Source organism: Antedon bifida, chromosome 2 (assembly GCF_963402885.1).
Source record: "Antedon bifida chromosome 2, ecAntBifi1.1, whole genome shotgun sequence".
Taxonomy (NCBI): domain Eukaryota; kingdom Metazoa; phylum Echinodermata; class Crinoidea; order Comatulida; family Antedonidae; genus Antedon; species Antedon bifida.
Genome location: NC_136227.1, coordinates 11569351 through 11713529, shown reverse-complemented (window position 1 = coordinate 11713529; position 144179 = coordinate 11569351). Strand labels below are relative to the sequence as shown.

The 144179-nt window shown below is 33.2% G+C and overlaps 8 protein-coding genes across 8 annotated transcripts; 3 read left to right on the top strand and 5 right to left on the bottom strand.

The window, feature by feature from the left end:
• Positions 1 to 15724: 15724 nt before the first annotated feature.
• Positions 15725 to 19570, bottom strand: LOC144835443 (uncharacterized). The gene has a single exon (XM_078690528.1). The coding sequence runs from the start codon at positions 19568 to 19570 to the stop codon at positions 15725 to 15727; it is 3846 nt and encodes a 1281-aa protein (XP_078546654.1).
• An 11827-nt stretch (positions 19571 to 31397) lies between these two features.
• Positions 31398 to 61553, top strand: LOC144835442 (uncharacterized). The gene is made up of 25 exons (XM_078690527.1): positions 31398 to 31523; positions 34853 to 34930; positions 35444 to 35473; positions 37963 to 38073; positions 40184 to 40294; positions 41515 to 41599; positions 42453 to 42618; positions 43068 to 43168; positions 43517 to 43585; positions 43697 to 43827; positions 45393 to 45482; positions 45595 to 45783; positions 46868 to 47110; positions 47677 to 47871; positions 48039 to 48200; positions 48303 to 48590; positions 48797 to 48877; positions 48969 to 49179; positions 57142 to 57195; positions 57551 to 57595; positions 58081 to 58134; positions 58489 to 58533; positions 59031 to 59084; positions 59439 to 59483; positions 59969 to 61553. The coding sequence occupies exons 1-25, from the start codon at positions 31398 to 31400 to the stop codon at positions 60466 to 60468; spliced, it is 3264 nt and encodes a 1087-aa protein (XP_078546653.1). The 3' UTR covers positions 60469 to 61553.
• Positions 61554 to 63638: 2085 nt separating this feature from the next.
• On the bottom strand, positions 63639 to 91737 carry LOC144835441 (unconventional myosin-XIX-like). The gene is made up of 23 exons (XM_078690526.1): positions 91631 to 91737; positions 90679 to 90750; positions 89831 to 89935; positions 86344 to 86449; positions 83809 to 83948; positions 83194 to 83307; positions 82770 to 82828; positions 82549 to 82622; positions 81682 to 81751; positions 81412 to 81514; positions 79555 to 79752; positions 79066 to 79156; positions 78032 to 78218; positions 77355 to 77544; positions 76891 to 77026; positions 74922 to 74968; positions 74778 to 74870; positions 74479 to 74535; positions 73752 to 73930; positions 70607 to 70745; positions 65940 to 66000; positions 65698 to 65840; positions 63639 to 65342 (listed from the first exon to the last, which is right to left on the bottom strand). Exons 1-23 carry the CDS (start codon positions 91682 to 91684, stop codon positions 64608 to 64610), a joined length of 3153 nt encoding a protein of 1050 aa, XP_078546652.1. The 5' UTR covers positions 91685 to 91737; the 3' UTR covers positions 63639 to 64607.
• A 2567-nt stretch (positions 91738 to 94304) lies between these two features.
• LOC144835156 (2-oxoglutarate and iron-dependent oxygenase domain-containing protein 2-like) lies at positions 94305 to 100853 on the top strand. The gene is made up of 7 exons (XM_078690215.1): positions 94305 to 94417; positions 94532 to 94588; positions 96172 to 96282; positions 96555 to 96654; positions 97017 to 97141; positions 99090 to 99347; positions 99917 to 100853. Exons 1-7 carry the CDS (start codon positions 94415 to 94417, stop codon positions 100181 to 100183), a joined length of 921 nt encoding a protein of 306 aa, XP_078546341.1. The 5' UTR covers positions 94305 to 94414; the 3' UTR covers positions 100184 to 100853.
• A 352-nt stretch (positions 100854 to 101205) lies between these two features.
• LOC144835174 (glutathione S-transferase theta-1-like) lies at positions 101206 to 107209 on the bottom strand. The gene is made up of 5 exons (XM_078690234.1): positions 106950 to 107209; positions 103259 to 103346; positions 102844 to 102994; positions 102252 to 102419; positions 101206 to 101372 (listed from the first exon to the last, which is right to left on the bottom strand). Exons 1-5 carry the CDS (start codon positions 107059 to 107061, stop codon positions 101226 to 101228), a joined length of 666 nt encoding a protein of 221 aa, XP_078546360.1. The 5' UTR covers positions 107062 to 107209; the 3' UTR covers positions 101206 to 101225.
• Positions 107210 to 110535: 3326 nt separating this feature from the next.
• On the bottom strand, positions 110536 to 120808 carry LOC144835090 (uncharacterized). The gene is made up of 11 exons (XM_078690123.1): positions 120681 to 120808; positions 118110 to 118206; positions 117487 to 117783; positions 116694 to 116805; positions 115776 to 115942; positions 115185 to 115333; positions 114360 to 114501; positions 113720 to 114037; positions 113308 to 113364; positions 112785 to 112915; positions 110536 to 112154 (listed from the first exon to the last, which is right to left on the bottom strand). The coding sequence occupies exons 1-11, from the start codon at positions 120696 to 120698 to the stop codon at positions 111507 to 111509; spliced, it is 2136 nt and encodes a 711-aa protein (XP_078546249.1). The 5' UTR covers positions 120699 to 120808; the 3' UTR covers positions 110536 to 111506.
• A 2386-nt stretch (positions 120809 to 123194) lies between these two features.
• LOC144835182 (density-regulated protein-like) lies at positions 123195 to 132267 on the bottom strand. The gene is made up of 6 exons (XM_078690241.1): positions 132142 to 132267; positions 129274 to 129352; positions 128525 to 128680; positions 128119 to 128235; positions 127393 to 127529; positions 123195 to 126171 (listed from the first exon to the last, which is right to left on the bottom strand). The coding sequence occupies exons 2-6, from the start codon at positions 129326 to 129328 to the stop codon at positions 126130 to 126132; spliced, it is 507 nt and encodes a 168-aa protein (XP_078546367.1). The 5' UTR covers positions 129329 to 129352; positions 132142 to 132267; the 3' UTR covers positions 123195 to 126129.
• A 2919-nt stretch (positions 132268 to 135186) lies between these two features.
• LOC144835440 (fibrinogen-like protein A) lies at positions 135187 to 143576 on the top strand. Its single transcript, XM_078690525.1, has 5 exons — positions 135187 to 135262; positions 139373 to 139614; positions 140057 to 140179; positions 140494 to 140761; positions 143350 to 143576. The coding sequence occupies exons 1-5, from the start codon at positions 135187 to 135189 to the stop codon at positions 143574 to 143576; spliced, it is 936 nt and encodes a 311-aa protein (XP_078546651.1).
• The last annotated feature ends 603 nt before the right edge of the window (positions 143577 to 144179 follow it).

Here is a 144179-nt window from a genome sequence, read left to right as displayed (position 1 = left end):
AAAACATGAAAAATGAAGATTAAACAAATCAGATTTTGAATATGTTATTTTGTAGGGTTTTAATAAAGTTAATCACTTCCGTAGAAAAAAAAATGAAAAAAAATAAATGGAATAAATTCAACCAATAACCCATTGGCTAGCAGCCAATTTTTTCATTAAAATATTTAATTTGAAATTTTTTTAGGTAAATACATTTTTTAGGATCAAATTTTAGGTCAAAATGGATAACTATATTATGTTACATTAAAATGGCACATCTTCACAACCTTCAATTGTTCTTACATATGATTTTGTATTTTAAAAGTGCAATATTCACAAATTGTTTTTTAGACAAGTCACTTAAATGCCCTATGATCCCTGTGTATTATAATGATCAAAGGTGCTAGTTGTACTGAATATTTTAGTATGATGTTTTATTCATCATTTTTAGTAATGCATTTTGGCATACTCTCTTTTATTGTCAACACACTACCAACTCCGTCCACCACCTCCTCATTAAATAATGAAGAGCAATGATATTAAAGGATGTAATATAGACCCATATTAGACCCATTTTTAGTTTGTAATTATTTTGTCCATAATACATTACAAGGGCCTATACATTTTATATTACACAGTGCCCTCACTCATCGTTTGTTTATTTTTTTAATTTCTTTTTTTGTTCGCACTTTCAGTAACAGTGTACTGTTCAACAAAAATCAAAGGGCTTGACAGTGATTATTTTGCTTTTTATTAAAAAAAAAAAAATTAACAAACAGAAATAAAAAATAAAACTTGGTCTAAAACTTTGGTTGCAGCGCAAGTGATTCGACCAATAACCGGTAATTTGTTTAGTTTTATACTTGATTAGGCCTAACTGTAATAATATCATAGGCTATAAAACATGTACATTTACTATCAAATTTATATCCTGATGAATTTCAACATTTCTTAAGGGCTAAATGGAACTTAAAGTCTACAACCTAGTTTTCCTTATAATATCTATCTGAGATAAAAATGTTTACACTTATTGATAGATTTGATAATAAAACAAAGGGATTGTCATTGGCAACCCTTATTACCATGGTTACGAAATAACTGAATAAGCCAAATTGTTGTCTTTTCGTTTCAGAGTTTGAATTATTTATTTTTTATGCAGGGAAATTACTATTAGCTACTACAAATAGAAATATGTTGTAAATGCAATATTGTGGAAATATGTTTTGTGTTGTTTGCGTGGCGTAGCATTCGTAGTGCGTAGGCTACGCGCAGCATTTGTAGCCTACGTTGTGATCAACTGTGTGTGGGAATTCCCCAAACTCAACTGTCACCGTGTAACTGTGTACACGTACATCGTCGACGACTAAGCAGGCTATGACAAGTTTGAATAAATAGAAATGATACGATTGTTTTGCCAATACAATAATATCATCATCATTAAACATACTTGAAATTCAAATTTTTCTAAATAAAATAATCGCCGGCCAGTATTGTACAAAATTCATTGATGACGGACCGTTATGACGGCTACCTTCCATTATTACTAGTAATAGTATTAGTAGTAGGCCTCAAATTACAAGTTAATTTTTTATAAGTAATTAATAGTAATACAGTACGTCAGTATATTTCATTTAAAAAAAAAAATATCCAGGCTTGAAACTGTCGTAACTGTACATCAAACTCCATTGTTAGCAGCTATTGTAACAACAGCCTGCAACAGAGGATCGGTGGAGGGTCAAGTTACAGGTCGTTTAACATCGTCATCAGCAGAGAGGAGGAGGATCGGAGGACACATAACATGTGCTTGCCTGATCTTGTTGTTTTGATTTTTAGTCATGCGAGATAATAAATTAGATAGTATTTAAATAAATGTTATTTTAGTTATAAATAAAAATAAATTATAATTAAAATTTTAAAATATGCAAGACTTTATTTAAAAGTTCAACTTCACTAAATTGAAGGTTAAACAAAACATAACAAGTACAGCTCAGAGAGAGTATCCATCCGCGGATCATAAACACGTGGATACAAACACACTGGGCAAATGAATTACGAATAGAGTGATCCGTCTTGATTTCCGTTGGAACAAAAATATCGTACCTACTTGTATTCTATTATTTTGACATTTACTGTATTTAAACAATCCATATTATCCCATAGTACTAAATAAGCGTAATATTTCATTTAAACGCAATTTTAAAACGAAACATCGTTCATTATATAGCCTAGTAAACAAACATAGTTCAGACAGTAGTGTAGTACTGCGCGATACACACACGTGGGTAACAGCAGCTACACGGCGAAAACTGACATATTTTGTTTGTTTGTTTTATCTTTATACTGGGTGACCTCTTCAGTCAAGGACTGATCTCCCAGAAGGCCCAGTTGGTGATCAGTGGCTGTGATGTACTAATACACCGGGGTAACCCCCTACTCGTCTCGAAAGATGTACTAGGTTCTTTAAAGTGCACACGAGCAAGTTGTGTACACTGGACCTACGGTTTATAGTCCTTATCAGAGAAGACTCGTTCTACCACCAGAACCATGGAGTGAGTGAGCCTCGAACCCCTGCCGATGTTATGGCTACGTGATTACGGTTCCACTGTCTTAACCGCTCGGCCACTCACTCACTCATTATTGAGGAAATATCCTTCTGTTACTATAGGCTATACCACATTATTTCACATTTTCACGCCATGTACATCGTATTTAACGCTTGTACACAGTATGTATTATCATACAGTACTACTACTAACTAGGCCTATAAGTACTAGCTAGGCGTACCACTTATTTTAAAATTAAACTGTCGGTAGGTAACCCTACCTCTTTAGCTAGCTAGGCCTAGTCGGAGGCCATTTCACACCTTAGCGTACGTTGGCCGATACTGTAGACGTACACTTGTTCTTCTTTCATAAAAATAAATGTCCCATTTTAACACAACACACAGTAATTAATACTAATATTAATACATTTATTATTACTTCACAGAATTAACTCGCATTTTAAATTTGATGAAAACTAGTATTCAAATTCCGTGTTTGGTGCATGCAGCACAGTACACAATAATCTGAACATTGGGATTTCCCCTCCTAGCTATCGCTTCGTAGTCTATGCGTAGCCTACGCGTAGCATGTTAGCTTGCGTAGATTACGCCACGCGAAACCTATGAAGTTGCCATGCATACGAAACGTAGTGTACGCGTCCAAAGGTTGCAGTATTAATTATCTGTACTGTATATGTACTAACAAATATTAGTTTAATATGTAGTATTTTTAATGATTTAATTAACACAGTAGGCTGTGAATAATTTTAGTTGTATGCCTAATTACTGTAATAATATCACAAATTGTTCAATATTATCTTATAGTTTAAAAAGTATATACTAAAATTTAAGAAATTAAGACTCTTTGTACACATTTTGTACATCATTGCTTTTTTATACCATTGCCACCGCATTTTCGTTCTTTGAAATACCCATGTTTATACTGTTATATACATTAATATCTTTTCTTTTTTAATAGTGCCCTCTATGTTTTGATATTTTCCAAAATGTTATAGTGCACGCTATTAGTGTGGACATACTATCATAAAACCTCTCAATATTTCATTTGTTCAAGTTGAGATGTCATACTTTAATTCATCATTCACACCAGCAGTTGATTGAATGTAATGTTTAAATATTATCTACTCAACAAAAATATGTTCCATTTGTATAATGTACAGTAAGCATTAATAAACTTTACATTATTTTTTCTTTGCGTATCTAAATACCCTATAAAGTATGAATACACATGTGGTTGATAACCACAATAAAATAAAATATAGATAAATTGGCCAGACAAATTGGTACACATACTGTTTCACTACATTATACTGGTACTGCCAGTAACTGCTGCTAATAACTTTATCAATTTCAATAATTCAGACAACAATGAATTCAACAAAAATCAATTTTTTACCATAAAAAAGACTTTCTGAGATAACAGTTTTAATTATTGTTCTTTCTTCATTAAATCATATTTTCTAAATTGATATTCTATTTAATAATTTAAGAAATAAAGATTTATTATCAATTATTTTTGTTTAAAAAATCAGTAGTAAACATTTTGTGTAACATAAATATAGTTTGAATTACTATAGACACTATGCATTCTGAGTGGCATTACTCCCTAAGGTTGGAGTGACCCACTCATACCCAAACATTCCAGTGAACAAAAAATTTCTAATTTTCAATGAGCCTTCCTCGTACAGCAGCAGCCGACAAACACACACACTAATCAAACAATTGTCATCTATATACACCCCATTCGCCAAAAATATTTACAATAGAGGAAGGATTGTTTTGACCATTATTCAATGATATATATGACGGTAATTATACTTGGCCTCTATGTTGACAGCCAAAACAAAGTCATTGTTTATTGAACATAGGTCTTGCAAACTAATGTCTGGCATACATATCAGTTTGAGTTTACAAATTCCCATTTAGACTTTCTTACCAGACGTGCTTTGGGGTGTGCTCATGCCCAGTTTGTGTTTCTAAATACCCATTTTTTTCAGCCTTAGTAATCTATTATAAGCTTCTGCATGGTAAATGTTTCCTAATGCTTCCGTTCTCTTGAATGTAACTGTCTAAAGGACTGGCGCGAAAATTGTTGTTTACTTTTAGAAAATTTTCTTTTTCATTCATTTTATTTACTGAAGTATAAAACATTTCAATATGATAAGCAATGATTATGGAACATACAGAACTTTATTTTTTTATTGGTATACTCCTGGTGAGCATGGTCTACTATGAAAGTTTTAGCCTCAGTGAATATTATTCACATCCTATACACAATGTATATCATTTTACTGTTTGTCTTCAATGTTCATCAAAATAATATATTAATATTTATTAGCTTATTATAAAATTATTAGTTATAGGATTTATATAGATAATTTTTAGTTCAATTTGTTTTAAATGTTGGTATGTATATAATGTAATGTGAATAAATAATGTTTATTTTTTTGCTATAATTACTGTATAATGACTTATTTCCAGTGAATGTTTTTATATCTTTGAATTAAAAAGAATAACATTTATGAATTTGTTTTAATGTAAATTGTATTAATTTTTAATAAGTCAATTCAATAAGTATATAACACAAATAATAAAAATGTTATAAATCTATTCAACTGTATAAATGTCTTTTTTGCATTTATATTCAGATTCAATATTTTTCACATTGATATGATTTGTTAGGTTCTTGGTATTCTGGTATCAGCCAAACCTTACCCATTTTAATTCTCGGACAGGCTTCAGCTATCCAGGGAGGTATAAAATTGGTCATGGTATTTCTAAAAACTGTCCATTTGATCTTATCTTGACTTTCAAAAATGAAAACAAATATACGTTGTGTTGTTCAAAGAGGTGTCTACAATTAAATTGTCCATCTTTTATTTTTATCAGATTAAACTCAAGATTAACATTGTTACAATCAATATTTAGACTAATATGCTACACTTGCAAGAACTTATACTAGCTAAACTCCACAAGCACACCATAGAGCAATGAACTATTTCTTTGCTCTATGATCACATAAAGGATAATTAACATAATGAAGTTAGTTAAACATGCTCCTGAAAGTAAAAGTTTGTATGTTAAACCTCCAGTAATTTAATATTTAAAAAAACTAAGTAAAACTAAAAAGTGATCGATAATTTAAATACCAGCAACAACATTTTGACATTAAAATTGAAATAATGCAAAATTGTATAAAAGTATATAACATAATTATCATGTTTTTAAAAAAATGTATACAAAAGTAGAAATCAAATTCAGAAAACTAATTTGACTTGGTTACATTGCGTATGATCATGCAGTAAATAGTTGCAAATTGATTTTTGTAAAATAATACTCGGTATAAGTATAAATTACATAACAAATTATTATACAGTGTACTGTAAAATATAACCAATATTGTATGTATTTCATATTATAGGATGGTTTGACAGCTTTGCATTATGCAGCAGCCTATGGACACACAGCCTGCTGCAGCCTGCTGTTGGATGTAGGAGCAGGTGTCAATGTATCAGACAAAGTAAGTCATCTTCATTATTATTCAGTTTCATTTTAAAATATATAACATTTTATATTTTAAATATAGTGGTCTTTTGTGTAATAATATTTAATGTATAAAACTTTATTGATGCTGAAATTTGCATAATTTGAAGATATTCAATATATTTTTTCTCTGATATTTAGTCATAAAAATTGCTATGAGACTAAATTAACATTTGGTCATGTATTTCCTTTGAACAATTAAAACAATGAAAATGATAGTGCCAATTTTACTTAACTGAACTACAGCAACATGCTAATGCACAATTGAAATATATCATCCTTATTCCAGTGTTGGTATACAGTAATTTAAACAGTATTATGAACACTACAATTTCACAAAATTTCAATTTTTCTTTAGATCATTATGATTATGATCATTTATGATATGACTTCATTTTTACCAAAACTTTTCAATAACTTTCGAAACAGTATGATTCTACCTGTATATCACATAGAGGTACAAAAGGTGCTAGTTGATAGACATATAGACTGTATTCATTTATTTTATAATTATCATCATACTCATTTGCCATACTCTCCTTTATTCCTTTCAACAACATCACCACCAACTCCAACCACCTCCTGGTAGTCACCACCACCAAGGGATGATGATGCAGAATTTGGTTGAGAGCTAAAGTGATCTCTTAATACACACCCAAATTGTAGTTCTTTGTTATTAGGTTGTAATTTATTATTTTTCCGTATACAATATAAGATACAGATATTATATCTGCCACTTATCTTTTATCTATCTTTATTTATTCTTTCTTTATACTCAGAATTAGTGTACTGTTTTTCAAAGTGACACATCTAAAAACAACAATAAAACAGAAATAGTGGTACAAATATAATTTGTTTATTTACCGTTTTAACAAATCACCTTACATAATAATTACAGTATTAAACCACCATTACAATGTCGTACAAAATTTGTAAAAATAAAAATCATCATTAGCATAACTAGGTGATGATTGATCCATTGCAATATTTTCAGTCTATTGAAAAAAATCTTTATTTCTTAACATTTATTTAAATATACATACACACATAGTAAATTATAGTAAATTGTTTAACACTAAACAACTAAGAAACACAAGAAAGCTGAACTAGACTTAAATGTTCTACACAACTGTAACAAGTTCAGAGTGTATCCAAAATTTAACATTATGAAATATTTTAGACCACTGACAATGATGATCACTAGTGCTTTGCAAAGTCTGCAGTTGCTATAATTATTTTCCACTTTTATCATGTTGTATTCATTCATATTTATCTCCATCATCCAACATTATCAAACAAAACTGTTTTGAGGATAAACATACCTATATGTATAAGGTTCAACTTTAATAATTTTAAAAAGTTTAACGTTTTCTAAAAGATTACTTTTAAAAGAACTTATATAGACAAATTTCAAATTTCAGTACAAGCTATTTAACAATTTTACAAATATATATATGCCAAGTTATTGTAGCATCACTTTATATTTTAATCAAGGGATGTAAATGACTTTGCATTATATAAGTGTATTACAATTGTTTATAAACTCTTAATTTTTGTAGATTCTATTTCAGAACAATCTTTTTTATTAAACTATTGACCTTGTTTCATCCTTGTTTCAGTTGAATATGGTCCTATCTTTTCAATTTACATTCATGTTCACAAAGTAAATTAAGATTTATCTATTACAAGATTAAATTCAATAAAACTATATCCCATAACAATGGATAAATAGATAGAATTATTCTTACTTTATTGATTTGATTCAGATCAATTTCATACACATTTAGCAATATTTTTATTTTTTTCATTTTTTGACTAATAATATGCATAGAAAATGTTTATTTTACTACTACAATACCTCATTAAGTAATTCATTTATTAACTTTTTTATGGCTTTAACAGGCTGAATTCTGTCATGGGACCAATATATTAGTCTTAATAGGCAACAAATTTCTTTTGATCATACATTCTAATAATTATCGATCCATAATTTCCCCTATGTTTAATAATTTTTTGGATTTTATTGTGCTATAATAAAGGAAAAATAAACAGTGTGGTAAAAAATATTATCAGATGGCTAAATATATGTAATATAATGTTTACGTTTTTGGTGTTTTTATGCAACTTCAAATTTTTATTTCTGTGCTATAGTTTAGTAGTACAGTAAATTTATCTTCCCGATTCCACCCTTTAAGAGAGAATGGTCCTACCTCGCTTCCCCTGTAGTAGAGCACCGTATCAAGAATGTTAAATAACAGACAAGAGATGTAAAATTGATGGTCTACAGACACTTTATTCACAGTACACATATGGCTGAATGCATATAACAACATAACTATAAGTATAAGCCCAAGGACTAGGAAACCTTTACCATGTGGCTTACCTTTCATCGGTCATGCTTTTTAACAACCTCCTTCAACCCCTACATTAGCGGCTGCGGGAACACCAACCCAGCAAATGCTATGCAGTCCAAATAGATACTCATTGTACCCACATCTTCGTAAAATATCCTTAAACAGCACGGCAGAGTGAATAGGACATCTTTCTAGCATGTGGCTACTAGTTGATTTCATTGACTAAATAGTGATAATGTGGTCCCATGCCTTCTACTCTCTATCAGCATGTATAAAGACTCGGGTATCTGTGTCCAACAATAATTTCCAACCACCAAAAGTTCTTAAACACTGAATTATTTATATTTTAAATAAACCAATATCAATTTACACTATCTAGTATTTTTGTAAAAAGTTAATAAAATATGCCCTTAATGTTAATTTTCCTTTTACCCAAACCTTGTATTATTTTAGGTAAACACAGAATTTCATTTACAGTATTGTGGTACAAAACTATGGAACAATCAAGTCTTTCTGTTTCTGAATTATTTCTTGTAGATGTTAAAGGTTTGATTAGTTTTATAAACTACACCTTTTCACCTTCTGTCAATTATATAAGAATGTATTTATTCTGTTACTGACATTCAATGATTAGGTTTCTCCTTCATCTAATGTTCAAGCAGTATTGTTATAATTTTTTTTTATTGACAATTGTCCTATAATTTCACACATAAATTAATTATTCCCTCAGATTTGGAATCAAAATAAAATGTACAATGAATGAAAGGAATGTATTTAATAATTGCCCTGATTCAATGCACAACTATTAATTTTGATTGTATACTGGCTTTTTCTTTTATCCAAATGTACATATGAAAAACATAGGCACTCATTTTGAGGACTTGTGATGAGTTTAAAATCAAATAACAAAATTATCTAGTTAAAGTTCAATACAATTTTTTCCGTATTGGTCAAATGAATACAAAACAGAAAATATATTTAGGTTACACAATTTGTTTAAAAAGTAGCATGAAAACATAAAAATAAAATACATGAATAAAGGTAATGACCATACAGCAACCAGAACTTAAAATAAATAAATAAAATCAAAAGAAATATAGACAATAGCATATTATTTCATCAGAAAAGTAGTTGGACAAATAATTTTTGAAAAATATCATTTAAAAGTTTTTTATAATTAATATAATGGTTAAAACAAGACTATTCCACTTATATTTGAGGTAAAACATCATTTTTTGTTTAAAATAATTGCCAAACTCTGCAATCTTTCAAAAACCATTGCAAACCTCATTTAACCAACATAAAAGTGATTGAATCAGTGTACAACTCACTTGGATTGTCAATTAAAAAATGTAATTATATTTTTGTTAAATACTTAATTTTGTGGTTAAGCATCATTTGTTGATTTATAATTGCTAAACCTTCACTCTCGGATTAGAGGGGGCGTAATCACCAGCCCAAACAATGTTTCAGTACTGTATAAGTAAAACATTTTATTTTAATTTCTTTAGAATACCAATATATTTAGATATTTTATTTGATAAAAATTGTTGGCAGCCAATAATCTAAAAGACCAAGGAATGATACTTTTCTTTAAATTAATTTTCTATTAAAAAACATAACAATTGTTGTTTGTAAGTTTATATCTAATACAATTAGTTTTAGCCGTATTAATAAATAATTGGTTTGTAGTGAACCATTCACTAGCTTATTGAACTCTAAATTTAAAAATTTCAACAAGACATCAATATTGTTATTAAAATATAATAAAGTTGTATCATCTGCAAAAAAAAGGTTGTCTGGAAGATTCACTAATTATTAATTTGAAATAATGATTTCGGTCTGTAAAATATCTTTTAAACCAATCTAAGAAAGGCCCCAAAATACCATAACGAAACAACTTGAAAATATCATGGTTAACAACATCAACATTTTTTGATAAATCTAGAAAAGTACTTCATAAAATTAATTGTTTTCAAATGCAGTATTAACGGAATTAGTGAGTTCAAGAAAAGCATGACAAGTGGTATTGTATGCATACATTTTTCATTATTTTTTGAAAAAAAATGGGTAAAATTAAGATTGGTATAAAAGTATCCGTTTTTTAAATACAGGATTAACTTTTAATATGATTAGGTACAGAACCCATCATGAATGATGGCTTATAATTAATGGCGCAACCTTTTTAAGAATCATGCCCTCAACCTTTACTAGAATATAAATTATTAATTATATTAAGCACTTCTGTTTCAGATATAAATGAGAGGCTATGGGAGGTGGTAATTAAAAAATTAGGTCTTTGGTATTTTTAGGAATATAGAATTACAGGTAGTTCTACACATTTTTGAAAAATAATCACTGAATTCTGGCTAATTAGGTTTGTATCATATTCATCATTCATATGTATTTTTACTTTCTTTACCGGGATTAATTACAGAATTTTTAACTTCTCATTTTTTTTTAAATGTTACATTTAATCTGATTGAATTTAGTTTCGTAGCATTTTTTTCATTTGAAGTGCAGTAATAATGTTGCTATACTTTTTATATCTTGAGATATCGGAACATTTATGAATTTGTTAAATTTATGTTTACTAAATTTATTTAGGTGGGGTGGGTAGAGGGGTGTCATCCATAGTTGTTTTAGTGGTTTTTTTTTCCTTGAACTGCAAAAAAGTTTATACAAAAAATGTATCCAACATTAGAATTAACTGTATAGTTTAGACCAATCACTTGCAAAATGCACCTATATCTCTAATTCAGTATGAATGGTCAGGAACCTCAACCTATTTTAAAGTTAATCATAATCAATTATTTTTTAAATAGGTAAAAGATGTCTTAAGTAAAAATGTGTGTAAAAATAAGTTCTGCATTAATTTTTTTTTTTTTATTCTCGTTGGTTTAGAAATCGTAGGGAAAAAAGAACAATAATTGATAAGATGATACAAAATAATTAATAATTAGATTATGCTTATTAATTTGATTAAAACAATGTTGTATTCTCCCACAATATTACAAAATCTTCATGATTTAAATTTTGAAAACAATTAATTTATAATAACAGCAAAATTTTCTATGTTATTATATTTCAGTTGACTTAAATAAAGCCAATTATAGAATTCTTTTTTGTTTTATTGATTTATAAAAAGCTAATCAGATAGTTCTTTTGTCAATAATAAATCTGGTCATATTTTGTAATAAATAAAAACCAATAATTGTGTTCTAAAATTGTGATTGTTTACTGGCTTTTTCTTTTATCCAAATGTACATATGTGTACAGCCACATCAAAACCAGGCACTTGGTGAAATATTTTTTTTTTAGTTATTACTATAATTATATTACTCACAATATATCCTTCAAAATGGTGTTTGGATCATTTAAATCAAGCAAATATTCCCAGAGTTATGGCAATAAATGTATATAGCATTTATAACAATTTACTTTTAATTACTGAGTAATTAACAGTCAAAGTTTAATGACAAATCAGACAGGAAGTTGCCCCATGCTGTTACAGATTGAACAATTAACACCTTAGCAACACTACTTTCTTGATAAACAATCATTCTGAAATTTGGCACACCTGTTCAATATAGTGTTTTCTGATATTCCTGAAAATTTCATCAAAATCCGAGGTGGTTATCATAGTTAATTATGACGATTACAAAATACCACTAATTTACGTAAAATCTGTCAAATTCATTTATAATAGTGTAGTGTAAGAATAATACAGTAGGCCTACTAGTAGGTATTCAGAAGATTTCCTTAGCTTATTATTAGTTCTGAACAAATTTAAAAAAAAACAGCAAACATTTTATTAATGAACTTTATTCAATTTTATTTCTCTTTTTACTTTATTTTATCTGCTTTTTATTCAAAATGGCGCAGGGCACACAATGTCCCTCGTTTCTGGTCTGCAAAATTCAGTTACCAGTATTTTATTTGTGAGTGATTTGTATTGCACTTGTTTTTACTGTGAATGTTATGTAATACATCTATTGTTGAACCAGCACCTGGCCTGATCATGACAGATAGCCACACCCGATAGCTTGAACAATGTTTTTAAGCATGATGAATAACGTAAAATTTAGCCAAGGTACCAGTATTTTATTTGTGAGGGATTTGTATTGTACTTGTTTTTACTGTTGTTAATGTTATGTAATACATCTATTGTTGAACCAGCACCTGGCCTGATCATGACAGGTAGCCACACCCGTTAGCTTGAACAATGTTTTTAAGCATGATGAATAACGTGAAATTTAGCCAAGGTACCAGTATTTTATTTGTGAGGGATTTGTATTGTACTTGTTTTTACTGTTTATGTTTCGCAAAATAACCATTTATTGACAGGTACACACAATCCCCACACACCCGGCCCATCATTGGCATTTTAAGCATAATGAAATTTAACCAAATTAAAATAAATAAAATAGCCTAGTAAGTAAAGCATTGCAGGAGGCTTATTATACTATAGAGATGAAAACTCTATCTTATTTAAATTGGGCTAGGCCTAGGCCTTGTTGTTGTTATTACTAGCTAGCTAGGCCTATGCCATGCAGCCTATCTAGGCTAGTAGCCCAACGTAGTAGTACTGTAGTAGGCCTAGGCTAGGCTTATTAGTAGAGTCAGGTCTAGCCTAGGCCTAGTCAACTCTTACGATAAATAACTTAGCTAGGCCCTTTACTTTAGTATGTTTATAACTTATTGTTAGCAAGTATGAGTCAGTACACGTCACTTTAGTATTACTGTGTACAGTACTTAGATGAACTAAAAATATATTTTCCTCGACGAGCGTGTACTAGCATAAGATTTTGTTGACCTGGAATTTTCCATGCTGGATGGGTCATGTGACAAAATTAAACCAATCAAATCGCTTCTTTCAGCGTGTTCGTAGCAACAAGGCCGTTTTTGTTTACACTAAAGGGTTCTATAAAATCGGTTTTTATTGGTCTATATCGTACAATCTGTGACATCATTCGTTTATTTTTAGATTCATGAAAAAAATACCTATCGAATGATACCAAGCTTTCAGGGGTTATCTACAAAACTACGGCGTAGGAATGACGAAAATAACTGCTTTTTTGTAACGAATTACCTCGTTCTTTCAATCGAAACACGAGGATAGAGGTTCAGATTTATGTAATTTTTACCACCTTTCCATTTGAATTAGTTAATAAGGCATACTGTATATTTTTGAAATCTACGGTAAATTTCCTATCAGATAATGGTAAAAAAACAAAATGGTCAAAATATGAGTTTCACACATTCAAATGCATTTTACACAAATCCCTATCTAGCGACAAGCGCCTGGTTTTGATGTGGCTGTACACATATGAAAAACATAAGCACTCATTTTGAGGACTTGTGATGAGTTGAAAATCAAATAACAATATTATCTAGTTAAAGTTCAATACAATTTTTTCCGTAATGGTCAAATGAATACAAAACAGAAAATTTATTTTTAAATTTTATTAAATACATTATGCATATGACAAAGATGGTAGCTGGCAGATCATCTATCACATAAAAGGTTGTTGTCTTCAAATCATAGCCTTAGCTTTTCGAATCACAATGGATCTCTACAAATGATAATGTGTCTTGGGCATAGATCTTCACCTTAATTTTTACAGTTCAGTGTGCATTTTCAATCGAAATATTATTTAAGCCAAGATCAGTTTTAAATATGTCCTTTACAAGTTGCATTTGATCTTTTCCTTGATGTCACCAAATCTTAGGTTGTTAGAATGCCTTTCAACTCGTAGCAATTCAGCTTCCATGTAGCTAAAGTATCCTGTTTAGATTTAATGTTCACACATTCATGTCAAACTATCCGTTGTAGCTTTAAATTTATCCTTAGTTTTACTTCGAAGTTCCATAACATTTCTGTTTAGCAATGCTTGTTAGCCTTGCTTTAGTGATGCTCTTTCCTTGTCAATCCTAGTATTTATGTCAGCTGCTAAGCTACTGTACCCATGGCTTTAGATTTGCCGAATGATCAACTGTTGGGAATTAAATATTATGCAGAGCAAAGTATATGTCTTCACTCAGAGATGTCCATAGCACTTTAATTTTACTGTAAATAAGAATTTGGGTTCTACACTAAGGTTATTCACATGACAGTATGTAATAGTGATATGTAAAAGGAATTTAATAATAAATCATAATCATCAGAAATAGAAAAATTTATTTAATTAATACAAATTGTTCAATACAATTTATAATATTTAGTATTCCTAGAGTATTATCACAAATAGATAATCATTTCAATTTGTAGCATTCAAAATACAGTAGTAGGGTTAGTTTATAATTTTATAATTGTATTACTCGATGGGTTGGCACCCAAAAAATTTAATTTTTTTTAACTCCATCTTTGGTATTCTTTGAAAATTACCTTTTTTTTGAATGAGCTTGCCTGAATCTTCGACTGTCTGATGTTTTCAATTCTCCTTCTCCTTCTTTTTATTTGGATATATATTGTATTTTGTATCATCTTCTTCCCAACTTTTTTATTATTTTTTTCTGGGAGCCTAGGCGTAAAGTTTTTAAACTTATATATAGGTTTCCTTCCACACTATGTTTTTATTGGTTTTTATCAAGTGTTTATATAATTATTATTTTATGTATTTTTAATATATGTGTGGAGAACATTTATTGAATATTTATTGATTGAATATTGAACAAATCAAATCAAATAAAAAATATCATAATATAATAATTTTGTGTATGTATGCTAAAAATGCCTTTGTAAACATGTGAACTCACACGTTGTATACGAATACCATTGGGCTACTGGTTTAAATTTTGGTTTATATCTAGTAGGAATACAATTAATGTGCATTACTAGAGTATGCTTAGCTAAGTGTCATGTTTTGAAATTAAAATGACCATTTTGATTAACTGACATTGTTGTGGAATCGGTGAGAATAATGAGGTGAACACGTTGTTGCAATATGTTGTCTTTATTAACTTTATTAACTTTATTATTATTCAACAACTGTGTTGGGTTGTCCAAAGGGTTCCAAATAACAAATAAAGATGATTACACTGCATGAATATCTCACACGATACCAAATTGTATATAAATTCGTTCAGCCTGCGTATTGTATGCGCACTGGCACGCAACTCACAAATTGAAAACAAATGACGTCATGACATCCCAGCCCCCTAAAAAAGTGACGGATGGTCACAACTAGTAACAATAATGTAACAATGAAAAGTTCATAAATGTCAATTACACTTTAAATCATCAATCACAGTGGTCAAGGAACTTCATCTGATCCACATATCACTACATGTCTGAACGTTCGATGCTCTTCATTAGCATGATCAACTTAGTAACCGGTTTCTTAGCATTGATACCATCTGCAAATCTTATGTCAACAATCCTATCAAGGTCATCTTTCCCTGAATAAACTTTACTGACTTCTGCCATTTTCCAACTACCACGTTTCTTGTTCTCACCAATGACAAGCACTATGTCGCCCTCCATTACATTCTCCATTGATTTCTGCCATTTAAGTCTTGGTGAGAGCTTATGGATACACTCCATCCATCGGTGCCAGAAACCATTCACCATAGAGTTACAAATCTCTCTCCGTTTTCTCAAATTTCCATGGAATTCTTCACACGGTACTTCCGGACACTGTAAATCACCTCTTCCAATCAGGAAATGATTAGGAGTCAATGGCGGATGATCCAGGGGCGATGATGACTTGGCCGTCAAAGGTCGACTATTGATAAGACCAGATATCTGACAGAACACCGTCTCCCATTCAACAAATGTTAGTCTGTCAGCTTTCACCAAATGTCTCATGCCTTTCTTCACCTCTTGAACAATGCGCTCAACAGCTCCTTGGTGATGAGGTCCACCTGGTGGTCCAAATTTCCACTGCACATTATAACGTTGGCATTGTTCTCGTATCTTCGTCTGATCTAGTCTCAAATTCAACTCATTTATTGTATTGTCAGCCCCTCTGAAACATGTGCCATTGTCACTCACCAACAAAGATGGTGCTCCTCTAATGCTTACAAATCGTTCCATTGCTTGTAGGAACGCTTGGGTAGTAAGATCTTGGACACAGGTTAAGTGTACAGCTCTAGTTACGGCACATGTAAAAACTGCACAATATCCTTTTGTGGTGGTATTTTTGTTCAGTTTTACGTTAACTGGGCCCAGATAGTCTACGAGTGTGGAACTAAATGGCGGTGAGCATGGTTTTACTCGGAAGTCTGGTAGGTCAGCCATCTTTTGCTCTATTGGCTTCCCTTTGTGTCTCCTACAAATAGTACATTGTCGTACAACTGTTTTTGAGATGTTGGTATCCCCAATAATCCAAAACTTCTTTCTGACCTCTGATGCGGTTCTCAGGTGACCCCCATGCAAAGAGTGTCTGTGTCGATCCCGAACAATCAGTAAACTGATATGGCTTCCCTTCGGTAGTAGGTAAGGGTGTCTTATGTCATACGACAGTGGTGCATTCTTAATTCGTCCACCAACACGGTACACTCCTTCTTTCTCATCGAAGACTGGATCTAGCTTCATGATGTTGTGATCATTGAAATTTATCTCAGCTTGTCCCTGTCGGATCCAAAGCAACTCAGCTTCCTTCAATGCATGTGGTGAAGGCCACTCAGAAATTTGTGAAGTTAACTTCTTTAACCATTGGATCTTTGGTAACTGCTTTAAGGACACAACTCTTGCTGTGACCATCTTAAGTTTTGGCCAACTAGAAAACTTGGTGGGATCAAGTATTCTTTCAAATTCAGGGATAGCCTTTATTTTGAGTGTTAGTGTCTTAGCATTACGGACATGGAATTTCTTTTGTTCTCCATCTTCAGGAGCTACTTGAACATTTGTAGGAGTTTTAGGCCAAGAGATTGGTGGTGATCGTAGGAACTCTGGTCCATCGATGACTTGCTTCATATCGTCAATGTTTCCTCCTCTTGAAACAATATCTATAGTGTTCTGGTCTGATGGTACAAAGGCAATATCTTTGATCGGGTCAAATTCAGAAGTGATCTCACCTACACGGTATGCAACGTACGATCGGAAAGATTTAGATTGACCTCTCAGCCAACTGATGGCAGTCATACTGTCTGTCCAAATCTTTGAATAAACTATGTCAAACCTCAAAGCATTCTTTACAGTGAGCATCAGCCTTGAAAGCAGCAGAATTGCTTGAAGTTCTTTTCTGGGGATGCTTGATTGTTTAAGTGGTGTGAGTCTGGCTCGGGCGCACACAAACGACAAATAAGCTTCAGTTGACTCTTCATGTGACCACCTTAGCCAAACTCCGATACCCATAGCATCTTCTGAAGCATCACTTGCACCATGCATAGATACTTTAGGTAATGGTCTTTTTCCTCTAAATGGCTCTGGAATAAGACATCTTGGAATTTCTATGTCACTTGCTTTTTCAAGGTCTTTATTGATTTCACTGAGAATAGCACAAAGTTCACCTCTCTGGTTAAGTGGTGTATCCCAATCAATGTTTAGTTGCCACAGTTTTTGTAACAGTGTTTTCGGTCGGACAAGGATACCGGAAAGCATACCGAATACGTCATAGTAAGAAGCGGTTTGTTTCAGAATGCTACGTTTAGTTGGGATTAGACCTTGAATTAGTTTTACCTCTTTGACCTTTAGAGTGTCGTTCACAAGGTCCCACTTTGTTCCCAAAGCTGTTGCAGCAGTGGCGTCTTCTGATTCATCACACATATTCCTAACGTTGGATTGCCATTTCCTGATATTGAAGTTTCCTTTCTTCAGAGTCTCAGTGAGTTTAGACTTTAAGTTGTCAGCCTCATTAGCATCACTAACAGATTCATTCAAATCATCCATGTAAAACTGGTCAGTAACAATTCTTTCTAACTGTTTATCACCGGGTGCATGCTCAGATACTATATGCCTCAAAGTCACAATAGCCGCAGTTGGTGATGGCTTGTCACCAAATGTAACAGTCGTCAACTCGTACACTTGAATTGGATGGTTAGGATTCTCTCTGAACACAAATCGATGAAAGCGGGCATCATCAGAACTGATTTTAATAGCCTGGAACATCTTACTAATGTCGGCAATTATACCAACTTCGTTTTCTCGAAATCGTAGGGCAACATCAAAAAGATCTGTATTAACATTTTCTCCTTTATATAAATAATCATTAAGAGAATGGCCTTGAAATCTTGCCTTCCCATCATATACCACTCTCACAGGTGTTGTTTTGGATTCTTTGGTTACGGCAAAGTGTGGTAGAAACCACATCTTCCTTCCAGCCTCTCTATCTCTTTGTAGCTCTGCTTCTGTCACTCGACGAGAGACACCTCTTTTCAGTTGATCTCTCATTTGTTCGCAATACACTTCCCATTCTATGTTCCTATTCTCAAATTGCTTTTCTAGGCTCTTCAGTCTCTTCACAGCATACCCATAGTTATCTGGAAGGTCATTTGGTGCCCTTTTCCAAGGCAATCTAATTTCATAAGTTCCATTTGGCAGTTGTTTCACACTCTGATCAATTGCTTCCGTTGCCTTGCGGTTTGTAAGATGTTCAGAACATTTGCACTTCTTTGGTTCTAAACCCATTGTCTCAATGCCAAGAAAATCTTCCATTGGTCCAACTGCAGACACATTAACATAGTTGAAGAGTGCTGATGTGGTGAGTTGTCCTCCTTGGATAAACCATCCAAAGGGACATTTCACGGCTACAGGTTCATTGATACATTCACCTCGGAGGTACTCTTCCCAAATCATTAAGTGCGTGTTATCGACACCGAGCAGTACATCAATAGTTGGGTATGGAGCAACTTGTAAATCAATTTCATTTAGATGACTGTATTGTTTAAGCTGTTCTTGGTATACTATAGGAGCATCTCCGCAGGGTTCATCTATTTCTGTGACGGTGAGTGGACAAGACCATGTACCATTTACGTCTTCAATGTAGCAATTCAGCAATCGTAGTTTCTTAGTAATTTTCTTACCACCAACCAGACTCAGATCGTGTTTTTGATAAACATCTTGATTAGTAAGTGGAATGAGTCCCGATCTCAGAAGTGTCGCTTGGCTTCCACCATCCAATAAGATACGCACTAGACGGCGGGTTTTGCCACATCTCAGGTACCACATAACAGTAGGTAAAGTCATTTGTAATTTACTTTCTCCATTGTGGGTGACCATGCCTGCCTGCTTAACAACTGTGGTTGGATCTGCTGGTTGAAAGGGTTGAGCATTGCAATTAAGATTGGGTTGATCCTTTCTTTCATACAAGACAGGACAAACTTACTTCCACAAGAAGGAGTTCCACAAGGCGCGGCAAATTGACAGGAATTCTTATCATATGGAGGTTTACCAGCAGAGCAATTGTTGTGACCACATCTAAAACAGATTCTGTTCTTTTTCATCACTTCATATTTCTCCTTTTGAGACAAACTTCGAAACTTGTTACAACTCTCTAAGAAATGAGTATTCGCAGTTGGATGCAGTGCACACTTGGGATTTCTATTGTAGTCTGACTTGTATCCTTCTCCAGATGACACTACAGCAGCATTTGAAGCCTTCTTTGATGATGAAGATGATTCAGTTTCAGTCATGGGCATAGCTTTCTCAAGTAACAATAATTGGCTGTACAGCCATTTAACCAAGCCAGTGAGAGAATGACCTGTGTTGTTGTCTCTAACGCTTTTATATTAAGCTATTCTGTGTTCTTCTGGTAACTTCTGTTTTATTTGGCTCAGCATGATTTTGCTGTTCAATTCTCCAGATAAACCAATGGTTTCCGCTCTGGTTTCAAACGTTTGAAGGGTTTGGACAAAACGACTCATGGCTGGAATGTTGATCTTGTCCTTACTTTCATAGGACTTTAAATTCTCTAGATCCTTCAACAGACTATCAACCACTCTGTCTTTGTCTCCGTAGCGTTCATCTAACACTTCCCAAGCTCTAGCAACATCGATACATCCTTTAACCATGTTTCTTTCTTTGCTGTTAATCATAGATTCAGTTAGCTGGTAGAAACATTCAATCTCAGTTAGATTAGTTGCACAATGTGTAAATAATTCTTTAAATCTTTTGTAATCCCGGATGTTGCCATTAAATGTAGGATACTTCATCTTTGCCATAGTAGGCGTTGACCTTGCCATAGCAGGTCGAGGTGTAGGTGAACTGAATGCAGGCGGCGAGGCAACCGTACCAGCAGGCTGCGTTGAGGCTGATGTTTGAAGAGGAGTTGTAGGAGTTGAGAATGGTACATCGACTGTAGATTGTGAGTGGCGCAGGGTAATCTCCCGTTTTGTACATACCAACTTTTGAAGGAAATCCATCTCACATTCTGACATCCATTTCTCTTCCGTTTCAAATTCTCCTTGGTCTTCAAGTACATCAATCAGTTCAGAGTGTTTTAACTCGACTTTTCTGAACTGTTCCTCCGCCTTGGTAATGTAAGTTTTTAAAACATCTGGTTCGCAATTTTCTTTAAGTAGTGATTCTATCATGGACAGAGTCCTTGTTAACTGACCTTTGCTGTTCCGTCTGGTAAGCTTCAGTTTGTTTACGTCTGCCATTGTAATTATTTCACTAGTTGTTGAAGCTGTTGTGGAATCGGTGAGAATAATGAGGTGAACACGTTGTTGCAATATGTTGTCTTTATTAACTTTATTAACTTTATTATTATTCAACAACTGTGTTGGGTTGTCCAAAGGGTTCCAAATAACAAATAAAGATGATTACACTGCATGAATATCTCACACGATACCAAATTGTATATAAATTCGTTCAGCCTGCGTATTGTATGCGCACTGGCACGCAACTCACAAATTGAAAACAAATGACGTCATGACAGACATTATATAAATGAAAGTTAAACTATTGTTACCTCACTAATAGAGTTAGGCTAGGCCTGATTTTTATTTGTTTATATTATATTTGATAACTACCCCACATTTTCAAATTTCCATATTTCCTTTCTTTTTGCTTTTCATCGATTATCCGTTTTTTTTTGTCTACGTGTTTTTTATGACTTTTGTTTGTCCTGACAACGTCTCATGTCCTGACCGACTGACCGAGGCTCTATTCTCTCCGTTTCAGAACGTTTATGATGATCACACATCTAACAATTTGATCCTGATCAGAATTTTTTTCATAGCAACACTAATATATCAAATTATTATCATCCTAGTGATTTTACCCGCAAAATTAATACAAATTCAGACAATAGTTTTTCATCCATCCACTTTAATGCAAGAAGTCTACTAAAAAATATTCATCAAATCGTGAGTCTTTTGTCTTCTCTTCATTTTTCTTTTGATGTGATTGCTGTTAGTGAAACATGGTTAAAATTTGATAATCCCTTGGTTAAAATCCCTGGTTTTTCTTTTGTATCGAATCACAGGTCTTTTAAAGGCGGCGGCGGTGTCGCCTTGTATATTCGCGATGGCCTTCAATTTTCAATAAGAGATGATCTATCTTTTGACCCCCTAGTTTGCGAATCAATATTTGTTGAAATCATCCGCCCTAATACAAAAAATATTATTACAGGAAGTATCTATAGAGCCCCATCAAATGATCCGCTTCTGTTTATTGATAAACTTGATTCAATCTTAGCCAAATTATCCAATGAAAACAAAATTAATTATATTCTTGGTGACTTCAATATTGATATATTAAAAAATGAATCTAATAATGAAGCTTGGCAATTTGTCAACTCTCTGTTTAGTAATTATTTTCTCCCCCTTATTCATAGACCATCCAGAATCACCAAGTCCTCTTTCTCACTGATTGACAATATTATAACTAATAAATTTGATTTCCCTAGTATTAGTGGACTATTATTTAGTGATATTTCGGACCATCTTCCCGTTTTTAATATTTCGTATTTTTCCTGTGATGTACGTAGCTCAGATAGGGATGAATCATTTAGATTTAGATGCATTAACCAAATCACTATTGATAAATTCCGTCAAGAATTGTCTAGCGAACAATGGATTGACATTCTAAATACCCAAAACCCAGATGATGCATACAACAAATTTGAACATACCTTTTCGTTACTTTACAATAAAACATTTCCATACAAAACTATCAAAAAAACTAAAACTAAACTCAAGACCTGGATGACCGACTCTCTTCTTAAGTCCATTAAATATAGGCAAAAATTATACTCAAACTTTCTTCATCGTCCCTCTGCGAAAAATGAAACAAAATATAAACAATGTCGCAACCGAATCAATTGTCTTATCAAAACTGCGAAATCAAATTATTTTAAAAATACTTTTATTAAACATAAAAATGACATCAGGGCCACTTGGAAAACTATTAATTCCCTTATAAAACAATCCTCTAACAAACAAAGTAATACTTTTTTTAACTGCAATGGTGAAATGTCAAATGATCCCACCAAGATTGCAAACTCTTTTAATTCATTTTTTACTGAAATTGGTCCCACCTTAGCTAACCAAATACCCAAGACAAACACATCGTATAAAGAATTTCTTCCTAACCCAAATATTCATTCTATTTTTTTATCCCCGGTCGATGAGGACGAAGTTATTAAATTTTGCGTTCATTCAAGAGTAATAAGTCCCCCGGTATTGACGACCTACATGCGAATGTCATCAAGCAAGTTACTGAACTTATCTCCCTCCCTTTATGCCATATTTTTAACATTTCTTTAACTAAGGGAATTTTCCCAAGCAGATTGAAGATAGCTCGTGTAACACCCATCTTTAAATCTGGCAGTAAATCTGACTTAACGAACTATCGCCCTATTTCTATTTTACCTGTTTTCTCAAAAGCCCTAGAATGAATTATTTACGACAGAACTTTTAATTTTATTACCAAATACGATATTTTATACTCTCAACAATTCGGCTTTCGTAAAAAATATAATACATCCATGGCTCTTATTGACCTTAATAACAAAATTGTGGACGCTTTTGAACGCAATGATTTCGCTATTGGACTCTTTATTGATCTTTCCAAAGCTTTTGACACTATCGATCATGATATTCTTTTATTTAAGTTATCCCATTATGGTATTCGAGGGCCTGCATTAAATTTGTTTAAAAGTTACTTAGCAAATCGTTCTCAATGTACTAGATACTCAAACCACCTATCTCATTTTTCATCAGTCACATGCGGTGTCCCCCAAGGTTCTCTTTTAGGTCCACTTTTATTTATTTTATACATTAATGATTTATACCGATGCTCTAATCTTCTCTCGTTTTTTCTCTATGCTGACGACACAACCGTGTTCTATTCTTCCCCTAATATCCAATCTCTTTTTGATGACCTTAACACCAACTTAAAACACATGTCCATCTATTTTTCTAGTAATAAGTTATCTATCAATTATAAAAAGTGCAGCTTTATTCTTTTCCGGAGTCCCCAAAAAGACAGATTTATCAATACTACGCCATATAAGATTCTGATTGACAATTATGATATTCCACGTGTTGAAAGCGCAAAGTTTCTAGGTGTTTATCTCGATAGTGGTCTAACTTGGAAAACTCACATTAAAGAAATCGAGAACAAAACTTCCAAGAGCCTCGGTGTCATGTTTAGACTTTCTTCGTTCATTCCCCCAAATATCCTCCGTATTATTTACTGTTCTTTAATTCTTCCCTATCTGAGCTATTGTAACATTGTATGGGCAAATACTTACCCATCCAATCTCACCAAACTTCACATTATACAAAAAAAGGCTACTCGCATTATATCTGGCGTTCCACCCCGGTCTCATTCGTCTCATTTGTTTTCTAACTTGAATCTCCTTAATATTTTTGACATTAATATTTTTCAACAATTTATATTCGTGTACTCATCAATACATTTCCTTCTTCCTAAGCATCTGTGTAATTTTTTCATCCCAAATTCTGTTCGTCACTCGTACTGTACAAGAAACCAATTTAAGATCCATATACCGAAACATCGCACTAATTATTTTCAACATAACATAAGATTTTCCGGCTCCAATTTATGGAATAATTTACCTCCTGACATCGGCAACTCTATTTCAATAAAAACGTTTTCTTCCAAACTTAAGAAATACCTTATTGCAAAGTATTGATCTCTCTTTTTCATTCCGGCAATTTTTTCGAGTTTCATTTGTCAGTTCTTGGTCAGGATATGATTTGCTGTCATTCTGATCGTTGTTTTTTTCCTCCTTTTGCTGTCTTGTTATGTCCCTGTCCTTACGTCCTGTATTTTCGAATTTTCGACCGTCTTACCTGTGTCTGTAAATAGGCTGGCCCGCCACAAGATTTGTATCTTCTTGGGCACTGCCTACTTCCTTTTATTGATACCTGTATACTTTTTTTTTTTATCATCAATTGACATGTTTTATATTCTACTTGAATTTGTTATGATTACCTAATTTTATTGAAGGAAGAAATAAATGTTTAGTTGAATTGAATTGAATTGAATTATAATAGGCCTACCTAGCAGACAATATTTCTGTGAATAGAATAATTAAATAAAATACTTTTTGTCTTTTTCCATTTGGACGTTTGAATCAATCAAATAGAAAAAATACATTTATAGTTGTGACTACATTAGGTGTTCTGTAAATCATTTTTTTTTCTGTTACTTAGACATTTTTTCATTCATACTTCTTAAAGTATGTCACTGTAGTAAAAGAATTGTCATGCAACATGGAAATATTGCTGTTTAGGACATGGCATCATAACTCAGGTTTTCATAGCCATACAAGACTCTCCTAATTGTAACCATGATTTGTATGGTTTCAGGCTTTTACAGTTTTTAATATTGTATTGGTGTTATGTGTGTCAGTTATTTCAAACCTAAACTTTTAACTGTTTATGTTTTTAATAAACTTCAACAGTGTATTTTCGTTTTTAAACATGTCGTCAAAAAACTCCCTTGTTATTTTTCTTAACCAAATTTCTTAAATTTTCTTAACAAACTCATTTAATCCACTTTTACAATACTAGGGCCTCACACGCCCTTCATCTTCCTTTAAAGACCCCTTCCCTGCAATTTTGGACGTTTTTTGGAAAATAATACATATATATCACTTTAAAAACATTAAACCATGTCATTCCTTGTCTTAAATGTACGTTTTATGGTAAATTATGATAAAAAGTGAGAAACAATGCACTACCTAAGTAGCTCGCGGCGATCGACCTCTCGTGGACGGTCTTAGGCCTAGCCTAGCTAGGCTTAGTTTTGTAGGCCTAGCTGGTAAACATCGGTAACGTACGAACATCGTACGCTAGCTATATACCTAGCCTGACGTTGTATAGTTGCTGCATTAATTGTCTTTCTATTTTTGCCAGACTCCGTTGATACAAATTGGGGAAAACCTGGTATTTTCGCTGAAAAGTTAGGAGTCTTCCATTTGTTTTGGCCTCACGATCGATCGAAAAGTGGGCGAATTACAGGTGAAAAACAAAAATATCAATCCGCGCGCAATGCATTTTGGGATTTATAGCGGGCCGCTATAATTATTAGAATCGACTTATTTTTCACATTTTTAACCGTTTAAAGACGAAAAAAGTTATCGCAATAGGACCATATAGTATTATTTTTACATTACATATAGTTTGTGATCTTAAATTAGATCTAAAAAACGTAGGGAAGGGGGCTTTAACTAAACTTACTTTAATTCAACACAATGTCTAATAAGTGCCTCTAAATTATTGAATGCACTTCCTAATGATATCACATGTACCCCGATCTCAAGGAATTGTTTTCTGTATTTTAAGTACAAAACTACCTTTCATCAAATTACTAGTATATTTTAAATGATTATTGTCAGCCGTTTTTTTATTTTGCATATGTTTTATGCACACATTATGTTTATGAACAAGCTCTATTACAAAAATGATTTTATTATTATTATTATATTATAACTTATATTATCAAGGTTCTTTTATTTTTGAATGAATCCCAACAGTTTGAGATCTGTCAGTCTTTATAGTGTAAAGCTGGGGTTAAGACAGAGCTAAAATCTTCTGGATAGGAAATAGGGTAGTATAAACTCTTGAGATGGTGAAAAATGTTTTGTAGAGCAAAGTTTTTAATGGAATTTTTATTTTATGACCTTCTGGATACTATTTAAGTTGATTATCAATAACTTAAAGATGTATTGTCCCTTTGACTAATTCGAAAAAAATAAAAAATAACAGATTTCGAAAAAAGGTGGGTCATTTTGAAGTATCATAATAGTTATTAACTATCACCAAAAATTTGTCGAAAAAAAAATCATTTAACTGAAATACAGACGTTTTTTTGTTAAAAAAATAACTTTGACTTCCAGTCAAAGTTTTCGATCAAAACATATCCCATAATGAAACGCGCTTGTTTGGCTACTGTGTATGCATAATCATATAACTTCCTCACGATCTGTGTGAAAATACCTTCTCAACCTTGACGAGTTGTAAACAATCCTAATTAGCATATGCATAATGCGTACTCGTGGTTTGAAATCTTTGTTAACTTTCGCTCGCGACGATTTTCCAGATCAAATGTAAAAGACAGTGCTAGAACCCTGGTGCATTTAACATCGTGTATAAGAGAATGACAAAGTGCATAAAGTATAAAACCATGAAAGAGTATAAGAGCATGATGTCAATACAGAAAAGAGATTAGTGGCTTTCTGTAGTTTGCAACACCCTTTTCATTAATTGGGTACGTGTGTTAATAGAGCATTGTCACACATTGCATACAAAAACAAGTCATGATATTATTTTATGCTCACAAAACTGAATTCAGAAGAACATCAAACATATATTTCTGAACAAAACTGAAACAAAATGAATTAGTAGTTTCTATAATTATTAAATTGCTTAAACAAAAATAATATGGGATTTACACTACCCATCTGAATATACATACACCTTAATCTGAATACCTTATCCAACATGAATACAGTGTTTAAACAGCGCATAATACTATGCCTTTGTAGATTCATTCCATAACATAGTTTCATTCCATTAAAACTACAATAGTAACATTATCGTATAACCTATATAACCTACCACTTTTTTTAATAGAATAAACCGAATGCTATCATCTCTTTTTAAAACTATTTAATACACAATAACATCTACCCATCTATGATAGTGCAGCCTATCAATCATAGCTAAAGACACCCTTGTACACCTTTTTGTGTCTTATTATCCAATGCCTTCCAACACAAGGCACAAGACACAAGAAACCACCTATATTATTCTACTTGAGTTCGCTAGATCATCATATAAAAGTGCATTGTGATGGGATCAGATTTTATTTTGTCCTTTATTAATAATTATAATATTGACAACCATTCTGATGTATGTTCATGGTTGTGCAGAGCCATGATAAATACAATTGTCACAGCTTGAATAAGGTGACAGGGAGAAAATTAAATGAAAACCTTTCTCAATAATATTTCTCTGCTCAAATGCTGGATTATAATAAGTTTTTAATATTAAATGTGTCCATATAATGTATTGTTTGCCAAGTAGGTCTTTTACCACACTAATGTTTAATGTGAAATGGTTAAATGTATTCAGAGTGAGATTTGCCAATGTAAATTATCTTAATTAAAATCATTTACATTAAAAACTTTCAATTGTATTTCTATTATATTTTATCAATTTTAAGTGCTGTTCTTAAAATACAATTGCAGTCTACCAAATCATGGAGCTATAAAGCTCAATGAGACTGAAAAACTGTTAACTTATGATGTACACAGCCTATTTAATACTTAGTTGAAATGCCATTACTAGACATTTTTAATCAATAATTTATTTAGAGAAATTAATAAAACTTCACCAGAAGTTTCAGAATGGTCATATCAGTTGTATTTTGATTATTTATAGTACTATAACAATATATGTTCACATTTTGTAGTAATACACTACCAACATGTATAGATAGTATTTACAATACCCATCTGAATAATTATACTACACCTTAATCTGAATACCTTATCCAACCTGAATACAGCATTTATACAGCGAATACTGTTTAGTAGTTTCATTCCATAAAACCATAATTTAACATCAAATAAATAGTCATAAAATTAAATCTTCTTTATTTTAATAGATTCATCTCTTTGTTTTCTTTTGAAAAAGATTTTAATACACCAAAAAAAAAACCCCCAAAAATAAACATCTACCCTGTATGTGATGATACACATGGGGTCAAATCATTTTTCTATTCGACCTATTCGCTATCCGTCGCTAGGACAGAATAATCTGGATTTTTTTTTTTTTTACATTAATCCAAGTTAATCAACTACCACACTTTATTTCAAAAGATAACATTTTTTAACATAATTATTTTTTTTGTAAAATGGCTGCATAATTAGTTATCCACACCTTGGCGGATAACTCCTTGTGATTGTATAAAATCATCATCAACTTTTTTTATCTGTATTATTCTTCTTTCATTCCACATTTCATAACTTCGTAAAGTTGTGCACCTACTATTTTTTAAAAACGTCAGAGTTGCGCAACATGACTTTCGCGCGATTTTATGAATTTAAATGATTGATCATAGATCAAAAAACCAAACGTCATTTTGTATTGACACTTTTTTAATTTAAGTCCTATCAAGAGTCAACTTTCTATGGATTAAAAATGGCATGTTTCACAAAGTTACGCGCACAAGATTTCTTACAACCAACACCTGCACTTGCTGTAACTTAATGCGTATTCTCAGTTTGTGAACTTATTCTCTTGAATTTTTTATTATTTAAGCCTTAAAAGAATTGAAAAGTCAATTAAACCATATAAACTTTTATTTTAATGACTTACTGATTTTGATTTTAAATGCATTATGGCAACTCATACATGCTGATTGCATTGTTAACCCTATTTCACATTGACTATTCTTTTTATTGTACAAGTTACTAAATGTTTTAGTTTACTTAATTCACTTCCCACAACCTTAATCAATAATCACCTTGACAAATTTCAATATAAATTTACCTCCTGATTCATCCTGTTTTTCATCACTGTTTTATGTATGTTTACGTTTTTTCCCCTTGTACTCTATATGCACAAACATACTTTGCCTATTATATTATTCTTAATGTATAGTATAAGCCCATGGAGTAATTTATAATTCTTCCGTAAGCTTCCTAATTACATGTAAAGATAATAAAAGCGTCACATTTTGTATCTTATTTGTTTTGTGTATTTCAGTTACAAACGGCTACTACTGTAGGAAACTTTTTTGTTGTACTGTACGGTAATTATTCATTTAAATAATAATATTTATTATTTGCATATCTAAGGACGTACCATAATTTTCAAAATTCTTTTCAATTCAATATGTTCTTTTTTAACTTCAGATTACGGACGATATACCTAAAGTGTATTTAAAATATACAGTAGTGTAAAATATTCTGTATTTATTTTTATTACAATGAAATTGAAAGTTTCTGACCGCAAACATCCATGCATAGTCTACTTTAAAACATAGAAAATGAGACTTCAATTGCAACTCTTGCATTTTTAAGTTTAACTACGTCAACCTTGGTGAGGTTGAAATCTGTTTGTCAGTGGGGCTCACACAAAGACGGGTACTGATGCTAGTAATTTATATGATCAGATCATTTGATATCTGCTGCTGCAGTTGGGATTAATATGCTTTAAAGTACAGTTTGATTTTATGTGATCACATCATTTCCCTATTATCATTTGAGTGGAGTTGTGGCTTGGTGGTTATGATGCTTGGCTACCACTCCAAGGGTCCTGGGTTCAAGTCCCGTCACATGTCAGGATTTTTTCTAAGGACAAAGTTACAACTCCACTCCAAGTAGAACATCTTGTGTATATGTTTGTCTTCAGCAATTGCTGGATGGATAACCCTCATTAATCATGTAAGGGCGTGTGGCGCTGTGTGTTGGACGTTCGACTACTGATCGTTAGACCGAGGTTCGAATCCAACTCTCGCCGCATTGCTTGTATCCTTAGGCAAGATACTTTACTTACGTTTGCCTCTCTCCACCCAGGTGTATAATTGAGAACCCGGTTAGATCAAGACACAACTTTGCGCTGATTACTAGCTGCATATATGGGAGTATGTTTCCATAGGTGTTTGATCAGGAAATGACTGGGGTAATAATGTTCAGCGCATTGAGAGCTTGCTTATATGCGCTATATAAGAATGAACTATTATTATTATTATTAAATATGGTAAAAAAAAAATAAAAAATTTTTGAAACTAAACAAGATGAACGGATTAAAGAATAAAACATCTTACAATGTTTCTATGTTGTGCAGTGAAGATAAACTCTTTTCAGTTCAATATTATAGAAACTATTTTTATCAAAAGAGAGACCATATGCCCCGCTCTAAATAGAGATGCGGTTGTGTTGGGGGAGACAAAAAAAACTGAAAACACTGTTTTCATCAAGATCAAATATGCATAAGTTAGAACTCAGAATTAGAATGCTCAGGATATTAATGAGTATCACTGTAATATTTATTAATAAATGCAAATGTTGTTGAATTGTGTTATCCTAATGTCTACTACCAACCTTCATTTAAAATCAATTATTTTTTTAGGTAGATCAAGATTTTTTAATGGTCACATGACAGTATAGTTTATTGGGCTTGCCAGTGATAATGACAAAATATTTATTATTTTGGTCTACTATTAAAGTTTTGTTTGTTTTTTTATATTGGAACTGAGAGAAGGCATATATTCCTGATCCTGATCCTGATCACTTAGGGATATTTTTGTAAATTGTAACTATCATAAAAAAATATCATAAAAAAAAGACAACATTGTATGTCCGAACATAGTATAAATATGCACATGGTATAAATATATAATTTGTAAAATGTGTTAGAGGTCGTACATTTACAAAGTAAAAAGAAAAAAGGAATTTACATATTTATTTTTATACAGAGGTAAGTGAGTGGCACTAGCCTTAGTCAGTGTAACTCTGTTATTTTTTTTTATGTCTGCTATAAAAGATAGGAATAAAATTGTCATGTGATTTTAAAACCTGATGATTATGACCTCTTTCCAGAAAGGAAACACTCCACTACATGCACATTTGACTCGTAGATATAAGGATCCTACATTAGAAATGGTGACCTGTCTCATAAATAAGGGGGCGTCAGTGACATCACAAAATAAGGTAATATATATACAGACAATTTTCAGAAATACTGTATGCAACATTCTTTCACCTACTCTAGTAAATTATTCTATTCTTTTTTTTCTTTTTTTATATCTGGTTCATCATATAATTAATAATAATGATAATTATTATTACCTCCGCCAAGGAGGTTATGTTTTCACCCATGTATGTTTGTGTGTGCGTGTGTTTGTGTGTGTGTCTGTGAACAGCCTGGAGGCCACAGTTTTTATCCGATTCTCACCAAATTTGGCCACAATGATCTATGCCTCAAAAGCTCCGACGAGTTCGAATTTGAGGGGAAAGGTCATAGGTCAAGGTCACAAAAACTATTTTACTGCCTAGAGACAACAGTTTTTATCCGATTCTCACCAAACTTAGCCACAATGATCAATGACTCATCATATAATTGTGGTTAAATTTTGAAGGGTCAGGGTCAAAGATCAAGGTCCACAAAAAAAAAAAAAAAAAAAAGAAATAAAAAAAAATAATAATAAAAAAACAAAACTTTAGTGGGACTTGAGCCAGCGATCTCAACTGTGAGAGGCTGGATACATAACCATTACACCAAACTCTCATCCACAACTTTGTAGTGTGCAGTTAGCCTATTTACACTTAGACCTAATAAAAAAAAAATGTTTAAAAAAATATATATATATTTTCCGGGGACATTTTATGTAGGGGAATTTACAGTAGGCGGAGGTTTGTACTCTCGGATTACCCTCTAGTTATTATTGGTTATCCGCACTTGGCGGATAACCCCTTGTTATTGTCACGATTTTTTCTTCTATGTTATTCTTCCTTCTTTCCCGGAATTTTTTTGGCAGCGTATCTCTAATTCTGGTCAACATAAGATTGTTTAACTTTGTCATAAGAGTGACCTGTAGCTGTAGATGTGCAAGAAATTTCGTTATATGACGTTAGAGTCGCGCAGCGTAAGTTACACGCGATTTTATGAATTTCAATGATTGATCATAGATTATGAACCAAAAGTAATTTTGTATTGACACTTTGTGAAAATTTAAGTCATATCAAGGGCAAACTTTCTATGGATTAAAAATGGTATGTTTTACAGAAAGTTACGCGCGCACGCGCATTTAAAATTTCAAAATGCGCAAAAGTAATTTCTAATCAACTTTCTACGCTGATCATGACATTTTGAGCATGTCAAAAATTCCCACGCGTGCGCGCATTTTTACGTGTGTGGTGCGCACATAACACTAAAAATATATTTTTATGCGTGATTTATGTTTTTCCAGCCTTTTCTAGTAATTTTACCAACTTTCTAAACAATTTCAACTTAAAATCACGTCATACAAGCACGTCGAATCGGATAATTTGCGCGCGTTTTTGATGAAAAAGTTTAAAAATTCGTCAAAATTATGCCTTTTTTTAAACAGTCATAGATTCTAAACTACATGATAAACTTTTATTTTTTTTACATATTCTGGAAGTTAATGAGTTGTAGATATCGGATCATGAATCAATGGGTAACCGGACATTGTGACGTCATCGTATGGCCACTCGAATATAAAATATTGGATTTTTGTCTCTTTCGTCATAGCTCATCACATTTAATAGAGCGCATCTCCACTTATCCGTATTCCATTTCCCCCCATTTTTTATATTGTCTAGGTCAATCAATTATCTTTAGCATGATTTATCATTTTTAAGATTTTTAAGACGTCATCATGGGCAAAAGCGTCAATAACTTTGGTCACTTATTTTCACCTATTCTGCACTGTATGTAGTACGTATACAGTATATAGTATATACTGTATTACTTAGACGTGACACAAAATAAAGAGCGCACTAACATTTTTTCAATGGCATAATAGTTTTTCTGTGCGCAATATTCTAACGTATGACGTGCACGTGCAGTTTGCGCGTGGCGGATAACCCGAATTTGTCAAAGTGACGAGTTCAAATCTAGTTATTATTATTATTAAATTGTGTCATTTTTTGTAGACTTATTTAAAAAACCATTCCTTCAAAGATGACATACATCTATCACAGCGATTTTAAAGTGATAGGAAGATTATGGGTTGTATAATTTATGCTGAGATTTGACCTATCGGATATTTTGACATCATGAAGTAATGGTAGTGGGTAGAGATTATGTGCCCGTCCACACCCACCCATGCTTCATATGCTTTAATATGGGCGTTTAATCCTATAACCTATGCTTTATTATTATACTATGTAGCCATCTCTATTTCAATATTGATCTACGCATGCGCACAGCTCGAATCTCAATTGAATGAAAGAAAGAATATTTTCCATAATTTGTTATCCAATGAACCATATCATATTCTAACTTTGCTCAATTTTACCCCAATTCAATCTGTTTCATAAGTAAATGTTATTTTTTGAACAGATGTCAGGATTATTCTCAATTTGTAATTTAATCTAGAAATTGACATTGAAATCTGAATCATTCAGTTAAATAACTTATAAAGAGCAGACCTCCCAACTATGCTGATAATGGCGAAAGCAATTTTGAATATACAGAAAAATATCCTGATATTTCTAATTTCTGAGACTCTAGATAAGAAGAAAAAGAAAATATGCTAAATATCCGCACAACGTTTGTAATAAATTCATGTATTGTTTAATAATTGAAATATTGTATTTTCCGCCATTTGGCATATTTACTATTATAAATACCAAAACCTTTACATTTTTAGTAGCGCCCTTTATGATCTAATGTATTTTTCAAAATATTATAGCGCCCTGTATAGTTTGGACATGATTTCATAAAACCTCCCAATGTATCATTTGATTTGTTGAGAGGTGACAAACTTATAACAGCCGATTAATATAAACTGAATAACAATGTATTTTACTTAAAATTAATACACATTAAACAATGATTCGATAAAGATTGAAATGTTGAATCATGAATTTCCTAATATTATTGTTGTTTTTGGCGTCTTTTCCCACCCAACATTTCCAGAAAAAAGGGTGAATTTTTGGACAAAAATCACTAAAATGCTTTAAATATTGCCATTTGGGTATGAAAACATAGGGTTTGCCACAACAATTGTAATGAATGTACTATTAGTTTAGGATTGTGAAAACATGGGTTTTATATTTTATTTGCATTAAAGTGATTGTGTTGGAAAGAGATTAACATCGTTACCATTTAAGATAGTTAAAACAAATTATTTTATCACATGTGAATTATGGAATTATTTTTAAGGATAAAATAAATACAGCATCACATTTTACATTTTTTTTCTGTGCCTGCCATCACAGAAAACCAATTTCACATTTTTATCTGTAAATTAGCATTGTAAATTTGATGATTATGATTTTTTTTTCAACAGAATGGAAACATTCCACTACATGAATACCTGATTAGAACCCCCAACCCTACTTCTAAAATAGTGAATTGTCTCATAAAGGTACAGTATTAACATTGCCAACTAAGGTAATACAGACAATTGTAAGAAATAGCTTACAGAAACTAATGTTTAAGTATTTAAATAAAGAAAATAATTAAAGCTTAAAACCATGTTCTTAAAGAGGGTAAGCTAGTGCTACAAGCATACCCTAGTATCAGTGAATTTATTATAAAACAACCATCTTAAAGAGGGTAAGCTAGTGCTACAAGCATACCCTAGTATCAGTGAATTTATTATAAAACAACCATCTTAAAGAGAGAAGCTAGTGCTACAAGCATACCCTAGTATCAGTGAATTTATTATAAAACAACCATCTTAAAGAAGGTAAGCTAGTGCTACAAGCATCCCTAGTATCAGTGAATTTATTATAATAGAACCATATTTTTATGCCTGCCATAACACAGTTGGGAATTAAATTGTCAGCAGGATGTAACAGAAAATCAATTTAACATTCTTTACTTAATCAGTATTTTTAAACCTATGATTATGATTTCTTTCCATGATGAAAACAAGGACAATGCAATATTGGCATCGCAAAATAAGGTAAGGAACAGTTGCAGGATTCTTTAGAACAGTTATTTCTTTACATGTGATTGCTATATATATGGAATTATTTTAAAAGTTTGTGTCACAATACAGCATCACAGTTTACATTTTTCCTATATATGATACAGATACATAATATGACGCTGTAATATAATTTTTATCTATAATAACAAATTGTAGAATACAGAGAATCTTGCTGAATCCTTTTACAAGAACAAACATGGTTTTCTCAGTTTAGTAATAACAACGAATTATTAATTGTTCTGATGTAATTGTCCTAATTAATGTGTGACTGATATTCAGTTACTGGTGTTTGAGTTCTAAATCTCTTTTTCTCACTCTTACTCAATATTCCTACATACATTCACTTAATACATTTCCTAAGGTTCAACAACACCAAAGCACACCCTATAGTATTAGTGAATATAATGCAGGAATCTGTTATCACTATATGTATACTTCATGTAAACGTTTGATTTCATTCTTCTATTTGTCAGACTTTTTTAGTATTTTGCATTCGTTATTATAACGTTTTTTCTGTGTCTTTATGTAACGTAATTTCTTATAAACTGCAATGTTAAAAAACAATGTTTTAAAATCGTTTCGAAAATATGATCACAACTGTTCTGAAAATTGTTTTTTTTAAAACGTTTTAGAAAAACCAAACCTTATAAAACCCAAATGCAAACGTTTCGATTACGTTTTACAAACGTTCTGTGTTTGCTGAGATGTAGCTGGGGTCCCGTTAGGCATTTGAAATCAGCATTGCTGACTCTTATGGCAGCCCTTGCATCTAGTATCTGCCTCAGACGTATTGGCCTATGCCTTTCCTCTGGTCAAGGAGGGAACTGGACGTGAGAAGCCATTGATCAATGTCAGGACCAATCAAGGTGCTTCAAACAGTCCTGGCTTTGTATCAAACCTGTTAGGGGCGGTAATTATCGCTGTTGGTTTCGATTGAATAAAATAAAATAAAATTTTTAAAAAAATAACAATAATCACAATAACCAAACAAATAAAGCAAACCATCTTCCAAAAGATGACAATAATTAAACATTAGTGATTGTGTTGGAAGGATGTTAAATATTTACTGTTTTAAGATAGTTAAACAAATTATTTTATCACATGTGAATTATGGAATTATTTTTAAGGACAAGATAAATACAGCATCACATTTTACATTTTTTTTCTGTGCCTGCCATCACAGAAAACCAATTTTTAATTATTAAGAAAGAAAACAAATCAAATAGTTTATTCATATCAATAGAGAGGTTTCGCAACGCTACGAATACGATAACGAAAACGAATACGTCACGCACATGTATTCGTTTTCGTAAGCCTGCAAAAATCGAGGGCGCCGTCGATCCAAAAAAAAAAAATGTGACTGCGGTAAATTCGAAGCGCAGCAGGTACGTGTTGCTTGGCTGCCTAGGCCTAGCGTAACATCAAAGCGAGTGAGCACTTTAAAAACTGCTATTTATCAAAATCGACTTGTTATTTTAGTAAATTACTTTTAGTAAATTACTTTCAATAAATCTATAATTATATTATAATCATGAATCATTTCTGATTCAAATGCAAAATGTGGAAAATAATCAAAAACTATACTCGTTTTGTAGTTACGAATATGACTGGTGATATTCGTCAACACAAATACGCTTTACGAATATGAAATGGGGATCAGCTCAAAAGTTTCATAAATGTATGACGTATCCGTTTTCGTTATCGTATTCGTAGCGTTGCGAAACCTCCCTAATATTGCAAAATTATGTTACAACTCTTTATAGAGTATTAAAAAACTCATTTTATGTGTTATTATTAACTTCTTTAAATTGTATTAATCTATTAATCAATTTTTCCTGTTGTAATCTTTTGTGGTCATTTTTAGATTTTATTTTGCATATGTTTTATGCACACATTATGTTTATGAACAAGCTCTATTACAAAAATGATTTTATTATTATTATTATATTATAACTTATATTATCAGGGTTCTTTTATTTTTGAATGACTCCCAAAAGTTTGAGATCTGTCAGTCTTTATAGTGTCTTTAAGGTTAAGACAGAGCTAAAATCCTCTGGATAGGAAATAGGGTAGTAGAAACTCTTGAGATGGTGAAAAATGTTTTGTAGAGCAAAGTTTTTAATGGAATTTTCAATTTGATTCTTTCAAAATTAAAATAATATATATACTAAAAGGAAAATAATATGTGTTACTAAAGTCACGTATCCATGGTGATTGTGATGACAGGCCCAGACTCTATACTATACCTGATATTACGATACCATCTGAATTAAATATTTATTTAATTCCGCCAAGTGCGGATAACCAAAAAGGAATTTACATATTTATTTTTATACAGAGGTAAGTGAGTGGCACTAGCCTTAGTCAGTGTAACTCTGTTATTTTTTTTTATGTCTGCTATAAAAGATAGGAATAAAATTGTCATGTGATTTTAAAACCTGATGATTATGACCTCTTTCCAGAAAGGAAACACTCCACTACATGCACATTTGACTCGTACATATAAGGATCCTACATTAGAAATGGTGACCTGTCTCATAAATAAGGGGGCGTCAGTGACATCACAAAATAAGGTAATATATATACAGACAATTTTCAGAAATACTGTATGCAACAATCTTTCACCTACTCTAGTAAATTATTCTATTCTTTTTTTTCTTTTTTTATATCTGGTTCATCATATAATTAATAATAATGATAATTGTTATTACCTCCGCCAAGGAGGTTATGTTTTCACCCATGTATGTTTGTGTGTGCGTGTGTTTGTGTGTGTGTCTGTGAACAGCCTGGAGGCCACAGGTTTTATCTGATTCTCACCAAATTTGGCCACAATGATCTATGCCTCAAAAGCTCCGACGAGTTCGAATTTGAGGGGAAAGGTAATAGGTCAAGGTCACAAAAAACTATTTTACTGCCTAGAGACAACAGTTTTTATCCGATTCTCACCAAACTTAGCCACAATGATCAATGACTCATCATATAATTGTGGTTAAATTTTGAAGGGTCAGGGTCAAAGATCAAGGTCCACAAAAAAAAAAAAAAATAAATAAAAAAAAATAATAATAAAAAAAAAAAACTTTAGTGGGACTTGAGCCAGCGATCTTAACTGTGAGAGGCTGGATACATAACCATTACACCAAACTCTCATCCACAACTTTGTGCCTATTTACACTTAGACCTAATAAAAAAAAAATGTTTAAAAAAATATATATATATTTTCCGGGGACATTTTATGTAGGGGAATTTACAGTAGGCGGAGGTTTGTACTCTCGGATTACCCTCTAGTTATTATTATTATTATTATTAAATTGTGTCATTTTTTGTAGACTTATTTAAAAAACCATTCCTTCAAAGATGACATACATCTATCACAGCGATTTTAAAGTGATAGGAAGATTATGGGTTGTATAATTTATGCTGAGATTTGACCTATCGGATATTTTGACATCATGAAGTAATGGTAGTGGGTAGAGATTATGTGCCCGTCCACACCCACCCATGCTTCATATAAGTTATTTAATATGGGCGTTTAATCCTATAACCTATGCTTTATTATTATACTCTATAGCCATCTCTATTTCAATATTGATCTACGCATGCGCACAGCTCGAACCTCAATTGAATGAAAGAAAGAATATTTTCCATAATTTGTTATCCAATGAATCATATCAGATTCTAACTTTGCTCAATTTTGTCCCAATTCAATCTGTTTCATAAGTAAATGTTATTTTTTGAACAGATGTCAGGATTATTCTCAATTTGTAATTCAATCTAGAAATTGACATTGAAATCTGAATCATTCAGTTAAATAACTTATAAAGAGCAGACATCCCAACTATGCCGATAAAGGCGAAAGCAATTTTGGATATACAGAAAAATATCCTGATATTTCCAATCTCTAAGACTAAGAAGAAAAAGAAAATATGCTAAATATCCGCACGACGTTTGTAATAAATTCATGTATTGTTTAATAATTGAAATATCTTATTTTCCACCATTTGGCATATTTACTATTATAAATACCAAACCTTTACATTTTTAGTAGCGCCCTTTATGGTCTAATGCATTTTTCAAAAATATTATAGCGCCCTGTATAGTTTGGACATGATTTCATAAAACCTCCCCATGTATCATTTGATTTGTTGAGAGGTGACAAACTTATAACAGCCGATTAATATAAACTGAATAACAATGTATTTTACTTAAAATTAATACACATTAAACAATGATTCGATAAAGATTGAAATGTTGAATCATGAATTCCCTAATATTATTGTTGTTGTTGGCGTCTTTGCCGCACCCAACATTTCCAGAAAAAGGTGTGAATTTTTGGACAAAAATCACTCAAGCGTGACTTGTGTTTTGATTTCTAAATTTGATCACTAAAATGCTTTAAATATTGCCATTTGGGTATGAAAACATAGGGTTTGCCACAAACATTGTAATGAATGTACTATTAGTTTAGGATATATTGTGAAAACATGGGTTTTATATTTTATTTGCATTAAAGTGATTGTGTTGGAAAGAGATTAACATCGTTACCATTTAAGATAGTTAAAACAAATTATTTTATCACATGTGAATTATGGAATTATTTTTAAGGATAAGATAAATACAGCGTCACATTCTTCTTTCACAAAAAAAAAAAAAATTTAACTTCATGATTGATTTTTTTTTCCACAGAATGGAAATCCTCCACTATATGAATACCTGATTCAAAGTCTCAACCCTGCTTCAGAAATTGTAAAATTTCTCATTAAAAAGGATAGTGCATTATTGACATTGCTAAATAAGGTAATCTACAGAAAATTGAAGTTTCTATACATAAATAGATGTAAAATGCAGAACAATAAACTCATGGGGACGGTCATTAACAGAGCTTGACTTTGTTTTGAGACGTACACAGACAAAAGTCGGCTTCTTTCGCAGACCCTGTGCACGCAAGATTAGTGGGCATGTTTGAGAAGTTTCTGCATTAGAAAGTCTATAGGTCTTTAGGTAGCCAATTAAAGAGGATGAACTAAAAACACTGAATCAAAACCTTAAAGGTGCTTACAAGAATGCTTGTTTATACTAATATAGCTACAACTGTTAATGTAGTAAAACCTCCAGCTAATGTAGAAACACTAACAGCTTATGTAGTAAATAAAAAGTCAACACCAGCTAATGTAGAACGATCAACAACTAATGTAGTAACAAAAATTGCCTCACACTATCGCCAGCTAATATAGAAAATATATATTTTACAAACCTGTTTAAATCTGTGCAAATGCATTTTTTTATTTAGCTATCAGTCTATCCACTTTTGTAAACGACCAATTTTCTAAAACGACCACACATTGTAAGCAAACATTTCTCTTAAGAGAGCGCTTTTCATAATTGACTACCTCTTGTAAGGGATCACCTCCTCTCATAAAGGACTACTTCTTATAATCGAACACCTCTCTTAAGTGACCACCTCTTAAAGAACACACCTCTCTTAAGTGACCACCTCTTTTAAAGAACACACCTCTCTTCTTAAGTGACCACCTCTCTTAAGGACCACACCTCTCTTAAGTGACCACCTCTTTCAAGGGACCACAACCTCTCTCTTAAGGGACAACTTCAACCACCACAAAAGGTAGGTTTATGGTGATAGCCAAATATACAATTGTAGGGGTTTTCTGTCAAAACAATTGATTAACAGTGCACTTTTATTTATTTATCAAATCCAAACATTTAAAAGCTCACTCATATTATGGGATAAAGAGGCCTACTTCCCATTATGGGAAAAGTGTAGTATGTGGTGAAAATTCAACACAGGAGAGAATGCTATTCTTGCTTCTACATAATAAATAGATCAAAGTTGGTTTATCTGCCAGCAGTTTTTTTTATTATTAGTATAGTATTACTATTTACGTTTGGATTTATAGATCTTGCCTACTACAGAACAGAGGTAGTGTTTTGGATCTGGGTGTCTATCAATTAATATGCCTTTGTAAATAGCTTGTTTAAGTAAATATTTTTGTTTTTAGGAAGGAAAGACGCCTGAATCTGTTGTAGAAACACATATGAACATAACGAAAAAAGAAAAAACTGTGATTTTAAACTATTTTGACAGTAAGTAAAGTTTATAAATATAAATTATGCATTAATCTAAGATAGGTAAACACAGTGCAAAAGCCTTAATGTGGTCATTTGAAATTATCAATGCTACTACTATAAAATTTACAAAATTGTACTACAGAAACAAACTGTAAGGTGAATTTTTTTTTTTTATAAGCTGGCAGGCCTTATTTTTCTGGTTCATTACAAATGAATGAAACTAAATTCTCTGGATCCAGCCCAATCAATAGCATAATTGATATGTATGTACATGGTTGCCACTATTTTATTATATTAATTGAGAGTTGGTTTAATATATTTGTATTAAAGATGTGTCCCCCTGAAAAAATAATTCTTAACAAAATGTTTGTTGAATATGCCATTTTAATGTAACATAATAGTTATCCACTTTGACCAAAAATTGGATCGAAAAAAAAAACTGTAATTTAAAGCAAAAAATGTTCAAATTGGCTGCCAGCCAATGGGTTTTTGGTTGAATTTAACCATTTATTTTGTCAATTTATAAGTGGAAACATTATTTTTTTCATTTTTTTTTCTACGGAAGTGATTATCTTTATTAAAACTACAAAATAACATATTCAAAGTCTGATTTAATTAATCTTCATTTTTCATGTTTTTGGGGGACAATACATCTTTAATATTATTGTATTGCACTCGAACATAATTTAATATTCTTATTTCCCATGGTTCAAGTTTACCAAAGGTATTATTAAAGTTGACGAGAACTATTGTACTGTATATGGGATGACATTTATTTTACTGTTTAATAACAAAATACTGATAATATCAAGCATTTTTAAGGCTTACAGAGGCAGAATGAGATAACAATTTATTTTTTTCATAATAGAATTGTTAGTTCCTGCAGAGATACGTGCCAGGGGTAAACATGCTATTAAAATATATAAAGAAGAACTTAAAACTGGTAGCATGTCTGTTGTGAATTCAAGATGTATGTTTCTAGGAAAAGAAGGTGCTGGCAAGACTAGCTGTGTAAAGGCTATGGTTGGAGAAAGGTAACAAGTAAAATTGGTATATTGTTTATATTACGGTATCATGCTGTGTATTAACCATCAACCATTTTAGTGATCATTTTAAGATTTTAGGCATTCATAGTTTAAGCCTCTTAATCAGAATGCTAAGAAATGCTTTGTGAATGGTAAGTGAAGGCATTCAGCTTTGGTAAGGGAATGTTTAATTTGAATTACTATACACTAAGGGTAACATTGCAGTATTTTAAATTATGATTCTTATTAAATAATAAAAACATTAATTTTATTCACTTTAATTTACTTTTAATTAACTTACTATAAATGTTCTATTTATTTAAAATTTATCAGTTGTTTTATGATTGGAATGTATATTTAAATGCAGTCTCCTTTTATGATTTAGTCATTTATACATACTATGTATGTGTCTAAAACGTACAATAAATGTTTAACTTTACTATACAATGTTATAATAGATTCAATTCTGCAGAACAATCCACAGATGGAATCGTTACAACCACAGTGTTTCAAGCAAAGAAGGATTGTAGTCAATGGAAAAAGATAAAAGGTGTAAATGGTGAGAAAAGCAACTGAAAATGTTAAATTTTACTTATTCATAATTTTGCTATAATTTTAACATTAATTTATTTTTGGTAAAATAATACTAATATTTAAATAAAAACATTCTTAAATGTATAATATAATGCCATTTACACATTGGCTATACAACAAATAACAATTCATTTGGCTATGCAACCATTACGTCTTGGTATTACATTTTCAATGAGGTGATTGAAATCACCTGAGATACCAGGAATTGGAAAATTACTGTCAATGTTCAAAATATTGCTTATCATTGTATTACTCTCATCCCATACAACACCTTGGTTTCCTTATCTAATTGTCCATTTCTTGCATTGTATAGATATTGAGCTGTCAGAGCAAATTCGTTCACATGCTTTAGGAGAAAAGGTTGATAAAAGGTTAAAAGAAGGTAGGCACAGACTAATAAAGCTTTTATAACATTTAAATCTGCATAAAAAATGTATAATGATATCAATCAGTAACACTGTTATATTGGTTTTGTTTCTGTAATTTTTTGTAGAAGGCAATGTTGGAACCTGGGCTAAATTTAAGAATGGTATGTATAAGATGGTAAGAAGAAAAGAAAATGTGAGTGACATAACTAGTATATGGGACTACGCTGGTCAACTAGACTACTATATAACGCACAGGGTATGTTTTCATTATTGTATTATGAATATCAATTGTATTCTAAGAGTCATATTTAAAACAAATATTATTTTTATTAGGTTCAGAAATAAATCAATTGGAAGCTTTTAAATACTAATAGAGCTTTACTTTCTTTTTACATGATGTGTTCTTACAGTATTTTTCCAAGAACATTTTTAACAGGGTTATTTTATCAATGTGCAACTTTTTTTTAGACTATGTTTTTGTTGGTTTTTCTAGTTCTATTGATCTTACATGTTTCAATTACTGATTTTTTTTATCACAAGTTTTCATATGAAACATCACCAGGGGCTGATACAGGGGAGGGGACCACAGGGCATTTGTACCTGTCAATATTGTCAACAGTAAAAAGAGAGGGTGGAGGGGCGGAGTGGAGTAGATGTGGGAATGAGAAGGTTTCATATATTATTTAAGCATCGTCAGTAAACATTAAACAACCTCAAAACATCAGAATACCATACCTCCACCAATTATACCAGGCCTTTCTTTCTTTCTCTTTTGTTCTTATTTCATGCAATAATGCGATGTTAAATAAAGATCAATAGGTGATCTACAATAAACAATGCTAAAATAAATATTTTACACATACTATTCACAATCTAATTACAACAAATAATATTCCTGATCTAAAATGAAAGAAGGTCGTATTAAGACTCATAATAAATGCAAATCACTATCCAAATGAAAAAGTAAACAGAGAGGTATCACTTTTGAAATAATATCAACAATTGTATGACTTTGATGGTAAGAAATTACCACGTGTATCAATGCGAGCTGAACAATGGTTGTGGAAATGCCATTTGACGTAGTACACACACCCCTCTTGTAAGAAATTACCACGTGTATCAATGCGAGCTGAACGATGGTGGAAAAACAATTTAATTTGACATACATACATCCCTCTTACAATAAATAAGTTCCTGCCTGCATTGATGGTATCTGTTCCAATTTATTGTTATGTATCACTCTGGCCTAGACAATGACGACAATACGACAGACTCATGTATATATCAACAATGAAATTGCGCTATATTTAGACATTGACAGGATTTGCTCACTGTCTGGGTGACAGCATGTAGCTTGTTTTTAAACGTCTAAACAAGTAGGTTAGACCTAGCCAATGGTTTTGAAATGATCATGACAACATAACAAAACATACATAGTAATACACATCATGTCAAGTTAGTTCCCACAACATAGGAACCACAGTCCTGGTAGGGTTCTGGTATCACAATGTAAAAATGGTGAAAGTTGATTTTACAGTCTGCATTAATCTGCATGTTTGACTTGATGAGGCATGAACAAAAGTGCTCGTAACAAAAGCAGAGCAAAATAGATAAATAAATGAGTATTTATTTGCACACTAGATTGTTTCATAAAAGTGATAAAAAGAAGAGCTATTTTATCACCTTGATGAAACAGTACAGTGTGTAGTGTGCAAATAGAATGTTGAAGTTTTTACTGGAGTCATTAAACTTTATCTATATAAAATATTGTAATATTATATTATAATTAACCATAAAAACATAATCCTTGTTAATTTCCAGTTTTTCCTGACAAATACAGTATCATACTGTGTTGCTTTCAATGTCATGGACAACTTGGATGAGCCAGCTAAACCACGGGGTTCAAAAATAGTAAGTTAAACTTTAGTACTTTAGACAATCTTGTAAACTACAAATGCTATGATTTAATAATGTAATTTAATTTCAATATTAGTTAAAAAATATATTGTCATTGTCATTTTAGGGTCAGCTAGGAATGACTAATTTGGACATGAATTTGTTCTGGATAAGGTCCATTTATGAACACACTGTACAACATGGTTCAGGAAACACTATTTCAATTGATGGCAAGAACATAGGGTCACCTCCCATCTGTTTGGTTGCAACTCATGTGGACAAATTGTCAGGGACAGCATCAGAAAAAGAGGAGGAGGTAAATAGTATATAAATATTAGATATTTATATCTTGTCTTTTTCTTAACTATGTCAACATAAGCGCTCCTAGCAACTGAACACAACTGAATGCAACTATAAACCTCAACTGACTGCAACTGACAGGCGCACAAAAATGTAGACATAAGCTTAGTTACATGTATAGTTGCCCATGTTCTATTTTTACTGTAACTGAGTGAAACTGAAAAGTTTTAAACGTGTCACAACGTGTATATACTGTTTGTATACAATTATTAATTGCGTTGTGCGTGTAGTAAGGTAAATTAATAGGCTCTTTAGAATTAATATTTTGCCTACAAAAAGGTTGACTGTATTTAACAACCCATCAGTAAAATTAGAACAAAAAAGCAGTTTGAGGTCTAATGTACATGTTTATACAATCAAATAATATAACATGAAAATGGAACATTTAAGCTACACATTACATGCAGTACAAAAGAATTCATTAAAGAAAGCACATTAAAGTAGAAACATTGTTTGAGATTTTGTCATTTTGAATTACAGTATGAATCAAATAAAACAGCCTGTAACAGTTATGGAAGATTGTGTACATTAGGTTGTGACAAATTGTCTTGTAAACCACTGATCATGATGATCACTGAGATCACGCAGATTGATCTCGCTGATCATGTGAGTATTCTCAGTGGCTATATCATTGTCAACACTTGGCTTGAAAATATGCCTGGAGGCGCAAACAAAATCCAAGATGGCGACAAAAATCCAAAATGACCATTTGATTTAAATTGTATTTATAATGCCTATTAAATGCTCTTTCAGAAAATTTTTGATTGGGTATATCATCTTCAGAATGTATTTTGAAATTTAACATATGACTCCAAGATGGCCGTCAAAATTCAAAATCGCTTCAAATTGATCTAAATTGTATTTATAAAAAATGTCCATTTTAAACTCATTTGTTTTTTTAATTTACCACTCATTGAATACAAAGTAAAAATATTAAATGAAATATACTATATAGATAATAAAGTATATCAGCGTGATCAGTAATCATTGTGATGAGTTATCAGCGATAGTAGCAATATGAATGCATTTATTAATTGAAGGTTATGAAGATGTACAAGAAAATGTTTGATAAAATGGAAGGAATGCCATATGCTCACCATGTAGATCGTGAAATGTACATGGTTGATAACACCATGAAATCACCTGAAGGTATTACAAAACTTAAGCGAAACGTTGGTAGATACATGAAGGAAATGGTGAGAGAAGTTCCAGTAAAGTGGGTTAATTTACAGGAAAGTTTGCAAAGAATTGGTGAAACAGAATTGTGTATTACACTTGAGGAGGTAAAGTTTTGATGGTGGATTCTAATGTAATTATATAATATTATTATTTATTGTTACTTTGTTTTTATTCCTACAGATACTAGTGATATTTATAGTCCTGGCGGCGTATTTTTTTTTTCAGGACGAACGTGGGCAGAAATCATGAATAATTCATATACTAATAATAATTCTATAAAGAATTGCAAGATAGCTGATCTACTTCCTAAATATACTAAACCTAACCCTCTAAATAATCTCTATCAACTATTAAAAAAACATGTACTTGAAAGACCTCGAACCGAGGGCTCCAGTGTAATATGCTAACACCATTTCGGTTGGCAAACGCTGTTTACACAAATTATTTAATCTCTGCATACTCTCTCTGCTGAAAGTAGACAATACACGCATGCGCGAGAGTAGTTGGGGTGGGGGGTTAAGCCATGCCCATTTATGTAAATTGCCCACGTTCATCCTGGAAAAAAAATTACGCGTCCTGGCCTATCATTGAATTTTCCATTAGATTTTCTCCAGGCTCTACAAGTAATGTACTAAGTTAAGTTATTTATTTAAATTAAATTCTGTATTAGGTTTCCAGGATTGGCACAAAATGTGAAATATCCAAAGAGGGGCTCGCCACTGCCATAGAGTATATGAATGACATTGGGATCATTTTGCATTCAAGTTCTAACAAAAAACTGAAAAACACTGTGATAACAGATCTTCAAATGATGATTCAAATGGTGACAAAAGTGATCACGGTAGTTAAACCGTCTATTAAAGTGGTAGGTAGATAATGTATTTTATTATGATATTAAATTGTCAAAAATGTGGATGTATAGGTGATGTTAATAATCTGTTCTTAGTAACTTGATGTAAAACAGTATAATTGTATTGATCATGTGACTGTACTGTGTAAAGTAAGAATAAACTGTTTTTTTTTTAAATATAGGAGCAAATGAAGGTGCTGTGGAAAAAGCTTGATAAGGAAGGAATGCTGGAGGAAAGACTGCTACGGTATTTATGGGAACAGGAATTAGAGGAAGATCCACATCGCTTTGAAATCTTTACTGAAGTGATGAAAACATTTGGTTTGCTCTTTGAGAAATCAGAGGTAAGTTCAAAATCTTATTTTAGATTCATGGTTGTCACTTAAATTAGCTTAAATGTTATACTTGTAATATTTTAATTTACAACACTTTGCTTACATCTGCAGGTAACTGAAGGTAACCGGGTATTCCTTGTTCCATCTCGAATGAAAACCGAGAAAGAGAGTCTTAAAGTTAAAACGGACGAGAAAAATATGGTATCGATCTATCTTACACCTACGGACTTTCTTCCCAATGCTGTATACAATACATTGGTTGTTGCATTTCTTGACTTGATGGAGGTCAAAGGTAGACCTGGTGAACCAGATGTGTTTCAAAATCGCAGTGAATTTGACTTTAAGGATCATGGGGTTAATTTAGGCACAGTGAAAATTGAAAACCGGCATGCATTAAAGGTACAGAAATTATTATGTATTTAGTTTCAAATAAATATATTTGAACAGAAAATCCATAGCATTTTGAACTAATTTTGCCACTTTTACTGAATTAAAATGTTTGAATGAATGTTGAACATGAACCTACAAAAGGTAGGCCTAATTGTAATAATCCAATGATACCTTTTTGCATTTATTAACTTTTTTTAATAAACTTTTCTTATCAGCTTGAAATATTTCATCTAATTAAAGTTGATGGCAGTACTACAGGCCCAATAAATGAACCACATCGAAGCTTCTGCATAGAGGTAAGGATAATATGTGTTAACATTTTCAACAAAACAGTACTAGAATGTAATAAAAGAATATTTTTAACTTAAGTTTTTCATTATGTTATAGGTGTTAGGATATCTGAAGCATCAACTAGAAAATGTGCTTGTCACAAGTGAAGGAGTTGGCTACAATCTATGTGTGTTGTGTAGTGCTTGTAATCCAGCAGAGAAGCCTCATTTACATCGTCTCAAACGATGCTTGGAACAAGATTTCAATGGTGTTAAATGTGGCGATAAGCTCATGGATACCACTCGTTTAAAGAACCTATTTTCAGAAGGTAATTGAAATTTGGAATTATCATCAACATTTTCTTCAATAGCAATATTATTAGTTTGTTTTAATGACATAGGAACATGTGTGTGTGAGATATCTGCAAAGGCCCTTTGAATAATAGATAACAGCAAGAGAAAAAAAAAAAGATTTCTGCAGGGAAAACAAATAGATTTACATAATGCCTCAAGTTATTTGGGATAAATGTTTAGCTTAGCCTAAATCTGTTTTTTAAAAAATAAAACAGATTTAGGCTAAGCTAAACATTTATCCCAAATAGGCGTCATGTAAATCTATTGTTTTCCCTGCAGAAATCTTTCTTCACACAATAAGGATTTATCTATCTGCAGTATTAGTACAGGAAAACTATGAAATATGGTTGAAAAAATTGCAACAGAATTTATTTCACCACAATGCATTTCTATAAGGTCCCTATATGAACATATTAAAAGTCTAGAAAAATCCAGGTAGGGGAAATAGGTTTTTTTAAACAAAATGGCCGCCAATGTCGAAAATGCCTAAAAAAGGACAAAAAAACATAAATAGTAGATCTAATTACCACTTTATAGCGGTTTTTACAATGATTTTTATATTTCTTTACAGTTTCGAAGATCTGAACTACAATATACACATTATTTTAAGTGTTGTTAATTAGAAAATGGCCGCAAAACAAATGTTTAAGTATCTAGATATATCCCTATTGTTATAATATATAAAACGCAGTCCTTCCTATGCTTAATGCATAGGATTACGGTGTCTAATAATAAATCAGTTCATTTACATTTGTACTGTTATAACAATTATTACAAAATTGGTGGTGCCAGTGGGGAGGGGTATAGGGATGGGAGATCATATGGGAAGGGTGAGGAAGTCTGTCCGGCCCCCCCCCCCCCCCCTGCGTTCTCTCCAACCAACCTGGAGCCAATCCTTGGAGCCATCACTGGACTACAATCTATTACCGTATTTATTCGGATAAACGCTACATTTAGAAAAATCGAATAAACACCCCCCCCCCCCCCCCCTATAAGACATCATTTTGAATAACCTACACCACCGCACCCCCTCCCCCCGCCCCCATCGGACATCATTTTGAATTTATTTCGTTGAATGTACGCCCCGCCACATGCATATTATACATCTCTATTTGTTATAGAATTCACTGAATGACATGATGGTGTTGTATTTGTTCATATCTAAAGGGTGTATTTATTTGATTATACATGTTACCACATTACACCCACAAAAATAAACGCCTCTCCGAATAAACTCCTCACGACGATTACATGCCCCCACTACCCTCCTTAAAAATCAACCACTAAGGGCATTTATTCAAATAAATGCGGTAATTTCACTTTCATCTTGTCAGTATCTCATCCTCCATCTATTTGTGGGGAATTGAGCATGTGCTGATGCCGTGGCATTCTTAAAAAATAGTGGAGCAGCAGCCCAAACCATATTTTCTGCAACTGCAATTCATTTTACTACAACCTTATTTACAGGTACATCTAATCAACTTTAATAGTTTCTCTGGTGCTGGTAGTAAATTTGTCATCAATACTTTCCATCCCTAGTCTGTGTAGTTAGGGAATTTTAGGTCAAAAAAATGCCAATCTGTGAAATAATTATTAACAAAGGTTTTTCAGTGGATTCATGTTCTAATGCATCCCAAGTCATCCCAAAAAATTCCTCCATGAATTTTGACCTGGGGAAAGGGGGTCATTTTGAGGTCAAAGGTCATTTGGTGTCAAATTAGAGATACGCCTGTTATTGTTTTAATAACGTTGTGAATTTTGAATGTACCTCATTTTATTTAGTATCAAATGATAGCTTACTAAATTATCTTTATTTTGATATATAGTTATGCAGGTATATATTGGGTTATAGTATGAATTTTGGTCAATTAATACTAATTTATAAGCATTTTTTCCAAAAAAACAAAAAAATTATATTTTTTACACCAGAAAAAAAAAATTAAAGTAGCACTCAATGGTGATGAAACTTCTCTAAAAATATCTCTCTAATATAATGATCATGTGTAAAAAAATTTGAATCATTTGATAGTTGATTGTGGACATGGGTGTAGATTGAAGTTATTGAGACTAAAACTGAGAAATATCATGTTTTTCATGTACTCTGTACTGTTTATCATGTAAACAAAATGGTCACTATTTTCATACAACATCCTATATTGTATTGAGTTAATTTTGGTGTCAAATTGTTCACAATGTATATGTTAATATTAGTTCTAACAGAAAATGTTTTGTAAAATTGACCGGAAACCCCATTTCCAGCAATTTTGACCTTTGACCTCTTTTCGCCATATCTAAGTAACGGCAGGTCGGAGAGAATTAAAACTAGGAGCAAATTGTTCCCAATATGTATATTTATATTCAGTTTAACAGAAGATCTTGCTTGAAAATGACCGGAAGTGTGGTTATTGACCTTTGACCTCTGTTCACCATATCTACGTAACGGCAGGTCGGAGAGAATTAAAACTAAGAGCAAATTGTTCCCAAGATATATATTTATATTCAGTTTAACAGAAGATCTTGCCTGAAAATGACCGGAAGTGTGGTTATTGACCTTTGACATAAATTTATAGTTTATTTATTCTAGTACTACTTCTATCACCCATTTTTAATTAAATTTTAACCTTTGACTTGTTTTTCTCATCTAAATAATGACATGGCATAGAGAGTTGGAACTAAGCGCAAATTGTTTATAATAGATATATATTTATATTTAATCTAATGGATTATATTGTTTGAAAATAACTATACAAGAAGTACATAGGAGCCTCTCAGGATGGATTTTAATTCAAAGAGGTGATGGGGCGGGGGTGTGTGGTGGTTGTTTGGTAACATATAATATTATATCTTAATTTAAAGAAATATTTACAGAATGGTCAGAAGTTATTGGACAACATAATACAGTGTTAATATGTCTCAACCAAAGTTAAAATTTGAGCTGCAGACCACCTTAAAGATTTATTGAGTACTTTTTCCCACATAGACCGATGCAAGGGACCCACAGTTCGATCTACATGTTTCCGATTCAAGGCCAATTTATAGGCCATAGAGTACCCAAAAGGTTCATTTGGGCAAATCGATATGAGTTCCTTAAGAATCGTATGTAATAGCTTTTTCCCAATCCATATTATAAGACAAACAGTTTCATCCAGATATCCATGTATCTCCAATAAAGGCCATGTATGGCCATAGAGAATCCAGAGGTTACCCCTGGTTCATTTTGGCAAATCCATATGGGTTCCTTAAGGATCAGGGTTGCACAGATAGGCTGGAATCCACAGTTTTACCCGATATATTTCTAATACAGGGCCTTATGTAGCCAAATGCATTGATCTGATACATGGGCCAAATGTAGAACTGAACATAATCATAATAATAATATCCTGGATTTTTATAGCTCCTAATATTGTGAAACCTCTAAGCGATGTACACAAACTAATACGATTAAAGGGGATTCCAACCATGCCAAAAATAAAACCCAAACCGAAGAGTAAGGGGATACGCTCTCGTCACTAACCAGAGATCGGTCTAATTGAAGCTCGGACAGCACCAGTTGTGTCTTGGTCATCCCGGACTTGGGCGCCTCCTGCCCTACTTAAACTAGATCTAAAAAATTTAGGTGGCTTGGAAATGGAGAAAAAAGGGGAGTAATATGCTTTATTAAACAATACATGTTAAAAAATATGTCTTTTAAGAAGCCTCTTAAAAAGAGCCATTGACTGTGCATCTTTAATGCAGTTTGGAAGAGAATTCCAAAGCATAGGAGCTGCATAAGATAATGCACGGTGACCATAAGATGGTCTTCACTTTAGCAGGAACAAGATGATTCTGAGAATTGGAACGAAGACTGTGACAACAGGATTGTAGAGTGAAAACACAAAGAGATTTATATGTGAGCAGCAATATCTTGAAGTTGAGACGCTCCTTCACAGGAAGCCAATGCAGTTCATGCAAGATAGGTGTTATGTGGTTCGACACACTATACGGGCAGCACTATTTTGTAACATCTGCAACTTACTAAGCCTCTAAGAGTCTTGGGCAGTGCGACATGTAGTACAGACGTGATGATATAAAGGCATGCAGAAGTCGTGTAGTTGTTACCATATCCAGAAATCTACAAATTAGACCAATCTTCCTAATCCCAACCATAGCAGAACGATGGCATTGATGTTAGCATCCATCTGCAAGTGGGAATCCATGTAAACCCCAAGATTTCGAACTTCTGGGGATGGATCTAATACAGAAGATGGTTGCAATGGCAGAGATGATGTAATATGGATAAGCATACAGTAGAGAACCACGGAAGGGTCTAAATAGATGACCTGCTGTTGGTTCATTTTAGGCAAATCCATATGGATTCCTTAAGGATCGAGAGTGCACAGGCAGCTTTATTCCATGAACCCACATTGTCATCCATTATATTTCCAATATGGGGCTTTATGTAGCCCCAGCCACATAGTGAACCCAAAAGGTATCCATGAAGGACCTGCCCTTGGGTTAATTTGGGTAAATCCATAAATGTTCCTTAAGTATCAAGGGTGCACAGGCAGATTTATTCTATGGACATATCTATATGAACCCACATTTTCATCCCACATACAGTATTTCCAATATAGGGCCTCTTGTAGCCCAACATAGAGAATCCAGAAGGGTCCATGGAAGATCGGCCCTTGGGTTCATTTGGGCAAATCCATAATCAAGATCAAGGGTGCATATTTAGTTTTATTATATATGGTCCAATCTATGAACTATTTACCCCATATTAATTACTAATAGTAATACAGGGCCTTATGTAGCGCACCACATAGAGATCCCAAAAGGGTCCTTAGCGTGTTCATTCGGGCAAATCCATATGGGCTAGGGTTTTTTTTTTAGTTTATACTGTTATGAGACAGACTATATGGGAAATGTTTGACCCATGTCCATTACAGAGCTGGTATGGCCCATGGATATAGCATGTGAGATTTGGAGGAGACAAAATTAACTTTTGGGATAAGGGTACTTTATTATACAATAACAAAATATGTGAGGTCAGAAGACATAATTAACTTTTTGGGATAGGGATACATTATGGGTGTGTGTGTGTAATAGCGTTTTGTTTCCAACCTTAGTTAATATATCCCACTCAGACTTGCCTTTTGGACTTTGCCACCTTCTTTTGCTTTCTATTTTTTATTACACAGAATTGAAATTTTGACATTCTTTTAATGATTCTCTGATGAAAGTTATGATTTGTATGTTACATTTTATTTTTTTAAACCTTATTATTACGTTTAATTGTTGTTCTTTATTATTTTTCTATTCTGCAATTGAAGGAAATAAATGTTTATTTTGAATTTGAATTTATTATGATAGGAGAATTCAAATATGTAATCGGGCTAAATGTTTTTCAGCATTAAATAAAGCTTTTATAAAATACCATAATAAACAATTTTTGGTAGAATAGGCCTACTTTATTAATATATGTGAATATGCCCATAAGAAACATTAAGTCTCTACGACCAATGGTCTTCAGAATACAGCTTCATGACCATCTAAGGTCATGATTTTCCACCATTTCTAATTCATTTTTTATAAAATACTTTATTACAAGTAATATAAATATGCATATAAGAAACATTTTGATGCCAAAAGTAAGTCTCTAGGACCAAGGATCGCCGAGATACATGTGTTATATGCATTAAAAGGTCAAATGTTATTTTCCACCATTTCTAATGAATTTTTGAAAAAATACTTCATTATAGAAAATATAAATATGTATATAAGGAACATTTTGGTGCCAAAACTAAGTCTCTAGGACCAAGGATCACTGAGATACACCTGTTATATGCTTAAAAGGTCAAAGGTCATTTTCCACCATTTCTAATGAATTTTTGAAAAAATACTTCATTATAGTAAATATAAATATGTATATAAGGAACATTTTGGTGCAAAAACTAAATCTCTCGGACCAATGGTTACCGAGATACAGTGTCATATGCCTTGTAAGGTCAAAGGTCAAATTTAACCACTTTCCCCAACCCCTGATGTCTGGAGGAATTTTTTGGTGTATATTGGTATGTGATAGAGTATGAATCTGCAAAAAAACCTTTGTTAATAATTTTTTCACAGAAAAATCAAGATATTCCCTATTTATTTATTTATTTAGTGGGTTGAAGAGTATTTCCTATCCACTGCTATACCTGGTAATAAAGACTCACGAAATGAAATTTTGCAGCAAGGGAATAGATTTGCTTTTTGCAACTTTCTCAAAGAAAAGTAGGCTGTCTAAAGTCTCCATTGACATCCCTCCATATATACCTCCTACCAATGCCAAATTCCTGATGCAATGTTTTCTTTTTTTTTGGAAACTGTTTGGTTTACAGAATTTGACATACAACTCCAACTGTGATGTGATGATTTTTAAGACCAACACCTTTTCCTAAACCAAATTTACTTACAGCCCATAATTATAGCCATTAAACACAAGAGTTTACTTTGCCTTCACATAACATGGTACATAATAAATGTCTTGAAATGTTGCTGTTTCGGGCCAAGAGGTTGATGTAGCAGTGCTCCCCCATTGATAACATACAGTGGGCAGTGAGATGAAGGTTTCTGAGTAGTCTAGCAGTGTGTATGGAGTAAATGGAGTAAAAGAGGGTTGCAGGAAAAGTACAAGGTTCTTTTTAAACAAATGATGCATTGTGTATGACTGTCTCACATAGCCATCAATGATGAAATAGTATATGTGAGGGAATGTGCACTGCTTCTCTATTGATGAATATGGTTGATTTTGACCCATGTGTAATAATATGTTCTTTCCTCTTAAATTAATATTCTGTCACGGTTGCTTCATTCATTGATTTAATACCGTATGTTCTCGATGGGGAGCACTGTGAATGCATGTAAAGTCTTTCCTTGTTGTGAAGCTCTCTAAAAATTAATTTGCTTTTTATACATGGAATCCAGGGATGTGATGCTACATCCCATCTATTTGGTTAAAAAAAAGGTGTTAGTCTTAAAAAGTCATAACACCTGGGCAGTAGTATGCTTACAAACTCTGTAAAACCAAACGTCTCCAAAAAAAAGAAACCATCGCATCAGAGGAATTGGCATTGGTAGCGCTATGGAGGAATACGTTCTGGGAGAAAGTAGCAAAAAGCAAAACAGCACTTGAAATAAAGTCTATTCCCCCCAACAACAAATGCTGCAAAATGTCATTTCCTGCGTGTATATTACCATGGTACAGCAGACAGACTGGGGGATGGAAAGTTACAAATGGCGTGATGTGTCCATTGATGACAAATTTACCACCAGTTACCACTGTTTGTGACGAATACCACGGCATCAGCACATGCTTAATTCCTACCTATAGAGAGAGGATGATAACTGGACAATGAAAATGAATGGATTAATAGATTGTAAGATTGTATAATTCTATTGTAAATGAACTGTTTTATTAGACACCGTAGTCCTCCATTATAATGCATAGGACTACGTTGTCTATTATTATAACCGTGGTGATATCTTGATACTTAAATGTGTGTTTTTGCTGCTAAATAGCACTTAAATTAATATGTATATTGCAGTTTAAATGTTTGACACTAAAGAAATATAAAAAGCATTATAAAAACTGCTATCAAAGTGGTAATTAGATATACAATATATGTTTTTTGTTCATTTTTAAAAATTTTTCACCATTGGTGGCCATTTTGTTTAAAAAAAACCTATTTCCCCTACCTGGATTTTTCTAGACTTTTAGTATGTTCATATATATATATATATAGCATTGTGGTGAAAAAAATTTTTTCAACCTTTTACTGATTCTGAGCATATCTTTCCTGTACTATATTTATTCTGGGAGGCCTGCATAACTTTAAAATAAATATTTAATTTACTAATTAAATTTTTTTTCCTCAATAATACAATGTACTGATAGATATCTTTTGTTTGCATAGATACACCAGATGCTACTACTACTCCTCTGGCTATAAGCTCATCATTACCATCAGGTCAGTTGATTGATAATATTTGTTAATTCTAAATTACATAAAAATTACATACAATTTAGAAATGGCAATAGCTAATTCAGAAAACATCAGCTAATGTAGAAACATCAACAGTTAAAGTTTGGAAAATGTTAGTATTTTAAATATATCAAAGAATATGTCAAAGATGGTGGTTTCAGACAAATCTCATGATTTCAATATACATGAATAAGGTCTAATTTGAATTGTATAAAACAGTGTATCCTAGTGTTGTTAACAGAATAGTTTATTTGATAAAAACTAACTTTAAAATGTGTATTGAATAAATTGTGATACTGTTTTTGTTATTATGACTATGTATATCTTTTATTTTGTATAGATACACTAACTACTACTCCTCTGGCTACAAGCTCATTACGAACAGGTTAGTTGATTATCATTAGATCATTGGATAGGGTAGTGTTACAACCACTAATGTAGAAAATATTAGCTAATGTTGAAATGATAATAGCTAAATGTAGAAATAACATATTGCTCATATGTAATTAGTACCAGCTAAGATGAGAAAATGCTTCACAACTATGATGAAACTACATCAAGAAACCTGAAGGATAGATACATTATGTGTTAAGTTAAATGTAATATAAAGTTGGTAATACACAAGGATAACAACTAATGAGATTCTGTATTAATCACTTTCAACTACCATGTCTGTGTTTTGGGGATATTAATTATTCCCTATGCAGCAATATAAATTTTGATCTGATTTCTTCACACAATAAGGATTTATCTATCTGCAGTATTTATTCTGGGAGGCCTGCATAACTTTAAAATAAATATTTAATTTACTAATTTAATTTTTTTTTCTCAATAATACAATGTACTGATAGATATCTTTTGTTTGCATAGATACACCAGATGCTACTACTACTCCTCTGGCTATAAGCTCATCATTACCATCAGGTCAGTTGATTGATAAAATTTGTTAATTCTAAATTACATAAAAATTACATACAATTTAGAAATGGCAATAGCTAATTCAGAAAACATCAGCTAATGTAGAAACATCAACAGTTAAAGTTTGGAAAATGTTAGTATTTTAAATATATCAAAGAATATGTCAAAGATGGTGGTTTCAGACAAATCTTATGATTTCAAAATACATGAATAAGGTCTAATTTGAATTGTATAAAACAGTGTATCCTAGTGTTGTTAACAGAATAGTTTATTTGATAAAAACTAACTTTAAAATGTGTATTGAATAAATTGTGATACTGTTTGCTTATTATGACTATGTATATCTTTTATTTTGTATAGATACACTAACTACTACTCCTCTGGCTACAAGCTCATTACGAACAGGTTAGTTGATTATCAGTAGAGATCCTTGGATAGGGTAGTGTTACAACCACTAATGTAGAAAATATTAGCTAATGTTGAAATGGCAATAGCTAAATGTAGAAATAACAAATTGCTCATATGTAATTGTACCAGCTAAGGTGAGAAAATGCTTCACAACTATGATAAAACTACTGTTGGGAACTACATCAAGAAACCTGAAGGATAGATACATTATGTAAAGTTAAATGTAATATAAAGTTGGTAATACACAAGGATAACAACTAATGAGATTCTGTATTAATCACTTTCAACTACCATGTCTGTGTTTTGGGGATATTAATTATTCCCTATGCAGCAATATAAATTTTGATCTGATTTCTTCACACAATAAGGATTTATCTATCTGCAGTATTTATTCTGGGAGGCCTGCATAACTTTAAAATAAATATTTAATTTACTAATTTAATTTTTTTTTCTCAATAATACAATGTACTGATAGATATCTTTTGTTTGCATAGATACACCAGATGCTACTACTACTCCTCTGGCTATAAGCTCATCATTACCATCAGGTCAGTTGTTTGATAAAATTTGTTAATTCTAAATTACATAAAAATTACATACAATTTAGAAATGGCAATAGCTAATTCAGAAAACATCAGCTAATGTAGAAACATCAACAGTTAAAGTTTGGAAAATGTTAGTATTTTAAATATATCAAAGAATATGTCAAAGATGGTGGTTTCAGACAAATCTTATGATTTCAAAATACATGAATAAGGTCTAATTTGAATTGTATAAAACAGTGTATCCTAGTGTTGTTAACAGAATAGTTTATTTGATAAAAACTAACTTTAAAATGTGTATTGAATAAATTGTGATACTGTTTGCTTATTATGACTATGTATATCTTTTATTTTGTATAGATACACTAACTACTACTCCTCTGGCTACAAGCTCATTACGAACAGGTTAGTTGATTATCAGTAGAGATCCTTGGATAGGGTAGTGTTACAACCACTAATGTAGAAAATATTAGCTAATGTTGAAATGGCAATAGCTAAATGTAGAAATAACAAATTGCTCATATGTAATTGTACCAGCTAAGGTGAGAAAATGCTTCACAACTATGATAAAACTACTGTTTGGAACTACATCAAGAAACCTGAAGGATAGATACATTATGTGAAGTTAAATGTAATATAAAGTTGGTAATACATAAGGATAACAACTAAGCAGATTCTGTATTAATCACTTTTAACTACCATGTCTCTGTTTTGGGGATATTAATTATTCCCATGCAGCAATATAAATTTGATCTGAATTCTGGAAGGTTATGGTGTTTTAAGGATTTATATTCATACATACAGACATATTCAAACAATGATTTTCAACAACTATGATAATTATGCTCAATTTATATCATAATTTTGGAAACTTGTCTTCAACCATTTAGATTTGTCAGAGGATAATTTCAAACAGTTGATTGCAGACTTTGCAAAATGGTTTGATGATCGTGGTCTCCTTAAAAGGCTACAAGTTCTATTCATAGAAATAGTAGATGACATTGAAGAGTTGAAAAGGGTTACCAGTACAATCAACCTGTTAGCTCTTTTAACTGCAAATGGACAATTGAGTCAAACTAATCTTTCTGTCCTGTATGATGCAATAAAAGTAACGAAACAATTTGGCTTCCAGTCGGTCGTTAAAGAAAAGCTTTCTGCTTTCAATAATATCAAGAAGCGTAAGGTAGCATCATTTTCACCACAAGCAAAAAATATTTTTCTTCTTGGAAAAAGTCTTAGTGATTCAGAGGTAAAAACTCTTGATAGACGATACAACTTTCCTGTCTTTAAGGAGTATACAGACAGCTGGAGTTTGATTTTGGACTTTGAAACCCGTGGGTTGTTGAATGAGGCCAAAATAGAAGAGGTTAAAGAGGTGTTAAAAAGATGAAATGGAGGTGACGTTTAAATTTCACCATTTCAACAAGAGGAAGTAATAAAAGCTTTGAGAGCAGTGTTGAGAGAATGGATATTGTAGACTTAAGTGTCTATTGAGAACAGTAGACCATATGAACTGCAGTTATATGGTAACTCAGTTCAACAAATAAACAATTTGTATGAACAATAGGAGATACATAGTTAATAAAGGACAATAAAGAAGACCTATTGAAACAATGTATATTTGTATTATTTTTGTATCTGGTGATAATTATTGATATTGATAGTCCGGTGGCAGGAGGGGGAAATCACCACCCAAAAAGGGATAAATTGCCATCCAACTTTTCTAGACCAGAATTTTTCGTAGATTACGAATCTGGAAGGTAATCGATCAGGATAGGAAGCGTTTTCAAGATAAAAGGGGTCAAAGTTTTAAAAAAATATCAAATCTGATTGCAAATGTGCTATGGCATTATTAAATGTTGTAAAATTATTACCGATAAAATTATTACCCATTCATCACTAAAATGAAATATATTTTTACTGGCCATACAGATGCCTCCAATCAGTCAATCACAATCCAATATTAGCGTGACGTGGCTTGACTCGTGTTTTCTAGGAAAAATATGTTGTATTATGATGAACTGTGCAATAAGTAATTGACTTTCTGTAACTGTTTTTTTGTATATGGTCCATGTCTATGAGTCTTTTGTGCTTTGGTGGCTATGGCTAGTTTTAGAGGCTTACCTAAAATTTCACATGAGAAATATGTGTAAACCCACTGTATATTAATTAGCAATTAACATTCATAATTTATTATATTTCATTGGTATAGCTTTTTTTCAATTTTTATTACCGTATTGACCTGACAAAAAGTGTAAACTTATCTTTACAAGGTATGTCTTGTAAAGATAAAGTACAATGTTGTGGTGTATGCATTAATCACTGCTGATGATTGAAACTTAACAAATATACATTTATTGGTAGAGTTACTACATAAATACATATTTCATATTCTATTTTAATAAATGATATACAATATTGTTAACTTTTTTGTATTGTATTTTTGTTTGTTTATTTTCTTTTAAATCTCAACGTGACCAATAGGGTCAAAAAGAATCTAAGAGAAAAACACAACATTGAAATCTGCAAATGATCCTAAATACATGGGACATAAAAATCACAAATCATATTCCTGAGAATTAGTTTTATTTACTAAAAGTATATTGTTAGTTTTACATGATTTGTTTATAATAAAATTTAATATTAGGATAATTTCATATTCATAAAGTTTACTCATGCATGAAAGCAAAATCAAACTAAATGGGTATGTTATGTTCTCGATACAGGTATAACGAATTGATAATAAAGTGTGTATTTGGTAAACTAAACGGTATACGTTCTTTAGTTATAGTTGTTCTCTAACACGATGTTTTCGATAAAAGGGATAATGAATTGATAATTGAGTGAGAAGTATAAGGCATGATCTAGAAGGTTATGAACATATTTTGTATACTCTCTTGAGTGTAAACTGAATGCTTAAACATTGACGCATACTGTCATTGAGGTCGAAGTAATCATTTGTATTATAGCATGCCAAACAATGATGCACGCTGTTATATCGTTGGATTGAATGAATATGGTTATTTTTTTTAATAAATAATATGTGCAGTTTAAATATATATATATATTTTTTTCTCTATATTGCATTTTGTATGACCCTGTGTTTTCGCATTGTGATTGCAAAAAAAACAAAAAAAAACAGGCGATGATCTCTCTCGGTTGAAGTTGTTTTTGCATAATTCGATAAGTTCTCTCTTGGTTGTAAACTGAATGCTTAAACATTGACGCGCGCTGTCATTTGCGTCGAAGTAAAGCTTTTATTTTTCTAAAACATTATCGAACGAACGTTATGCGTACCACCACATGTTGAATACTTTAACAATAAACGTGTACTGCCCTTGGTGAAGGAAGTCTTGAAGATGAGTTTTTCATAAATGTTTAATGTCCCAATGCATTATGTACATCGAATGAATACCCATTGAAGTTAAACAATCAAAGGCTTTGACTTCTTACCGAAGTAAAACGATTTTAATTGATTTACTCATCATACAACGCGACGAATGCACGACATGCCTCTCATTTGATTGCGCGCCCCCATCAGCTCCTTCGGCAAAGAGAGACGGTGCATCGCATCATCAGAGCATTGGACTGTTTGCAATCTTCATTGGTTAATCAATAAACTTTGTATTCGTTTTTGGGTCCTTGGCGATAAGCCGTTCACATTGTTTTACCAATATACATCGAACGAATACCCATTGAAAAGTTAAACAATCAAAGGCTTTGACTTCTTTCGGAAGTAAAAGATTTTAATTGATTTACTCATCATACAACATGCGACGAATGCACGACAAGTTATGCCTTTCATCGATTGCACGCCCGGATCTGCTCGTTCGGCAAAAAGACGGTGTATGTATCTACATGAACATTCTAGAATAAGAGTGTGTTTAGATTTAAGAAACATACGGTTTTTAGAAATATACTGTATTTCTAAACGGGTATAGTTATGTTCTCGATAAAGGGATAACGAATTGATAATAAAGTGTGTATTTGGTAAACTAAACGGTATACGTTCTTTTAGTTATAGTTGTTCTCTAACACGATGTATTCGATAATGAACTCTGGTTTTAAAAAAAGTAAACTTTATATTAATAGAAGAAAAAGTGTTTGTTCTCGATGAATGGATAATGAATTGATATTATTATATATCCTGATGATAACGAAGATAATAAATAGTGCGCCCTCTATTGACAGATAAAATGAATGTAGTATACAAGACAATATACTGTATTTCTTTATTATATTTGTTCTCTAACGCGATGTTGTCGATAAAAGGGATAATGAATTGATAATTGACAATAAAGTGTATTTGGTCAATCAAACGGTATACATTCTTTTATTATAGAACACGATGTACTCGATAATGAACATGGTTTAAGAAAAAAAAACAAAAAAACAAGTGTATTCGAGTTTCTAGTAACAGACTTTCTATTTAGAAACAAATAAAGAAGATTTGTTAATTGTGTAAAACTTTTATTGATTTTTAATTTACCTATATAAAATACAGTGCAAACAAAACTAATGCCTATGATTGAGTGACAACAAAGTATTGCACCCACTATCTATAATGACAACTACTACTACTAAATTATTAAAAAAACAAAAATCATCTACATGGTCGTTTCGCAGATGAAACTTCTTCTTCTTCGGCCACCACCACCGCATTGTATTCGGATCTGGATTTTTCGACGCTTACTATGAGCGATACGTCGTCGTTGACTTTCACATATATTCGGCGTATTCCATAGTGTAATTTTAATTTAGCGTTGGTGCCGAATGAATTCGACAAATGTTTAATGTCCTCGTCGCTGAACACGCAGAATTCTACTGTAGTTGCAATATATTGACTCAGTCTGAGAGCCGACATGAGAAACGACATGATCAGTTTCCGATCGTTTGACATGATGTGCATATGTTCCACCACCACAATGTTTCGATTCGGGCTTTCGTTGCCAAATTTGATGTCTCCAATCGAAATGTCATGTTCGTTTACTAGGAATGAAAACTGTTTACCGCCAAACAATACATTTGAGTCGTGTTGTTTCGAAGCCGCCTTTTCTAGTTTCGATACACATCGACGTTCCGGTACAAGGTTCAAACATTCTTTTAAAGCGTCCTAAACTCAGCTCCCAAGAACGGACTAAATCTATCGATGTATGAATTGTATTTCTTGTTGCTGGAACAATGCGACAGTGAAAATGCGTCCGGATTCACGTGCGTGTACCAAAACTCAATTGAAAATTCTATTACTGCAATCTGAAACAGCAAAACTACGTGACTGAGAAAATCGTTCTTTCTGTGTCATCGATCTTCATTTTTCTTTGAACCATACAGTAGACCATTTGAAGCGTTTGATACTAAAGGTTATAGCCTAACTGGACCATGATACAACAAACCAAGTAACACAATACGTGAATGAGAACTACGTGAATGAGAACTACGTGACTGAGAAAATCTTTCTTTCTGTGTCATCGATCTTCATTTTTCTTTGTACCATACAGTAGACCATTTTGCAGCGTTTGAGACTAAAGGTTATAGCCTAACTGGACCATGATACAGCAAACCAAGTAACACAATACCAAAAGCTATATCAACTGCAGCAGTTGTTGCAACTTGCACAAACTTGTTAATGATGGTAGTAGTTCCTTGATTTACAGGCTCCTCTTCAACACGTCTACCATTCTGGTGCTCACTAGCCATTGGTTTATGTGTAGCACATTGTTCATCTGAGCTCTTCTTTTGAGATATTTCATCCCCATCTTTCTTTAGTTCAATGTTTACTATTGTCTTTCCCTCACTTCTACCACTATTACAGTTCAGGTTACCATTTTCATGAACTTGTGTTCTAGAATTGTTATTTAGATTTTCTCGTTCTTCAATTTTATTGATCTTTTTATCAGTATCATACACATCTCTCTTGTTTTGATCATCAAATTCTTTGCTGCCTTTACTGGTAAACTTATCTCTCTTGTCTTCAACTTCTTTGCTATCTTTACTGGTAAACTTATCTCTCTTGTCTTCAACTTCTTTGTTATCTTTACTGGTAAACTTATCTCTATTGTCTTCAACTTCTTTGCAATCTTTATTGGTAAACTTATCTCTATTGTCTTCAACTTCTTTGGTACCATTGCTTGAACTAATCACTGACAGGTTACTGTCATGAGGTTCATTATCCAGTGATACTGCTGACAGTATACCTTCTGTTAATATGCTATTGTTTTGTTGTGATTGTTCTTCATTGCATTCTTGCACATCAGAATCAGCAAACTGGTAAAAATAAATGTTAAATTGTATTAAATTGTATCAAGAAAAAAAAAAATTAGATTAAAAATCATAAACTGAATGTTTATGATTTGAATACGGAGAATATTTTGTGAAAATTAACTGATTGACCATTTAATGAGGCGGAACCAAGCACAAGTAATCTCTCAGTAAATGAAATATACTCTATTCAACATTATTAGTTTTATAGCACAGTACATATGATGATGTGTTAATTTAACATCATTAAAGTAAGTACATGTAAATGAGGATGTGTTAGTGATGAAGGAACATACTTCACATTGTAAAGTTTGTTGGTGCAGCGAAGATTGAAAATTGCGAGTTTTAAGTAAAAGCCTACCTCGTCTGAATTCAATTCATTTAATTGTTCATCTAACTTGCGTTGGTGTAAACGAATTGAATATCCAATCATAGCATACTGTATGACACGTGCTGCCTCATGTCGTCTCTTTACATCTTCTCTCACCTTCCAGCCTCTAAAACCTACAACATATCAATTCTAATTAGTGACAATTAGTGGCTTGGTTTGGTAACAGCATGATGCCTGCAAGATATTTGTCAAAACACTATTACAATCAATACCTGCTTGAATGATGACAACAGCTGCCTCTTGTTTGGTTGCCAGGATCTTCCTCCACCATATCTGTATTACACCAGCACTTAAATTGAATTCCTTCAATCTTGAAGTTTATCTAACTAAATGAAAAATAACGGAATATAATAAATATACAATGATGCAGATTCTTACTTACTTTTTTACACTGACAAGCTAAAAACTAAAAGTATTATAATTTGGTGCTACAACTTTTTCATAATGTTATAAGATAGCAATTTTACTGATTTTCATTGACTTACACACATTAATGGGTAATAATTTTTAATAAAATGGTATTTTTAAATTGTGTCAAATTAATTGTTCTTTTCTTTTTTATATTTATATACTTTTTTTAAAAACAAAAATGCCTCAATTTTACATAATTATTTAGTCAATTTTGGTGAATTTCATATCTTATACTACACAAATGGGTCATTCCATGCCAACTCAACAAATGGGATGGCTGGGTACCCCCTCAGATTTCCTTGAAACTCACATATAATATGCAACTATATGTCTCACGAACACAGCAAAAATTTCAGTTGCCAACTCCAAGTCGTTTAAAAGTTATGGTCATTTGAAAATGTGTCGTCTGTAGAATTTTTGGTCTTAATAAATTACCTTTTTGTAAAGTTGCATTTTTAATTAGCCATATTTTAAAAACTATTAAAGCTAATACGCTGAATATTGATACACTGACATAATTTTGGTCATAGATTAAAAATATGAAAAAAAATTTGCTGTATCTCAATTAATTTTCGAGATTTTGGTCCCTAGAGACCCCAATTTATTTTGTCGCAAACAGCTTCGGCAATTTTTACCCCTTATTTAAATATGAAAATACATTTTTAAATTGATTTTTTCCTATACAATGTTAATATATGGTGCTAAATGTATCCATACAAAAAATGTCATCATTTTAAAAATTCACCCTAGGGGTACACTGCGCGTCAAAAAGTCACTCGGGACACAAAATACAAAAAATCATTACTTTTTCGTTTTGAACTTTGACCTTGTGGGCAATAATTCCCAAAATTGAAACTCATCATATAAGTTCATCAATGCATGATTCAGCTATGTTCCAAATACCAGTTTGGTGTCTTTATTCCTTCATGTCCAAATATGACTATTAAATTAGGGCATTTTGTGTATACTTATAGCAATTTCAATATAAAACGTGCTATCGTCAATTTTCGGAAGATCATAATTTCAGTATTTTATCTCCTAGTGCTATCAATACATTCAATTTTAGACAATTTTTGGCCCTGAATCCATTTCTGCAACATTCAAAGTAACAAAATGAATAGTTTAAGAGATATACGTGGTCAAAAATGGCTCAAGTGCATAAATAGTATGCACATATTGCTACAATCGTGATATTTAAATGGACATAAGTTTTATACTGAAAACCCCTAGAACATCACAACTTGTTATCCTAGCAACATTTTTGGTCCTGAATCCATTTCTGCAACATTCAAAGCAACAAAATGAATAGTTTAAAAGATATACGTGGTCAAAAATGGCTCAAGTGCATAAATAGTGTGCACATATTGCACATATTGCTACAATCGCGATATTTAAATGGACATAAGTTTTATACTGAAACCCCTAGAACATCACAACTTGTTATCCTAGCAAAACTTTTGATCCTGAATCCATTTTTACAATCAATGAAGTAACAAAATCAATAGTTTAAAAGATACTGTGTTAAAAAATAGCCCTAGAGTGGATGCACACAGCAACAATTGCAAATATGTATATAATATGGGCAATTAATTCCAGCAAAATGTCACCCAGTGCAACAAAAATTTAAATTGACATTGAAAAATCATAAATGGTTTTTAAAATATTATTAGTTGAACTTTTATTAATTAATTATAATTGTTTTTTTATATATAATCAGAAAAAACAAATATTTTGTCTGTTGAATATGTACGTACATTTGAAAAATTGTTTTTTCCCATTTTTTTTCTGAATTTTGCTAAAAATTCAATTTACAAACATATAATGTAAAATGATTTTTCTAACATGATAGGGCAATTTATTTTAATGTTTTTAAAAAGGAAATGCATAATTATTATAATTTTCCCTAGAAATTAAAAAATTCTGGCTGTGCAAAATTTGTAAATTTTAGGTGTGATGTGACGACGTGTACGTCCATAACAACATTACAACAAATCATTTTTTCTTAGTTGCGTAATTGCATATTGATATGGATTTTTTTTAGCTGAACTATCATTTTTTAGCCTTATGATTAAAAAATAATTCATAAATCATGAACATTTAATTTAATTTTCTTTTCTTTTTGTTGTCGTTATATGGACGTACATTTTTATGTATGTCCATAACAGTACGTCCATAACGTTAGTTGAACGGGCTGAGATGATAAATTTCCTAACAAAATGTATACATCAAATGTTAATATAGGTAGTGGTGTTCCCTCTCAAATATAGTCATCTTTTTATAAAAGTACTTATGATAAAGAATGGAACATTGGAGGAACAATACTTGAAAGATCAGAAGAAAATATGGCCTGGACGTCTATGTAAAATTCATGAACATCCAAGAAGCATACCATCAGTCTAATGAATACTTCAATAAATAATGTACCTCCTGCATTTGATTCATTCTTTTGGTTTACTGTATTATCTTAAAACCTAAACATTGTATCATTTTGGAGTAGCAGCTACTGTACAGGTGTTTCAGTATACACATGCGGAGAGAGAGAGATGTGACATACATTACTTGATAATGGTCAAATTTGTGCACATTTTGAGCACTTATGTCTTTAAAACTATTCATTTTGTTACTTTGAATGAAGCAGAAATGGATTCAGGATCAAAAGTTTTGCTAGGATAACAAGTTGTGATGTTCTAGGGGTTTCAGTATAAAACGTATGTCCATTTAAATATCGCGATTGTAGCAATATGTGCACATTAATTATGCACTTGAGCCATTTTTGCCTATGTATATCTCTTAAACTATTCATTTTGTTGCTTTGAATGTTGCAGAAATGGATTCAGGATCAAAAGGTTTGCTAGGATAACAAGTTGTGATGTTCTAGGTGTTTCAGTATAAAACTTATGTCCATTTAAATATCGCGATTGTAGCAATATGTGCACACTATTTATGCACTTGAGCCATTTTTGACCACGTATATCTTTTAAACTATTCATTTTGTTCCTTTAAATGTTGCAGAAATGGATTCAGGGCCAAAAATTGTCTAAAATTGAATGTATTGAAAGCAACTAGGAGATAAAATACTGAAATTATGATCTTCCGAAAATTGACGATAGCATGTTTTACATTGAAATTGCTACAAATAGACACAAAACGCCTTCATTTCATAGTCATATTTGGACATGAAAGAATAAAGACACCAAACTGGTATTTGGAACATAGCTGAATCATACATTGATGAACTTATATGATGAGTTTCAACTTTGGGAATAATTGCCCACAAGGTCAAAGTTCAAAACGAAAAAGTAATGATTTTTTGTATTTTGTGTCCCGAGTGACTTTTTGACGCGCAGTGTACCCCTAGGATGAATTTTTAATATGATGAACTTTTTTGTATGGATACATTTAGCACCATATATTAACATTGTATAGGAAAAAATCAATTTAAAAATGTATTTTCATATTTAAATAAGGGGTAAAAATTGCCGAAACTGTTTGCAACAAAATAAATTGGGGTCTCTAGGGACCAAAATCTCGGAAAATAATTGAGATACAGCAATTTTTTTTTCATATTTTTAATCTATGACCAAAATTATGTCAGTGTATCAATATTCAGCTTATTAGCTTTAATAGTTTTTAAAATATGGCTAATTAAAAATGCAACTTTACAAAAAGGTAATTTATTAAGACCAAAATTTCTACAGACGACACATTTTCAAATGGCCATAACTTTTTAACGACTTGGAGTTGGCAACTGAAATTTTTGCTGTGTTCGTGAGACATATTGTTGCATATTATATGAAAGTTTCAAGAAAATCTGAGGGGGTACCCAGCCATGATTTTCAGAAAATTTGTTGAGTTGGCATGGAATGACCCAAATATTCTTGTAGCACTACTTTTAAAAATAAATGTTTATTTCACGACACTCATTCAGCTCTACTGCAAAGGTTTATATTATACAGATATTGCCTGCTTAGAGGTGAAATATAACAATTGACATCACAGAGGGAATGATATTTTTCTCGAGGAACATGTAGCAAAGTGTAAGTAGACTTGGCTGGGTCAGCTAGCCTAAGTAATAAGACTGCCTACTTCACCTTACCTTGCCTAAGTAATAAGACTGCCTAGTTCACCTTACCTTGCCTAAGTAATAAGACTGCCTAGTTCACCTTACCTAGCCTAAGTAATAAGACTGCCTAGTTCACCTTACCTTGCCTAAGTAATAAGACTGCCTAGTTCACCTTACCTAGCCTAAGTAATAAGACTGCCTAGTTCACCTTACCTTGGCGAAAAATGACCGTATAAAGTCAAATAATTGCTAATGATTCCTTTGCCATAAAATATTCACTTAAACTAATTAAAATTTAATTTATTCTACTGCAAATATAAAATAATTAAATTATTATTAAACTACTTTTAAGTACCTGTCCCTCTCTTAGGAATATCTTTGTTTTTCCAAACAAAAAGCTTTTCATTTTATTTCTTTGTCTGCTTCAGCTAAAACCAGATTCGTAATAACAGCACATTTACTTTTTGTATCCAAATCTTTTACATCTTCTGAGTTTGACCTTATTAATAATTCATACCGCTTAAGAAAATCACTGTACAACATTCTATAAGAAAATTGTCATTATCGTTCAGAATCAAGTATAACAAACAACACACTGGCAAGTATGTTAGTAGGTGTTCAACATGTACAGTATGTACAGGGATATATATAGTATATATTATAAACATCACACTGGCAAGTATGTTAGTAGGTGTTCAACATGTACAGTATGTACAGGGATATATATAGTATATATTATAAACATCACACTGGCAAGTATGTTAGTAGGTGTTCAACATGTACAGTATGTACAGGGATATATATAGTATATATTATAAACATCACACTGGCAAGTATGTTAGTAGGTTCAACATGTACAGTATGTACAGGGATATATATAGTATATATTATAAACATCACACTGGCAAGTATGTTAGTAGGTGTTCAACATGTACAGTATGTACAGGGATATATATAGTATATATTATAAACAACACAGGCACAGAATAAATTCTATATCGCCAGGTGATATACTGAAATTTAATTCATTTATTTGAAACGATGAAGATGAGGAAATCTGTGAGAATGAGAAAAAATCGCCTCCACCAAGATTCAAACCCGGAACCTTCTGCTTGATATGCAGATGTCCTAACTAAACCATTAGACACTATGGTATTGTTCAAACTCGATTGGATCGTCCTAGAGCAAGCTGTTTAATTGGGATTGTAATAGTAAAAAATACAGGAAAATACAAATTACAACAAATAAGAAGGTTGTAACATGTTTAGTGCAACCTATAAAACAATACAACACAACGATTTTAGTTTTTGCTTAATTATTCAATATCGAAAATGTTTAGCCAGGGTATCAAACGAAAACAAAAGCTGTAAGCTGACCTGGTAGGAAAGCCTGTTGCACTAATCTGAATTGTTTCAAGTTAACTTAACTAACAAGGGTATCAACCAGTCATAGATGGGTGCATTGTTAGTGTAAAAAGAACACAAAACAATAGCTGTAAGCTGACCTGGTAGGGAAGCCTGCTGCACTGATCTCAATTGTTTCAAGTTAACTTAACTAACAAGGGCATCAACCAGTCATAGATGGGTGCATTGTTAGTATAAAAAGACACAAAACAATAGCTGTAAGCTGACCTGGTAGGGAAGTCTGTTGCACTGATCTGAATTGTTTCAAGTTAACTTAGCTAACTAGGGTATCAACCAGTCATAGATGGGTGTATTGTTAGTATAAAAAGAACACAAAACAATCCCTGTAAGCTGACCTGGTAGGGAAGCCTGTTGCACTGATCTCAATTGTTTCAAGTTAACTTAACTAACAAGGGTATCAACCAGACATAGATGGGTGCATTGTTAGTATAAAAAGAACACAAAACAATAGCTGTAAGCTGACCTTGTAGGGAAGTCTGTTGCACTAATCTGAATTGTTTCAAGTGAACTTAACTAACAAGGGTATCAACCAGTCATAGATGGGTGCATTGTTAGTATAAAAAGAACACAAAACAATAGCTGTAAGCTGACCTTGTAGGGAAGCCTGTTGCACTAATCTGAATTGTTTCAAGTTAACTTAACTAACAAGGGTATCAACCAGTCATAGATGGGTGCATTGTTAGTATAAAAAGAACACAAAACAATAGCTGTAAGCTGACCTGGTAGGGAAGCCTGTTGCATTAATCTGAATTGTTTTAAGTGAACTTAACTAACAAGGGTATCAACCAGTCATAGATGGATGCATTGTTAGTATAAAACGAACACAAAACAATAGCTGTAAGCTGACCTTGTAGGGAAGCCTGTTGCACTAATCTGAATTGTTTCAAGTGAACTTAACTAACAAGGGTATCAACCAGTCATAGATGGGTGCATTGTTAGTATAAAAAGAACACAAAACAATAGCTGTAAGCTGACCTGGTAGGGAAGCCTGTTGCACTAATCTGAATTGTTTCAAGTGAACTTAACTAACAAGGGTATCAACCAGTCATAGATGGGTGCATTGTTAGTATAAAAAGAACACAAAACAATAGCTGTAAGCTGACCTTGTAGGGAAGCCTGTTGCACTAATCTGAATTGTTTTAAGTGAACTTAACTAACAAGGGTATCAACCAGTCATAGATGGGTACATTGTTAGTATAAAAAGAACACAAAACAATAGCTGTAAGCTGACCTGGCAGGGAAGCCTGTTGCACTAATCTGAATTGTTTCAAGTGAACTTAACTAACAAGGGTATCAACCAGTCATAAATGGGTGCATTGTTAGTATAAAAAGAACACAAAACAATAGCTGTAAGCTGACCTTGTAGGGAAGCCTGTTGCACTAATCTGAATTGTTTTAAGTGAACTTAACTAACAAGGATATCAACCAGTCATAGATGGGTGCATTGTTAGTATAAAAAGAACACAAAACAATCCCTGTAAGCTGACCTGGTAGGGAAGCCTGTTGCACTAATCTCAATTGTTTCAAGTGAACTTAACTAACAAGGGTATCAACCAGTCATAGATGGGTGCATTGTTAGTATAAAAAGAACACAAAACAATAGCTGTAAGCTGACCTGGTAGGGAAGCCTGTTGCACTAATCTGAATTGTTTCAAGTTAACTTAACTAACAAGGATATAAACCAGTCATAGATGGGTGCATTGTTAGTATAAAAAGAACACAAAACAAGCTGTAAGCTGACCTGGTAGGGAAGCCTGTTGCACTGATCTGAATTGTTTCAAGTGAACTTAACTAACAAGGATATAAACCAGTCATAGATGGGTGCATTGCTAGTATAAAAAGAACTCGAAAACAATAGCTGTAAGCTGACCTGGTAGGGAAGCCTGTTGCACTAATCTGAATTGTTTCAAGTGAACTTAACTAACAAGGGTATCAACCAGTCATAGATGGGTGCATTGCTAGTATAAAAAGAACACAAAACAATAGCTGTAAGCTGACCTGGTAGGGAAGCCTGTTGCACTAATCTGAATTGTTTCAAGTGAACTTAACTAACAAGGGTATCAACCAGTCATAGATGAGTGCATTGTTAGTATAAAAAGGACACAAAACAATAGCTGTAAGCTGACCTGGTAGGGAAGCCTGTTGCACTAATCTGAATTGTTTCAAGAACACCGCAAGCACGTAGTTGATTTATAACATGAACGTTATCAAAGCTGTCTGGTTGACACTCAAGACTTGGTTTGATACAGCGGATGTAGTGAGGTGTTGTTTCATGTAAAGTAGCCATAAGACTGTCCAATGAATTCTAAGATATAAGATACCATTGTTAGATTGTTACCCCGAAGATTACATGTAAAAACTAAATGGTATCAACCAAAATAAGTATAAGTAAATACAAAATGGATTGAGGAAATATGTCTGATAATCAAAAAATAAAATATCTTGCATATATTATTAGTTACATTTTCAACAGAAGTAAAAAAAAATAAATTGGGAAGCAATAATTGAGTGATCTTGCAGATGTTTATTTGATTTATTTCAGCATCATAAAAAACAATTTACAGATAAATTATAATTAATATAATATACAGGAAACAAAATATCGAAATATCAACAATATACAAAAACAGGGATGCTGAGGAAAACCCATAAAAGTCCTTGTTTCCCTGTTTCTCCTCCTTTCAAGAAAATAAAGGGTTAAGAAAGCAAAAACAACAACAAAGCAAAAAACCTATCTAAATTCTAAAGCAAGAGCTCGGTCTTGAAGGTATTTTTTTAATTGATGTTCCATACTAAATTCATCAAGATTCTAAATTAAGTTTTGTATGAGTTTCAATTTTCAGGATTCTGTACCTTAAATTTTGATACCACTGTAGAAGTAGTCTTTTTGCCTTTTGTTTTACTTGGACTCTGAAAAAAAAATCATAAAATTAACCTATTTTAGGTTAAACAGAACTATTGACATAACTGACAAGATGGCATTATAAATATCACACATTTATTCAGCATTATTCTTTGTTTAAAAGTTTCATGATGTAACATTGATGAAGACAGAACTTAAAAAGCAATGGTATAGTGTTAGTCACTACATTGTTAGTTTGATGATAGTAGTGTTACTATGGTGTTTAAAAACAAATGACAAGATCAATCACCTGTAAACTGGTAACATTAGCATCAACTAGTTGTTGCACAAACTTCTTGCTGCTCATTCTAAGCAAATCTACAAGTTCTGCTGGAATACCATCCTAAAAACATCAAATGATACACAATAGATTAATTAGTAAATGAGCATTCACCTGTGTACACTGCACATCAAATCTACAAGTTCTACTGGAATACCATCCTAAAAACATCAAATGATACACAATAGATTAATTAGTAAATGAACATTCACCTGTGTACACTGCACATCAAATCTACAAGTTCTACTGGAATACCATCCTAAAAACATCAAATGATACACAATAGATTAATTAGTAAATGAACATTCACCTGTGTACACTGCACATCAAATCTAATGAGCAAATATAATGTAATAGCAATATAAGGTTTCCATTCGAGGTAAATATTAAAAATTATTATTATTAAAAAATAGCTATGATAATTGGGTAGGAGGGCAAGATGGTAAATTGATTGTTCTTAACTTGATGCAATTGTAATAATGGAGAGGATGTGTGGTTAAATAGGTTGAAACAATCTTGTCGTTTTCTAAATAGAATTTTGTTAGTGAACCAAAAAAAAACCAGAGAGATGTAATAAGCCAAAGGCTAGAACACGTACTCCAGACTGCAAAGTGATTCCAACAGGAGGGGGAACCAACAAGATGGCGGCCTTAAATGTGGTCAAAAACATTATTTAAAGATGTATTGTCCCTTGAAACACAAAAAAATGAAGGTCAAAATATTCTAAATTTAAATTGGCCATATCAAAGTAATATTAAAGTTATTCACTTTAAGTCGAAAATACGAGCCAAAAGCAACAAGTTTACGTAATTAACAGGTAAATTAGTTTGATTACATTTCATCTGGAAAAACGTCGCGAGTGAAAGTAAACAAAGATTTCAAACCACGAGTACGCATTATGCATATGCTAATTAGGATTGTTTACAACTCGTCACGGTTGAGAAGGTATTTTCACACAGATCGTGAGGAAGTTTTATGATTATGCATACAGAGTAGCCAAACAAGCGCGTTTCATTATGGGGTATGTTTTGATCGAAAACTTTGACTGGAAGTCAGAGTTATTTTTTTAACCAAAAAACGTCTGTATTTCAGTTAAATGATTTTTTTTTCGACAAATTTTTGGTGATAGTTAATAACTATTATGATACTTCAAAATGACCCACCTTTTTTCAAAATCTGTTATTTTTTATTTTTTTGGAATTAGTCAAAGGGACAATACATCTTTAATATAAAAAATAATAATCTAATATAATACATTAAGACCACATAAATTACAACACATATTCTTGTCAAAGCACAGGAAATATTTACAAAATTAAATACATTGTTAATCGCAATGGAATGAATAATTTCTTGGTAATCTAGCATTTTTTGTATAACGAGGATCATATAGAATGCGTTCACGCTGCGTTGCGTATCGTTCTCACGCAGATAGGCTCAACACCATACTCAACACCCAACTGCGTAGGGCATATCTGATTGGTCGATTGAAAGCCGCTATTTTGTTGGTTCCCTCTCCATGGAGAATCACCTTTTGAACTGCGATAACTTTGTAGTTTGACATCTAGCCTTTGGCTATATAATATCTTTGTATAAAACAAATATAAACTGTTTGACTGCTGACCATTGTTTTTATTAATGACAGGCTAACCTTTAAGTTGTTCCTATACACTATGTTGTATTCTAAAGTTGATAATTAAATTGTCTGGTCCTTCCTCCTTGATCTCACAACAAGTTTTGAACAAATGAGCTAAAATAGTTTAGCAAAAGCAAAAGCTTTTCCAACTTAAATGGTGTATCCTCTTCTTACATAGGTGATAGAGCATTACCTATAGCTACAAACAGCCATTGATACATGGCTGTCTGGTTAAAACCACTGTTTCTCAAAATGTCAAATTCAAAATAGGAAGGAGTTATTATTATACGACGTACTGTACTACGATTGAGAAAGGCGAATTCTCAATACATCTTTTTTTACAGCAGCTTATCTTTCAATAAAAAGACAAACTACAGAATACAAATACAAACTACAGAATACAGGTCTTTTCCAACCATAATTGGCGAAAAACTATGACAAATTATTTTTTGTATTTTGCTGTGGAATAGCAACACTTCATAAGTGCAAATATACTGATGTTGCCTTCAATAATATCAAGACATGTTTTATTGTCAGTAAAGTCTTCAAATTTCCATGGAATTCCCTCAGATTGACAGTCATCCTAGAATAATACAAACATGGCTGTTTAATCAGCAGTATAATTATGTTTATAAATTATCACTGTTAGATAAAAAAAGTGAATGATAATTCTCATAAACTTTAATTATTATTGTTATCTTAATTATTTTATATTGTATTATAATTATACTAGTATTTTGATTTTTTTTTTACGAGATTCGTTTGATATCAACTAAAAGAAGTGCCATATTATTTTTCTTCATTTTTTTTTTTTTTAATAAAAGAACTTGATATTATCACTCTAATAAAACAGTGTTGCACCAACTGTATATTAGCATACTCTATATATAGAAATAAGTTTGTTGGAATACCTGTTCTGCTTTGAGGAAGTTGTGCACAAAATGTTGCTGAAGTTTCTCATTTGCATAATTTATGCATAATTGCTCCAAACTGTTAAATGAAAAACTTTCAAATCCGTAGACATCCAGTAGACCAATGTAAGACTGCCAACTCCTGGCCATGGTACTGTCATTGATGAATCCAACAAGCCAATCAAAAACTCTGAAACGTTAAACCATAATTTAGTCACAGTCTTCAAACTAGTTTTTTTTTGGTAAAACCAAAGTGTTGAAAACGTTTGCATGTAAACATTTTCTCCTGTTACATACGAACTACATGACAAAGAAAGAAATTAGGCAGAAAGAAAGAAGTCAGGCCATGACAGAAAGAGAGATTAGGCAGAAAATAAATGAAATTAAATTGACTATGTATTAGAGTTTGCATGTAATGTATGTATGTTCATTTTATTTTTGTGAATGTTTAAAGGTGTATGTAGGATTTGTTGTGGGCAATTCACCTTGGTGCAGCCCAGCATGCATATGGGGAAGCAAATAAAAGTTATTGGATATGTACAACATCTTCTGTTGGTTTGTTTTGAATGTATAACATGTCAGTAAAAAGGCAAATACTGTACAAGATCATTTTAAAAGAGTAAGTAGGTTCCTTTCACTACAAAACAAATATTATACTTATAATGTTTGTAAAATACCTGGCATAGAGTAACTTTGCAAGACAATCTCTCCTTGTGTGACATTCATCTTTTAAGCAAGGTTTCATAAAGACACTCTTTCTACGCTTGTGAGATGCAGTGATTTGTCGGAATGCTAGACATCTAGTTAAGGCATCAACATCAAGACCAAGTAACTGTGCAGCAGCATTAACAGAGGTGTCAACTCCTGATGAAGCAACATCAATAGTACAACAATATGATATATTGAATAATTAGTAAATTAGAAAATCTTTCTTCGGCTGAAATATTTTATCAACATTTTTTGAAGATGGAGAAGAATATTAATAAGATTATTTAAGATTTTAAAATGACATAATTATTAATGATATTTTTTTATATATTTTTTGGCCAACCTATCAGAATATTAAGCTATTCCTTATGTCTGTTTTTAGTATTTCTCATATATTATATTATGGTAGAAATAAAAACAAATTAAAAAATACTAAAAAGATATATAAACTGTTGATAGAATATTTTGAATCATAAATAAACGCCAATTTATTATAAATATAATCTATTAAAACTTAAAGGTACTTTAAGCAAACTATAAATACTGTATGCAATCTTAAAGGTCGCAACTACTTTAAGCTAAACTATAAATACTGTATGCAATCTTAAAGGTCGCAACTACTTTAAGCTAAACTATAAATACTGTATGCAAACTTAAAGGTCGCAACTACTTTAAGCTAAACTGTAAATACTGTATGCAAACTTAAAGGTCGCAACTACTTTAAGCTAAACTATAAATACTGTATGCAATCTTAAAGGTCGCAACTACTTTAAGCTAAACTATAAATACTGTATGCAAACTTAAAGGTCGCAACTACTTTAAGCTAAACTGTAAATACTGTATGCAAACTTAAAGGTCGCAACTACTTTAAGCTAAACTATAAATACTGTATGCAATCTTAAAGGTCGCAACTACTTTAAGCTAAACTATAAATACTGTATGCAATCTTTTTATTGGTATAATACAGAAAATAATTAAACAGCATAACCTTTATATCATTTACCTTGTTTTTCAGAATCAATTTCACATGGTCCAGTAACATCATCATCACTAATAAACTCTACATTTCCAAGATGAAGTATACCACTTAGAACCTACAAATAAACACATCTCAAATTCAATTCAATAATTCAAAAAATAGAATTATAACATTACTATTAGATTTATGTATAAACAAACACCACAGTCTATTAAAACACTTATTTATATACTACCATTTGGTTTTTCATTAAAGGCAAACCATAAATTTGTAAAAGTTGTTTTGAATCAATATACTATCATGATTGTAAAAACTAGGTAAAAGTTCACTGATGTTTACTGTCCACATGTGCTGGATTAGTTCAACCAAGGCATCTAAACACATTGCTTTGGTTCAGGTTCTACTAATAATATCACCACTAAGTTTAACCATGTTTTACCAGAGAATTTCACTCTTCCCTGGTAAAACAATGTTTATTAAGTAACCAGTTCTAATTAAGTAAAAGTTTCTTACTTTAAATAATTCTTGTTGCTGTGACCTGCTAAGTCCAACATTAGACATTGCTTGCTTTGTTACTATAAAATCTTGTTTATCTTTTTGATTACATGCATCTTCTGAATGGTTTAGTGGCACATAGTTTAAGTTGTCTGAACTCAATACATTTCCTAGTAACCAGTTCCTCATTTCCCTTTCATTTGCGCCAAACAGCATCTATGATAATTTGAAAGAAGAAATGTTAATGATATTATTAAAAAGACTAATACAGTAATGAGAATAATATAAACTAATAATATATTTCATGCTTTGATAAAATTAGTAGAGTGAGTGCTTTCTTTCGCTATACTACAAAATATTACAAAGTGACAATTTTGTTCCAAGGTGTTTAATATCAGTACCAGAAAGATCCTTTTCACATCTGCCTTCATTGATCTCCAGACTTTTTACATGTTTTCATATTCACACGCAAACCTTGTGAAATCACGGGAGAAGTATTGTCATTGTATAGTTAATGGTGCTATCATTAGTACAATCTCAAGTTTGTGAGAAAAAAAACGTCACGCTTCGATACTTTCAAACAGGTCAGTTAAATACCAGGACAAAGCACACATGCGCAGAACAAAAAAACAAACAGGCCCCTGTGAATATCAGTAGAATGTTAACAACCTGATTACAACCAAAGTGTATAATAGAACAGGCCCCTGTGAATATCAGTAGAATGTTAACAACCTGAATACAACCAAAGGGTATAATAGAACAGGCCCCTGTGAATATCAGTAGAATTTTAACAACCTGATTACAACCAAAGGGTATAATAGAACAGGCCCCTGTGAATATCAGTAGAATTTTAACAACCTGATTACAACCAAAGGGTATAATAGAACAGGCTCCTGTGAATATCAGTAGAATTTTAACAACCTGATTACAACCAAAGGGTATAATAGAACAGGCCCCTGTGAATATCAGTAGAATTTTAACAACCTGATTACAACCAAAGGGTATAATAGAACAGGCCCCTGTGAATATCAGTAGAATTTGGACAACCTGATTACAACCAAAGGGTATAATAGAACAGGCCCCTGTGAATATCAGTAGAATTTGGACAACCTGATTACAACCAAAGGGTATAATAGAACAGGCCCCTGTGAATATCAGTAGAATTTGGACAACCTGATTACAACCAAAGGGTATAATAGAACAGGCCCCTGTGAATATCAGTAGAATTTTAACAACCTTATTACAACCAAAGGGTATAATAGAACAGGCCCCTGTGAATATCAGTAGAATTTTAACAACCTGATTACAACCAAAGGGTATAATATTAATAGAACAGGCCCCTGTGAATATCAGTAGAATTTGGACAACCTGATTACAACCAAAGGGTATAATAGAACAGGCCCCTGTGAATATCAGTAGAATTTGGACAACCTGATTACAACCAAAGGGTAAAATAGAACAGGCTCCTGTGAATATCAGTAGAATTTTAACAACCTGATTACAACCAAAGGGTATAATAGAACAGGCCCCTGTGAATATCAGTAGAATGTTAACAACCTGATTACAACCAAAGGGTATAATAGAACAGGCCCCTGTGAATATCAGTAGAATGTTAACAACCTGATTACAACCAAAGGGTATAATAGAACAGGCCCCTGTGAATATCAGTACATTTTAAAAACCTTATTACAACTAAAGGGTATAATTCCTGACATATGTTTGCTATTAGCCTACTCACTTTAGAAACATGGCAACAGAAATAAATTGCAGGGTTTTCTCTAACCGGCAGAAAATATGCAAATGTATCACAGTTTCCAGCAGTTAAGTTTTATCCGGTTTAAAGGTACACAAAAATGAAACATAACTAATACTAACTTGGTAAAAGATGTGAAAATTCCTGGAACCATCAAATTGATAAACAACTCTAGTTTTCTCAAGAAGATATGTCTGAATAGAAGCACCAACAACATGATTTCCACTGAAAACAAAATTGGAAAGTTAAAATAAGAAGTCCTCTTGTGTGTAATTTCATTCTTCCCTGCTATGACACACAAAATGGCATATGTAGAAACTCAAAATTCATGGCCTGTATACAGTATGTTGGTTGAACGTTAACAAATAAAAATAAGGAAAGTTTAAACTTACCGACTGAATTGTAGCTGAATGTACTTTCCAAAGCGGCTACTATTGTGATTCCTGGACGTGCTAGCATTGCCTAAGAAAATGAAATAATAGTTGTCTAACAGAGAGTTGTAGGATACTGGGTGGTGATGATGATTAAAGATGTATTGTCCCTTGAAACACAAAAAAATAAAGGTCAAAATATTCTAAATTTAAATTGGCCATATCAAAGTAATATTAAAGTTATTCACTTTAAGTCGAAAATTCGAGCCAAAAACAACAATTTTACGTAATTAACAGCTAAATTAATTTGATTACATTTCGTCTGTAAAATCGTTGCGAGCGAAAGTAAACAAAGATTTCAAACCATGAGTATACATTATGCATGATGCTAATTAGGATTGTTTACAACTCGTCATGGTTGAGAAGATGTTTTCAAACAGATCGCAAATAAAGAAGTTTTATGATTATGCATACAGAGTAGCCAAATAAGCGCGTTGCATTATGAGATATGTTTTGTGTTTTGATCGAAAACTTTGACTGGAAGTCAAAGTTATTTTTTTAACCAAAAAACGTCTGTATTTCAGTTAAATGATTTTTTTTTCGACTAATTTTTGGTGAAAGTTAATAACTATTATGATACTTCAAAATGACCCACTTTTTTTCGAAATCTTTTTTTTTTTTTTTTGGGAATTTGACAAAGGGACAATACATCTTTAAAGAAAATTTGATATATTGATATGATATAAAAATGCTGATTTTGTATATTAACAAAAATAAAGGTCCAATTTCTAGCGATCTTAGGACCATAACAGTACATAGATGTTTTTACATTTTGAGAATGACATGTGTACCTTACTGTACTTGATTAAAGATAAACATAATAATTACCAAATGCTTCAAGAATAGGATTTGAGTCTAATATTCTACGTTCAATGCAATCTGCTGGTGATGGTGTAAAACCACTATGAACAAAAAAGACAACAAGTTATCACAAAAAAGTAACAAAAAAGAGACAAATCTATGATTATGATGAAATAAAAACTGTAATTTTACAAACATGAGTCAATTTTTTCTATTGATATTAAATTAAATGTGTTTATTTTTCATACCCAGGGTTACATACTGCTACTGTTGTCAGATATTTTAGTAAACATCTTGCATTCCATGTCTGTAATAAAACAATAATTAATTTGTAATTACAGCAAATAACAGAGAACAACAAACGTTTTTGTATGCTCACAAAAAATATTGACTAAACTGCCTTTGTGAAAATGGGTTGCCAACATTCCCTCTTTGCATGTCTGGCAAGCATTTAGTGACATTCAATACATGCTGATTTTGTAACAGTGTCCTTTGAAACAGTAAAAACAAATTATAGCACTCTCTATTACTTGTCTATGCTTTAGCCTCTCTATTTTTATTCAAGTTTAGGCCTTTGTATTATCAAAATAAACAAGAAATGGTTTTAAAGGTAGAAAATTGACTCTGATTACATTGGTGAAAACAAACGTAAAACTGAAATTGTTGAATTACCTTTCCAGAACCACTTTCACCGCTGACAATTATTGACTGATTAATCTTGTCTAGTCTTCTAGTAAGATTACACAATGCTATTTCTGCAACTCTAAATACATGTGGTGGGTGTGCCTGATAAAATATATAAAATAAAGATGTATATTCCCCAAAAAACATGAAAATGAGGATTAATAAAATCAAGCCATTTTGCTCTTTTAATAAAGTTATTCATTTTAAAGAAATAAAAAACAAACAAATATAGTGGTTTACTTTAAAAAAAGACAAAATGAATGGTTAAATTTAACTAAAAGCCCATTTTCCGACAGAAAATGTGACTGTTAAAAAATTACTGTTTTTCAGGTAAATAATGTTTTTTTTCTCCAATTTTTGGTCAAAAAGTGAATAACTACAGTATTATGTGACATAAAATGGCATATTCAGCAAAACAATTATCTTTTCAGGGAAGCTCAGCATATATCTCTAAGTTCTCACTTCTAAGTGCAACTGAGGACATATTAATATTTTTGCCCAATATTATTTGAAGATTAAAGTGAAGTCAAGATTTTAATAGTGATGTCACCAACATATCAATTTTCCTGAAAATCAATAGTATACTAGCAAATCGTTGTTTACCTTTTGATTACTATGGTAACGATGAATCATATGAACATCAAAATGTCCAGTTTCTTTGAAAGGATTTAAAGTAACAAGTGTGTTGCCAGTCTGAGTGTGGTATCTACCAGCTAAGTACCGCTCACGTAAACAGTTCATCACTGTGAACAGAAAATATTAGGTTAAGTAACAAGTGTGTTGCCAGTCTGAGTGTGGTATCTACCAGCTAAGTACCGCTCACATAAACAGTTCATCACTATGAACAGAAAACATTAGGTTAAGTAACAAGTGTGTTGCCAGTCTGAGTGTGGTATCTACCAGCTAAGTACCGCTCACATAAACAGTTCATCACTATGCTGGGGTAGCACTAACATTTCATTTTGTTTAGCCATTTGGCGAAAGTCAAAATATTTTTTTTAGTCAAATCAGTTTATCTATAGCCAAAATGGCTAAAGTCCAATTTTTTTATTTAGCCAAATGAATCGGTCATTAGCCAAAATTAAAAATTGTTGAAATATAATGGTAAAAACGTTTTAGTTAATTTATCTATGTCAATAGGTCTATCCACTGTTCCCTGAACGTTTTTGTAAGGCATTTGGGGAAAGAGAGCCATGCCTAAATCACTGTGTATATTTTATATGATCAAAACAATTGTTCAAATTGTTTTTAATCATACAGCATTCATACATTTATCAATTTAATAAGAAACATTTTACAGTTTTCTGAAATCCCCTGAACGCTATGTTATTTTTGTTTTTTACGCTTGGCTGGTGGCTTCCGTAACACGCGAAAATCCTAAGACTTTCACGGTCAGCCACCGCCGCGCAGCGGGTGAATGTTTTTAAATTGGGTATGCTCAAGAGGTGCGAAAGTGCAGTAGCGCACGTCTAGGCCTACAAAATTATGTACGACGGTACGTCGTAGGCCTATGTGCTAAAAATATTTCTAGCAAACGAACACTCGTATCATTGTTGAACGTGCAGATAATATAGGCCAAAGCACAGGGAAAAGGCGTTTCTGTCGGGGGAGAAATTTATACCATCACGGCTCGATTATTTATTACCCAACAACACAAGCCGCGCCGGCGGCCGGCCGGCCTTGCTGTTTATATAGTCCGCAATAAATGCACGTGTGTGTTTAGCTAAATCCCTGTTAGACTCTACCATTTCCCGAATGTTGTTTTGTTTACTCTACTGACGCACTGCACGCACGAGGAAACTTTATTAAGGGTAAAATATGAAACTACATTATTGGAGCCTAAAATGCATAATGCATGAATATTGATTTCGATAAGATCATTCATTGACGATACTATGTTTTTTTTTAATCTGAAAAGAACACCCTTATCGAAAAATAGACAATCCCGGTAAATAGCCGACCGTCGGCTGTCGAGTCGTCGATCGTTTGTGCAGCGCAACACGTGATAGTTTGGGTAGACTCCATCATCCATGTGTCGTGTAACGTCTGTTTCTCTGTGCAGTCTACCGCTGCTATCTCCATCATATTGAAAAAACAAAGAGACGCCTGGGACAACGAAACAAGTTGACGAAAATGGAGCTTGAAGTAAACAACATGATAACGAACAAAATACATTTTTGAAGATCGACAAATGGACCTTTTAGTTGAACTTTATGCTTTCGCCAAAATGATTATTTTATTATCTATTTTATCATATGTCATAGCCAAAATGGCTAAAGTAGCCGTTTTATTTTTCGCCAATCTGGAAACGTTTTCGCCCATGGTGACTTGGCGATCGGCCAGTGCGAGCCCAGCTATGAACAGAAAACATTAGGTTAAGTAACAAGTGTGTTGCCAGTCAGAATGTGGTATCTACCAGCTAAGTACTGCTCACATAAACAGTTCAGCACTATGAACAGAAAACATTAGGTTAAGTAACAAGTGTGTTGCCAGTCTGAGTGTGGTATCTACCAGCCTGAGTGTGGTATCTACCAGCTAAGTACCGCTCACGTAAACAGTTCAGCACTATGAACAGAAAACATTAGGTTAAGTAACAAACGTGTGTTGCCAGTCTGAGTGTGGTATCTACCAGCCTGAGTGTGGTATCTACCAGCTAACTACCGCTCACGTAAACAGTTCAGCACTATGAACAGAAAACATTAGGTTAAGTAACAAGTGTGTTGCCAGTCTGAGTGTGGTATCTACCAGCCTGAGTGTGGTGTCTACCAGCTAACTACCGCTCACGTAAACAGTTCAGCACTATGAACAGAAAACATTAGGTTAAGTAACCAACGTGTGTTGCCAGTATCTTGTCTAATTTTCTTCAAATTATCCGCTGTTCTACTCTAAAAATGTATTAATACTGTAATTATAACATTTTATTTTAAAGTGGTTTTTAATTGCAGGGAAATTTAAAGAAAATTGTTCAGTTGGATTCATCCAAATTGTGGTCTCTGATCTCTAATTAGAGGGAGGCAGCAGCTAATGGTAAAAGATTTAAATTAGATTGAGCTTTTAATTAAAGGGGTCTTTAATCGGAGGAAGACCTGTATATTATTAACAACCATTGAAACATGTGTCTACTATTAATTCACTTACCAGCAGGTTCTGAGAGAGGATTAAGCAAAACAAGATCATCTGTATTGATCCAATCTGTTTGAGTACATAGCACTGGATAGCCAGCATGACCACGTATCACAACCTCCTAGACAATGAAGTTACAAGCAATATTTAAAATATATTATATAGAATACTTAGTAGCAAGGTTGGGTTGTTGACATAGATGGTATGCTTCCTTCCCCTCCTTACCTCACAATTATATTTTGTGTCTATAATCTTGCCATCACTAAAACATGAATTAATACACGCTGGAACCCAAACCTCTTACTACCCAGCCATTAGATTTAGTGACTATAATCTTGCCATCACTAAAACATGAATTAACACACGCTGGAACCCAAACCTCTTACCTAGCCATTAGATTTAGTGACTATAATTAGGTATCCCAATGAAAAAATTTAAATTAATTTTTTTACTTTTTCTTTCAGTTAACCACAAAGAACTTAATGTAATTAGCATTTTGCAATTTAAATGATTGAAATCCGATTACCCGTTCTGAAGTTATGGTTATTTAAAGTGGTAAAAAAATACTCGATTTTTTGCCTAAAAATGGTGTTTTTTGCAGTTAAAATTGGAAGCATTTTTAAAAGGTTATAACTTTTACAATAATCAGTTAAAAGTTTTGATTGTTTTTAAACCTATAGATATCACAAAGTTGTACAACTCTATTTTTTTTGGAGTCTCAACGAAACCTATTTTTAAAATTATTGGTCCGCAAAGTTGGTCCGAAAGCATTTTGCGCCCATTTTTGCTGGAATTCCCTAAAAAATGAAAAAACTGCAATTTTTTAATGATCTGTAACTTTTGAACTACTGTACTAATTCATTTAATTTTTTGTACTTGTTAGAATGTAGTGTATATTTCATTAATAAATATATTTGATATGTGTAATATGAAAAAAAAAATATTTTTTTAATGGTGAAATTTTAAATTATAAAAAAAAAATGAAAAAGTATGTTAAAAACTGTGTGTACTGTTTCCTTTCTTTCACACTAATTTTAGGTAAGTATGATTATTATATTATTTTAATATACTTTATATTCATAATTTCAATCATAAATACTAAATTATATATAACTTTTGAATACGTAAAACAAAATTTTAGGGCCGTATGATTATGACACCAAATCCAAGCCGGGCTAAGATGCTCTCTTTAATAGGCAAACACACAATGGGTCAAAATAAACTCATTTAAAATAATCAATGTTAATTAAAACAATTAATTGTTTACATGAATAGTATATATAACATTATAAAAATGGTTTTCTTTTCGTATTTCTAACCGTAAGTACGTTATTAAATTGAAATACGGAGCTAAAGTTTAGGCCAAGTAACGGCTTACACGCGATCAGCAGTCGCTCCCGTAAAAGTATTTCGGTCGCAGTTAATGACTTTCGGCCGCCGTATACAGAGTCAAATGTAACGGTGGTAAATTAGCTTAATAAATTCCTTCGGTACATTTAAACCTAACGCATTTGCATTGTATACTTGCATAATAAATCTTCCGCACATTACACCAATTTTAAGTTGTTAAAGTAATGCGTAAAACCAGATATTCTACGACGGAAAAGGACATGTCAATCTCCGACATCGCTGCTGTCACACATCTCGCGTCGAGCTGGCCGAACTCGAGCGAGGAAAACTAAACAACGTGTTCAAAATATGGAACGTACCATTCGCTGATAGGGTGCAATAATGTATTAAACGGAAAACGTCACAACAAACTAGCGCGTATTTCACAGTACAATATTTTACTCACTACAATATTCACCGGATTATAATGGTTGAATCTTTAAAATTCTGAACGGGATTTACGCCTCATGCACCATTTTAAAATGTAGTTCGCACAATTACCATGCACAATACGTTTGTAATCTATGTTTTATCGATTTCAATGTAGATTTAGCTATAATTTAATACCAAAATCCATAATATTTTTCCATAAACGGTGATTCAAAATTGGATTTTTGTCACAAAAATTGACTTTTCGTTACTAAAAATCTATTTATAAAAGACGATTTTCATATCAAATTAAAGCTCATTTAAAGCCTGATAACATACAACAAAAATTAATCCGCTAGCTTCAATGGTAAAACTGATGGGGATTTTCCGATGAGGTTTTCAACGCGCGGAAATCGGCTCGACGGGATTTTAGAACCGTTTTAAAATCGCATTTTCTCGGCGACTACTTCATTAATTTTAATTGTAAACACACTTATACATAGATTAAAACAAGTACTTTCAAACAATATAAATTTTGTAAGTATTAATTAAGAGTAAATACGATTTATTTACCATCAAAATCATACTACTTATTCGAATTTTGTTAATATTTCAAAAGTGATACCCCTCTGTGCGCTTTCATTGGGATACCTACTATAATCTTGCCATCACTAAAGCATGAATTAACACACGCTGGAACCCAAACCTCTTACCTGGCCATTAGATTTAGTGACTATAATCTTGCCATCACTAAAACATGAATTAACACACGCTGGAACCCAAACCTCTTACCTAGCCATTAGATTTAGTGACTATAATCTTGCCATCACTAAAGCATGAATTAACACACGCTGGAACCCAAACCTCTTACCTAGCCATTAGATTTAGTGACTATAATCTTGCCATCACTAAAACATGAATTAACACACGCTGGAACCCAAACCTCTTACCTAGCCATTAGATTTAGTGACTATAATCTTGCCATCACTAAAACATGAATTAACACACGCTCCTGGAACCCAAACCTCTTACCTAGCCATTAGATTTAGTGACTATAATCTTGCCATCACTAAAACATGAATTAACACATGCTGGAACCCAAACCTCTTACCTAGCCATTAGATTTAGTGACTATAATCTTGCCATCACTAAAACATAAATTAACACATGCTCGAACCCAAACCTCTTACCTAGCCATTAGATTTAGTGACTATAATCTTGCCATCACTAAAACATGAATTAACACACGCTGGAACCCAAACCTCTTACCTAGCCATTAGATTTATTGACTATAATCTTGCCATCACTAAAACATGAATTAACACATGCTGGAACCCAAACCTCTTACCTGGCCATTATATTTAGTGACTATAATCTTGCCATCACTAAAACATGAATTAACACACGCTGGAATCCAAACCTCTTACCTAGCCATTAGATTTAGTGACTATAATCATGCCATCACTAAAACATGAATTAACACATGCTGGAACCCAAACCTCTTACCTGGCCATTATATTTAGTGACTATAATCTTGCCATCACTAAAACATGAATTGACACATGCTGGAATCCATACCTCTTTACCTGGCCATTAGATTTAGTGATTATAATCTTGCCATCACTAAAACATGAATTAACACATGCTCGAACCCAAACCTCTTACCTGGCCATTATATTTAGTGACTATAATCTTGCCATCACTAAAACATGAATTGACACATGCTCGAACCCAAACCTCTTACCTGGCCATTATATTTAGTGACTATAATCTTGCCATCACTAAGACATGAATTGACACATGCTCGAACCCAAACCTCTTTTTCATCATGTATCCACACCATTAACCCCTGAAAGTACAGTAAACAGTTCATTATTCAATTCAATCAACTTTTATTATCCACAATCTGATTCTTTTAAAACAAATGTTTAAAATACACATGTATACAAATTGCACCATACTATTGCTAACAGTAATTGTTGTAATATAAAGTCTCACAGCTTTCAGAATAAATTATTTTCTGTAGTGCTCAGTATATGTCTTTCTGAAGAATTCATTTGGAGCTTTGAGGCCTAATTAATATGTATTGAAAAGAGGATGTGCTTCATTTTGAAGGATCTAATAGTAATTATTCTGTATATAATTCTTTACGCTAAACCATTCATGAATATGTACGTGTGTGACGTTTCAACTTGTTTTTAAGAAGTCTGGCAATGACTATTTGTAACCTTAGTCTGTGATTTTCCGAAGTTCTTTGCCTTTTTTTTTTAGGGGGCGCTAATCTACAACTAGCAAAGCTACAGTACTTCTAGCAACCACTAACATCTAGTCAGTTGCCAGATGAAGACTTATTGAAAACAAGTTGAAACGTTGCACATGTACGTATTATTTTTAAACAATCTACTGACTTAAAGAACGGCTTACACAGATGGAATTAGTAAATTAACCAGCCAATGTGTGGGCAACCATTTCATTCCATGTTTTTAATACCCTAATGAATAACTGTGCCAAGTGTCAGAATGTTCACTTCAGGTCTACTAAAGTAGGCCTACTATGCATGACAGAGAGAATATCAACAGCATTTTCCTTTACCTTTTTGAAAAGACATGCTGGTTTCTTTTTAACTTGGGGTGGAATGCATCTAGGCCTAGATTTAGTAATAATCTGAAAAAAAAATAGCGAAATGGTAAATTTGTACAAACAAATTTTTATAAACATATAACCACCTGTGACCTAGCCTAGCTAGGACCCGGAGAATTTAAATGGTTATTTGGCCCTACTACTATTATAGCCTAGACAGGCCTGCCTACTAAGTACTAGGCCCAGGCTAGGCTTGCAGAAAAGTGTAGTCGGTCTGATTTGATTTGAATTTATTAGGAAAATCATCATAAAAAATACATACAAAAGAAAGTGATAACATAAATTACTGACATTACAAATAATACATAAAAAATTTTGCAGGATAGCCCAAAAAGCTTAAGCCTAAATAAACATTCATCCCTTATACCAAACAAAAGCGTACCAGCAACGCTCCATACCGAATACCCGATTTTATCGGAACCAAAATAAAACGTTATCGATTTTACCATATATCAAACATAAAACTACCGCATTGGGCCCTGCGCTAATACGATCGGGCCCAGCAAATGAGACGATAGAGACCAAAATGGTTCCTAACACATGAGACGATCGGGCCAACGCATGAGACGATTGGGGTCGGGCCAACGCATGAGACGATTGGGGTCGGGCCAACGCATGAGACGATTGGGGTCGGGCCAAACGCTGAAGACGATCGGGACCACGTTTTCTGGGCCCAAGACGATCGGGCAGCAAATAAAAAAATTTTACTGTGATAACCGGCCTAGACTTAGGTTAGGCCTAATATAGTAATAATACCCTACCCAGGCCTACCTACCTAGGCTAGTGGCAAGGCTAGGCTAGGCTAGGCCTAGCATAGATTTATTGCACCTGACCTGCATTATCCTACATTGCCTGTAGGCTACCTAGCCTAGCTAGGCGCAATTGCATTAATTTAGTAACTTACTTTTTTGCCTACTGGAATGTAATTATTGCTTTTTTCCATCAAAATAGTTGTCATTTTGATAGGCGCGCCTCCTCTCACTTGACCAAAACCAACAGTTTTTTTTTTCAAAAACACCGCCGCGCGCCACCTATATAAAGTAGCCTCAGCTCCTAATAAAAAAATAAAAAAACCGCTGTGTACCGCCCTCTCTGTTATGACTCGATGACCTTAAAATAAACAACAGCTATTACACATGTGTTTTGTTATGATTTTTGCGATCAATCAATCAACAAGATAGAAGCCAAGCTTGCTACAGAACAGTAAGCATACAGTTACGTAGGCCTAGAAAATATAATGAGTCTTGATGATAGAAAGAGCTTCTATGTTTGTAGCTGTTACTACACCCATAACATATTTTTACCTAAGTTTAAACTGCATGTGACGTATATAGATGATAAAATATTTGGTGATATTTGGAAACCGGTAAAACCTGTTGCTGCCAAATCTTCTTTTTAACTAGACACTAGGCTACTAGGCCTAGGCCTAGACGGTTTACGATGAAATCGGTCGCGTCTGAAATCGGTCGCGTTTGAAATCGGTCGCGATAAAATCAACTTCCGGTATTTTATATGGCGCGCCGCTAGAGCTATACTTTTGATGATATCGGTCGCGTTTGAAATCGGTCGCGTTTGAAATCGGTCGCGCTATTTTGTATGGATCGAGCGGGATGCATGCTAGAGCGGGATATACATTTTTTGTTTATATAGATTTAATTGATATTTTTTAGGAACTAGATTATTTATGTGGATATTTTTTACTTGGTTAATAAATATTTATTATCAATCATTAAATAATTTTTTTTTTTTGTATTTCACAGGTCTCGGAGAAGGATTTTGTCTTTTAAAAATGGCCATTTCTAAACACGTTTAAATATTATATATTAATTAGGCATAATGTTATATTAGGCCTATAATAATAATGTTATATTAGGCCTATAATAATTTACCTCTATTTATATGTTACTGTAATTAATATATTATATAGAGAATATACGTCTGTCGTGTCTTTTATTATGCAAACAATTACGTAAAAGAGAACAATTTATTTAAAAACAATAATGTTTACAATATAGCCCGTAAAGCCAGCGTATCTATTTTTATACTTATGCATACTGTGGCAGATTATATATCCATGTCGTTAACAACATACTATTCGATCACCTTATTTTTATTTCTATTTTATTAATTTCCGTTATGTAGGATATTATTAGGTGTATAATGATTATTGTTGAGGCAAATCACGTGTATATTTTTATTTCTAATGTTTAAAATAGTTTTTAGTAAAATGATCATTATATGCGGATGGTTAAAAGGCGAGAATACTGAAATAAACCCCCGAATAAGCCATATCGGTGATGCGCCTTCTATGATCGTGCAGCTGTTTCCTCTAACAATACGTTATTTTGCTGACGGGGTTTCCCCTTTTTAAAAAACACGCACTTGTTAGTGTGTCAAACCATGGACAAAATACGTACGATCGTTGTCCATGGCGAGTAAAGATGACGTCTATTACTAATAACCATACGTTTGAAACGTCTATAGGCCTCCTGCACGTGTTTTTGTGAAACGATTCAATGAGCTATAGATGCTCGACGCGATTATGAGATCATGTTCATTCATTCTCTATTTAGCCTTTAAAATCGAAATACATTAAAAACATATAGGTAACCAAATCAAGACACGTGGAAATATAAGGAGGCAAGGATAAGCAAAAGAAATTAAAGTCGCTGTAGCTCACAGGCTTGCTTATCCATAATAATTCCGAATAAAGCACTTTTTCTATAATTTACGTATATACGTCGGCGATACTATAGATTTTAATTTGAATATCTTTTATTTCTTCATTTATAATAATCATTTAATGTAAATAAGTAAGTGCAACTCAGTCTCACATTCGTACGCCGTTCGTAAATCTAAATGTTTAAATATCAGTGCAGATTACCTCTTTGAGAATCGTGTCCACCTTTATTATCCATACATTATTATTCTCATATCTATCATTGTACATCATAGTCCTACTGTAGACCGGTAGATTGATTTATAACGGCATATTATCTATATATTTTATTAATATCCTACAACCATACGTAATTGTTTGCATAATAATAGATACGACAGACGTATATTCTCTATATAATATATTAATTACAGTACATATAAATAGAGGTAAATTATTATATGCCTAATATAATATTTAAACGTGTTTAGAAATGGCCATTTTGAAAAGACACAGTCCTTCTCCGAGACCTGTGAAATACAAAAAAAAAATTAATTTAATGATTGATAATAAATATGTATTAACCAAGTAAAAAATATCCACATAAATAATCTAGTTCCTAAAAAATATCAATTAAATCTATATAAACGAAAAATGTTTATCCCGCTCTAGCATGCATCCCGCTCGATCCATACAAAATAGCGCGACCGATTTCAAACGCGACCGATATAATCAAAAGTATAGCTCTAGCGGCGCGCCATACAAAATACCGGAAGTTGATTTTATCGCGACCGATTTCAAACGCGACCGATTTCAAGCGCGACCGATTTCATCTGACACCGCCTAGACAGCAGAGCCTAGTTAAGTAGAACTAGTAGGCCTGTCTAACCCTACCCTAGACCTAGGCCTTTAGTCTAGGGTATGCAGTATTTTTATAATTTACATGCACAGGTCAAAATTAACAAATTATACATTATGATGGTAGTAGTTTCCATAAGTGCTCCGTTGAAACACTGAGTGAGTACATATATGGTATGTAATTTAAATGTGAATGGGAAATGGAGAGAAACAAGCTTCAAATTGGAGCTACTGTATAGTACATATAATATTAATAATAAAATGTGAATTGTTTGTATTATTTTGTAGATTCTTAAAAACAAAGGGTGTGACAATGAAGAAGGATTCACAGACGTTCTGAGAGTCGTAAGTAATTGATGTTTTAATTTATGTAATTATGTTAAGTTATCTGGCTGATAATGGTACAAGTAGCAAAATACAGTTCATGTGTAGCAGAATACGGTACATGTGCAGCAGAATACGGTACATGTGTAGCAGAATATGGTACATGTGTAGCAGAATACGGTACCTGTGCAGCAGAATATGGTACATGTGTAGCAGAATACGGTACATGTGTAGCAGAATACAGTACCTGTGTAGCAGGTTCTAGGACACCTACCCCCTAGACAGTTACCCCCCGGATGTTTACCACCCGGACAACTACCCTCTTAGGACAACTACCCCCCGGACAACTACTCCCCGGACAACTACCCCCTTAGGATAACAACCCCCCGGACAACAACCCCCCGGACAACTACCCCCTTATGACAACTACCCCCTTAGGATAACTACCCCCCGGTCAACTACCTATTATACACTGTTGCAGAGTCAGGTTGTTCCTAGGGGGTAAGTGTCCGGGGGGTAGTTGTCCAGGGGGTAGTTGTCCTAAGGAGGTTGTTGTCCTAAGGGGGTAGTTGTCCGGGGGGTATTTGTCCGGGGGGTATTTGTCCGGGGGGTAGTTGTCCTAAAGGGGTAGTTGTCCTAAGGGGGTAGTTGTCCAGGTGGTGGTTGTCCGGGGGGTAGTTTTCCGGGGGGTAAATGTCCAGGGGGTGAATATCCGGACACGTGTGTAGCAGAATACGGTACCTGTGCAGCAGAATACGGTACCTGTGCAGCAGAATACGGTACATGTGCAGCAGAATACGGTACATGTGTAGCAGAATACGGTACATGTGTAGCAGAATACGGTACCTGTGCAGCAGAATATGGTACATGTGTAGCAGAATACGGTACCTGTGTAGCAGAATACGGTAACTGTGTAGCAGAATACGGCACCTGTGTAGCAGAATACGGTACATGTGTAGCAGAATACGGTACCTGTGTAGCAGAATAGTGTACATGTGTAGCAGAATACGGTACCTGTGTAGCAGAATACGGTACCTGTGTAGCAGAATACGGTACCTGTGTAGCAGAATATGGTACCTGTGTAGCAGAATACGGTACCTGTGTAGCAGAATACGGTACCTGTGTAGCAGAATATGGTACATATGTAGCAGAATACGGTACCTGTGTAGCAGAATAGTGTACATGTGTAGCAGAATACGGTACCTGTGTAGCAGAATACGGTACCTGTGTAGCAGAATACGGTACCTGTGTAGCAGATTACATTACCTGTGTAGCAGAATACAGTGCCTGTGTAGCATATTAATTGTACATGTGTAGCAGAATACGGTATATGTGTAGCAGAATAATTGTATATGTGTAGCAGAATAATGGTAACAAACAAGAAACGTAGACAAGTTATGAATGAAGACAAGTTGTGATAATTAGTATATTATAAACATATATCAGTAAATGTGAATTGTCAATAAACTCTTCTAGGAATAAAACAGAATTTGGCTCATGCAGACAATTTTCCTCATAGTGGGACTTTCAAATGCAAAACTATATTTTCTTTATTTTATTTCATACCATTAAACACATGTTATCTCACTAACAATTCATTTCAGGTTAAAACAGAAGTAGAACGTAGAAAATCACTTGGCCGAGATTATTTAAAGAGAAAAGAGACAATTTTAAAACATTACACACCACTCAATCATGAGATATACAAACTACAGGTATGGAATTAAGTAGTACAAAAATGAAAAGAATATTTTACCTGTTAACTACACCTTGCTGACGGAATACAACTATGAATGCATGTCTGATTTTGTAAAGACCAACTATTACAACAAACGTTTATCTTGACTACTTGTCTCACTACAACTGACAAGGACAACTTCCCCCTTTAGTTATATTTTTAGTTAAATATCTTGACTAAAAATATTTGAAATAGTTGGAAAGTTTTTCTTCTTTATGGTATTATATTTTCTCGTTGAAATTGTTGTAGATTTCATTTCTGAGCCTAACATTTCTGGAGTTGGTTGAACATAGCAAGCAGAAAAATGCATCAATGCAAAGTTTGATAAAACTCATAAGTACTGAAAAAGGTTTGTTGATAGTTGACCTATTGTAATCAAATTCTATAAAAAGTTAGTAAAGGATTCTCTGATTGCCATACAATAACTGTACATTGTGAAGCTCATTCTGCCATGGAACAGTAATCGAAAAAGATAAAAATCAAAACTAGTATAGCAGGCTTTCCTATATGATTAAAACTATTTGACGAAAAGGCATATTTCAAACACATTAAAGGAAAAGTTAAGCACACAAAAAATGGCAAAATTACATGTTTTTGCATTGTTATTTTGTGAACAATGGATGTTCTATAACTCAAAATGGCATTCAAAAACTTGCATATTTACTGTAATTACGTTTTATGTTTCACATTTAACTGTTTTTTTTAATGTAGGAGAGCGTATTTACTCTTTTCCAATATTTACTGAAGAGTTTTGTAATTCATTTAAAGAAGAAATAGAACATTTTGAAAACACAGATTTACCAAAAGGAAGACCAAATACAATGAACAATTATGGTGTAAGTGTGGCTACCGTAAATGCCCTGCTTTGCATAAACTACTCAAAAACCCCACCTCAAATATTAACCCCACCTCAAATATTAACTCCCCCTACCCCATAGAACATCATTTGGTATAAATGCCCCTCATAAACATGACATGGCTTCCATGATCTACAATTGACCAAGTATTGTGATTTTTACTGTATTTTATCACTTCTTGATATTGATTTTGTTTTTAAAGAATGTATTTGATTTCTTTGTTATGTAGAAGGATTGAAAATAAATAAAAACTAGAATTTAATTCGTCACTTTGACGAATTATAGGTGATCATTTTTATCATTTTACTGAAATTAATTTTTTTTTAACATGCACGTACGTTAACATACGATCGGAAAATGTTGATGTATGCCATCCTATTATATGCTTATAGTGCTGAGTTGTGCCTATATGCCATATACAATATGTACAGTATATACTGTATATCTATATACAGTGTAGCATAGGTGAAATTACGGGACACACGTGTTCTAATTTTTTGGCATGATGACGTTATCAAACTAAACTTTAAGATGACAATTTCGAAAGATAATTAATTGAGCAAAAAAATATAAGATTTGGAAAAAAATTTGGCATGTAGAAGCGCTGTGCGCGCTCTTTGAAATGTGTATAACTTTGACGAAAAATATGAAAAAACTACTTTTTCACTTCAACTGGCCATATGTTAACGTCACAACATCCGATAGGCTTAATTTTTATATGAATTATTATCTACATTTCATCAGCTTTCATAATAAATTATAATCATCAAGGTAACCTTCAATTCTGAAGAGCTGTAAGATATTCAAATTTACTGCGAAGGTGAAATTACACGGCCTACGTTATTCAAGTTTTTACGCGTGATGACGTCATTAAAATGAAGATAGTGTCAACTCATGATAAAGATAATTAATTAAGCAAGCACATACTGAAAGTTGTGCGAAATTCGAGCACACATAACCAAGATGCGCTCTGTTGAATGTGATAATCTACACAAAAAGATAACAAATCCTAATTTTTAAATTCAAGTGGCCATTTGATGACGTCAAAACATTTTGTACGTAAAATGTGTACATGAATTCATATCTACAACTCAATGGCTTCCAGAATAAGTTAAAAAAATCGGGGGTCATCTTGCATTCTGAAGAATTATTTTCATTTTAAAAAAGACCTATTTTTCACCATTTTCAGAACTTTTGTAAAATAAATGTGCGCATTTTGTCATTTTTAACGTGCTCGTATAGCGTTATTTTAAGTCGGAACTGACTCAAATTTGGTGAATGTACTAAGGATGGTGAGTAGAATGAGATTTGTAAAAAAAATTCATATTTTTTACGCTTTTTAAGTATCGTGCGCGCAAAAACGCATTTTTGCGCAGTAATTTTTTGAAACACGCAAATGGCCTAATTCATGCTCTAAATTGATCAAAACTTAATTTTGAGCGTTTTAAATTTTTAACGCGCGATATCACGCGCATGAACCTACGTGCGCGTGCGTTTTGATTTGCTAATATTTTTACCCTTGATCTGAAGTTTACGTGTAGTGAATTTCATTAATATGTGATAATGAATTATGGAGATATGATTGATAATGTGATTTCGCAAAATGGCGTATAAATGTCGTCACGGATGAGTGATCACGCTGGAAAGCTTATTAGGATTAAGTTGTATTATTTGAAAGATATTCTGAAATTTTTGTAATCATTGACATTAAACTTTTTGAGATAATTGTTACACAAAATAGTGTACAGAAACAATAAAAAGAAAAAAAATAATAAAAAAAATAATAAAAAAAAAAATAATAATAAAGATTTTATACAATAACAATAGGTGATCATTTTATTCTAAATGATCACCTAATAAAATAAAAGCCACTACTATTAGTAAAGCATAGACCTGCTTAAAATTCTCAAATTGTATTTTGTTGTAGGTATTAATGAATGAATTGAGATTTGATGACTACTTCATCACACCTTTACGTCAGAATTACATAACTCCACTCGCTAGGCTCTTGTATCCAGACTGTGGTGGAGACTTGTTAGACTCTCACAAAGCTTTTGTTGTAAAGTACAAGATTGGAGAAGATTTGGATCTTAACTATCATTATGATAATGCAGAGGTCACTCTTAATATATCACTTACAAGTGATTTCACTGAGGGCTCATTGTATTTTGGAGGCATGCGTCATGTAAGTAAAAACAATGCCTGAATGTATCTGGTTATAAAAAAACAAAGCAACGATTTGTATAATTTTGGCACTGAACACCATAATTAAATGGTTTACATTCTATTTTAAGTAATACTTTATGACCAATATGATTTTCTTATTATAACCGATACAATTTTGTTATTATGACCGATACAATTTTGTTATTATGACCGATACAATTTTGTTGTTATGACCGATACAATTTTGTTATTATGACCGATACAATTTTGTTATTATGACCCGAATACATTTTTTTAAAGTAAAAATGTAGCTATATCATATTGTATATATTCTCCCAACCACCCTCAGATGCTTGTTTTCAGTACCTTAACTTTTCTGTTCATACACATGATAAAGAATCAAGACAAGGTGTTCTTAATGTCATTTCCTCGTGGCATTCTAAGGCCAGTCTAACATTAGTCATATAAAATATTGCACACTAGGCTGCCATTTTGGCTTTTGTATACCTCTGTTGAATCTACAAGTGACATGATTGTCTTTTATATAGCAACATAGCAGGTTTGTTAATTTTGTGTTGTTTTTAACAGCAACGAGGAATAGAAGAACCACAGAGTACTGAATATTGCCACAAGCCAACGTATAGTTTAATTCATCGAGGACAACACATGCACGGTGCTCTTCCAATATCAGATGGTGAACGGTACAATCTAATTATTTGGATGCGATCTTCCAAAATAAGGAATAAATTGTGTCCAATGTTTGATAATAAACCTCAACTTATTAAGACTGTTGGATTCGGAGATGGATTCACTCAACCAGAAAATACAACTGTCGATGTTTGTTGTACCTTATAATGCATAGGTCAACAATTTTACAACTCAAATAATATATTTACAAGATTCTTCCAATGGACATGTGTATTTATGACCTCTCTGCGACTTAACTATGTGACGTGTAAGGATGTCAAGAATGGTTGAGCCTGTGATGTAGCACAGACATTGGTTTGAAATCCTTTTTTTGTTTGAAAAAGTGTGTCGGCTGTGAGGTTTAGGAGAAGATAGAGTTTATGGGAAGTTTATAAGAAGATATGAAAACATAGTCTTCATCAAAGGGAACTATTATAGTACTATATATACATTAGTATATTTTTATAAATATATATTATATAATAAAAAGAATAATAAACTTTTATAAAGCGCTATTTACTGATGTTTTACAGCGCTAAAAGACCAACAAGAATTATTGAAAAAGGTGAGATTTTAGAAGTTACTTGAATTACTTTGACGGGTATGGAGTGGAAGCTGGTTCCAAACTAGTGGTGCTTGTTCAAAACCCTTTGAAAATAAGCTTAATTATTGTTTAATAATTTGTAAAAAGTAATTAATATATTGTTGATGGAAAACGTTGTAATAAACAAACGAAAATAAAGAACTGATTGTAAAATTGTTGGAAAAATGTTTTAATAAAACGAAAGAAAGAACTAATTGTAACATATTGTTGGAAATGTTTAATAAACAACAATGAAAGAACTACTTTAGTTATTGGAAAATGATAGAAAGAACATAAACGGCCATCTCTTACAGAGGCCTATTTAGTTCATTGTTGAAAATGATATAAAGAACATAAACGGCCATCTCTTACAGAGGCCTATTTAGTTCATTGTTGAAAATGATAGAAAGAACATAAACGGCCATCTCTTGCAGAGGCCTATTTAATTCATTGTTGAAAATGATAGAAAGAACATAAACGGCCATCTCTTACAGAGGCCTATTTAGTTCATTGTTGAAAATGATAGAAAGAACATAAACGGCCATCTCTTACAGAGGCCTATTTAGTTCATTGTTGAAAATGATAGAAAGAACATAAACGGCCATCTCTTACAGAGGCCTATTTAGTTCATTGTTGGCAAACTGCTTTCAGTGGTTTATTCAATTCATCGTAATCTGGATTCAATTTGTCTTCTACACGTTTCATCCAGTCAGCAATTTCAGGCTGGTTCTTCAGTAAACCTTTACCAGATGGACAGGCCAACGGTTGAACAACCTGAACAAAATTTAAAAATACTACTAATATATATGAAATATTTTAATTGAACGAATAAAATTTGTTCTTACTAATGCATGCACTAATCATGTAACATAAACTCCAAATATTTAGAATTTCTTTTTTTTTATCGATATATTGTTTTGGGTTGATGAATAAACAACGATATGACAAAAATGTATCTTATAAAATCAAACAACGCTCCTTCAGAAGGTTGTCCGTTGATGAATAAAGAGCGATAGGATGATTTGGACAATGGGAATGTATCGCATAAAATCAAACAATGCTCCTTCAAAAGGTTGTCTGTTGATCGTTGATGAATAAAGAGAGGTAGCATGATTTGGACAATAGGAATGTACGGTATCGTATAAAATTAACTATAGCTCCGTCGGAAGGTTGTTCGTTGATGGTTAATGAATAAAGAGCGATAGGATGATTTGGACAATGGGAATCGTATAAAATCAATTTTAGCTTCGTCAGAAGGTTGTCCATTGATGGTTAATGAATAAAGACCAATAGGATGATTTAGACAATAGGAATGTATCGTATAAAATCAACTTTAGCTCCGTCGGAAGGTTGTCCATTGATGGTTAATGAATAAAGAGCAATAGGATGATTTGGACAATGGGAATGTATCGTATAAAATCAACTATAGGTCCGTCGGAAGGTTGTCCATTGATGGTTAATGAATAGCCTAATGAACGATACTTGATTCAGACAGTGGAATGTATGGTACATTATGTACAACTATGGAGGAAAATGATCAAAATTTCGAATTACTTATTTTTGTATTGAGGTAACATGCACATTATCAGATTCTGCGCATGCCAAACCAAAATATTAACCACAACCTAAACTTCTTTTAAATCTAGTGATTACCTCACAAATAGCAAACAAGTCAGCAACAGATATCTCGTCTCCACACAAGAACCGTTTTCCTTTGAGAAATAACCTATTTATCTTGCCGATGGACTCTTCAGCTTCTTTGACAAACTTGTCGACTGCCTCTTGATCTTTTGGTTTCCCGGTACGTTTTGGAACAAATATCTGTATACAAATATAACAGTGGTCTTATTTTGACTGGTTGTGTAGGTTTTAAGTTGCTCCCGTATATCTCATTAATCTAGCCGTCGTTTTTGTAACAAGCGTTTTTTATAATTGCATGAGTTATGTATGTTTTAAACTTTACTTTTAAATTATGATATCGGAAATCAAACTTTAGATCTGAAAAACTCTGATATCTGGATTTTCTAGATCTAAAAACTCGGATATGACTGTAGTTTTTGAGTAACAATATTTATGAAAAATAATAACGTTTAGGACACTGACTTAGGTTTCGCCTTATTCCAGCCCATTTTCCCTTTAATTACATCTTCCCAAATTTAGTCATATGACCGTAAAGTTAGTTTTGCGTCTTCATACCACAAATTAGCAGCATAACCTTGAAATGAAACTTTACATTGTTATTTACCTCATTTACCATCACGTTAATTCCCGCTTTCCTAATACCTGTATGCTGCCAGGCTAAGTAGGCATCAATCTCAGCCCGAGTCTCAATATTTTTAGGATACCAATGATCTGCTACGTTGTATTTTGCCGCCAGATATCTCACTATTGCAGTACTACAAAAAAACAAACCAGAATTCAAAAGGGCCTTATTATTTATAGACTGTCGTTACCAAGTTTAAAATGTTTAGGCCTATAGATATGGGAAAGTGTTCGTTAGTGAACAATATGTTGTCAACTTGTAATTTCTGTGTTGTATCACCTGCAATTAGGGGATATTAGAGAAAATGATTAATGAAATTGAAAAAAAAAAATTCTTCACACTTGCTTTATTCTTTACAATGTAGCCTACATGGTTGGACAAGGGGAGTAAGGCATACCTTTCTCCAAGTGTGAAATCACCATCTTTAATTGCTGGTACTGACTGAGCTGGCTGGATTGCAGTGTATTCCGGCATTCTATGCTCACCTGTCAAACAACATTATACGTTATTATTTTCTACAGTATATACAAAATGTCTAATACAATTTTTGAAAATAATTAAACAACTTTAAGACAGTGGACTACATTCAGTCAATAAAGGCTCATTGTACTAGGACGATTACAAAGGTAAATATACATTTTGCTATTTTTCTATTTTCGTCCAATTAAATGACGTCATGATTTGTAATAGCAATACTATCGTGACGATATCACAATTTTATTGTTCTTATTGATCATGACGTCATTTTCATTTGATTAAAAAAAAAATCTTATTTTAGGCCAAAGACAGCAGCATAAGTGTTATAGTTTCGAAAATTTTCTAATTTTATTTTTAAAATAAATATCTTTGTTTTATATATTATCGTCGTTCGTTATCTTTCGTAGTATAACCGAACCTTAAATCACGAAGAATTATATTCTGGACAACCTACATAATTGGAGTATTGTAGTAAATGTATGAATAATTATATAATGAAATGAATGTTTAAAATTACAATATTCTTTTTGCTGATTCTTTCCGCAATTTTGATTATCCTTGAGATAACAAATATTTAGTGGCTCTGAAATGTTGACTATTATTAAAAACCACAGCAAAGGGACCTGTAACATCGATAATTAGACCTATAATATTTGTAGACCTGATTATCAAACCAGGCATACTATAGGGTTTTCATTGTTGTGCTAGGGGGTAATTGTCCTATAGGGTAGGTTTCCTATGGGTAATTGTCCGGGTGGTAGTTGTCCTATGGGGGTAATTGTCCGGGTGGTAGTTGTCCTATGGGGGTAATTGTCCGGGTGGTAGTTGTCCTATGGGGGTAATTGTCCGGGTGGTAGTTGTCCTATGGGTAATTGTCCGGGTGGTAGTTGTCCTATGGGGGTAATTGTCCGGGTGGTAGTTGTCGTATGGGTAATTGTCCGGGTGGTAGTTGTCCTATGGTGGTAATTGTCCGGGTGGTAGTTGTCCTATGGGGGTAATTGTCCGGGTGGTAGTTGTCCTATGGGTAATTGTCCGGGTGGTAGTTGTCCTATGGGTAATTGTCCGGGTGGTAGTTGTCCTATGGTGGTAATTGTCCGGGTGGTAGTTGTCCTATGGTGGTAATTGTCCGGGTGGTAATTGTCCGGGTGGTAATTGTCTAGGGGTAGTTGTCCTATGGGGGTAATTGTCCGGGTGGTAGTTGTCCTATAGGTAATTGTCCGGGTGGTAATTGTCCGGGTGGTAATTGTTCGGGTGGTAATTGTCTAGGGGTAGTTGTCCTATGGGGGTAATTGTCCGGGTGGTAGTTGTCCTATGGGGGTAATTGTCCGGGTGGTAGTTGTCCTATGGGGGTAATTGTCCGGGTGGTAATTGTCCTAAGGGGGTAATTGTCCTATAGGGTAGTTGTCCTATGGGTAATTGTCCGGGTGGTGGTTGTCCTATGGGGGTAATTGTCCGGGTGGTAGTTGTCCTATGGTGGTAATTGTCCGGGTGGTAGTTGTCCTATGGGTAATTGTCCGGGTGGTAGTTGTCCTATGGGGGTAATTGTCCGGGTGGTAGTTGTCCTAAGGGGGTAATTGTCCTATAGGGTAGTTGTCCTATGGGTAATTGTCCGGGTGGTGGTTGTCCTATGGGGGTAATTGTCCGGGTGGTAGTTGTCCTATGGTGGTAATTGTCCGGGTGGTAGTTGTCCTATGGGTAATTGTCCGGGTGGTAGTTGTCCTATGGGGGTAATTGTCCGGGTGGTAGTTGTCCTAAGGGGGTAATTGTCCTATAGGGTAGTTGTCCTATGGGTAATTGTCCGGGTGGTAGTTGTCCTATGGTGGTAATTGTCCGGGTGGTAGTTGTCCTATGGGTAATTGTCCGGGTGGTAGTTGTCCTATGGGGGTAATTGTCCGGGTGGTAGTTGTCCTAAGGGGGTAATTGTCCTATAGGGTAGTTGTCCTATGGGTAATTGTCCGGGTGGTAGTTGTCCTATGGGGGTAATTGTCCGGGTGGTAGTTGTCCTAAGGGGGTAATTGTCCTATAGGGTAGTTGTCCTATGGGTAATTGTCCGGGTGGTAGTTGTCCTATGGTGGTAATTGTCCGGGTGGTAGTTGTCCTATGGGGGTAATTGTCCGGGTGGTAGTTGTCCTATGGGGGTAATTGTCCGGGTGGTAGTTGTCCTAAGGGGGTAATTGTCCTATAGGGTAGTTGTCCTATGGGTAATTGTCCGGGTGGTAGTTGTCCTATGGTGGTAATTGTCCGGGTGGTAGTTGTCCTATGGTGGTAATTGTCCGGGTGGTAGTTGTCCTATGGGGGTAATTGTCCGGGTGGTAGTTGTCCTAAGGGGGTAATTGTCCTATAGGGTAGTTGTCCTATGGGTAATTGTCCGGGTGGTAGTTGTCCTATGGTGGTAATTGTCCGGGTGGTAGTTGTCCTATGGGTAATTGTCCGGGTGGTAGTTGTCCTATGGGGGTAATTGTCCGGGTGGTAGTTGTCCTATGGTGGTAATTGTCCGGGTGGTAGTTGTCCTATGGGTAATTGTCCGGGTGGTAGTTGTCCTATGGTGGTAATTGTCCGGGTGGTAGTTGTCCTATGGGTAATTGTCCGGGTGGTAGTTGTCCTATGGGGGTAATTGTCCGGGTGGTAGTTGTCCTAAGGGGGTAATTGTCCTATAGGGTAGTTGTCCTATGGGTAATTGTCCGGGTGGTAGTTGTCCTATGGTGGTAATTGTCCGGGTGGTAGTTGTCCTATGGGTAATTGTCCGGGTGGTAGTTGTCCTATGGGGGTAATTGTCCGGGTGGTAGTTGTCCTAAGGGGGTAATTGTCCTATAGGGTAGTTGTCCTATGGGTAATTGTCCGGGTGGTGGTTGTCCTATGGGGGTAATTGTCCGGGTGGTAGTTGTCCTATGGTGGTAATTGTCCGGGTGGTAGTTGTCCTATGGGTAATTGTCCGGGTGGTAGTTGTCCTATGGTGGTAATTGTCCGGGTGGTAGTTGTCCTATGGGTAATTGTCCGGGTGGTAGTTGTCCTATGGGGGTAATTGTCCGGGTGGTAGTTGTCCTAAGGGGGTAATTGTCCTATAGGGTAGTTTTCCTATGGGTAATTGTCCGGGTGGTAGTTGTCCTATGGTGGTAATTGTCCGGGTGGTAGTTGTCCTATGGGTAATTGTCCGGGTGGTAGTTGTCCTATGGGGGTAATTGTCCGGGTGGTAGTTGTCCTAAGGGGGTAATTGTCCTATAGGGTAGTTGTCCTATGGGTAATTGTCCGGGTGGTGGTTGTCCTATGGGGGTAATTGTCCGGGTGGTAGTTGTCCTATGGGGGTAATTGTCCGGGTGGTAATTGTCCGGGTGGTAATTGTTCGGGTGGTAATTGTCTAGGCGTAGTTGTCCTATGGGGGTAATTGTCTAGGGGTAGTTGTCCTATGGGAGTAATTGTCCGGGTGGTAGTTGTCCTATGGGTAATTGTCCTATAGGGTAGTTGTCCTATGGGTAATTGTCCGGGTGGTGGTTGTCCTATGGGAGTAATTGTCCGGGTGGTAGTTGTTCGGGTGGTAATTGTCTAGGGGTAGTTGTCCGGATACGTTTAAAGCAACAGTATATTTTAACAGTGACTAAAATAAAAAAGCATACCTTTTGCCAAGTCGATGACTTTCTCATGGTAGGGTATCTTGTTATATTTGCAGAACAATACTACGGCACGACTAGGTTGAGATAATGGATTATAATACACTGTTAAAGCCATCTTTAGCTTTAGTAGAACAATTTAATTCTACAGTATTATCAGGGAGTTGCAACTCTCTGGTATTATCAAGTGACTGGAGCGGCTGCAATGCTAATGTCAACGAAGTTCGTGCAAAGAGTCAATTGAATATCATTCATGAGCGTGATCTGATTATTCAACCATATCAACTTATATAGGGTAGTTGTCCCATATCAACCTATATTTCTTGTGTAAATTGCCTCCTTTTTTATATATAATTATCATTGGTTTTATACTTTTATACAAATTTTAATATTGAGAAAATGTAAATATCTTTGTAATTCAGCTAAGGCTGCGATGATGATAGTGAAATAAATGAAATGAAAAAAATGAAAAAAAAAAACTTCTTTTGTACATTTGACCTTGTAATCTCCTTCCGTTTTTCACAAATAAGAGAGCCTAAATAATAGAAGTTTGTTTGAATTAACAGTTACGGTTGTGTAATTGTAAACAAAAATTGTCGTCATAATTATTTATATTTTTTGTATACATTATTACCGTATCGTTATAGTGGAGGTCATGCATTTTTAAATGTGGGCTCTTATTAGGTTCTGTTTTCGCTACAAACAAAAAAAACAAAAAACAAAAAAAAACAAAACAACCGGTTAAAAACGTGTGATTATAAATAATTACCTTCACATTTCTTTCCTGTCAACGTTGAGAGAGTTGCACTCCCATCAGACTATAAACATGCCCCATAATAATAACAATCAACCATTAAGGTAACAACAGTTTAACCACTAACGTAACCAACTTCATTAACCACCAACGTAACAACAGTTTTTAAACAACAGGTTAATAACGTAACTTAACGCAGGGAGATGTAAAATAAAAAAAAAATCTCCCTGCTTAACGTAACAAACTTCATTAACCATGCTTAACAAAACAACAGACTAACGTAACAACAGTAGAAAATTCGTGTAAGTTAAAAATCTTTTTTTTAAACTTCAGTTTCCGTCCGTTTGTGTTTGTCTATTCTCTATCAAACAGTGTCCAGCCATTGAAGTTTAAAGTATTTGGACAGACATATACAAATGGAAATGGAACGGCTTCATCACAATAAGGTTTCCATACGGAATACAATGTGTGTCTTACGGATACAACATTTATTGCCCGTCGGACTAAGACAGATAATTTAAAATAGGCTGAAGTTTTAAGATTGAAATTTACATTTTCAGCTGTAAATCAACACACCATACGTCTAAAGATCAACACATTGAAGGATAGACACACCAACGTTGTCAGTATGATATAAACGAGGCCATATACATGGCTGCAGTCGCATGCTCAAGTTAGTGTTTACCGACCAACCGACCGACATAGTGAGCTGTAGAGTGGCTTTGCACGCGACTAAAAAATAAATAAATTTAGTTAAAATTAACACTATTATTTATCCTCTGGTAGGAGGATGATATTTGTTGCGAAGGAATGCTTGTGTTTTGATTTCTCGAAGCGGATTTAGCACAGTGGCAGAATCTTCGTACCTTTAAAATTGGGGTTTTGTTTCCCAAAAGATAGAATTGCTGCAATGTGTATGGCCTTGCTGATGTTTTGCCATTGATGGTTAACATTGTCTGTGTTTTTTGTGTTTAGTAATTTCTTCTGGAACTCAGACTGAAATCTATGCTGTTTGTCCTTGTTACCGGCGTTAGAAGTGCAGTGAATTCAAGGAGTCTACGTCCATTACTGTTTAATTTCCCAACACCAAAACATCCTTTGTGAGGGGACCAGGATAGAACATCTGCCCCAACACGTGCATTGAAATCTCCAAAGATAAGTAGTTGTTCATTTTTCAGGATCTTCATGACAGTATATTGAGTAGAACCCATAGAAATAATAGATAATAGAACCCACCAATTACTTCCGTCGGAGCTTGCATAGTCGGAGCATAGATATTAATTAGGCTAACGACTTCAAGATTGGTGTGAAGCTTCATTGAGATCGTCCGTTCATTTCCATCAGTAGGTAGTTCTATAAATGGCAGGATAGATCTACTCGTTTCTCTCCATTATTTGCACCTTTCCAGAAAAGGGTAGGCCAATAGTTTTTTTCCTGCAATTGAACCAAGGCCAGGAAGTCTGGTTTCCTGGAGTGCAGCTAAGTCGATATTTAATCGCTGTAATTCTTGATCGATTATCGATGATTTTCTCAGTTCAGCATTCAGTGTTATAGTGCGGTCTACTTGCCAATTGTGCAGGCTCTAATCTCTAACCACCCAATCAGAGAAGGCGGACTATGACGGATCAGTACCTAATTGGTCAAGGGCTGTTCAGCTTGAGGCAGGCGGTAACTAATCACTGGGATTAAATAACCTCTCCTACCGTCAGAAATAATTCGTAGCGTCCAAATGTCACGCCAATACAATCTAGACTTATAACTCGTAACAATTACTTCTCGATTTGTTTCCATCCTCAGATGCCAGAGTTTTCTTTTCCGGTGTGTGTTTGCCTGGGTGATGTTAAGAATCCATGGGTTACCCAAGCGCCACGAGTCCTCTCTCTGCCTTCCCCTGCGAATTCCAAAAAAGACCGATGCTATACATTTGGTACAAGGTTGGTTGCAGCATCGATTTGCTATCATTAGTTGACTTCAATAGAAGGATGATGCGATCCTGTTTCAGTTTTCTGTTGCAGTTAACTCCCTTAGCTTTTAGCTTTACCTAGCCTAATCCACAAGGTAGTGGGTGCTAATGACCTATAGGTGTGCATTTTTACTCATATATGTGGGCTTATTTTACCCATAGGCAGGCCTATTTTACCCATAGGCAGCCTATTTGCCCATACAGTAGGTGGGCCAGGGCGTGTCCACACTCCGGTGGGCCATGCGCCAGATACCTTCTATCGGGTTCCTGTTCTTCTGTAGCCCTTTCCACATCAGTTTCACTAGTCGCAATAGTAGCTGCTTACAGCGGGTACCGTACCGACGAGAAGGTTGTGAAATAGGACTTGTAAAAAGAAAGGATATAAATTCCCAATGGACTGTAATATATCCGCCATATACCAGTACAGGAGAGTAACAGGATAAAAAATGGTTGTAGTAGAATGAATGAAATGATGAGAAAAATGAAAGAGACTGATGGGAACCACAGGCTAGGCCTCGTAACGCATCATTAGACTTCACCCACCTTCATCCAACAAAAAAACATAACTGAACTTGAAAATTGTCAACTTTCTTAAAAAAAAATATGACGAAACAGTTTTTAAAGTCTAAGATTTCTTAACCTTTTTTTTACTGTTACGTTGGTGGTTAATGGAGTTTGTTACGCGCACGCACGTTGGTTGTTAATTTTTGTTACGTTAGTGGTTAATGTTACATTGGTAGATTGTTACATTAGTGGGTGTTTGTATACATGCGTCCGCACGAACCGCATTAGTTTTACCCTCACCAAGTTCTTTTCTGTTTTGTGACAATGATGAGAATGTAAATGATTACATATTATGTCGCCATAGGTTATAATATATATACATTGTTCATTTAATTCATTCTGATTAAAATATCCATATAAAGATACATACAGTATAGAAAAACAAAAACAAAAAACAAAAAAATCCATTCTGAAAGTATCATAATACTACTGCAGCAGTACTAGACCTGGCCCACACTCCGAATGAGTGATAGATTAATTTAATTTACCTATGGTATAGTTAGAAATCGTTTACAATATAATAACTATTGATTGTTCTAATTAAAACATTACCATTAATTCGTTTCATAAAGATTAGACATATACCCTCTGGTTAATATGGATCCCGTGTTTTCGAATTCTAGAAAATGGAAACAATTTTAGAAAATCTGAGTATTCTTAATTAAATCTAGAAAAACACAGATGTTGGCCTATGAGTTTTCTAGATGAATCTAGAAACTCATATATATCCGAGATCTGAGATATATATCCGAGATCTGAGTTTATATATAGACACCCTTCTTAGGTTATAAATAAAGATTAACCCTTTGAAGACGCGAGGTTTCTACCCCAAGTCACTGAGGCTAAAATAAGGTATTTTTAATAGGTTTAGGAAAAATTCAAAATACATTTTTAACTGTAACTTTCTGCAACTACTTTCTGCCTTCCGAAAAATGTCATTTTTTTACCTAGGTCAAAGTCAAATGCTCAAAAAGTGCAATTTCAGTGACCCCCAAAAGTCAACCCGTACATATACGGGCCTCGCGTCCTGGGAGAGTAAATTACCCCGTATTGGAAACGGATCACGTCTTCAAAAGGTTAAATAAGGATATAACCTCTAGTCAATGGAAAAAATATCATTAACGATTTAGTTCTTTGGAAGGAGACGCCTGTTTAGTTCATCATGTTTCATCATGAAATTAGAATTTAGCCTGTGACTAACGAGACAAAATACAGGCCTAATTCCAATAATTATTTTATATACAAATAAAGTCAGTACCGTACACTAAAACATTTAATAATTCTAGAATATAAAATGGCCATCTTCAATAAGTTCTACATTTGTCTGTGGCATACAATTCAGAAGATTATCAATTTCGTCTTCTCCAATGATGTCCCCTATGTCTTCCTCTCTGCTGTAATAATCGCATGTAGAGACTGGAATAAACTCCGTCAAACCAGCGTGTGCGTTGTCTACTTTTACACGTAGAACCTCATCTAATTTCCAGTAAGGATCTGTAACGTTCTCTCGTCCACATTTTTCTGACTTCTGAGGTTTATCTGAGGAAACTGACTTCATTGGCGTGTAAGGATTTGAGTCCTGCTTATTTCTTGTGCTTTCCACGAGTAATGGAGACAATTGCAGTGCATCATCATCACCTGTTTGTTGCAGGCGAAAGTATGCCGTGCTTTTCTCTTTAACTGCCATTTTGTCAGTGGTAACTGGTGATGAGTTTATAAAACCACTTTTCGTAACTGGTGAAACTTGGTCAATAGACGGTACAACCATGTAAATGTTTTTCCCTTCTATCTGAGAATCAGGACTAAACTCATGAAATCCTTGATCAGAACTTGTTGAACTGCGGTACGATGTAGGTAAGTCCGACTTCTTCGTCTTCAAGTCATCAAAAACTTCCTTTTCTACTGATCGTGGACGAACGGGGCTAATTTCCTAAATAAAAGAGATATCTTTATTAAACATGTTATTTCACGTCTATAAGGACAAATACAGTGAATGCGTGGTTCTATAAACAACATTTCATTACCACGCAAAGTGGATTGAATTTCGTGAAATACACACCTACATCATTTAGGTAGAGGACCCTTTAATATCATTTTTTAATGACGGATCTTCACGGGTTATCCTTATTAAAGATGACAAATAAATAATAAATCATCTTGGCTGCCTAACTCTTAAAGATGTATTGTCCCCCAAAAACATGAAAAATGAAGATTAATTAAATCAGAATTTGGATAGGTTATTTTGTAGTTTTAATAAAGTTAATCACTTCCATAGAAAAAAAACGAAAAAAAAATGCTTTTACTTACAAAATGACAAAAATAAATGGTTAAATTAAACCAAAAACCATTGGCTGGCAGCCAATTTGACTATTTTTTGCTTTAAATTACTGATTTTTCAGGTAAATACATTTTTTTTCCGGTCCAATTTTTGGTCAAAGAGGATAACTATTAGGGCCTATGTGACATTAAAATGGCATATTCAACAAAACAATTTAAAAAAATATGTTTTCAGGGGGACAATACATCTTTAACTTGAAAACAATAAAGACATGATATTTACCACTTTGAAGAATTTTGGTTCAGGCCATTCAATGAAAATTCGCTTACGTATATACACATTAAAAGCTCCAAAAAACAGCATAACAAATAAGATAATAATTCCCACCACAAGAAACGGAATGATAAATTCATCTGAAAGTACAACATATCATGAATTGTTGCAAATTTTCTGAAAACATGAACATTGTAAAAGAAAAACAAGAGAAACAATCATTTTTTTTCTATATGGATTATGAACTTACTTACTTGAATATACGATCACATCTAAAAAAATAGAGGCAACTTCCTTAATTTGATCACACAAATGCACCCAAAATATTATTCAAGCAGGTAGTAAAATTACGCTATTTTCAGATTAACGTATGGCTATTGGTAAATTTGCCATGAGAAGATATTATATGCAGTAGTGAGGCTATTTCTAAGCATTCAGTAGTAGAGAAACAACAATAAGTAGGCCTAACATTGTCGCAATTAAACTCGACATGTGTGCTATTCTAAATTGTAATAATTGTTTTTTCACATACTAGGCTGATATTGCACTGCAACTGTATTCAGAGTTACGGGTCTCTCGGTCACCAAACCTAAAAAAAAAATGAAATTGGTAAATATGAGGCTCTAATGTCTATCTCTAGTTGTACATTATGTCATGAAGTAAAATTTGCCAACATTAAAGTAAAGTAAGTGTTGAGCACTTTTCAGAATATTACCGTAGCTTTTGAGAAGAAGCCAAATGATTTCCTTACTTTACTCAATGATACAGAAAAATGGTGCATACTTTTGGTTCTGATTTAACCATATATTGAAACCCTTATTTACTATTAGTTGTTTAAGTATTAATTGACGATGAAAACAAAGTTTACCCCGAATATGGGTGTTTTCCAAATACATGCACAAGCGAACCCTCTAGGTATCATAAAGAGACATAGGCCAACACACCTTGTTTCAAGCATTTGAACTCATATAATATCCTGGTTGGAGGACCTTCGACTTCGACTTCAAACGTGTCTACCTGAACACTCCTTAGCTCTAGATTATAGACAATGGTGGTTTTCTCTGTGATGTTGTTGCACGGCACATTTATGTCAATGTTATTCAATGTTAATTCTTCCTCAACACTTTCATTCAGTGATTGTCCAGTATAGTTTCCCGTAATGCGGTAAAAATACTGATTTTCTTCATTTGGTGTTTCCCATTGTAGTGACAAGACGTTTTCGTTTTCTGACGATGTAGCGTTCACGTCTATGATCATAGAAACTACAAAAACAAATTTTCCATTATTTTTAGACAATAAAAAAGAAAATATTCTAGTCACGTACGGTATATATTGGTCGAGAAGGTAAACTGTTCTTTTTATATACATTATGAGGATTTTGATATTTCATTTCATTTGGTCATTATTAATGCAGATATGATTAGTGAGCACATAATGACAACTTTATCTTGCAGCTGTCACCAGATACTATCTAGCCAACTATTGTAAGTCAGTTAGATACAACTCGAGGTGGATTAAATACACTATAGTGACAGCTGTAAAATTGGTATAGGTATACGTATTCCGAATGACTTTAAAACTCACTGGGTAGTGTGACAATTGGACTCCAATCACTGAACTGGTGATGTAGGCCTAATGAAAACCTTGATCGCACTTGAAATTCATATTCAGCTACCGCTGTCGTAATCTCCTCAATAATGATCTGCTTTTTATGCTGTTTTTCAATCTAATAAAAACAATTCGCTTTTAGTAACCTTGTCAATCATTGGGAGCTACATGACCTTATTTTCTTTTGAAGCATTTTGTTACGTTTAAGAATCGTTCAATTTTCTAACGAAACTGTATAATCACGAGCGTCAAATGTTTCAGATGTGTTGTAGAAGATGACTGAATTATTATTGTCATGTCATCACAGTAGCTTACCACAAAATCAGTGCAAGTATTTTCACTTGCACTGCTGATGGAGGGCAAGTACTACCCGAAATTTTGATTTAGATCTTTGCTTATTATATTTTTCATCTCCATTTGAGATCTAGTCACAGTCTTGTCATTTTTTAGTAATTTGCCTTTAGGTTTAATAAATAAATTAAAATAAATAAATCCTGCATAACGGAATAACAATCTTTTAAAAAGCGTGCTTTATTATTTTGAAGATTTGTTTAATGAAGCCAAACAACGTAATCTTTTTGAAGGAAGTGAGTCGAAAATATTCTACAAAAATGTTGTTTAACGATTTGAAATATATATTATACACAAACGTAATAAATATATATTTATTGCCGATTTTACTACATTCAAATTTAATGAGTTGGTAAATTCGTGATATACGATAGTTATTCCACAATTCGTTGTCTCCTGATGATAAAAATATGACAAAACAAATAGTGAAAATGATTGTAACTTCATTACCTCTTCTGTCCATGTTTCACTTAAACGTCTGTAACGAAGTTGAAACCATAGCGAGTTACAATAATAGCAATCTTCTTGTAATTTCCAGAATACTATGACGTTTGATTCCCCCACTGAAACTCTATCAATTAATGGTGACAAAGGTACGGCTGAAAATACAACAAAATAAAACGATTAGAACGTGCGTACAGCCATGAGAGTTACTTCAGTGAATCTTTAATTTAGATAAGTAACGTCTGCCGTACATCAAAAGACGGTTGTAGCATAACAACAGAATCATTAAGACATTCTAAGGTTACCGAACATTATTTCTTTTAGGAGACACAAATCAAACCTAACTTTACTAGTGTTTATTCCTCATGCTAATCTTCAAACAATTTAGATATTATTTAAGATTAAAAATTATGATTTTCGTTATGTTATACTTCAAAAGCTCATTGAACGAAACCCGTATCCCCGCCGGATAAATCACATAAGTCACGTAAAAGGGATTAGACATTTGATCTTCTGTGGTGCTTGTATATTTTATGAAATAATTCGATGGTAATGATCTATATTTTCCAAACCTGTGCTAAATATTGGCCTACAGACCTTCATTCTTAGAATCAAATGTGGATGTTGTATTGGCAGTACCAAACATATTTTCAACAACTACTCGTACTAGATGTGCTCTCATTGGATTACCATCATTTTCTGAAACTTTGCACGTGCTGTCGTTTAGCTTATTAGAACAGTTGATCCACACATTAGAACTGTTTCTAAGGGGATTAAAAGAATTCATAATTCAATATTAATTGTTAGTAATCAAAATTCTATAAACAGTAATCAGTAATCTGTAATCAATAATCCGTAAATCAATAATCTGTAATCGGTAATCTGTAAACAGTAATAAATAATCTGTAATCGGTAATCTGTAATCATTAATCAGTAATAAATAATTGGTATTCATTAATTGGTAATCAGTAATTTGTAATCAGTAATTTATAATCAATAATCTGTAACCAATAATCTGTAATCAGTAATACTCAATAACTCAATAATATTTAATCAATAATCTGTAATCATTTAACATAATAGTATTATTTTGTTACTTTGTCTTTTTTCATAATATTTGATTATGCACCTGCAGCTGTTGAATTTAAATAAAGGAGCGATGACAAACAGACAGACAAATGGTTGGTGTCACATTACGAGACACTGTGATAAGAGAAGAGTAAGAATGGCAGCCGAGAACCGGCAACAGAAGGGAAGACAAAAACGCAGAGGGACGACATTATTTCTAATACAGAAAAAAAACTTTGGCTAGGCCAGCACAGAACAGAAACGAATGTCAAAGGCTTGAGGAGGGCTACATCCGACAGTGTTATGATGGAGCCGAGGTAAGGCAAGGTTATGCATTCTGTATTAGAAATGAAACATTTCTTTAGGTATGATAAGACATTTATTATTTGTGAGAAAAGCAATGGTTATAATTATTTGTGTTATTTATCAATAATACAAATCACTTACTGAAATTGAAATGTATAGACACTTATAACTCCGGTGAATTCCGTTCCCCATGTACACAAATAATCAACAATATTTGTCGATCTGCAGTTTAATGTTGGAGACGATGGTACGACTAAAGGATACAAAATATAGTAAGGTATATAACTATCTGTTCTGTGGATTCTTATTACATGTAAGGAGTGGTTTTCTATAATAATAATAAATCTCATCTCAGTCTCCAGCCACATACAATAAAAGACGAAAACAAATGGTTTAAATATATCATGTTTAATCTGGGACGGTGCGGCCATACACGCCAATTGCTACATGCACCGCCGCGACATCTCTTTTTATTATCGGTAATTAAATAGATTCTAGGACTTCATAAAGGTAACATTCAAGTTAAACCTCGTTCATAATTACCCGTAAGTTGGCTTCATGGATCAATTATCGTTAAAGATGTATTGTCCCCCTGAAAAAATAATTCTTATACATTTGTTTGTTGAATATTCCATTTTAATGTAACATAATAGTTATCCACTTTGGATTTAAAAAAAATGTAATTTAAAGCAAAAAATGGTCAAATTGGCTGCCAGCCAATGGATTTTTGGTTGAATTTAACAATTTATTTTGTGAAAAGTGAAAACATTATTTTTTTTTTCTATGGAAGTGATTAACTTTATTAAAACTACAAAACAACGTATGCAAAGTCTGATTTGATTAATTTTCATTTTTCATGTTTTTGGGGGCAATACATCTTTAACTTTGATGGGATCAAATCATGTTTTCAAAACTATGTATGCCATTGACTTACTACCAACTGTTAATGACGATGTTGATTTATTTGTCGTTACTCTTCCATTTTGTTTTTCTACAAGTAAAAAGCAATCGATCCAATGTTCATGACCTGTCATGTTTAGGTTTGTTAAGGTAAGAATGGCTTCTGTACTTGAGATTACGGCAGTATTTTTTCCTGAATTAATAGGTACTTCGTCAATTTTCCATTCAATATCCGAGGCATTGTACGATGTTTTTGTTTGATCTAACGTACATGTAAAGTTCAGGGTGGAACCGGCCAACGAATATGGATCAACGGGCGTCAGTTTAAGTGCTGCAATAAAAAAAAAGTTTAAGTACGTACAGCATATAGTTGTGTCCGCACCCAACAATTACTGTACAACAAAGAAAATAATGGTAACATTGTAAAGAACAAAACAACGACAGTGAAATAGTTAATTCAAAAATGTTTATTAAAGAAAAAATTGAAAAAAGAAAGTCTTTATTTGTTTAACATTATAAAGAAGATTTATTAACGTATCAAGCAAATATTTCTATTTTGAAACATAGGTGTATTATAAGAAGTAAGTTCCATCGTTTCCTCAGAATTTAATCTTAAGTTAAATAGTTAAAATAAACAAAATGTTGGTGTCTACTTACATGATGTAACTTTGAAAGCGCAGACAGTGGTCAAAATAATCAAAATCTGGAACGTCCTCAATGAAATGTTTAATGTGTAAGAGAGTTCTGCCATCGTCTTTGGAACAATAAAAAGCTAGTTGTTAATGATAGTATACAAAGTATTAACGTGATTGGTCGAAATAAATGATCGGAATGATCGTTCTAAATGATAATCGTACAGTATGACATCATCGAAGTACACAAACTAAAATGAGAGTGTCAAAATAAAAACATTAACTCTAAGTGACTGGAAACATTCTTATTGAAAGGCAAATGTAACCTTTTTTATGTAATATAACGGATATTGCCTTATTTAAAAGATATTCTATAACATTTGAGATCCTCCTTTAGGCCTAATAGTGAATATTTTTTCTCACCAGACTATAATTTCCATAAGCGCTACGCGATTCGAGGAAATAGGAATCCCTTCAGAAACAAGGCCATATAGATGGCTGCAGTCGCGTGCTCATTAGTGTTTTCCGACCGACCGACCAACCTACCAACTGACCGAAATTACTGAACATGTTTAAAAATGTTGAAATGTTTTAAAAATATTTATATTTTTTTAATTTACACGTGCGTAGCCTGTCACTTTTGACGTGCTCGTATAACGTAATTTCGAGTTGAAAAGTAAGTCAAGAAAACAGAAATCGGGCAAAAAGAGTGCGCAATAACATTTAACGCGCAATTTTGTAAACGCTTAAAATTGCCTGAAACGTACTCTTATTTCATCGAAAATAAATTTTGAAAATTTTAAGCGCGCGTACGCATGCGTTACATGCGCTACGCACGTAATTGTATTGCCATATGATGATTTATGCCCTGAAATTTATGAGTACCAAATTTTATTTAATTGTGATTCATGGTTGTGAAGATATGATTACAAACGTGATTTCGTTAAATCGTGCGTAGACCGCGTAATTTTTTATTGCGCACCGTGAAAACATAACCACATCGATTCCTGGCCATAAGGAATATACTGTGAAAAATTGACTTAGCTGGATTAAACTGATATCAGGATAAAGTCAGAAAGCGATAAAACGCATAGTGATACCGGACCGACAGACAGACCGACCGACCGACCGACATAGTGAACTATAGAGTCACGTCCACGCGACTAAAAATATGATTTTCTCGAAGGAGGATCTCATATGTTATAACACACCAAGCATGCAATATCTGCATAATTTCATAGCTACACAGAAAGAGAAACTTCACAAGTAAAATATATATATATATAAATAAAGAATCATCGTATGCCTCTTTAAGGTTAATTAGGTGTTTTTAGTTGCCCATTCTTTGAACTTTCTAACCAATACTATGACAATCTAATGCGAGTGATCACATTACCTTCGTTTCGCTTACGTACTTGCGTTACGTCCAAGAGGAGAACTAAGCTTTATTTTCACTGACGTATTTTAAAATGTATATCCTGTTCATAATGCAATCATGGTATTTATGCGAGATTACTTTAACCCAGTGTAAACACACTTCTAATTATGATGTAAATTATTGTAAAAGTCGGCAGTACCATTAGGATAATTGTGTCATTTCGTTATCCGTGTACGTGAAGACCGTTACCTTATTATAAAATTGAACAAAATATATAGCATTTTAACACCTGCTACTGTATGAGTAGTACCGTATCTAGACGTGGCCTGCGTCTTGTTATAATCCAACACAATCCACGATTTTTGTATGAAACGCCATGTGTCCCAAATATGTATTATAAAATACACCGACTATGAATTACCATTTATAATAAATACCACATTTATAAAACCACATTTAATTAATTTAATCAAATTGTTATACAGTAGGCTATCCACATATATTTTGACTATTTACACCGAACTATTGCAGATCATGTACGGTGACATACATAACGAATAAAAATAGGCTTATAAACGTGCCTTCAATAACAGAGAAGTCTCTATAGGTATTAACTCCAATAACGCTTTATATATTTCCGATAAATGTGAGCCGACTGTGTCATTAGCACATGTTATCAAAAGCATCTTTATTCGGAGAAACAACATCACGATAAACATAACTCAACTTAATTGGATAGCACTTAAAAAACAAATTGCGAAAGAATGTTTACGAAGTGGTATTGACTTATGTCTATATAATAATAAACTAATTATTGGTATAAATCATGTACTACTATATAATTATCATAACTTAGTTAACAGGTCTTAAATGTAGGGTATAGCACTTACACCTAGGCCTAACTACATTATAATCTCACTATAGAGATTTAAATACAACACCTACTATGTTTCCATTATGTTTGCCTTCCTACTAACCAACACTTTATAAACACAGTCATACTGATAGGCCCTAAGTAGCATTAACTCAGTTAATTAGGCCTACGCGTCCTCCACTAATAACATGATCATACTTACTCAAAGAGGTTTGGATACAGCGCCGACTAGGCAATTATTAGTATCAATCCTCTTAAACTGTATATTAATATTATAGTAAAACACTCACATAAATAAAGTAACTCCGAAAACTATGTAAAACCATTGAGGAAATAAGACTCACCAGAGGTATTGAGAGCATGCACCGACTCTAGAAACAACGTACACCATTAAGAGCATGCACCGACTCTAGAAACAACGTACACCATTAAGAGCATGCACCGACTCTAGGAACAACGTACACCATTAACAATCAATTCACCCATCCATATCATGTTGTCATTCTCTCGATTTAATATTCAGTAATCTAGAAAGAACCAATATTATAAGTCACTGATTCCAGTGTGTGTACAATAACAATAGCAGCATACTAAACACAAATAGAACACAATTACCTTTGTGTATGTATAACGTTTGATTTAGCACGCCGAGTTTCAGTTCTGAGAAAAGCCGAATAGGATATTTAAAGGATTTCCATAATCATAATAGCCATGGATTAATGAATGATAACCATGAATTATTACATATTTAAAATAGATTATGATTATTCCATAACTTACATGATATTAGTAGTATTTAATCAACATAAGGGTAACTCAAAAACACAGAAGAAGACTAACCGGAACACTTCTACAATAATTAAATATTGTAGACATGAAGGTGGGATTAAGATACCAGAATTTATTTGACACACCAAAACCTAATGTTTGAAGCCGGTTTTTCACTAAGCGCTAATCGAAAACGTCAGCTTATACGCATGCATGATTCCGTATTTCAAATCTCTTTCTGCGAAAAATCTCTATCTTTGAGTTTTTTGCTTCAGCGAAATTGGTAGTTTCTATCTATCTATCTAGGCATAGTTCATCCATAGTCCATCATCCTCCTCATAACATTTCTTGCTGTCCTAGTCCTTGCAGCCGTTCCAATGTTGGTTGTTAGATCATCTCTCCACCTTCTTTTCTGTCTTCCTCTTTTCCTCTTTCCTACCCTTGGTTGCCATTCTGTTAATCTGTATGTCCATCTATTATCTTGAAATCTTGCCACGTGCCCAGCCCATCTCCATTTTGACTGTCTTACCTTGTCCATTATATCTGTAAAACCTGTCTTTTTTTCTGATGATTGTATGATTTACCCTGTCTCGAAGCGATAAGTTCATCATCTTTCTTTCCATTGCTCTTTGAGTAGTTGTACGTTTCTGTTCAAGTTCCTTTGTTATTGCCCATGTCTCTGAACCATATGTCATAGTTGGTAGCACACATTGGTTAAACAATTTCTTTCTCAGTGACATTGGTATATTTTTGTCAGTCAGCATGTGTTTGTGTCTGCCAAAATTTATCCCAAGATTTCACAGGGGTCCGAGAAAACACACTGACGAGAGGCCTGTTTTTTTTTTCCGAGATTGTTACTGCGCGCGCATGTATTGCCCTGGTATTAAAATGACCAATCATAGTAATCAAAATAGCGAGCGACTATGAATAATAATGTGATTATAAACATAGAGAAATTAGTTATTTCTCCATGATAACATAAAATAGGTATACAGTTTTATTTACAGAGCACCAACCTATATGGGGATTGAGCAATAGCCATCCTCCTTCCAACGAAACGCATTTTTGGTAATGGAAGCCGAAAACAGTCCTCCCACAAAGTCATAGAACCGATCCTTTTCTAGACGTAGGTTTAGGCCTAATTATTGATAAAAGGTGAAAACAAATCTTACCAGATATGATAGGTGTATATCAATATGCAGGAATAAATAGGTATATGTATTTATAGATCAGATCATTGTACTTCGTGCAATGAACTGGATAGAATCATAAATAAAGGTATAGTAGGAAACGCACAATACAATTGTATCATGGCCAATTCAACATAACAGGATATAAAGGTATACAAAATCAGCGTGGGGAATTCAGTATCTGAACACCGATTAATTGCGAAGGAAACGTGGGCGGTTAAAAGTGCTTGAAATATACCAGACATTGCATAGAAACATTAAAAAAACACGCAAGTTATACATTCGCAACTTGGTGTGTTGTGCGCTACTTTTTAAAATTAAGACATAGTCCTAGTTTACATTTCATTTTGTTTTTTAGGTCCTTTTCATTTTCATCTATTATTTTCTTTGAACATATTTGTATAAATAAACTCCGAATACTTGATTATGATCAAATAATTTTCAAACATTTAATTATGACTTCCCTCTCATTATATGGAATTGGTTGTTTTATACTATTATGTTATTTATATATAATCCGTACATTGCTTTTTTGTATTTTAACCTATGTAGGCCTAAATATTTTTTATGACGAATAAACTTGAATTGGAGATATTTCTTATAAAATGTAAGATGATCCAAAAGAAGGCTTAAGAGTAACGATTATTATTTTAATAAATCGAGACCCTTTTCTGTTACAAACTTATGGTGGAGGAAAGATTCCCGAAGGTCCACCTAAGTAATCTGGGAAAAATGTACAGGACACTGACCAGCTATGGTCACCCAGAAAAGAACAACTCAGCGTATACGAGCATATGGACTGGGACGGAAAACAGAAATAAATAATACGAAATGAAGCATTGTGCAATAAGCGCTTTGTACGAACGAATATTATTATTAAGAGAGAAAAAATATATATAGAAAAGCAAAGCACTCAATTGTCATCATATCATTGCTTTCTTCTATTAACAATTAATGTTACATGAACTGAGACGTACCACCAGGTGCACAATAGAAATGTATGTTTATACAGAATGTGTATATAGATTTAAAAAAGTACAATGACTTCCGTGTTTAACAATAGAGAAATTATGGTGAAACTAATTAATAAATACTTGAACCACGAAGGATAGAATAGAAGTGATACAAACTAAAATGATAAAACAACAAAATATTATTAATGATTTTGTTGTTGTTGCTTTTATATATTTTTGTAAATGCAACGTTGTACTTATGTTTTTAATGACGTTTATGCCATTTTCGGGTTTTATTAACTTATCCCTTTTTAAAAATTTGTTTTAGTTTAGGTTTTAGTTTGTAATTTACCATAATGTGTTACCATACCAAAGATGAAGTATTAAATAAATAGATAAACTCACGGGTTCTACATCAGGGTTTACAAGTCAACGATACACATTTTTTTCAATAATAATATTATTGGGATAAATACCATTTTTTTCAACATTGATATTTCATTGTGTCGCTACTGTGGTATATCAACTGCAGCTAATTCAACGTCATTTTTGCCGTCCTGTCTAGCAATAATAAGTTGCTAGATTGAGGGTGTAAATATGAATAACACGCAGTATTCATGTATATTCATTAGTCTTATTATTCATAACATGTCAAATATAGTTGTCATCATCTCAAACCTACTTATTTAAACAAGGCCTAGTAATAATGGCATTGGAACAAATACATCCTTTCAATATTCTCAGTATTCTATTATTCCGCTATTCTATTCTATACATTACATTGGCTTAACAGCTCCATCAACTTATTGTTATATCTAAACTTAGCTCCACCTAGAGACTTAAGTCAAGGACAATTGATTGATTATTCGAACTGACGCTTGCGATTTGGTCAATGCGGCTCACGTCTTTGCGATGCGTCCTAGTGGGAACCAAGCTGCAGCATTAAAGACGCAACGCATGGACGTTAAAACGCAGCACAATAAGCAAGTTGACCAATGACAAGTGAGTATAAGAATAATCTATCGCCTGAGATTGGTCAATTCACTTGCGTTGTGCTATACGTCCTTGTTGCGTCTGTAGCGCGGGGACAAAGCATGTACAAGTCAGCTCACATGCGTGGTGTCTACGTCGTTGCATTTAAGTGAGAACCAATATTTAGTTATTTACCTGGGTAAGTTGGCGAACTATTCGCACAAGTTAGAGATATGGTAGGCCTAATAACTGCGTACTTCCCATTTTGCCAAAGTGTTTTTAATTTTAATAGTAGTACAGAAAAACAAAATAATATATGTCAGAATTCTATTCCATACCAGATAACAGTTTACAGATGCGAAAAGTACATTTTTATTCAAATTTAGTTGAAAATATTTCAACAAATCCAAAATTCTTCCAAATTAATTTTGTGCCCGCGTAGTCAGGCATCAAGAGATTTCTTGTATTTATTTTCATTTTCAGTTATATTTTTTGCTTCTCGTTTTCAATTCACGTTATTAGGTTTTTTCTTCACTAACGACCATAGTGTAAAACAACGGTTGATTATGTATTTTTCGTAAATAAATGTGATTTTCTGTACTATAATAGTAGGCATACTACAGTATATAGAAACAATCTACAAAATGTTCTATTTTTAGCAGCACCATTGCTTGGCAATTCTTGAAAACACATTGTGAAATGTATTCAATTCAGGAAATTACAATCAGTTTTTAATCGCAAGTAGATTGTTTAGTTTCCTTGTCTGTACCTGGACAAAACAATATTTTACACGAAGGTAATCTAAAAACAGGACACTGAGCTCGCTTTGCCAAGATAGGAACTCGTAACAGTCCTTTGATCTTATGTCTGGCTGCGACAAATACCACCAGTACTATACAATCAGTGTAGAGTGAAATTGTAATTTCACTCCTCCCTGTCAATACAATGTACATATTCTGATCGTGTCGTTGTAGCCACAGATCTCTCCGGAGCTCAGCCTTACGTCACGCTTGTTAGATTGCCTTGCTTACACTTGGCAAAAAATGCACATGTTGGACCTGCGGATTGAGAGTGGGGGAGGGGAGAGAATTATGAACACATGACTTTTTACTAATTTTACAACTCAACACTCAGTTCTATGTTTTAAAAAATGATGCATTTAAACTGGTAAAGTACATTATTGGTTTGAATATTTGAGTATTGATCGATTATTGAGAAGAAAAGATGTTATTTTTATTTTAATTAGATTTTTTGTGGAGAAAATGATTTGCAAATTTGTACAAACCTAGTTTTCACAACCTAAGTTTGCACAAATGTGAGTTTTTAGCATAAATGTGACATTTTGCACACGGTTTCAAAGCTTAACAATGGGTTGTCTTTGCTAAACCCCGACTTCAATTTTACTGGCCATTAATCAGTCACTGGGAGTTTTTAAATACCCGTCATTAATGTTACTGGCCAGTGGAACTTTACTAAATCATACAGTATGTAAAGTATGAAAGGATATTATGAGTGTACTGAATTCTATTTGTTGTAAAAACCAATAAGACATATTTTTACTTTTGACAAGTCAAAATAATAAAAATAAGTAAAACACTGTGTTATCTTTCATATTTTCCATCTTCTTATTGAGTTGTTATGGATGCCATTTTGAATTTTATTGCTTTCTGGTGATATTTTTGTATTTTCTGTATAATGATGATCCCAAAATATGAAAATCAGTACACAAACAGCACTGTGTTATTTTTCATCTTCTGGTTTAGTTGTTGATGTCATTTTGAATTATATTGCAGTCCGGTGTTAAGCAATTTTAGATGGATGTTTCTTGTTGAATATTTGTCCATATATGGTAATGGGTGTGGCTCAGTACAACACTCAAAACGTCTCATCCATTTAAATTAATGTTGACTTCACTTTTTCATTCCTAAATCTTCAATGAATTCCTCATTAATCTAAAAGAAAAGAAATGAATTCATAACATTGAATCTTAATGAAAAACATATATAATGCCAATGACATAATAAATAAGACAAGTTTCGGATAAAGACTATAACTGTAGGTCCAGTGTACACAGTTTTCCTGTGTGCACTTTAAAGAACCCAGTTCAACATTTGAAACAAGTAGGGGCTTACCCCTGTGAATTACAGTAGTTCATTAAATAGCCCCTGTATCAGGGGGATTACCACCTATATCTGATAGGACAGTGATTAGTTTACTATTGGTAATCCTTGGCCTAAAAACAAAAAATAAAAATAAATATCTTTTTAAATAGGTATAAGGGTGTGCACAATATGCTGGAAATAACCTTTGATAGTACCTTCATTTTACAGAATTTGCACTTATGAAAGTTCCTAAAGTCAAAGTGCATTAGAAAGAGCTATATTTCCTGTTTCTTTCTTGACTGGTGGTACAGGCATTGTCACTCACTAGTGGTTTTTTATAAATATGCAAATAGTCAAAAATACTAATCATTTCAGTGAGGAAAATGTGCAGAGGCTATGGAAAATGATTATATAGATAGGCTAGAGCGGTGACTCCTGACTGGAAATTTAAAAATATAAATTTAAAATAATAAATTAAGACCACATAAATCACAAATATTTTTGCTTTTTTATAAAATCAAATATATTGTTAATCACAATGGAATAAATAATTTCTAGTATACAAGATCATAATCATATAGAATGTGTTTATACGCTGCAGGCTGCGAGGCATATCGTACAACACATGTGTAGTAGTGCGTGACTGCGTAGTGGCGTATCCAATTGCCGCCATCTTGTTGGTTCGTTCTCTATAAATCGAATCATTTTTCTAACTGTGATAACATTGGAGTCTGCCCTCTAGCCAATCTATATTACCTTGATCACATGTACCATCATACCAGATTACTAAATCAGGCATGTAACGAAAATTTAAACAGACTGATATATTAAAGAAACTTCTGCATTATTAGTCAAGCAGTAGGCGTTGATTGTTTATCTGTCTGCATAGGCTGTTTTGTGCAGATAATCAACAGATCTAGCTCCCCAAACTCCACGATGCGTGCAGTGGGAATAGACCAGTTACAGAATACACCTAAATAAAAGGGTTTTGATTTAGTGGGCTGCCTCACAACCTCAGCATTATTCATTCAAGATTGACAAATCACATTGAATTAGACTGAATAAGATTACCTTGTATTTTTCTTCTAGAAGGTCTATGAGATCATCTGTGACATCACCCTGTATAATGATCTCATCCTCACCAGTTACAGATGAGCCACAGGAAAACTTCTGTGAGAAACGTTTTGCCGCCGCAGGTAGTTCAATTCCTATAGAAAAATAATTCATTTCAGGTTTTTTAGTAATGGCACTATATATTTATTTCTAGTCACATTTGACAGCAGGAAACCTGCCACTAATAGAATGCATTGGTTATTATAACATTTCTTGTAATGTTATAAGATAGCAAATTCACCGAAACTGATATTTATGAAAATTAGTAAGTACTTTCCTTATAGAAAAAAGTATATAAATTGAAGGACCAATCAATTTTACACAGGAATATACTATTTTAATTAGAAAGAGTTATGTGGTTAGGGTTTTTGAATAATTGAAAATCAGTAAAATTCCTATATCATAATTTTATGAAAAAGTTCTGTAGCACCACTTTAAAAAAAAAAAAGGCTTAATTTGACGATGCTCATTTCTGCTTTTTGATTATTATCAGTTAAATAGATTTATAGTTTATATTTTACATTTTTTTTTTATATAGTTTATATAACAGCAGAAATGTATGCCCTAATATGGATCCTTTGATTAAACTTTCTAAAAAATAATCTAACTTTATGTTTTTTCCATTACATTATGTGTTCTTTATTCACAAATATAAAATCAATAAAGAGCTGCTACAAATCTTACCATGCGTGACAAGACCTTTTATAATTGTAACGGTTTTCTTTTTGTTTCTTTGTTGTCGGCGTATTGTAATAGTCTGTGGTTCTGCTTTCTTTTTGGTTTTTAAAACTCCTTTTCCTCCTTTGAAAAATAAAAAATAAATAAAATACTTAGTGGAGTAACTGACATCCATAGAGCGGAAACGTGGGGTACCTCACATAAACGGAGCAGAAACTTTTGAAGTAATTTCTAGCTGTACCGTAAATAAATCGTGAATTACAATTTTCCAGGATTGAACCCTAGACCTTGGGATTTGAAGGTAAGCACATTTCAATAAACATACATTTAAACTCAAGACTTACAATGGACGGGAAAGGGGATTGAAAGTTGAAATGCTGGGATATGATCATCCCTTCTATATTTGACTGACCTCGTTTTTGTTTTTTCTTCTTTTCACCACCCTCTGCATCTCCATCATTCAGCGACATCATAGATTCAAACATGTCTGGGAAGTTCTCCTGCAACCAGTCTTTACACTTTTCATATTCAGGACCGTATTCACACAATTCAGGTTGCATGGTACAATCTATAATCATTACAATAAAAAAAGAAGATTATTAAACAAACAAAAAAAATCCAATTCAGCTTTAATATTATGACATGACAGATTGAACTTGTTTAACATTTAAACTTAAAGGTACTCTACAAAACTTTAGAAGTTATAATTTTTTTTTTAAACATTATATGTACATTTTTATCTACATTTTCATTCTTTATTTCAATATAGCATTTATAATAGGCCTAAAAAATCCCCACTTGTTAATCTATGTGCATATAATGGTATTAAGATAGGATGATAATACACCTGAACAGATTCTTATTTGATTGGAGGATTGTGGGTCACATGATGTTCAATAGACATACTACTTAACTCTTACGTCAGAGTGTGACGCAAGGTTGTTAACTGCGCAGTCGAAAATCCACCATTTAAAAAAAATGTTCGTTAAGAGTACAGTAGGTGTGAAAAAAATGAATGAAAAAATTTTGTATTTGTGCAATGCAATTTTATTCCGTGAAAGATGAAATGTTTCACAAAGTATTTGGCCCATTGCATGCACTCTTAAGCATTCATTATTTTTATACTATAGCATACAATAAATAATTGAGAACAGCACTCACATCCACAGTATACAACTTCTAATGGATAAGAAATTTCTGCTTCTACGTCTGCCATCTTTATTTATTAGCTATAATTATTCTAAAAAATAAAAACAATTGATTAAATATTTGAAAAATATTCTAAATTGTTGCCATCTCTAAAGCAATGTTCATGGGCACGACTCAGGTTTGTGATGCAAAACATAATAAAAAAGACACAAGTTTAGTTATACCTTTTTAAAATACCATTATTTTAAAGCAATATGCATCTTACAACAGTGATGTGTTAGAATAAATAATGATGTTTGATGTTCCCAAATTGTGGTCAGAAATTGTTTACATGTTCAGTTTGGGACAGAGAAAGATGCCTTTAAATATACTTTAGTAGCAGTGACAGTTTGTCTGAGCAACACAGATAGTTTAGAAACCCATGTGAAGTGTGTTTTGGTCATGTATCATTGCAAGTGGCCTAAAGTACCATTACTAAGCAACTGGGTAAGAACCAGGACAGATTTTGTTTTAAAAAGTATCTAAAAATATGGTACCATCCTGAATCTTCTGGTTGCAAATAGCACAGTAAATAACATTCCCTCCAGTGGTGTATCAATACAAAGTTTACCATTGACTTTTTTTGACCAGCAGGCTGCTCAAAGTGATGTAGTAAAGGAGATACAGGTTGTACAGTATGGTCTATTCCCCAGACAACAAATTTCCTTTACAGTTACACACCAAGCCGCTAGACAGAAACTTTGATATGGTATCACGTTTCCCTAGCCATTAGCATATCTTTTTAAAATACAGTACAAATAAGCTGCAGTCGCGTGCTCAAGTTAGTGTCTACAAACCACCCAACCGAACGACCACATAGTGAGCTGTAGAGTCACGTTGCATGCGACAAAAAATGTATGACATGGATGAGTTTTCAAGGCTCCCGTAGCGCTAGCTATTGATAACTTTTTTTTAAAACTCCCATGCTTTTGTATTTATGTTTTATCTTTTATTCCCTTTTTTTTGTTATTGTATGTTCTGAGAGGCGGTGGCCCGATGCTGTTGGTCGGTGATGGTTGAATATGACATACTTACTCCTTCTGACTGGAGTGAAACTTGCAAGAAGTAGCCTATAGTGTATTCATAGTTTGTCAAATTTAAGTTATTATTGACATGATAGAGTTTAAATTTCTTTATACCAATTAAAGTACCGGCATTGCCTACATTTTTCAGATCTAATTTAAGGTCAAAAACTAATTTAATGTAAAAATAAATAATATAACATTGGTCAAATTGAGATAACTTTTTTCGTCTTTATACGGTCAATTCTAATAATTTTAACAGCCCGCTATAAATCCCAACATGCATTGAGCGCGGATTGATATTTTTGTTTTTCTTCTGTAATTCAAAGTTTCCCCCAATTTGTATCAAGGGAGTCTGGCAAAAACAAAAAGAAAATTAATGCAGCAACAATATAACATACATTTAAGACAAGGAATGACCTGGTTTAATGTTTTTAAAGTAATATATATGCATTATTTTTACAAAATGTCACACATTGTAGGGAATGGGTCTTTAAGGATTGTTAATAATATTTTAAAGAAAAAAATTCTCTCAATAAGTTATTAAGTATTTAGCTGACTTTCCATTTACTATACATAATACAGTGGCAATATATTTTACTCCAGCCGGGGTACAGTAACTTGGAACGGCAATAATCGACCAATCAGATCAGATGTCAGAACTTCATTCTATGACAAGACACCGATCAACAGAATTTGTAGATTGATTGCAATAAAAATAAAATGTGATCTTCGTAAACCACAACAAAATCTTATGCCCAGTTTTAGGTGCGAAACTGCAGTAGCAGCGGCTATTATATAGGCTAGATCCTAGCCTAGGACAGGTTAATAAGACCCAATATACAATAACCTAAAATTCATCCTCTGATCGGATCCGACAATCTGTTCACCTACCTAATAAGCCTAGCCCTTGGCCTACTACTAGGAATAGCCTATATCTAGCTAGAGCCTGGCCTAGGCCTACTAGACCCGGTCTAGCTATGGTCAGCTAGCCTACTTAGGTTATCAGACGATCGGGACCACGGACGATCGGGCCCAGACGATCGGGCCCACTTCAAGACGATCGGGCCCAAATCGTGAGACGATCGGGCCCATCAAGGGTGAAAGACGATCGGGCCCAGAGACGATCGGGCCCAAAACATTCTCGGAAAATAAAAAAAAATAAATACGCAAATACAAACAACACAATAATAACAATCAAATCAATCACATTTATTCATAAATTGAGAGTATTGGTAAGAAATTCTTAAAACCAGCAGTACCTAGGCCTAGTGTTAATTAGCGGAAAATTATGATAAAATCAGAACAAAATCTAATTAACCTTTTTAATTAAAATCTTAATTACGCAAGAAAAGCATGTTGACACTAGCACTAGGAATTAAAAATGATGAAATGTGGCACATTATTTTATATAACACAAACGACTATCGGGCCCAACGCTAAGACGATCGGGACCAACTGGTAAGACGATCGGGCCCAACGTGGTTCTGAAAACACTGGACGATCGGGCCCAACTGGTATGACGATCGGGCCCAACGCTGAAGACGATCGGGACCACGTTTTCTGGGCCCGATCGTCTTGGGCCCGATCGTCCGTGGTCCCGATCGTCTGTTCCCCCCTTCTTACAGACCGTACTGGGCCTCTATAATAGCCTAGCTAGGCCTAGGCTAAGCCTACACTCGAGCTAGCTAGGTAGGGCCTAGCCTAGGCCTAGCAATTTGATGATTCGTCATCAAATCGACACAGTTTAAAAAATACATCATTCCGCAATAGTTATAGATTACTGAATTACAAAAATTGGGTTTGACTTGTTTATTACCTGAAAATCTAAATTATCTTTTGCTGATGATAAATTATGTTTTTTGTGGCACAACCTATGGGACGTCAATTTAAAAGTATGGCACGCAATTTGCTACGTGTCTTTTTAAATAATTTCATATCAATTATTTATTTTTAAAAACCCGATATTTCAAAAAGTTGTTGAAGTTCAAACACACATTCAGACGAAACAATAAGATCAAGGCAATGTTATACGATGGTCATATAAATGTATTGGTCCATGTTTGTGTATTATAAACCTGGAATAAATAATGTCTTTATTTGCATGTTAATGTACAAGGGGTATCAACGTTGGATAAAGAAATATATTATTACAAAAACGTAGGCTATTTCTTCATTTGCATGTTCAAAACACGTTTCATTACGTAAGTTCAAGATCAAAGTTATGAATGTACTTGTCTTAAAACTATAACGTTAGAATTTTAAAGTAAAGATTTAATTTGTTCACAATTAATTTTTTAGGAATTTTGGCCTGTGGTTTTAGAAATTATCAAAGTCTCTTTTCTCTTTCAAATTAAAAAATAAATAAATAAATTTCGGGATGCTTGGCGAAATGGTCAACATGGTCAAAATTAGGACATTACATAACATGTATTGGAATATTATAATTGGTGTCAAAATACTCAGAAGACCCATATTTCTATACACTCTAATGGACACATTTTCCAGAAGTCAACGGAAACCCACTTTCTGACCAACTTAACAAAATGACCATAACATCAACCACTGGTCAAAAGGTGATAGTTTTGGTCGCAAATTACTCGCAAAGTTGTTATATTTTTCCATAAAATCCACAAAATGCCAATAAACCATTTATTTTTACCAACCTATAGCTATAGGTCCCCTTCTTATTTAAATGTGAAACCACCAGGTCTAACAAGGTTATAATAGCATCATCGACCCCTCTATTACATTGATATGCAAATTGGTTATTATCCATAAAATCACTACATTAAGATATTAGTTGATTTCTAACAATCTTCTCAAGAATCTTCATTAGAACAGATGTTAATGCCACTGGTCTGAAGTCGTTAATGATTTTAGGGTTACACATTTATTATCACAGGTATTATCTCAGAGACCTTCCATAGATCAAGTACCACCTCCGTGTTCAGCGAACACTGGAAAAGCTGGCTTATTATTGGTGAAAGCTGAGAGGCACATGATATAATCAAACGCCCTGATACACCGTCCGAACCCTTTGCTTTACTAACATTTACACTTTCCATATGTTTCTTAACATCATCTACATCAATTTTTAATGCACTTTTATCATTCATTTCATTTTCAAACCCTTCAGCAGATGCAGTCATTTCACATTGAAAATTTATTTCATCAAATCTATCATTAATTGTATAAGTAATGACTTACAATATGAAAAAAGTGAGATGAACATAAAACATTTAAAAGAAACAAAAACCGATACAAAATAAATGTCCAACAGGAGTGGCGTTTTTCCCCAAGCAACCGAAGGTGGGTCTCGCGCAGGAGACAAACCATTCTGATTCACCCCTGACTGATCCCCATCTTGGTTGGCATAAAAAATGCTCCTGGAAAGACAGCGTTAAATAACGGGCAGTAAAGCTAACGAAAAGTTAAAAGCAATCTGCAAACAGTAATTAAAAGGCGTAGTTAAACTAATCGAACGGCTTTCGGATTGCAAATGGTAGAGTAGGTTAAAGATGTATTGCCCCCTGAAAAATAATTTTTTTAAATTTTTGTTGTTGAATATGCTATTTTAATGTCACATAATAGTTATTGACTTCGACCAAAAATTGGATCGAAAAAAAAATTATTTTCCTGAAAAAACTGGAATTTAAAGCAAACAATGGTCAAATTGGCTGCCAGCCAATGGATTTTTGGTTGAATTTAACCATTTATCATGTTATTTTATAAGTGAAACATTATTTTTTCAGGTTTTTTTCTACAGAAGTGATTCACTTTATTAAAACTACAAAATAACCTATTCAAAGTTTGATTTAATTAATCTTCATTTTTCATGTTTTGGGAGACAATACAACGATTCATACTAAAATATTTTGAAAATGATAGTAGGTCAAGTGTTATAACGTTCGTAAAAGCTAGTTACTTATTGGCAGTAGAGGGCGTAAATGCATAAAATGTTATTGCACTTTGACCGGAAGAAATAGAGGAAGTCCAGGCTAACATGTTGATGAAATAACACCTCAATTAGACAGTTATTACGCAAATTATTGTTATTAAACTATGTTTTTAAAAAAATATTTGAATTTGAATAAACCAACTTCACAGACATACAAACCGCGGATTGTCCCAGTTGTAAACATGAATAAGGAAAAAATTATTCGTTTCTATAAACTTAAGGAACGAGAAAGTAAAATCGTTTATTTTACAATCGATATAGGCCTATTATTAAAAAGACTGTATAATAGCATATCTTGTTTTTTTAATTGTCTGAGTATTATGTTGAAAATGCTGTTTTTTTTATTATATCCCTTTATTATTATTATAAAAATATGTAGAAAAAAACCAGTGAAAATAATTTCCTTAAAATAACATATTCTTTTCTGTGACAGTTTTTTTTGTTGGAAAGAAAGAAAAAACTATTCGCCGGTCCTTCTAAAGGAACACCAAAATAGCCTTGAATAAAAAACTAAATTAATTTCGATTGTGCTAAAACAAAAATAAAGTGTGGCTACCAAATCCTACTAATTTCTTCAATCGGCGCATTTATAACTCTCATTTATTTTCGTTTTGCTTTAGTACTGGTGACTTCCTTGGATAAACTCATAAAAGCAAATGATAACGTACATTGCACGATAATTGTTTTGATACTAAGATTAATTTTGTTAGTGATACTAAAAGCTGGATTTATGACGCGCTTGCAAAATTTATGACTATATACAGTAAAAACAATTTTATAAAACGTCTGTTATTTTAAATCTTTGCCAATGATAGTCAACAAATTTCGCTTGACAGCAGATTAATGATCGTTTGTTGAAGTACGATAATAGAAAAAGAAGAAGAAGAAGCATTATTGTTCAAAATGGTTTACGGATTTACTCGTATAATCGCTATCTTTGTAATGCACAGTATTATTATTATCCCAATCACAACTTCAGGTAGGACGAAACACTTTTATTGTCAGATAAAACAGGTGATGTTTAGGTCTTGCATTATTTTTCCCCTCTGTTGTGGCGTTAACCACTGTTTTTATTCATTCTAAAAGATAATTTAATCAATCTTGCTATTTTTCGTTATTTTCCTCTATCTGTAGGCCTAATTAAGCGATTTGATAAAAAAAATGTTAATTAATAGTGGTAATTTAAAATTTATATTTCCATCTTATCAACTAAAACTTTAACATTTACTAAAGATCTTGTATCTATATATAAATTATGGTTAATTCTGACATAGGCGAGCACAATGGAAAAACGTCGGTACTAATCTCCGCCTTGGATACCTACGTCTATCTATCTCAGATGTACCGCGAAACGTAGATTTGATAACATTAGTTTCCACTATTACGATATTGTTCCATATTTCTATCTTAGGACGATATTATAAAGGGTTTATAAGAAATTTTCTGATTTCAATCGGTAAATTTTAACTCTACGCGCGGTAAGTAATTTCCGGGTTCACGGTGTGTGAATCACCTTGCAAGTTCCCTGCATGGTTGTTTTCAACCAGGGAGTTGTAAAACAACTCCCTGTTTCAACTAAATTGGCCGTTTGGTTTTTTGTTTATTTTCGGACCACGCGTGTGAAGGTACTGTAGTACATAAAGATCAAATTAAATATATTCATAAAACATAGGAGTAAATCGTGGAAAATAATTATATAAAATTACATCGAGAGAATTGATGATAAGAGCTTTTGAAATCGAATGAAACCCCGATAGTCAAGTTGTTGTAAGCTGCCAGGACTTTATGTATACTATGCGCTATCTGTGTCCCGTCAGGACCCTGGGATACTTCTGCCCATGTTGCAAGCCGTCGAAAACGTCTTCCTTCTTAGGCCAAAACGGCTCACTGTGTCGCGGAATAATGTATGAATTATACCAATTAGGATGGTATTTATTTGAATAAACGCCCGGAACACCTCCCAAATAAAACATCAATTAATTTAATTATCGCCTCTCTCCCCGCCCCCCCCCCCTTCCTCCCATCCAAATACCATCTAATTAACACCCTTCTACATTTATACACACAATATTGTATTATATTTATAACACAATTATACTATTTTTTGAGTAGATTTCATCGGACTGTTATCTAGGCCTACAATTTACCAAGCATTTGTTATTCTTTTTTACCACTTTTCATATCTACAATAAAAACTATACGTAAAACGCTATTAATCATCTAAGACACTGTGAAACAGGTTAGTGAGTAGGTTAGTTTTACGAATATCAAAAGCATTTAAATAATGGTAACCGATCGAAATCGTCCAGGCCAGAATGTCCTTCTAAAACTTTTTACCCGAGTCTTTATCATTCCGATAACCATCGTGTACACTTCCTAGAGCAGGAGCGAGCGAACCGAGCTCACCCTCTAGTCTATATATAAATTATGGTTAATTCTGACATAGGCGAGCACAATGCAAAAACTTCGGTACAAATCTCCGCCTTGGATACCTACCTTATCTATCTCAGATGTACCGCGAAACGTAGATTTGATAACATTAGTGTTCAGTTCGACGCTATTGTTCCAAATTTCTATCTTACAAAGATATTATAAAGAGTTTTTTAACAAAATTTATGATTTCAACAGTAGATTTTCAACTCAATTTCAATTCTTCGCGCTCAAAGTAATTTCCGGGTTTACGAAAACTACACCTTGCAACAACCTGGTTTCAACTATTTTCTCTCTTTTATAGGCCTACACAAGGGAGCAGTTAAAATAATAGATTTGACTGGAAATAGGCACTTTCCATCAATCAATACAGTGTCCCTTTGGAAGACGAAAAAAAAATCAGATAGTAGGACTGCAGCTTAAGTTGATCATAGTCATAGCCATTTCAGTTTTTTGTTTATTTTAAAACATACCGCGCGTGTGTGAAGGTACAGTAGTTAAAAAATAGAAATTATACTGCAAATTAATAAAGATCAAATTAAATATACGCCATAAAGAATCGGAATATATTGTGGGGAATAGTATTATAAAATTACATAGGGAGATTTGATGATAAGACATTTTGTTTAAAATCGAGTGAAATCCCGATAGCTGAGTTTTTTTCTGAGTAAGCTGGCAGGAATAACTGTAGGCTATCTTCCTGTGTCCCGTTAGGACCGAGATGTCTGCCCATGTTGCAAGCCGTAATGTCTTCTTTCTTGGGCCCACTCTGTCACGGCAGTTTCAAAAGATGTTTAAATTAAATAATGTATTAATAAGTATTAGGATGGTATTTATTGGAATAAACGCCTCTCCAATAAAACATCACTTTGAATAATAATCCCCACCCCCAACCCAACTATCTAATAACCGTCCATCCACATTTATAATAACACAATTATACTATTTGTAGTAGAATTCATCGCACTGTTATCTACAATTTACCAAGCATTTGTTATTCTTTTTTACCACTTTTCGTATCTATTAGAGGATTTCATTTGATTATAAATGTTACCATATTTTTAAAACTAAAAAATTTAACATATATCCCTCGAATAAGCACCTCCCTCAAATGAACTCCGCCTCTCCAAACAATAAAAACTATACTTTAAAATGTTATTAATCATCTAACACTGTGAAACAAAGTAGTTTAGTTATTACGAATGTCAAGCATCTTCAATAATGGTAATCGACAGAAAACGTACAAGAAGAACATTATCCGAGAACCATCGTCTACACTTCCTAGAGGGGGAGCGAGCGAAGCGAGCTCACCCTCTAGTTATTCTTAATGGAAAAAGATTATTATTTGAATGTTGGTGCCATGCGCTGATTAACACATGATATCTAGACTTTCCCTTCATTTTATGGGGGAAACCACGGATCTGAAAATTATCCGGTTTTGTTTCTCATCCGTCGATTGTGGGGGCATGTTGTTTTAAAGAAAGATGAATACATAGTGTTCTGCCCCACCAAGGCAAAGGGAAGTATGGGACAACTTGATAGTTTTGAGTAATCAAGCAATGTTTTTGTTTATGGTGAAATGTGTTTATATGGGCTTATACAGGTAATTATGAGACTATTCTAGGTATATTAGTACAACAATTTAAAAAGTGTTATTTTAGCTAAATGTCTCTTACTTCCTTCTGCTTTGGTATTATGAGTGCACTATGTTGGACAAAACCATATTGAAGGAAGCAAATCCACAATAATTATAGTAAATCATGGTCACATAGGAAATACAATTAGGGCCTACAAATTAATGGTAAGAAGTATTCACTACATTAAGTATTACTTAAAACCAGTATATCAAACTTTGATTTACATAAAAATAGATATTACTTAAAATATGACATAAAATATTTACTACAAATTTTGAAAAGCGTGTTGTACATCCCTCATAGTCGTTTAAAATTCTGTGCGGTTTCATTTTATAATTCTACTTTAACTTAATATATTTTAACCTAAATACAGGCCTATATTTGAATTGAACATTGTCATTATCCAGTACTAATATCTACGATGTCTGTCACCTTTTATTTTATTATAATTATAACATAAAACATTTGTATTTATTGATGTAATAATATTCTATGAAAACAAATGAAAACAATCATAAATTAAAACATTTGTTGGTATTTTGCTTAGAATCTTTTTTAATTTTGGATTAAATTCTGCAATAAATAAATTAGTTTAATCAATGGCTTGGAAAAAGATACTTCCATAAGATAGCCATAATACTGCTTTCTGATTTATAGCGCTTACATAATGGTACAAACTTGTCCCATACTTCCTTCGCCTTGGTGAGGCAGTATTGTTGAAAAACTCACTTAATTGAACTTTTTATGAATAAATATTTTGAGCCTTTATTTCCACCTAAGTTTGCCTCTTAAATGTTTGTTAGATGGTTTTTATGAAGAGCTAAACTTCTCAAAAATGTTAGTCCGACTTGGTACATGGAATAATACTTTACATTTATGGTGTTTTCGGAACAAAATAATTATTTTATTTCCGTAAAAAAATCTAATACTAAAACAGTGTGTTTCTCTTTGTTATTATTTTTTTATTGTTATTATTTCGCTCGTGTGGGTATTCCTTTCACGTTAACTATTATTTAAAATAGGTAAATCCTGTATTCGATCTACAATTTTCAAGAAACATTATGATCTGCAAAAATCAGAAGGAACTGACTTGGCGTTTTCTACTAGAACAAGAAGTGTAACTCGGTGTTCTCTGTTGTGTCTGAGTCTTACTCCTGACTGTCAATCATTTCGCTATGACGTCACATCAAAATCATGTGAATTATCTGGCAGTTTGAGATTCGGAAACACTGGAGATAAGGGTGTATACTCACTTCGAACAAATGTACGTATTTTCTCCAAGGGAGTAGTTAATAAAGAAGCTTTGATAATTCGCATGACGTAGTTAGTTCGGTCGTCCCTATCACTCCTTAAGTTAATGTTTTTTTCACACTTTGATTTGAATATCTCATTAAAAGAAAAAAACTTCAATTAACCATAGTCATGACAGGAACTCATGTGCACCTCGGTTTGCACAACAGTAGTGGGGGTTGTAGGAAAATTCTCCCACATAATTACTATCAGATATTGACATTTTCAACAAATTGTGTATTGTGGAGTCAAGCCATCGAGCAATAATTAAATACTTATTTTTCCATATTGAAAAACAATTTTAAATCAAAATAAATGAGAAAAATTAAAATGTTTACTGTCGTAGGCATACGATTAAGAGTTAATTTACGTGTCTCATCAACCGCCTTTTATTGCCGTATTTTTATTTAATTTAGGTGAAGGATTGCCAGGATATTTTGAAAACGTCAAGAAAAAGTGGAGTATACCCAATTGCCAAAAGTGGTAGAAACGGATTGCTTGTATACTGTGATATGGACACTGATGGAGGAGGATGGACGGTAAAGTATATCAACATGTTTATCAATTGTATATAGTCAATTGGATTTAACCATTATTTTATTCATTCAATTCGTCCAATAATTTCAAACCTTGCAATGCAATATTCACAGGTATATTAGTTTTGTAGTTCAAATGGGCTTCGTCAGAGTTGGGACAAACATTATTTTGAACATAGTTACAATTTGTATTATTTACATAATTATTAATAGTTGCTACTAACACGATCCGCAATTGATACCGAGTGTAACCTCTTTCAATTGTGCTGTGGTCCAAATTCTTTAAACAGAGATACAAGAACTATTGTATATTTTAGGTTTTCCAACGACGTGAAGATAATTCAATAGATTTTTATCGGTATTGGGAGGAGTATAAACATGGTTTTGGAAATATTTGTCATGGTGGGTTCTGGTTGGGGAATGACAATATACATGAGATGACGTCATCTGGAAAGTACAACCTTCGAATTGATATGAAAACGGTTTCTGGTGAAGCATACTATACAGTATACGAATCCTTCAGAATCAGGAATGAAAGTGACGACTACACTTTGGAACTTGGAAATCTAAGAAATAGCAACACTGGTAAATGCAGATTGTTATTATTAATAAGCCTGCACTATTAACTAACTTTCAATAACAGTTAAGTAGACTGGAATATGAGAAAAAAATGTTATTATTATTGCTGTGTTGTTATGTACTTAAGAAAAGAGCAATTTTTAAAGTTTTGGCTGTATGGCGATTTTCCAATTTTTAGTTTGCGCGTGAGATGATGTGGGCCTAATAGTGTGTATAACTTAGTTTCGTTTTTTCTATCTCTTTTTATTTGTTTCATCACATGAAAGTGGCTGGACGTTAGGTTTATATCCGTGCTGCATTTTAATGTAATCTATAATGTATTGAATAATCTTGCTGACAGTATAGGATTATTTTCATTATATTGATTACAAGTCAAAATTAGAATATATCATTATATTATGCCTATACATCTTGCATCACGTGCCGTTTGAATTTTTTCAATTCAATTCAACTAAACATTTATTTCTTCCTTCAATAAAATTAGGTAATCATAACTAAATCTACCTTTAGCGGAAAGTGATATTTATAATAATGGTTCACGTTCACCTTTTTGGTTTAAAAAAATGCAAGTTGGTGTTTTTGTTCAGAAAAATAATATAGTCGTATCAGTCTATACATCATTCGGGACTTATTCGGGATATAAGAACTTTTAGATTAAGTGGACATACATTGACGTATCAGTAGTGAACGTATGACGTATTGACCTTCGGTTCTGACCTTGTAACCTCTATAATAGCGCTCACTGTGGTGCTATTCCACCGCGCTGGGCCGTTGAAAGTACACGGGCTTAGGCCTATCCGAGATCCTTAATTTTCTGAACGAAGGCTGGCGTCCTAGTGATAAGACCCAGGCCACAACCTGTATTATTAAATGTTTTATTTAAAATAACCAATAAAAATCAATAATTCACAGTTTGCAAATATATTTTGACTGAAATTCACTTTACTACATTCTCAGAAAATCATCGCGAGATTCTCGGCCATGATTTTTGGTAAACTTTTGCAGTGTTATGACGTCATACGTCCACTGGTACACACGGAGAGAGAACGTAAAAATGCCACTGAACAAGCGCTCAGTCAACGTATCAGGCGCCTACCACAAGCGCATAAAAATGACGTAATAGGGTAGAGGTCGACATAGCGGACGTGAAAATCTAAAAGTCCCTGTTTTCTCCAAGAAGGAAGACATAGGACAGTGGCCTAGCCTTCTACACAAATACAGTTTTAGACTATACTAGGCCCATGCTTTTGAACTAATACACAAGAGTAATAAAATAATTAATGTTTTCGCGCCGCTGCTCTAGTCAGCTATGTTCCATGAGGACATATTCATTAATAAGTTGTTTCATAGCGGTAGTTTTAGTATCTAAGGCCGACAGTTTTGCGAATTTGCAAACTCGACTATAATTTATAGGTTCCAGCTGCTGAGTCTATGAGGGCTCACGGTTGAACGATTTTGGATTCTTGCCCTTTGATTGGTTGACGCGAATAAACAGATTGTGGAAGAATTTTCACTTCTTTTAAGTAAGTAATAACAACAGACAGTTTACATAGTTTATGGTCAAGACACACAGAAGCCAAAGTGGCTTGTCTTTGTAGTCACCAAGGATAAAACATGAAACATAGACGGACGCATTACAATTACAAAAAAAGACATTTTGAGACAGAAAAAGAAAAAATACAAAGTGAGATCGAGCAAAATAACTCCATGATGCAGTGAGTGTACTCCTCCAATTTGGACCACCGTCGGATTTCAGAGTTCTCGCTCCTGATGTCTACGGCTGACTTTGGCAGCCAGCCGCAGCCGTCAGTCAGTCATGGACATCCCCGGCGTCCATTTAGGCTGTACAGTGTGTGTACACCGATTGGATGAGGAATGGCCTGGTCCATAATTGGAGGGGTCATGCGTCTTAGGCGTTAAATCTAAAATATAATGTAAGCATGGGTCTATATAGTGTAAGCACACAAGCACACACGTTGTCTCTAGAGGGTATTCAGTTGCATGCCTACAACAGTTCAAGTTGAGGTCACACACCCGGGTCACACACACACAGGCTACAGCACATTAAAGTTCAACATTGACCATTTTTAAATGCCATTTTTTAATTAGTAGATTAATATTTGTTGGCAAATAATACATTGTTGTAAAGGTACACATGTCTTCTTTCAAATGCTGTGTATACAATTAAATAGTGAAAAAATGGGCATGTGATTCATAATTAAAGAACTATCTGTGATTTGTATGTATCGTTGCGATTAAAGGACATCTTTTTAATAATTAATCATAAATTAATCAAAAGAACAATGATTAATTTTAAAATGTCGGGCGGCGTTTTTTGTAAGAAATATTTCTTGTTTATATATTAAGTATATTGAATGGAAAGAATATTTCATTTGTTGAAAAGTTCAATAGAATTCAATAGAGAATCCTTTCAATTCGTGAAATATTTTCACCATCAACTCAAAACATTTATTTTATATACTGTATAAGAAAACACGTTAGGCTACTTTGTTTCTAACCAAATTTAGGAAAGTATGTAATATTTATTTCATTATAACTATATTCAGATTTATTTATTTACTATTATTTTTTAGTTGATGTATTGGAGCATGGTCCAGGGCAATGTTTTTCGACACGTGACAGAGATAATGATAACAGGGATGACGACGAATGTGCCAAGATATTTAAAGGCGCCTGGTGGTATCGAGGTTGTTTTACATGTCATTTAAATGGAGAGTATGGAAACTCATTTAACTGTTTCACTGACACTACAAATTATCTGGGTCTGAGTTGGGCCGAAATGAAAATGAAGCGTGACTAGTACTCATATCATGTTTAAAGATGTTTTGACTCACAAAAACACAAACAAATTAAGATGAATAAAATCAGACTTTGAATATGCCAAAAACAAACAAAAAATGGTTATCAACAAAAATGTGGTAATACTGACAGCCCATGCAATATTTTTCTTCTTCATTATAATATCATCTTAATATATAATTTTCTACATAATAATTTTCCATATAATATTCCATTATAACATATTTCACACCTGACTCTGCTTCGTTTTAATTAATTTTGTTTTAATTAATACAAAATAAAATTTAATTAATACAGTTTATGCAACAGTCTGAAGTTGAACACGTCTTTATTTGTTTAGCGTATTGTAAGGATCGACGTCAACCACAAAAAAAATGCAGTTAGGCCTATACAATAAATCGTAATACCGTGTTATACCGTAGTTCATAATGCTAAGTTATATTTCTATACATTATGAATTAATATTAGTTATTAAGGATGTTAATCATACTCCGCTAGTTAGTTAGTTTGTTCTGTTAGTGAACAAATAAATTACAATAACTGAATAATGTAGGCTAGGCCTATATCACAACAATTAAATAAATTTAAACTTCGTTCAAACACT

Bases quoted from the DNA above. Each gene is read 5' to 3' on its own strand.
- LOC144835443 (XM_078690528.1), bottom strand. From the start codon at position 19,570: ATGACTTTACCTACTGTTATGTGGTACCTGAGATGTGGCAAAACCCGC.
- LOC144835442 (XM_078690527.1), top strand. From the start codon at position 31,398: ATGACCTCTTTCCAGAAAGGAAACACTCCACTACATGCACATTTGACT. The intron at 31,524-34,852 runs GTAATATATATA...TTTTTTCAACAG, and splicing joins CAGTGACATCACAAAATAAG to AATGGAAACATTCCACTACA. The intron at 40,295-41,514 runs GTAATCTACAGA...TTTTGTTTTTAG, and splicing joins TATTGACATTGCTAAATAAG to GAAGGAAAGACGCCTGAATC.
- LOC144835441 (XM_078690526.1), bottom strand. From the start codon at position 91,684: ATGACAACTATTTTGATGGAAAAAAGCAATAATTACATTCCAGTAGGC. The intron at 83,308-83,808 runs GTAAACAACGAT...ATATTTTATCAG, and splicing joins GTTACCATAGTAATCAAAAG to GCACACCCACCACATGTATT. The intron at 78,219-79,065 runs GTAAATGATATA...TTGCTTCATCAG, and splicing joins AATTGATTCTGAAAAACAAG to GAGTTGACACCTCTGTTAAT.
- LOC144835156 (XM_078690215.1), top strand. The intron at 96,283-96,554 runs GTATGGAATTAA...AAATTGTTGTAG, and splicing joins ATGAGATATACAAACTACAG to ATTTCATTTCTGAGCCTAAC. The intron at 96,655-97,016 runs GTTTGTTGATAG...TTTTTAATGTAG, and splicing joins ACTCATAAGTACTGAAAAAG to GAGAGCGTATTTACTCTTTT.
- LOC144835174 (XM_078690234.1), bottom strand. From the start codon at position 107,061: ATGGCTTTAACAGTGTATTATAATCCATTATCTCAACCTAGTCGTGCC. The intron at 103,347-106,949 runs GTATGCTTTTTT...GTTGTTTGACAG, and splicing joins AGTCATCGACTTGGCAAAAG to GTGAGCATAGAATGCCGGAA. The intron at 102,995-103,258 runs GTATGCCTTACT...GTTTTTTTGTAG, and splicing joins GATTTCACACTTGGAGAAAG to TACTGCAATAGTGAGATATC.
- LOC144835090 (XM_078690123.1), bottom strand. The intron at 117,784-118,109 runs GTAAGTAGACAC...TTTTTATTGCAG, and splicing joins CGCTTTCAAAGTTACATCAT to CACTTAAACTGACGCCCGTT. The intron at 114,502-115,184 runs GTAATGAAGTTA...TGTTTTTATTAG, and splicing joins GTGAAACATGGACAGAAGAG to ATTGAAAAACAGCATAAAAA.
- LOC144835182 (XM_078690241.1), bottom strand. From the start codon at position 129,328: ATGGCAGACGTAGAAGCAGAAATTTCTTATCCATTAGAAGTTGTATAC. The intron at 128,681-129,273 runs GTGAGTGCTGTT...TAATGATTATAG, and splicing joins AGAAGTTGTATACTGTGGAT to ATTGTACCATGCAACCTGAA. The intron at 126,172-127,392 runs GTAATCTTATTC...CTTTTCTTTTAG, and splicing joins TTCTAGAAGAAAAATACAAG to ATTAATGAGGAATTCATTGA.
- LOC144835440 (XM_078690525.1), top strand. From the start codon at position 135,187: ATGGTTTACGGATTTACTCGTATAATCGCTATCTTTGTAATGCACAGT. The intron at 135,263-139,372 runs GTAGGACGAAAC...TATTTAAAATAG, and splicing joins TATCCCAATCACAACTTCAG to GTAAATCCTGTATTCGATCT. The intron at 140,180-140,493 runs GTAAAGTATATC...TGTATATTTTAG, and splicing joins CTGATGGAGGAGGATGGACG to GTTTTCCAACGACGTGAAGA.